Below are 121896 nucleotides of genomic sequence, written 5' to 3' on the forward strand. Positions count from 1 at the left end.
GGGACCTCAGTTCCAGCTGTTGTGAGCATCTGGGAAGTGAAACTGCAGATAGGAGTTCTTGATATCCCTCTGACTTTCAAATACATGAAGTAAATAAAATGGAAGCAGGTTAAGTCTCTGCCTCCATTGTCTGCATCCCAGTTGGGTACCAGTTAAGAGTCCTGGCTACACCACTTGCTATCCAGCTCTCTGCTAATGTGCCTAGGACAGCAGCAAAAGTGCTCAAGTGTTTGTACCCAGCACCCACGTAAGAGACCCCGATGATGCTCCTGGCTTCAGACCAGCCCAGCTGCAGCCATTGCAGTCATTTGGAGAATAAACCGGCAGGTGAAAGACCTCTTTCTCCCTCCCTCCCTCCCTCCCTCCCTTCCTCCCTTAGATCCAAGAGCCTAGCACAGGAAACAGGAAGGAGCATACGGTCTCTCCTTCTCTCTACTCTGTTTGTACAGTGGAACGGAGTCCCTAGAGTACACGGCTGGAGTGGCAGAGGAATCCGCCCCACCTCCTGGCAGGTGCACATACTAGCTGCAGAACACAGTCAAGGACCAGAGACCCATTTCCACCTTTCCTTGGATACAGGGGAAGCAGGCCAAGGATTCCCTCGCCCCTGGGTTCCAAAGCAATCCGGTAATGGAAAGAAATAAGGTGCCTCCCTGGGCAGGTCAGTAACCAAGAAGGCGGCAAGGTCGTCCTGTGCCGTGGGACAGCTGTCTGGTCTGTGGCACCCACAGCACATCCATGGCATTCACTGGCAAAAACTCACTGAAGCCTTCTGTGTCTCCAGCACAGTGGCAGAGCTCAGTGGGGACCTAGGCAGGCCTACCCTTGACTTTTAAGATTTATTTATCTTGACTTTAAAGACAGAGTTACAGAGAGACACCGAGATCTTCCATCCACTGGTGCACTCCCTGAATGGCTACAATTGTCAGAGCTGAGCTGATCCAAAACCAGGAGCCAGGAGCTTCCTCTGGGTCTTCCTTGTTGGGTGCAGAAGCCCAAGGACTTAGGCCATCCTTTCTGCTTTTCCAGGCTATCAGCAGGGAGCAGGACAGGAAGTAGAGCAGCCGGGACTCAAACAGGCACCCATATCGGATGCCGGCACTGCAGTCAGAGAGTTAACCTACTTCGTCAAGATATTGGTCCCTGAGGAAGCTTTTATAGAGTTAGAACTGCACCGTCAAAGCTAGAGGCTAGCTCGGGGTACCCCAGGACCTGATGAGGAGACAACGGAAGAGTCAGCACCCTGTGTTTCAGAAAAACTGAAAGACGGGTACAGCAGGGTTGAGCAAAGAGGAGACCGGCCAGGGGCACAGCCCGGCCACAGTGGGGAGGAAAGCTTGGGGACACTCTAGTATCCAGTTAGGGTGCAGCGTGCAGAAGTAAGCACGGGAGACCTGGACTTACGAACCTGCGAGCAAGCAGCAGGGTGGGAAGGAAGGGTGTCCCCGAAGACTGACCCTGAAGCTACTGTGGAAGCCAGATAGCAAAAATCACTTGGAAGGCAACCATGTGGCCGGCTTAGCTCCAAAACGAGGGGTCCTTTCCCCCCACCCTCCCTTGGCCTGCAGCAGGGATGATGTGCAGGGTTGGAGGAGGTGAGTGGCAGAGTTAAGGAGCCCAGTCAGGAGGATGCTGGGGGGACAGGAGGAATACAGGATGAAACCATTCACCCAGAGGGTGACCGGGTTGGAACAGAGTGACCAGCCTAGGCCCTTGCAGGCTTTGTCATGGGCAAAAACAATGCCAGTCTCCCACCTTGGACGTGAAACGTGTGTTAGTAACCACATTCGTGGCTTCCTGATTGAAACTTTCAAAGCATAAACTCTTCTTGGGGTCTTGGCAGGGCCCCATCCTTGGTGTTCCACGCTGGAGTTCCAGGGCAGCATGTGGCACCCAGGACCTGAATCTTCCACGGGCCTTCTGCAGGCTGCTTCTCTTTCCCAGGGCACGGGGTTACTCCAGATCCCCAGGGTCCCACCCCACCCTGCCGCTACCTCCCAGGACCCAATCTGGAAGGCAAAAGCTTAGCTCATCCATGGGACCCATCCCAAGAGTGAGCGTTGTCCTGGGGCAGGGTGGGCATTCAGAGAGGGTGGTGGAGGCGCCTGAGGAGGGCGCAGATGCACTCAGCACTCAGGGGCATTGATTGGTCTAATTGATTTCAGTCAATGTGCTCAGTGCTCCACTATAGAAGTAGGCACTCGAGGGAGTGGGGAAGGGGAGAGGCTGGTTTACTAAGCCTCTGCCCCAGGCCCCCAGAGGTTTCTCTGCAGCCACACCTACCCTGTTGGGATCGCCCTAGAAGCCCCCTGGGTAGCCCATTAGAGAGACAGACAGAGAGAGAGAGAGAGAGAGAGAGAGAGAAAGCCTGTGGACCCCCCAAGAAGAGAAGGCAAGCTGCTGACCCCAAAAGCCATCAATACCCCCTTAAGCACCAGCAGCATGGGCAGCCAGTTCCCCACTTTTGCTTTATTTACTAACTCCAAGCCCTTACTCCTGGGAGGAAGGCAAGATGAAATTAGCTTCCCTTTTAAGCTTGCAAAGTCTAACTTAAGGTAGCCCTGGGGCCGTGGTTCAGGTCCCCAAGCAAACAGCCAGCAGCCAGGACTCCAGCATGGTCCTCCTTACACCTAAGCCTGGCAGTGCTCCAGTGCTCCGCTGGGTCTAGAAACGAAGGCTGGGTCCAGAAGAGCCAGAGTAGGAGACGGTGGAAGGCAAGGAGGAGGCACTCAAGGCAGTTTCTGTGTGGGCTCAAACAGCCAGTACAGAGAGCAAGTCCCAGTTGCCCCCAGCAAGGGTTCTGGGCCTGCCCCTGCACACAGTTCCCTGGGGCTCTTCTGGGAAAACTCAAAAAAAAAAAAAAAATAGCCTTGCTCATTGCCCCCTCCCTCTGCCCCCAGTTACACACCCTGCTCCAGCTGTGGTTGGCACTGGGCTGGCCACACACACCCCCAGCCTTGTGCTGATGCCAGGGCTGCACTTGGTAGGCCCTGACTCCATGGCACGGCCTCACATACTCCCTCCTACACACAGACACACACACACACTCGCTGCCCAGCATGCCAGCACTGGCCATCTGCAGGTTGGCCAAGGTCAAGGCAGACTCCCAGGAATCTGACTGTCTCGGCCTAGTCTTAGGAGGCCAACTCCTGCCTCTTGCTGTCTCCCCAGGGAACCCTCTTAGCCCCATGGCGCCGCACAAGGGCTGTGTCTTTATTTAGCCAAGCCCAGCAAGTGGGAGAGGCCTCTGTGCCGGGTCTGAGATAGACCGTCACACCCAGGGGCCAGCCCTGGTTCCGATCATGGACACAACATGAAGACCTGGAATACTTGAGTGACTTGGGACTCCAAGACAAAGAGGGACATCCCCTTCCTCAGGAGGGACCCCGAGACCTCTGGATCCCATTGCCTGTCTCTCCCTTTCTCTCTCTTTCTCTCCCTTTCTCTTTCTTTCTTCCTTTCTTTCAGATTTATTCATTTGTGCACCCAGCGCAGTAGCCTATTGGCTAAAGTCCTCGCCTGCCGGGATCCCATATGGGATCTAATCCAAGCGGTCCTACTTCCCATCCAGCTCCCTGCTTGTGACCTGGAAAAGCATTTGGGAATGGCCTAAAGACTTGGGACCCTGCACCCGTGCAGGAGAGCCAGAAGAGGCTCCTGGCTCCTGGCTATTGATTTTTATTTGAAAGATGGAGTTACACAGGGAGAAGGGGAGACAGAGAAGAGAGACCTGTCATCTGCTAGTTTGCTCTCCAATTAGCTACAATGGTGAGAGCTAGGCTGATCCGAAGCCAGGAGCCTGGAACTTCTTCAGGATCCACCACATGGGTGCACTTGAGTCATCTTCAGCTGCTTTCCCAGGTGCATTAGCAGGGAGCTGGATAGGAAGTGGAGCATCCGGGACTCAAGCTGGCATCCAAAGAGGATGCTGGCACCACAGGTGGAAGCTTAGCCTACTACGCCATGGTGCTGTCCCTGGGTGTCCTTTCTTAAATACCCCGTGCCTATTCTGTGTCCCTGGAGGCTGGCACAATAATGACTGCTAGAGAAAGTGTTTGCTGAAAGAATGAATGAGTGAATGATGCCTCTCCCGCCAACAGCACCAAAGCTTAGGGGCTAAAGCTCAAGGTTATCCACCTGATTCCAATGGTGCATCCGTGTTCCCGGCTTTTCTGGGCTCCAAATCACCCTTCCCTGTAAATGCTTCCCCTCCATCCCTCCCCTCCTGTTCTGCTTAAGAAAAATTGATAAATCTGACCGGAGGATTTCTTGCCATTTAAGTTCTTCTAATTCAGACCAGATTGGCTTTGGGCTTGACTTTAAAGTCTAATGCTGTAAAGGCTTAGCACACTAGCGGCAGTCGGAGTGGTAAGCGCTCCAATCAACACAAGATGAATTGTCTGGTCCCTCCGTGTCAGCAGTGCAGTCCCAGGTTCTGCGCCCTCTGGCTGGTCACTCCCACGGCTTTCTGTGTCTGGTGAAGCCCAGAAGCCAGCCTTGGCGGGTAAAGCCACCACAGGCCATTCTGTCACTCCTGGAACCAGGCTGCAGGTTTGAATCTTAGCCACTGCAGCTGCCTGTGACTTGGGAAGGCAGCAGAAGATGGCTCATGTATAGGGAGGAGACCTCCTGCTTTGGCCTGACCCAGCCCCAGTGGCTTTTAGAGCTATTCAGGGAGTGGACCAATGGGGTGTGAGTGTGTGTGTGTGTGTGTGTATCTCCTCTCTGTCATTCTGCATTTCAAACTGATCAATGAAATAAATACATTTTTACAAGGAAGCCGAAGGGATGACGCCATGCCATAGAAGCTGAGCCTCCACCTGTGGCACTGGCATCCCTTTATGGACATTGGTTCGAGTCCTAACTGCTCCACTTCTGACCCAGCTCCCTGCTGGCATGCCTGGAAAAGCAGCGAAGGATGGCCCCTGCGCTCACATGGGCGGTCCGGAAGGAGCGCCCAGGTCCAGCCATCGCTTCCATGTGGAGAGTGAGCTAGTGGTAAAACATCTCTGTCTCTCCTTCTCTATGAAGCTTTCAAATGAAAACATAATAAATCCTCAAAAAGAAGAAGCTGAAACCTTAATTCTACCTTCCTGACATGGTGACCGACTCCTGGTAACAAGTGCCAGGCCAGCAGGAACCTCCACCAAGAAGCCCAACAAGCCCCTTAAGACTGCCCCGCCACAGCCCTAGAAGAGTCCAGCCAGAACACGGCGTCCAGCCAGCCTTGAACCCTCCCACAGTCAGTACCTCCCTGTTCCTGCCCGCCCATCCTTTCCAGAGTCCCCATTGCCAGGGTTCTCCAGTCTCCAAGCTCGCCCATCCACCAGGCTGACCCGTTACCTGCCCGCCAGCCACCTGCTGGAGAGACTGTCTCATGTGCCTACACAAAGTCAACATCGATTTATTTGGAAACTCATCAATACCATCAGTACCTTCCTTTCCAGAACCAGCAAAACTGATAATGATTTTTTTCTTTTTTTGCAGTCAATTTCCATCAATGATTGGATTCTCCAAGAGCATCTTGTTACTCATCTCGGACACAAACACATTTTAAAGAAATGCAGACTGCTGGCTGGCTAATGAGAGACAGCAGTCCCCGGGAGAAGGGGATGAGAGAGAGAGAAGGGGCTCAAGGGACAGTGGAGCCTCACTGAGGCTCTCTGTCCTGTCTTGAACACATGTGGATGTGTTTACTGTGTAGCCACCTGATGGTTTCATGAGCACAGAGCGTGTGCTCTATTGGGGGTTTCCAAAATGTTCATGGAAATACAGGCTGTAGTAGATCATAGATGGATGGATGGATGGATGGATAGATAGATAGATAGATAGATAGATAGATAGATAGATAGATAGATAGATAGATATAGGGAGCAGTGCTCTAGCACAATGGGTAAAGCCACTGCCTGCAACATTGGCATCCCAAATGGGTTTTGGTTTGTGTCCCAGCTGCTCCACTTCCCATCCAGCTCCCTGCTACTGCACCTGGGAAAAGCAAAGGAAGGCAGCCAAAGCACTCGGGCCCCTAAACCCACATGGGAGACCTAGAGGAAGCTCCCACCCCTTGGCTTCAGATTGGCTCAGCCCTAGCCATTGTGACCCCCTGAAGAGTGAACCAGCAAATGCAACATCACTCCCTCTGTCTCTCTTTCTTCCTCCACCTTTCAAAGAAAACTAAATAAATCTTTCTTAAAAAAGAACTGTGCATGGATTTTAAAATTTCTTTGCACAAAAATAAATTCTGTTTCTCCTCAAACTCTGATGCGTGCATCCTCAAGCGCCAGTCTTCGCTGCACAGCCCTCTGCACCCTTCCAAGGCATCTCAGAAGCACTGGGTGAGGACAGTCAGTCACAGGTCTCCATGGAGATGGGTTCCAGAACCCCCAAAATCTCCCCATGCTCAAGCTCAAGGATCAAACCACACCTTACACACTGAATCAGCAGCAGATGGCTTGTAGCACCCAATAAGATGCGCACTGTATCAACAATCGTTACACTGTTTTGTTTAGGGAGCTGTACTGGACTATAGATTAGACTTCATTTTGCTACAGAAATGTTTCCATCCAGCTTGGGCAGGCAAATTGGAGGGCAGTGCACTGGGGTGGTGCACCTGCTGGTAGCTTGGGGAGGCAGATTCCTGGAAAGTTAAAATCACAGGCCTGAGTATCCACTGTTACTGAATCCAATTGCAATTGGTTCTCTCTCTCTCTCTCTCTCTCTCTCTCTCTCTCTCTCTCTCTCTCACACACACACACACACACACACACACACACACACACACAGAGCCAGAATAGCCAAACAGCACAAGCAAAGTCAAACAAAGTGATCTGGCCCCAGAGTCCAGAACCCACGTGCCCTTGTCATCCTGCCCGATGCCTTAACCACCAAACCACACCTGCCACTTGGAGACCTTATTAATAGCCATTTCTCTCCCCCCAGTCCGCGGCTGGACATGGCTTGCCAGGTTAATAATTTGTTCATTAGGCGCCTAATGAATTACTTGTTAATTGCTAACTTGATGAACAGCCAGCAGTCCCCATCTGCCTGGAGAGAGCAGCGGCAAACAAACCACAGAAACAGCGACCGGCCCCTGGAGAGCAGTGGCGGGCTGTGCCTGCAGCCGTGGAGCGTGGGGCTCTGGGGAGAAGCCTGCGCTGTCACTGGCTCCCCAGGGAGTGGTGTGTGTGTGCTATGGTAGTGGTGGACCTACTTCTTGGCCAACTACCCAAATCTGCATCTCCCCTGATCTCACTCAGTCCCTCTGGTCTCCCCACTTTCAAAGTTTGTCATCTCTGAGCTTCCAGCCAATGCCTTAAACCCTTCCCTGCGCCGGTCCTGTCTTCTTCCCTGCCATCTAATGAACTCATTGACTAGAGACACCAAGAGGCAGAATGAGGGCTCCCACCTGCTGTTCCCCAGATGCCTACGGTAGCCAGGGCTAGGCTGAGGCCAAAGCCAGAAACCTGGGACACCATCTGGATCTTCCATGTGGGTGGCAGGGGCCCCAGTACTTGAGCCATCACCTGCTGGTTATCTCCCAGGGTGCACATGAACAGGAAGCTAAGCTGGACCCAGAGCTGGAGCCAGGCGAGAAACCCAGGTACATCTATATGGGGCCTGAGTATCCTAATTGCTAGACCAAGGACGCACTCCTCTGTCATCTCTCCCAGTGTCCAGGTGTGCCTCTCCTAAGGACACCAACTACATGTCCCCCAACCCAATGGCCTCCTCTTAATCCTCATCTGCAGATACCGTCCATTTTTTGGCCAGTGTAGTTTTGAGGAGGCTTCAGTTCATCCCATAACAACTTCCCCGGCTACGACGCCCACCTCAGTGGTGGCCACATGGTCCGTGTTCAGGACATGCGTGTTCTGACGTTGATGGATGATCCACTCTCTCTGGCAAAGAGGGTCTCCTGTGGCCTGAGTTCCCCAATCATGCCCAGAACCCTCAGCCTCCTCCGGCTTGTTTCAAGGCAAACCCTCTCCGTCCTGTCGGCTCCCAGATCCTAATGGCTCTGTCATTTCTGAAATCACTTTCAAGCAGCACTGAATGGCAATGATGATTTCTCACATTTGCATAGCAATTTTTCTTATCAGAGCCCAATCTCGTTCCCTCCTCCCAGCGCTGCTGGGAGGGAGGGACGGGATATGATGAGGTCCAAATGGTGGACGCAGAATTGAAATAAGAAGGAATCGGTCGACTTCCTCCAGATATGCTAAGCACAAAAGATGGCTCCCAGGACCTTGCTGGGCGAGCCGCCTGTAGGATGGCATGCCGGCAGGTTTCTCCCCCGCATCCAGGCCCAGGCACTCAGGAGGCCCTGGAGGAAGAGGAAGTGACCGTGGCACCCAGCCAGAGTCAGGACCAGCACTGGACACCCAAACACCCTTGGATACACTGAGCCCTCGAACCAAGCAGACCAGCTGCTCAGCGTCTGAGCAGCTCACCCCAGACCAGGCCTGCTCCCCACAGAGGCCCACGTTCCATTGAACACGAGTGTGAAAATACATGCAGAATCACTTCCACCACACCCCTGCCAGTGACAACAAGGAAATCGTGTCCACAGCACAATTGCAAAGTCATTGTACAGAGTATGTAATCTTACCTCTTGTGTTCCCAGCTATCTTTAGCAGCTGCTTCAAACGGGCAAGGCTTCCAAGTGGAGAAAGAGGGTGCACACCCATTGGAGCTCAGCAGAGCATTGTGGCCTAGCAAGTTCAGCTACTGCCTGCAGCACCAGCATCCCATCTGGACACAAATTCAAGTCCCACCTACTCCACTTTGCATTCAGTTCCCTGCTAATGCACTTGGAAAGCAACAGAGGATGGCCTGAATCATTAGGACCCTGCACCCAGGTGGGAGATCCAGGAGAAGCTCCTGGCTCCTGGCTTTGGATAAGTACAGCCTCCAACTGTTGCAGCCATTTAAGGAGTGAACCAGTGGATAGAAGACCACACATACACACACCCCATAACTCTGCCTGTCTTTTTTTTTTAATGCCAGCTTAATACTGTGTAGAGATCTGGTTACTGAATGGAGTCCTGATTCCTGGCACACTGCTGTGTGCAGAAAGGCCATGAGGGAGGGGCCAGAGACCCCTTCCTGTGGCGTAAGGAAGACAAGTACAGCTGCCATCTGCCGACAGGTGCTGCAGCTTCATGCAACGTGCTTCTGAATGGTTCACACACCCAGCTCCCCCAAGACCTGACCCTGTTCACATGTTGACACTGTCAACTAGCTGCTAAAGGCCCCTGCATTTGCAAACCCCCATTTGGGGTGTTGTGGTGACTTCCTAGGGGAGCTCAATGGTGTCAGGGACAGGAGAGGGAAGGGAAGCCTGAGAAGAGAATTGCAAATGTCACACATGCCTGCATCCAGCCACAGGGCCCGTGGCACCTTGGCTCCGTAAGCCACTACATGCAGCTTCTCCCCCCTGTTCTGGGCGTAGCTGGATCGCACCGTTGTCTTCCCCAGTCATCCCCAACACAGGACTGACACTGGAGGCAGGATAAATGAGCCACAATCCCTTACCAGCCAGTTCAGCTCATCAAAGACAAGCTATGAGCCCCCACAAACTCCAGGAAAAGCCAAATACAGGGGGCCGGTGTTCAGCAAGGCCATGAAGGCACTGCTTAGGAAGCCAGCGACCTCCTATCAGAATGCTCGGGTTCAAGTCCCACTCCAGTGCTAAGCCCAGCTTCCTGCTAATGTGTACCCTGGTAGACAGCAGGTGGTAGCTCAAGTCTCTGGATCCCCTGCTACCCGCACGGAGGACCCAGACAGCCTCCAGCCTGGCCCAGGCCTGGCTGCTGCAAGCATTTGGGGGAAATGAATGAGCAAATGGAAATTCACTCTCTCTGCCTTACAAAGAAAACAAAAAAATAGGACTGGTGAGCCAACCCTTCCAGTCTACTGCGCCATCTCCTCTCTTCCTGCGTTCTGCTCTTACAAACACAGGCGCCTCAAATACCATCCAGGGCCCCTGGACTTGGGGATGGCAGTGACTTACAGCACACACGCGCCACACGTTGCTGGCTGAGGCCCTGGCTTGCCCGCCGCCAGCTTCCCCCTACCTCTACCTCCCATCTCTCCCATTGCTTTCCAACCCCAGGCAGGAAAGCACACTCCACTCCTTGGTACCAACTCCTGGGCAGGTGGAGGGTACTAAAGAATGGATATTAGTGGTCAGCAGGATTCAGGATGTTGGAGGGAAGTAACTCCGGCTGGGCCTGGGGGGCACAAAAGCCCAACCTTGGCAGGACAGCAGCCACGGCAAGTCGTGGTGATGTTGGACTACTGGCGGCGACGGAGCCATGCTGTGGGGAAGTATGTCAGACCCAGGGTCCTGAATTCCCCATGGCAAAGAGCAGGTGCAGGTTCCTGCAAAGGTGGCTGCCGGGAAGGATACAGGGAGAGCTGCATGGGGCTCACTCCAGGCTCCTAGAACTGAACATGTGTCCTGGAGAGGTCAGCAGAGACTCCAGCAGCTGTGAGTCAACAGAAGGAATATCTCTCTCTCTCTCTAACTCTGACTTACAACTAAATAAATACATCTTTTTATATGTATATTATTTAAAAGCAATAACGGGGCAGGCATCTTGTGTGGGTAAACGGGTTAAGGCAGCTACATCCCACAACGGAGGGCCTGCTTTCGCGTCTTGTTCCACTCCCTTGAAATGCAGACCCTATGAGGTAGCCATGATGGATCAAAGAGTTGCACCCCTGGGATCCAATGTGGGAGACTTGGATTGGACTCCTGGCTCCTGGCTTCCACCTGGTCCAGTTCCTGCTACTGGGGAAACCAGCCCAGAGAGGAACTCCTTCCTATCTCCCCTCTCCTTCCCAAAATAATAATTATCACAATCATGACATTTTAGTCACAGAGGGAAAGTTCTAGAAGCAGCACAGAGGTGCTCTGGGCCCTTGGATGAGTTGACGTTGACTGAGAAGCCTCATGAAAACCGGGGGGGCCCACGTGGAACAGAGCATCTGCTTGGGTCCCTGTGTCACACACCCGGATCTGGTCCATCCCCCATAAAGCCATCCCTCCCGCATCCAGCCCTCAACTCTGGCCATCCCTCATCTGTCCACCATCTCTGTCGCCTGGCCATTTCCAGTCGCTGATTCCTCTGAGTTTGTGGTCACTGTGAATCACCCCCCAAGGCGGGGCAGAGGACTGGGCTGAGCAGTGCGGGCAGAGCTGGTGTGGGAGGGGCGGTGAGCAGGGAGCCCACCCTTGAGTCCATGCACACTAGCCCACGCCCTTGGGTTAGCCTCTGTGCCCCAGCTCAGTTCTCACCTGCGCCCCTCGGGCATGCGTGGGCATCGTCCCATGCGCATAACCAGCCAGCTTCCCCTGCAGCGGCTTTTTCTAGCGCGGCTTTGCTCTCTGCTGCCCCCATCAGGCAGCCCACCGACTCAAAACGTGCAGGCTGCGGAATTTTGCCTTGAAATTCCCCCAAGTCACGCTTCTTCCCCCTATTCTGTGCCTACATAATTCATTTTTATTGCCTAAATATAGGGCTTAATATTGGTCCCTGCTAAACTTCATCTTGTTTGTTTCAGGCATCATTTCGGGCTGTCAGGATGTTTTCAAATCCTCAGCGCTCTCTCTCTCTGGATCTCAATTATCCCTTCTAACTGTCATCTCAAAATTTGATCATCCTGCTCTGTCTGTCTTCATCTGAGTCAGAGATGGAATGGCTGAGATGATCGGAGTTTAGGGCAGGGTGCAGGAGGGCGTCCTGGGATCCCCCTTCCAGTCGGAGAAGGCAGATGGAATATCCCAGCAGTCCTCAGGCTGCCCAAGGGCACGGTCACCCAGACTGGGAGTTCTCACTTCTTCACACAGATGCCATCTGCTCAGGGGTTGGGCAGCCCACGATGCGAGGCCTCCGTAGGCCATGCTCGTGTTCCAGGGGCTTTGAGCCTCCTTCCACTTAACCAAGAAAACTCTGCCTCTTAGATCCTCCCAGGCTCTAAAAGCAAGCAGCGACTCAGAGACTAGCTCTCTGGGCTGGCCCGGTCGCAGAACTGGGCTTCATTTGCTGAGAGCGTGACTGTAAGAAGGAGGACTGCAAAATCTGGCCCCCTACTCCCCACTGCCGCCCCAGGGTGGGGAGAGAGAAGGAGGGGGAGGGGAGGGACTGAACTCAGCACTGGCCCCTACTGCAGAAGGACACAGATTTTGTCCAAGACCCTGGATCACTGTGGCTCCAGGAGCAGCCCAGGTCACACACCAAGTGAGCTGATGGGAGGGTGGGAAGATGGGAGGGGAGAAGGAAGAGGCGCCTGGTGCTGCTCCCGGCTTCCCTGCCCCTTCTGGGCTCTCCTCTTTCCAGCCAGTTGTCACTACACCATGGCACATCCTAGGATCCGTTACAGGTGTAATGGCTCAACTGGCTAATCCTCTGTCTGCGGCACTGACATCCCATATGGGAGCTGGCTCATGTCTCAGCTGCTCCACTTCCCATCCAGGTCCCTGCTAATGGCCTGAGAAAGGAGCAGAGGATGGCCCAAGGCCTTGGACCCTGCACCCACATGGGAGACTAAGAAGCTCCTGGTTTCAAACTGCCCCCAACTCTGACCATTGCAGCCATTTGGGGAGTGAAACAGCGGGCAGAAGATCTTTCTCCCTGTCTCTCCTCTCTATAAATCTGACCTTCCAATAAAAAGTAAATAAATCTGGTTCACTCCCCAAATGGCTGCAACCAGAGCAGAGCCGATCCGAAGCCAGCAGCCAGGGGCCCTTCCGGGTCTCCCACACGGGTGCAGAGTCCCAAGGCTTTGAGCTGCCCTCTACTGCTTTCTTAGGCCACAAGCAGGGACCTGGATGGGAAGTGGAGCAGCCAGGATATGAACCAGCTTCCAGATGGGATCCTGGCACCTGCAAGGTGAGGATTTAGTCATGGAGTCATTGTGCTGGGTGCAATGAATACATCTTAAAAAAAAAAATATATATATATATATATATATATATATATATATATATATATATATATATATATACAGACCTGAGAGAGGAACAGCCCCCAGACCCTCATGTGCACGCGGATGACAAGGGCTGCTGAGCCGGTGACCAGCTACCCTCGGATTTACCAGTCAAAAAGAGGCAAGGGAAGGGGCCATCACCTTTGCTCTCAGTGAACTCATGAGCCCACGCTGGCTCTTAGCAATCAACTTTCCCTCCTAAGAACTCAAAGCACCAATTTCTGTCACCTGTTTGGGAATCTTGCCAAGAATCCACGCGGGAAATGACTGAGTAATCAGAGCCAGGTTCCAGCCCTGACACAGGGGTGGGGACAGTCCCCCGAGAGGAAGTTGGGTCCTCGTAGCACTGCCACCCAGGCTCCACCCAGGCTCCCAGGCTGGGGTTTGTGCATGGATTTCCTGTTCAACCTGGCCCTGCTCCCCCTACCCAGAGCTGACAGTCATCATCCTCATCTTGCCAATGATCGTGACCATGGCTCAGCATCTGTGGCCTGGCAAGGTGCATGGGGAGGTACGCTCAGCGGACTTCTGACCCGCGCGGTAAACTTGCCTCTGTCTGCCAGCCAGGCCTTCCCTGCGTGGGGAGTTGGCTACCAGTTTGTTAACGTCCTTGTCAGCAGACATCACAAAGACACAGTTTTCCAAGGAGGAATTCCGAGGCTGAGCTGCCAAGACTGCTCAGAATTATAGTCACATAAGCAGGGCCCCTCCCTCAACCCCGGGAGCACCAGCTGGCCACAGGACTCCAAAGTCAAGGTCACTCTGTTCTCCTCCCTCTCTTCTCCTCCAAGCGTGGCCTGGGACAGCTCCAGCATCAACCATTCACAAACGGGAAGTCATATGGATCCCTTGGGCACGCAGGGCATCTTTAAACCCCAGTCTCAGGGGGCTGGTGTGGTGGCACCGCGGATTAAACTCCCAGCTGCTCTGCTTCTGATCCAGCTCCTTGTTAGTGGCCTGGGAAAGCACCAGAGGATGGCCCAAGTGCTTGGGCCCCTGCACCCACATGGGAGACCTGGGATGAAGCCGCTGGCTCCTGGCTTTGGATCAGTTCAACGCTGGTTGTTGTGGCTATTTGGGGAGTGGACCAGCAGATAGAAGATCCTCTCTTTCTCTCTCTCTCTCCACCCCCCTCTGCTATCTCTCTATAACTTTGTCAAATAAATAAATCTTAAAAATATGAGAGAGAAAGAACACAAGAGAGGAAAAAAGAAAGAAAAGGAAAATGCTGCAGACAGTTCAGATGCCAGAACTTCAGCAGGTGCCAGAAGAGACTAAAACACAGCCCAGGTCAATCTGTTGATTCCGCACATGGGAAAACCAAGGCTCCAAAGAGAGAGACTTGCGCAAGTGTGGTCAGACAGTCCAGAGCCAGTTTGCTTATGTTTGTAACATATACAGAGAGAAAGAGCCAGAATCAGGACTGGATGATTTGGGGAGCAGCAGATTTGATTTGCAGTTCCTTTTCTCCCAAACCAGGCTGCAGATGGCACACGATTGATCTGTTCTCTACTCAGCCATTGGGGTTTGGGGACCTGGTGCAAGCTGCCCCATCTTCTGCCTCTCGCTGCTGCAGGAGCCAAGATTAGGAAGCCAAGTCTGTCTTCCCACGGTTAGGTGGAGTCATTGCTGCCTGTGGGGTGCGGACGAAGACACTGAGGCCCAGGGCAGCAAGCAAGTCAGGACACCTGTACACTGGACGGGTGGCAGAGCCATCCACACCCTTATACAGCACTTAGAGCAGCAACTGGAGGAGGCAGATGATGTAACATACATGCTAGTTTAGTTTTGTTTTATTTTTCATTCTTCCAATTATGATTTGCAAACCTAGGCTGAGGAGAGGGGAATATGCAATGTTTTTTCAGTTGGCATCCAAAGGAAGAACGACCAATTAGCCCCTTCCCCGAGATTAGATGAGTATCAGAGAGGTCCACCCAGAGCAGACAGGGAACTTGGTGTTCATGCACCCATCAGCGCTCCAGCCCTCAATTATATTTGACATTTAATTAAAACCCCAAGGCAGAGAAGTCAAAAGCCGAGCTGCTAGGGTACTAGAAAAGGAGCAGCTCCTTAGAATGGAGCCATTTATCTCCCGTCACCACGAAGCGTCAACACCTCCCCATTCCCCCAGCCAGGGGTGGACGCCCTGGGAGGACCAAGATAGGGAGGAGGGAGGGGGTCCTCGCTCTCTTGTCCTCCCCCCCACACACACATACCCAGATACTCTCTCTGCCAAGAAAGAATGGGGCCCTTCAGCCATCCAAGGTCGTGCCCCGTCCCTCCGGGGCACCCACTTCTCCCCATCTTCCTCCCCAAAGACGACACCTGGGCCTGTCCCCTCTGCTTGCTGCCCTCTCCCCTCGGCCCTTCCTCTGCCTCCCTCCCACTCCCACGCTCCCTTCCCATCTGCAGGGTTCACCCAGGGAGCTCCACAATGACCTCTAAGATGACCCCTGCCCAGAGGTCACCTGGAGAAGACTGGCAGGTGCCAGTCCTTGGACAGGTGCCGAGGGCAGGGATAGGCAGCAGGGAGGAAGTCAGGAGCATTTCCTGGGGAAGCCAGAACTTGCCAGGAGTATAGACACTTTACAAGCCCTAAAGTAGAGAGAGGAATAATGTCTGTGGCCTAGGGAATGAGTAAGCACACAGGATGAGAACAGGAAACAGAAGAGTCCTTTTGCCAGGCCAGAGGGTGAGGCAGGGCACCCAGCTGCCTGCTCCTGGGTGGAGGTGTGAGTGCAGAGCGTGTGTGCCGGCCACCCTCTCTGAACTGGGTTCTCTTCTCTCTGTAAGGTGGAGAGGGTTGCTTGTCCTCAACCCTGCCCCTCCAGCCCACTTTTCAAGACCGGGCCAGGGGACCGACTGGTGCCACTCTCTTCTTCTGCTGTCATAATTGGCACAGATCCCAAATGCAGCCAGGCGTCGGACCGCCCCTGCAGTGACTCAAGTACACATCCACTTGTCTGTGTGCAAAACAGAGCGTGCCACACCCTCAAACGCCCCGCGTTTTCCTTGGTCAGTTTGGAAGGTAACAGGAGCACAGACCTTTTCGAGCTTAAATTCTGGGGACCAGTGCCATAGCATAATAGGTTAAGCCTCCACTTGCTGTGCCAGCATCCCATAAGGGCTCTGGTTCAAGTCTTAGCTGCTCCACTTCCAATTCAGCTCCCTGGTCATGCACCTGGGAAAACACCAAAGGACAAAACAAGTGTTTGGGCCTCTGTACTCACCGGGGAAACTCAGAGAATCGCAGGCTCCTGGCTTTGGTCTGGCTCAGCCCTAACAGCTGCAGCCATTTGAAGAGTGAACCAACAACTACACAATTCTCTCTGTCTCTCTGCTTTTCCAAAGAATAAATAAAATCTTTTTTATATAAATTTATTCCTTTTTAATTGGCAAAAGGGTATTAATTTACGCTAGGAGACATCATGATATGAAATATGCATACGTTGTAAATCATGCTACTGATCTCTCTGGGGTTTTTTGGATTTCTTTATTTGAAAGACACTGATCTTCCATGTGCCAATTCCCTTCCCAGAAGCCCTCAACAGCAGGGGCAAGGCCAGGCCAGAACAGGTAGCCAGGAACTCAATCCAGCTCTCCCACGTGGCTGTCAGGGACTCAGCTCCTTGAGCCAGCAGCATTCACTGCCTCCTGGAGTCATATCAGCAGGAAGTTGGAGTCAAGAATGGAGCCCAGGCACTGTTTTCTGGCATGCAAGTGTCCCAGGCAGCATCTCAGGGGCCACACCCCAACCCCTCCCCCTGGAGACACCAGCCCTCAGCAGCTTGGTCATCCTAAGTCAGAGAAGTGAATCTGCAATGAGAAACCTTCAGCGCCTAGAGCCCCACATCCCACACTCCCCAGGCCAGGATAGGCACGAGGGTTGAGCAGGGAATGTCAAATGCTTCTAGGGGACAGAGGGCTCTGACCCAGAGGTTAATGAGGAGCCTGGAGAGAAGAGAATTGCGAAGGCTGGGCGGGCAGGAGCAGGGACCACAGGGCTGCCTTGTTAAGGGACAAGTGTCCAGGCACTAGGCCATCAGGAACACAAAGGCATCGGTGCAAAAAATTAAGTGCTACGGTGCCCTCAACGCACAGGCGTCCACACGCTCCCTCCACGGGGCTTAGGGGCTCTGTAAGCGCAACTGCCTGTAGGAGCCAGCTCCAACCCCACCCCATCAGCCTGGAACAAGGGTACTTTGGAGAAAGACCAACAAACACACACTGCATAACAAGTTCTGGCTCTGCCAGACCCGCACCATCATGTGAGCTGGGATGGCTGCAGCCTTTCTCTCGGCCTCAGCATTCTGACCTGAAAGGCAAGGGGGCTTCTGGAAGCTTCCAGTATGAGGCAGGCCTTGAAAGGCGAGGTGGGTGGTTCACGAGGAAGACAGGGCCGGAAACAGAATGAACCCAGCAACCCCAACGACCAGCATGAGCATAAGCTGATTGGTGTGACGGACGGTGTCGGACTCTGTACTAGCAAACTCGCGCAAGAATCAGGCCTGGGATCATCTCAGATGAAGTTTCTTTGGAGATCCCTCCAACTGAACTGCTGATCTTCGAACCCCAACCATGAACAGACTGTCAGTGGGTGGATTCTGAATAGGGTTCATTGAGATTGGCAGCAATGCGGAACTGATGAACTATCAAAACTGTATGAGCAGGACCCTCAGAGCGCGCCTCCCGTTGGGGATCTGGGATGGGTGGGAGGTTGGGTGGGGCTTTTCCCTTTGTTTTTTTCCCTGACCCCAGATACAGGGTAAAATGATATTGATGTGGAAACAATGGTATTACCCACTTTCACCCTGTAGCCCTTGACACTTTGTTCCCTAATCAACTAAGTAAGATTATTAAAATAAATTAATTAATTAAAAAAAAAAAGAAAGGTGAGGTGGGGTCGGGGGGAAGTCGATGAGCATATGTGATGCATGGGCTAGGGGGAGCCAGGACAAAGGGTTAGTTGGACCTGGCCCAGAAGCCCTCACGGTGGCTAGCTTACTCTGGAAGCTCGGATTGGGAAGCACAGTGACCTTGTCCTGGGAGAGGGGAGCCAGCACTGTCTTTGGTCTACACTGCCTGTGCCAGTAACCCCAAACTGGTCAGCTTAGGACACCAGAAATATTCTTGACACGTATGTGTGTGTATATAGAGAGAGAGAGAGCGCGCCAACGGGAGAGGCCGAGCCGCGGGCTCCCACAGGCAGGGGCCAGGCAGCTCCACGGGAAAGTGACGGAATGAGAGGGCTCAGATGCAACTCGCAGCGATCACGGCGCAAGGGACAAACTCCAGTCCTCCACGGTGGGCCAGGAGCCCTAAGGCCAGACAGCCAGGTCTCATCCTGCTCCCAGAGCCCCCCCTCCACCAGCCCCCATCGTGGGCGGCCGGGCAGAAGGGGTACACTCCTGCCATTAGGTGCTGGCTGGCCAGGGGCCCACGGCCGGCTGCTCTGCATCAGCTGGGCGGAGCGGCTGAGTGGATGTGACATAATCGAATGAGGCCTCAGCAGCCCTCACCCTGAAGCGGGGAATTAGCAGGCCCGACCCTCGCCTGGGGAGTCCAGGTTCCTCTCTCTCTTGTCTGCCTGCATTGCTGCACTCCACGCTGCCCGCCCACCCCAGGGTGGGGAGAGGGGGTTGAGGAGAGGAAAGAGGGGCACAAAGCATGATGGGCACGATGATTGGGGACCAGGGGCTTGGCCAGGGTTGTCCTGGAGAGTGGGATGGCAGGGACGGGGTGGTGGAGCAGGGAGGGTGACAGTGATGGGGGCAGAAGCCGGAGGGGCGGGGGTGCACAGGAGGGAGTGTTGGCAAGACAGATGGCAATGAGCTAGCCAGAGGGGGTGGGGTGGGGGAAGGGCTCAGATAGGCAGAGGTGGAAGATGAGAGCCAGATAGGCAGGGAGTTAATGTGACAGCAGCTGGAGATTCAGAGTGGGGCTGGGCAATGGTGGCTGGGAAACAGGAGAGGAAAAAAAGCTAGGGAAAATACAGTAATGGTGGGGTGACTTTTGCTAGGGGGACCCTGGCGGGGAAGGAGATAAGGTTACAAAAGCATTTGGGTAGACATTATGGAAAGCAGGGAGGCCTTGGAGAATTCAAGGAAGACAGGTTCCACCCACACTCACTCATCATGCCCGCTTTAGCTAGTGGCACCTGCTCTGTCCAGGCAGGGAGAAAAAGGCAGCCCCCTTCATCCTCACCTATGTGCCCCTGTCTCCCCAAACCTTAGGGACTATTCCGGTGGGGATCCCCGAGGCACTCACTGCTCCCACCCACCCAACGGGCCCCTTTGGCTCCCCCACTGCCTGCTGCTAGGGTTCGTGGGTCTTCAGGCAGGGATACGCCAACCTAACCGTTGGCTGGGCATCTTGTGACCCAGCCAGGCCCCCTTGCATTGCCCATCCCAGCTTCACCCAACTCCCTGGAGAATTCCAGCGTCCAGGAAGGAGACAAAGTGAAGTGGCTCCTCCACTCTGTCTACAGGACTTGGGAGGGGGAGGAGAGGCCTGGAGCAAGAAGGGAAAGCCAGCATCAAAGAGCCCAGAAGGTGTGGCATCTCTAAAGACCCAACTGGCTACAGGGGACAGCAGGGAGGGAAGGATACCAGGACTCCCATTCAGAATGCCTGGGTTCGAGACCCCATGTCTCTCACCTGATCACCAACATCCCCTGTGGATGCCAGTTCAAATCCCGGCTGTTCCACTTTCAGTCCAGTTCCCTGCTAATGTACCTGGGAAAATAGCAAAAGAGGAGGACCCAAGGGGACCAGTATGGTGGCTCAATAGGCTAATCCTCTATCTGCTAGCATCCTATATGGATGGGTACCGGTTTATGTCCCAGCTGCTCCACTTCCCATCTAGCTCTCTGTTTATGGCCTGGGAAAGCAGTGGGGAATGGCCCAAAGTATTGGAACCCTGAACCCATGTGGGAGACCCAGAGAAAACTCCAGGCTCCTGTCATTATAGTCATTTGGGAAATAAATCAATGGATGGAAGATCTTTCTCTCTGTCTCTGTTTCTCCTTCTCTCTGTAAATCTTTCAAGTAAAAAAATAAATACATAAATACATCTTTAAGAAAAAAAGAGGAGGGGCCAAGAGCCTGGGTTCCTGCACCCACATGGGAGACCCGGAAGAGGCTCAAACCAGCGCCCATATGGGATGCCGGTGCTTGCAGGTGGATGATTAACTTACTGAGCCATCCACAATTTGTTCTAAGTCCCTTCTGGGATTCCATCCAGGTCTCCGTGATTCTGCCCTGCTTGTGCCTCGCGGGCTCAGTCATGGATGTGCACGTGTAAAAAGAAAGAAGAGGAGGAATTCAGGCTCCAGACAACTCACACCCAAGCCCAAATACTGGGAACTGCCCACCCCAACCCCTCACCAGCTCTGCCTCCTACCACGCTCCCAAGCTGGGAGGAGGAAAGGAATAAGGAGAGTCTGGCCCCAGTGCCTGGCCTCCTGGGTCTCTGGTACAGAAGAAGCTCCTTAGCAAAGCTGGAGGTCTCCCCAGGTGAGCTCCTCATGAATATTCATGGACACCTGAGGAGGAGGAGAAGGGGGGAAGGAGAGAGAAGAGGGCAGAGGAGGGGGAGGAGGGGGAGGAGGAAGAGGAGGAAGAGGAGGAAGAGGTTTTGGTTACATCATCAAATTTCCCAAATGCCATCACACTCTGTTCCCCGTTCCCGCACCCCCCTGCCCTTCTGGGATAGGAAGACTCCACTCACCCCTGTTGGTTGGCCAGGCAAGACCCTCCACACCACACATTTGCTCCACGCCAAGAGGTCTGAGCCAGGCAGGAGAGACTTGGCTGGCAACAGCACGTGGATAGGAAAGCGCTGCGGATCCGAGGTGGCCCCTAAGCCTCTCTGGGGAAGAAAGGCCAGAGCTTGGGGGCTTAGAGGGGAAAAGGCAGTGCTGGGGGAAGGGGGAGAGAAGCAAGGGTCCAGCACGTGACTGTCATCCTGCTGATGGCCAGCCACTGCCCTCCTGCCAGGGCTCCTCCACATCGGCCAAATTCAGCAGCCCATCAGTACAAAATATTATACAGCCATCAAAAGGTAAGTGGTATCCATTGTTAACATAGTGATAGCCACGACCACACAGTGCGAGGCTGCTTTGGGCCGTCCTCGACTGCTTTCCCGAAAAGGCCACAAGCAGGGAGCTGGATGGGAAGTGGAGCAGCTGGGACATGAACTGGCGCCCATATGGAATGCCTGCACTTGCAAGAAGAGGATGTGTCTGTCAGTTGAGCCATCATTCTGACTCCTGAATGATTTCTAATCATCGATTTAAACTTTTATTTATTTGAAAGGCAGTTACAGAGAGAGAGAGTTTCCATCTGATGGTTCACCCCACCAAATGGCCATAACAGCCAGGGCTGGGCCAAGCCTAATCCAGAAGCTATTTCTGGGTCTCCCCTATGGGTATCCAGACCCCAAGCACTTAGGCCATCTTCTGATGCTTCCCAGGCACATTAGCAGGGAGCTGAATCAAATATAGGGCAATTGGGACTCCAACGGTCGACCATGGGATGCCAGCATTACAGCCAGTGGCTTAACCCACTGCACCACAATGCCTAGTGTGATTAATTTCATTAGCAGCAAAGGCAAATTTCCTATGACAAAAAGGCGGCCAGGCTGCTGCGTCCCAGCATGACCAGGAGAGCTCAGTGAACCTGCAATGAAGGGTAAACAGGTGTGCCACCCTGCCCCATATCCCACGCCCTCCGACCACCACCCACCCCAGTCATTCCCACAAGCCTAGCTCCTGATAGGGCCTGACCCTTGAGGTCCAGTTCTGTTTATTCCATCAAGGATTTGCACACAGCTCACTCACATTCATAAACTTTTCTAAAAACTGACCACGTCTCAAAGCATCTGTTCAGAAATGGCCTAAGCCTCTACAGGGCCTGGGGAGGCCATGACCAAAGAAGCCACAGGTCAAGACGCCAGAAGGTCCCCCTACCGGGTGCTAGGAGAAACCAGGTAGCCACGTTGGCTGGTTGTCCCAGGAGCTGCCAGCCCTAAAGGCTGTATCATGTCAGGTGTGTTCCAATGGAGGTTCCTCTCCTGAGTCAAGGTTGAGTCGAGGACAACAAGACATGAACCGGGTGGGGAAGAGAGTGGAAGAGCTACCCCCCCCCCCGCTAAGTGCTGGGGAGACACTCAACTCTCAAACATTACAGCAAAGCTTGAAGCTTTGGTGGGTACAACCGCGAGTGCGCTAAAAGCTTTAATGAAGCATCCTGTTGGAGAGGAGACAGGGCAAGTGCTGGAGCACTACCTGGGGTTTCGGGAAGTGCCTCGGGTCGCCGGGGCTTTCTCCTAATTGGGTGTGAAAGGCAGCTGCAGCTAGAGCAGTTCAGGAAGTGGCCACGGGTGGGGAAGCAGCTGTGGCTAGTGGGCACCACCCAGCACCGTAGGCATCACCCAGCAGGCATCCCCTCACCCCCTTCCTAGTTATCTGTACAGACCACGGGCTTCTGAGACCTTGGACCAGCCTTGGCAGGTCATCACAGGTGCTCCCTGGAGGCGGACAGATGGGAGAAGGAACTGATCAGCAAGGGACGAGAGGGAGGCTGCAGGGAGGGGGGGAGGAGGGAAAATGAAGAGAAGGAAGAGAGGCTGGGAGGAAAAGAGGGAGGGGAGGGCAAGAAGAGGAAGAGGAGGAGCAGATGAGGAGGAAGAGGGCGAAGGAGGAGTTGTAGAACCTGCACCCTCCTGGGCTCTCCCCACCCTAGGGGCTGAGTGGGATTCCAAATGGAGACTTCCCAACCACAACCCAGGAAATAAGGACTGTCCTCAGAATAATAATAATAACAACAATAATAATAATAATAACGCCTTGAAGCCTCAGCGACAGAAGTGGGTCACTGAGGGAGAAAAAGTGGTTACAAAAAGAAAAGCTCTCCTCCTGCAATCCTGCAGGAGCTGAGTGTCCCCGGAGGCCAGGCAGCAGTGGCAAGAGTCTCACCGCTGTCCTCCAAGCCCAGCCACAGCAGTGGGGAGGGAGCTCTGGGGAGGGAGTGACGGACAGCTCCAGGGCCCCTGTCCCTGTCTGCCTGCTGCCACCATCACCACCTGTTCTCAAACCGGGACCTTGCCAGCAGCCAGGACCCTGCAGTGGGAGTGTGTGGGCTGCAGAGACCATCCAGTGTGACTTTCTGGGTTGCTTCAAAGCTGCTCTATTTTCCCACCGCACTAAGTAGGACATAGAGAGGGAAGGGCAGAGCTTGGGAATGGAGTCAGGAATCCCAACTTCCTGGGTCAGAGCAGGAAGGGACTGGACTCTTCGGGGGTTCGGCCACGAATGAGACCCTGCAATGGGAGAGAAGCTTGCCCTCAGCCTCCCCAGACATGAAACCACACCATTGACTCCCCCACTGCACATCCCCTCTCTCCCCCACTGCCCACAGTGACTGGGCAGCCCTAGGCTCTGTTTTCAGTAGCATGGTCTCAGAGAAGTTGCTCTGCTCACTGCTCTGGGCCTCAGTCTTTACATCTCTGAAATGGATGCAACAGTATCTCCTGAATGGCAGTTGTGAAAGCTGAATGATACAGACTGAATAGACTCAATGGTGCACACAGGTGTATGTTAGGATTATTAAACACATTCAGAGTCCCTACTATCAGTGAGACCCCCCCAAACTGATCATCTGTTGATAAACAGCGGAGTCAACTGGGGCTGTGCTATTGGCTTGATGTGTGTATATGCCAAATTCCCCGAGGACTGAAATCTTAGCCCCAAGAGCCCAGCACTGTGACGTAGCGAGTTAAGCTTCTGCCTGTGGCACTGGCATCCCGCATGCGTACTTGCTCAAGTCCTTGCTGCTCTACTTCCGATCCAGCTCCCTGCTAGTGGCATGGTAAGGCAGCAGAGGATGGCTCGAGTTTGCACCCCTTTGAGTCCATGTGAGAGACCCAGATGGAGTTTCAGGCTCTGACCTGGACCAGCCCAGCCACTGACACCATTTGGGGAGTGAACCAGCAGATGGAAGAAAAGTCTTTCCACGTCTCTAAATCTGACTTTCCAATAAAAAGAAATAAATGAATCTTGGGGGGGGGGGGAAAGTCGGGGAGGGCGGGGAGGAAGAAGTGAAGTGCTACAAATGTTCCCGAGAACCAAAATGTCTTGAAGCTAATTCCATAGGGGACCTGGTTAAGCCACTGCTTTCAAACCTAGGGTCCCATCCTGGAGGGCCAGTTCCAGTCCCTGCTACCTGCTTCCAACCCAGCACTCTTTGCTAATGTACACGAGAAGGCAGCAGAAGACCACCCAAGTGCTTAGACCCCTGCCACGCCCACGTGGGAGTCCCAGGTGGAGCTCCTGACCCAGCCTTCAGCCCTGCCCAGCCCTGGCTGCTGTGGCCAGCCTAGGGAATGAAGTGAGCCAGCGAATGGAAACACTTTCTCTTCTTTGCTCTGTGTTTCTCTCTCTCTCCTCTCTCTCTTCCTTACTGTCCCTTCCAAATAAATAAACACGAAAACGAATTGCATATCCTGGCATGACAAATTCTTTCTGCAAACCATTCCCAAGGACCCGTCTTCCCTGTAACCCCGTTGCGGAGGGTAGAAGCCTCTGCTCGGCGCCCTGGCCGCATGCTGCTCTTCCAGCCGGCCTCTGCGCTCCAACGGCTGGCTCATGTGCTGCACCTCCTGCTGTGCCTGCCACCAGTTTGGGGAAAGAAGGGACACCAAGCAAAGAGTGTACAGATCAGACCCACAGTAAGCTGTAAGCAATGATGATCAGCAAAGGCCCCTGCTCCCCTAAGGGAGAAAAGACCCCTCCCACACTCACACAGCACAATGGACTGGGGGGCTTAGGCGGACTTCAGAGAAACTGAAGGATGGGGAGGGGTGGGGTACAACTCAGCAAACAGATCAACCACAAAGAGTGAATGTTGTAGGAGCTGGGGGATAGTCGGAGACAAGCCTGGGCCGGTGGGGGGAAGAAGGGGTGCTTCTACAGAGTGCAGGCTGGACCAGAAGAAACTGGGCTCTCTAAACACAGCTTTGCCAGGAACCAACGCTGTGGCATAGTGAATAAAGCTCCTTGTAGCACTGGCAGCCCAGAAGAGCACTGGTTCAAATCCTGGATGTTCCATTTCTAATGCAGCTCCCTGTTAATGGGCCTGGATAAGCAACAGAGGACGTCCCAAGGATTGGGCTCCTGAGCCCATATGGGAGACCAGGATGCAGTCCCAGGTTCCTGCTTCAACTGAGCCCAACCATGTGGGGAGTAAATCGGCAAATGGAAGAGCTCTTTCCCTCTTTCCCTCTCTATAGCTCAGCCTTCAAATATATAAATACTTTAAAGTAATCAACTATTTTTATGTGCTTTTATTCCAATGGAAAGAGGCGATGTTATAGGGTTGAGAGGAGGGGCCAGCATTGTGGCATAGTGAGAAAAGCCACCATCTGCAATGCCAGCATTCCTTATGTTCACTGGTTCATGTCCCGGCTGCTCCACTTCCCATCCAGCTTCCTGCGTATAGCCTGGAAAGCAGTCAAGGATGGCCCAAATATCAGGATCCCTGCACCCATGTGGGAGATCCAGAAGTTCCTGGCACATGGTTTCAGCCTGGCACAGCTCCAGCCATTGTAACTGTTTGGGGAGTAAGCCAGCAGATGGGAGATTTCTCTCTCTCTCTCTCTCTCTCTCTCATCTCTCTCTCATCTCTCTCTTATCTCTCCCAATCTCTCTATAAACCTTTCAGGGCCTAGTGCAGTAGCCTAGTGGCTAAAGTCCTTGCCTTGCACATGCCAAGATCCCATATGGGTGCCAGTTCTAATCCCAGCAGACCCGCTTCCCATCCTGCTCCCTCTGGGAAAGCATTCAAGGATGGCCCAAAGCTTTGGGACCCTGTACCCAAATGGGAGACCCAGAAGAAGCTCCTGGCTCCTGGCTTTAGATCGGCACAGCTCCAGCCATTGCAGCCTCTTGAAAAGTGAATCATCGGACAGAAGATCTTCCGCCTCTGTCTCTCCTCTTCTCTGTATATCTGATTATCCAATAAAGATAAAACAAATCTTTTTTTTAATCTGCCTTTCAAATACAAATAAATAAATCTTTAAAAAGAGTCCATCTCAAAGGTCCCTTAAAGGGAAGAAGACTATCAACAACCCCAAGGCACCCTGGAGGACCCTCAGCTGGTGCACTGCACGGAAAGGAGGGCTCTGTGGGAAGGAAACCCTCTTCTGGGCTGTGGTGTGCAGACGCCAGGAGTGCAGGGAGCGGGGTAAGCAGGACGGGCTCGGAGGGCGAGGTGGTGGCCAAGTCTGTTGCCCATTCAGTGATGCCTTCGGATATTCCCTTTCCTCTCAAGGTATCAGCCAGTGAGCCGGATGTAAGGCTAAAGTCTGGCTCCTTAGGGCACTTTGATTAAACAGGCACAGGACCCACCCCCACACATGCACGGGCACACACAGTGCACCCACACCCATCCGCGTGCACGCGTTCACATGCGCTCACATGCCAGAGTTCACGGTTTGGGGAGGCAAGGTGCCTCTCGCAGAGATGTTGCTATGGAGCAAAATATTCCTGGAACTCCTTTTTTGGGAAATCCAGCTGAGCCCGCGACACACTCTCTGGCTGTTCTCTATGGGGGTCTCTCCTCGCCTTTCATGAGGAGACGTGATTTCTGGAAACAGTCTCTGCGTCATCTGGAGCCCAGTGCACTGACTCAAATTAGGGATTAGAGTTGTGGGGGCTGGCTGATGAGGTTGGGTGCCACTGGAATAGAACGGCTTTTGTCTTGTTCCCGAAGGGACAATTCTGCTTTCATAGGATGTCATGAGGCCTGGTGTGTGAAGTGCTTGGCATGTCTTTGACCCAAGCAGGCATCTCAGAATTGAGAATTATTGGTATTTTTAAAACAAAGACCCTGGAATGAATAGAGTGATACACCACGTCCCCCAGGGGGACAGCTTTGAAGGGACAGACCTTATCTAACTCTGGAAATTTCCTTAAGTGTGTTTGGAAGAAAAGAAAAAAAAAACAGCACTGGCATGTTGGCTCAACGGGCTAATCGTCCATCTGCAGTACTTGCATCCCATATGGGCGTTAGTCCATGTCCTAGATGCTCTACTTCCAGTCCAGCTCTCTGCTTATGGCTTGGGAAAGCAGTGGAGGGTGGCTCAAGTCCTTGGGCTGCTGCCTGGAAGAAGCTCCTGGCTCCTGGCTTCTGATGGGACCAGCCCTGACCATTGCAACCATTTGGGGAGTAAATCAGCAGATTGAAGATCTCTCTCCCTCCCTCTGTCTCTCCTGCTTTCTGTAAATCTGCCTTGCGAATGAAAATAAATAAATCTTTAAAATATATATATACATATATATACATGTATTTATTTATTTGAGAGAGAGAAAGAAATGTTCTTTCATTCACCCAGGTACTTGCGATGGCCAGAATTCTTCCTGCAGAATGAACGTCCTAAAGACGGAACAGCCCAAGCTCAGGTTGGTGCAAGCAGATGTGTTTTGTGGTCCCCTGGTCAAGAGGCACAAGAGGGAACTTCCAGCCCAGGGCTGTGCACAGAGAACCGCTGGTCCCCGTTGCTGACAAAGGGGACTGAGCAAAACCCAGCCCTCACCTGGACATCCCACAACTAGCTGGGCAACTGGAACTCCCTGCTTTCTGGGCCCCAGAGTCAAAGCAATCCATGACTTGGGACTCCATCTGTGTTGTCCACAATTTGGGGCATTTTACCATCCTTTCTTATTTTTTTTAAGATTATTTATATTTGAAAGGCAGAGTTACAGGGAGAAGGAGAGACAGAGAGATCTCCCACCTGCTAGTCTCTTCTCCAAATAGCTGCAATGGCCAGAGCTGGGCCAGATGAAAGCCAGGAACTTCTTCTGGGTCTCTCACATGGGAACTGGGACTCTTGGGGCATCCTCTGCTGCCCTCCCAGACCATCAGCATGGAGCCAGATTGGCAGTACTAGATCTGGTGCCCATAGGGGATGCTGGCACCATAAATGTAGGATTAACCTGTTGAGCACCATGTTGGGCCCAGGCTCAGAATTTTTATGGGCTTTTCGGGGGCTCATTCTATGAATGGTGTCCTTTTGCAAGGAAGACAGGACCTCAGCAATGTCCCTTTTTTCTTTCTTTCTTTCTTTCTTTCTTTTTTTTTTTTTTTACACTGCAGAGGAGAGGATCTGTGAGAGACACAATGAGGTCACCTGCTACAAGTCCAGGGGAGAGGCCTCAGCTGAAACCAGCCCTGAGGGCCACCTGACCCTGTACTCCCAGCCTGCAGAATTGGGACAAAATAAACGCCTGCTACTTTGTATTCATTTATTTATTACTTTGTATTATTATTTATATACTTTGTATATAATTTATTTATTGTTAATTTATTTATTAGATTATAAATAATCTATTTTTTTGTCTGTTTGAAAGACTACAGAGAAAGAAAGATTTTCCACCTGCAGGTTCACTCCCCCAGATGAGCATCAGAACCAGGGCTGGGGCAGGCCAACACCAGGAGCTTCTTCCAAGTCTCCCATGAGGGTGCAGGGCTCCAGTACCTGGAGTATCACCTGCTGCTTTTCCCAGGGAGCTGGAAGGGAAGTGGAGCAGCCAAGACATGATGGGATGCCTTTAGCCACTTCCTTCATGGCACTAGCCTCCTTGTCTGGATTTTGAGTGATCATACCAAAGTGCCTGTAGGTCAAAATTTTCCTAACATAGTTCAGCATTTCCTTCATTTTCTATCTGCCAAAATTGCTGCACCTGGGCATCAAACAAAACAAGCCACTTCTAGGTGTCACCTGGGAATGCCCACAGACGTTGAAGGTGTGCGTGGGGACCCTACGCAAACCTGGCAGGCACAGAGGCATCTGCACTGAAGGCCTTGGGGTCGCCCGTGACCGGGAGTCGCACATGCGTTAGTGTGGCAGCTGTGTTGTCTTGGGCAGGAAGCACGGTTTGGCTGCATCCCGGTCCTTCCCAGGTGCTGAAGCAAGAAAACCAGAGATGCTTCCCGTAGATGAACCGGGAGGGGGTCAGGAGAGCCGGGAGGGGGTCAGGAGAGCAGGTAGTCCACCACCTTGCCAGTGGCCCTGCTGCCCAAAGGGGGTAGAAGGGAGCAGGTGAGTCTGGGGGAGTTCCAGTAGTCCTATCCACCTGCCCAGGGCTGTGTGTTGACCCTGGAGTTTGTAACCACTCCTGGCTGTCCTCCATCAAGCCTGGTGGTCTTCTCTGTTTTCTCTTCTCTCTCCATGCACCTGACCTTGACCCATAAAGGATATTAATAATTAAACCTGGAGTAGGTGCCATCGCATAGTCTATAAAGCCCCTGCCTGTAGTGCCAGCAACCCATATGGGCGCCACTTTGACTCCCAGCTGCTCCATTTCCACCATTTCCAATCCAGCTTCCTGCTTACGGCCTGGAAACGTAGCAGCAGAAGGTGGCCCAAGTGCTTGGGCCCCTGCTCCCATGTGGGAGACCCAGATGAAGCTCCAGGCTCCTGGCTTCAAATTGACTTAGTTGTGGCCATTTGGGAATTTAAACCAGCAGATGGAAGATCTCTTTTTGTCTCACTCTCTTTAACTCTACTTTCAAATAAATAATAAAATAAACCTTTAAAATAATAATTTTGCCTGAACACAAACCCAGAAAAAATAATGGATCCATCACTACGCGCTCTCCGTGTGGTTACTGAAAGGCCTCAGGTGTGTTGGACAGGTGCGCCCCATTCTTGCGCCCTGGAGTGGAGACAGATGGATGGATGAAGGCAGAAGAGGCACGGTTCTCCAGCAGCCATCCACTGAAAACAGGGCTCAGCTCTCCCAGGGCTGGGGGAACAGAAGACCAGGACAGATGCCTTCAACCAGGGTCTGCAGGCTTCCTGAAGACCCCATGTTGAGAAGAAGACACTGTGGGTGATGGGAATGCAGCTACCTCTCTCTGCTGCTGCATAATCCTGCATAGCTTCCTTTCTTCAAAGGCCTACTATGTGCTGCCAGGCACCACACAGGGATGAACTTGACCTCCCAGGAGAAATAACTGTGTTTAACCTATGAAACAAGCCTGTGTGTGGATTGACCAAAACATGGCCCAGGGAGCGAGGGTTTAGCAACTGCCATCTCAGGCGTAGTTAGAAGGCCAATTCCTCTCCCCTGCCGCCACTCCCCCACCCCTCCACCCCATGCCAAGCCAACACAGCAGACCCCCTGGTGTAGAGTCGGCACCTACCTTGCCCAGCTAATTGGGGAGGCTCTCTCGGCCTGATTTATGCGGACACTCGCACGTTCTCCCACTGAACATTATTCTAATCAGACACCTCATTATTGCAAGCCTGCCTCCTCGGGCTGCCTGGACAAGGCTATTACAGGATATTATACAGACCATTTGCATGGCTACCTTCAGGTCATTTCCATCACTTTAAGCTACTTACAGGCCCATTTTCTTCCCCATAATATTTGCCTAATTCGATTACTCCACGGCCTCAGCCGGCTCCAAACAGAATCAGAAATCACCACGGGAAATGCAGTCCACGGCACCCGGCCACGCCCTTGGTCCTCCAGGGCCCACCTGCTCCCAGGTGGCTGTCATCGAAGCCAGGCCCCCAGAGGGAAAGGGGACATCCGAGCCTGGTTAGCAGGGCACTGGAGTGGACAAAGCTGGGAGGTAGCTGATTGGTCACACCAATATCTCATAGCTTGACATGCCATCAAGAGTCGCTTTCTAGTCTTCAAGTTCTTTTTATTTATTCTTTATTTTTAATATATAGTTTAAATATATATTTGAAAGGCAGAGTCATGCTGAAACAGAGATAGAAAGAGCTTCCATCCATTGGCTTACTCTCCCAAATGGCCACAAAGGCCAGAGCTAGACCAGTCTGAAGCAGGGACTTAAGAGCGCAAGGCACCATCTGCCTGCCTCCCAGGAAACTGGGACCAGAGCTGGTGCCAGGACTTGAGCCCACGCATCCTAATGTGGGATGTGGGCATCCCAAGCAGTACCCTCACGTTTAGCTCTCCCTACAGGTTTCAGAAAGCAGGAACCCCACCAACACCTTGACTTTGGCCTCCGGAACCTGAGGCAGCAGCTTCCTGCTGTTTTAAGCTAGACAGCCCCGGAGAGACCACGCTGGGACACTCATAGGGCTTCCGGGAGGAAGTCTCATTTGGGGGCTCTCAGGTTTCCAGTGTCTCCCCCCAACACTGGGTAATTTTCCTTTTTGCATGGAGAAACGCATGAGCAGGCTGAGGGCTTTCAGCAGGCAAGGCTCCTAACTAGATTTGAATAACACTCTTTTGATTTCATTACATTTATTTTTGTGACCACCACCTATTTCTGGCAAGTCATAACTGGGTTTCCTTGTGCAACCAACTGCTTCCTGTTCGGACCTATACATTAGGTTTAAAAACACATTCATTTAAGCGTAAATAGGATGTCACAGTAGAAGGAGTGGCAAGAAAACAGGGGTCGCTAAGAGTTGAGGGGGGCATGGATGTTGAAGGTTGGATGAAAGCTTCCAATCACAGGTGCGTAACAGAATGCCAACGGACCCACATGCAGCAAAGCAGCACTGTCCTCATCAGCCTCTGCCATTTCCTATAGGAGGACAGGCTCCCTGTGCCACCCCAGAAAGCCCACCTGACGAACCAGGCTCCACGCAGCATAGAGTTTTTTCGGAGGAGCAAGCTGATGCCTTCGATGAGTGACCTTGAGCAGTTCACACTCCACAGGAGAACGCAGCCTCATCCTGGGGCCTCCTCCTGCACTGCATCCTGTGTTTCTGGGATGTTAGTGAGTTCACACAGCCCCTACTCGCATTCTAAAAAGAGACCTTTGTCGCCGCCACCCAGCAGCGGCGACACTAAAAACACCGAGTCATACTCTTGGGGGTCCAGGAAAAGCTGGCAACCGGACCCTTCACTACCAAAAGCAGCTGCGTTTAAAACCTTCTCTCCGCTGCGCCTGTATCCATTGGTCTAAGCTTTCCTACCCGCTTTTTCCACCCTTCCTCCCGTTTTCCGCCACCCTTCTTCCCACATTTCTTACCGTACTCTCTGCTTCATTCCCCACAGTCTTTCTCCTCGTCGTCCCCCAGTTTCCTCGTCGCCTCCCAGTCTTTCTTCGTCGTAGTCTGTTGTCCGTCCTCTGTCCGTCTTCGTCTGTCTGTCTTCCCACTAGCTTTGACCCACTACTTTTATATAGTTCTCCACCAATCACTTCTCCCCGTGGGTCCACTTGGCGCTACGTGATAGGCCAGTAATCACCGCGGGGAAACTAGCCTATCCTGTTTACCTGCTGGCGAGACCAGCTCCGCCTCCTGGCCCTGGGCCAGCCGCCATCTTGCAACGGCCCCTCCCAATCCCAGGAGCGGCTTTAACACCCCGCTCCCCACAGACCTTCGGCCTGACACGGTAGCCTAGTGGTTAAAGTCCTCGCCTTACATGTGCCAGGATTCCACATGGGCATCTGTTAGTGTCCCAGCTGCTCCATTTCTCATCCAACACCCTGGGAGTGGCCTGGCAAAGCAGTCAAGGACAGCCCAAAGCCTTGGAACCCTGCACCCACGTGGGAGACCTGGAAGAAGCTCCTGGCTCCTGGCTTTGGATCGGCTCAAATCTAGCTTCTGTAGCCGCTTGGGGAGTGAATCAGTGGCCAGAAGATCTTTGTCTCTCCTTCTTTCTGTGAATCTGACTTTCCAATAAAATAAGATAATTTTAAAAAGAGAGACCTCAGCAGGTGTATGCTTGGCCTAGTCCTGCCTCTGTTTCTCACTTCAACTTCCTGCTAACACAGACACGAAGGGCAGCAAGGATGGCTCAAGTGCTTGGGACCCTGTCACCCAAGTGGAACTGAGCTCCTTGCTTCCGGCTCAGCCTCAGCCCAATCCTGGCCATCGTGGGCATGCTGGGGGTGAACCAGTGGATAGAAGGTTGTTTGGTCTCTCTCTTTCTCTCTCCTTCTCAAATACAAAGTAAATTTAATTGAATAAAATAAGCTTTAGGAAAGAAATGAATACATTCACATTCCTCGAAGTGGAATTCCAGATTCCAGCGAGCACAGGCAAGAGACGGCCTTCAGAGTGGGCAACAGGGCACTTCCAAAATCACATACTTGGCAACCTCTTTGTGCACAGCTGGCCTGCCTTCCCAGCAGCTTGGAGACCCCCCCCCCATCCCAGCTTTGCTTCCTTCCTTTCCCGACCCACATCTGCCCCTGGGTCACTACCTCCCACTCCATCAGGGACTAGACATTCTTAATTTTTTTTTTTTTTTTGAAAACAGAATATAGGTTTTGCTGCATCTATGCATGTACACACACACACACACACACACACACACACACACACGAGTTGGGGGCAGGAAAGGGCCAGGAAGAAAAATCAGCCTTGACAACCTAATAAATGTCAATTTCGGAGGGGGCTGAGCTGGAAGATGGATCCTCCGAACTTTAATTGGAGACAGGATGCTCTCACTTTGCCAGCACAGCCCGCCTCCCCTGCAGATGCCTCCTGCGATAGTGGAGCCTCTGCCTGCCTCTAATGGCCAAGGAGACTCCGTCTGTGGGAAGTCAGAAGGGAGAGGGCTGGGAGGCCATGCAGCAGGATTTGGGCCACCCAAGAGGCAAAGGATCGCTCCATCACCCCCCATGTAGCTAGGGATGTCTACCTCCCAGGGAGAGTGAGGCAGGGCTGGGAAGGTACTGCAGTACTAGCCCAGCACCACCTCGGTGAGCCTTTGCCTCAACACTTGCCCTCTCTGTGCCCAAGTGTGCCTCCGTTTGCAAGATGGGCACCGTCACGGGCACCGCAGCTGCAAGCCTGGTGAGATGGCGACAGGAGCTAGTCCTGGGAGCAACAGACCCCACAGGAGCTGCTCTGGAGTCAGCCTCCGTGAGCAAACTCCAGCAAACAGCCAGCCTTGTGGACGCCTAGAAAACCAGTTATGGCCGGCCTCCAAGCCCAAGCCTGCCAAGGCACACAGACCAACAGGCCTCTCCCAAACCCTGAGGAAATGTGCTTTCGTTTCAAGACCACACTGCAACTTCTCCAGAAGCCCCAGCATCTGCCTCCTGCAGCCCCCGGTCCCGGCCCTGGCCCACATCACGGCTCAGGGAACCAGCATCCGCACAGGGCATGGCGGTTGGCAATGCAATTCCTAATTTATCTTTTGGAATTGCTGACGCACTCTCAGGGTTCAAAGGCTGGCTGTACTTTTTAAGATTTGTTTTACTGATTTGAAATGCAAACTTACAAGAGAGAGAGGGAGAGAGAGAGAGATTCTAGCTGCTGGGTCACTCCCCTAAACAGTTACAAGAGCCAGAGCTAGGTCAGACGCCACATGGCAGTGGTGGAGAAAGGTGACAGGAAGAAGGCTCACGGTCTACCTCGTGGAGTCTGCCTAGGTTTTTCTTTTGTCGGGTTGCCACTGTGGCGCCGCAGATGGGATCTCTACTTGTGACATCAAGGTCCTCCATGGGTGCTCTTGTGTGAGACCTGGCAGTTCCGCTTCCGATCCGGCTCCCTGTTGATCATTTCAGAAGACAGCAGAGGATGGTCCAAGCCCTCGGGCCCCTACACCCACGTGAGACACACAGATGGAGTTCGAGGCTCCTGGCTTTGGCTTACCCAGCTCTGGCTGTCATGACTGTTTAGGAGAGTGAGTCAGGAGATGGAAGACCTTTTCTCTCCATCTCTGCTTCTCTCTGTGAATCTGCCTTTGCAATGGAAATAAATAAATCTTAAAAAGGATGACAGGGAAGGGGTTGGTGGCAGGGAGGTGTGGCTGGTGCAGTGGCATAACAGGCCAATCCTCTGTCTGCTAGTGCTGGCATCCCATACCAGTGCTAGTTCAAATCCCTGCTGCTCCACTTCTTGGCTCCCAAGGCCCTGGAGTCCTGCCCCCACGCCCAGGCATGCTCCAAGTGGGAGAACCACAGCATCCTGGCCTCCACTAGGTTCCGGGTCAGCTGCCCACAGGGGCCAAAGCTTCCCTCTGCCCAGAGCCCTTGACACTGGACCTTACTATTTGGCATAGCCACTGGGGAGCCAGGAAACAGAGGGCTTCTAGTGGGATCTCTTTGCTCTGACTCCTCTGGGGGCGATCCTGGGTCTTGACCCTGTAGTGGCACCTCATGGAAGCTCAATGAGCTAACAGATACCAAGTTGATAACACCCAAGGTAACTGTTGGCCACCGCAGACTCTGGGGTTACGGTGACGCCTGGTTGAGAAGCGAGACTTGGTTTTCACCTCCCCCATGCTCTAAGCCCCCTGAGGTCTACAGGAAGGAAACATAGCGGTAAGCATGTTCCACATGCTTCCACAAGCAGGTGCCTCCTAGAAGGCATGCCCTCTGTACCACGACCTCGTTCCTACAGCGGTGGCTACCACAAGAGGAAACGCCATGCCCACAGCCATGTGAAGCAGGGGCTCTTGTCGGGGGGCAAGGCTGGCTGCCCTGCGGTGTGAGAAGAGACAGCTCTCTAACACCAACTTGTAGGTTCAAGCAGAGGCACCTGCCAAGAGAGGAAAGTGCCCCACCCCCAGGAGGAGAGAGGAGCCTGGCCACGCCCCCAGGAGGAGAGAGGAGCCTGGCCACGCCCCCAGGAGGAGAGAGGAGCCTGGCCACGCCCCCAGGAGGTGGCTCTTGCTGCCACCTGGCACTGGGCCGTCCCACCAACCCCACTGCTGCTGCACGTGCGACAACCACAGACTCTTGAGGCTCCTGCCACAAAGCAAGGAAATGGCCCCTCCTCTTTCCTGTGCCAACCTCAACGAGAGGGATGCTACACACGCAGGTGTGTCTCAAGGGCTGTCTGAGGGAAAGGTGCTGGGTGGTAGGTCCTAGAGACAGGCTCCACCGCGGGCTCATTCACTCACGCCGTCCACAGCCTGTGCAGTTCTCGACAACTGCCCCAAGCAGCTCATCGCCTTACGACCAACTCTTTATTCCTTGGTCATGTCAGGGGTGCCTGCCTTACTCAGTCCCTTACTGTGCTTGGGGGTCTTAGGCTTGCTCCAGAGATCCTGAAGAGGCTGTCTGTCTCCTTCCTTTTAGAATGAATTCTCTTCTGTGTCCCTCACACCCTGGAATTCACCTGCCAATGCTCTAGACTGACTCCTGGCAGCGGCCCCCGCTGCACATTTAAATAAAGCCTGGGTGAGGCCAGCACTGTGGCATAGCAAGTTAAGCCTCCACCTAAGGTGCCAACGTCCTGAGTACTTGTTCAAGTTCCAGCTGCTCTCTTCCTGTCTCTCTTTCTCTCTGTATAACTCTGACTTTTTTATTATTATTACTTATTTTTATTGGAAAGGCAGATATACAGAGAGGAGAGACAGAGAGGAAGATCTTTCGTTCGATGGCTCACTTCCCAAGCGGCCGCATTGGCCGGTGCTGTGCCGATCCGAAGCCAGGAGCCAGGAGCTTCTTTCAGGTCTCCCACATGGGTGCTGCATCCCAAAGTTTTGGGCCATCCTCAACTGCTTTCCCAGGCCACAAGCAGGGAGCTGGATGGGAAGCGGGGCCACCGGGATTAGAACCGGCGCCCATATGGAATCCCAGAGCATTCAAGGTGAGGACTTTAACCGCTATGCTATTGCGTCAGGCCCAACTCTGACCTTTAAATATATAAAAGGGCCCGGGGCAATGGCTCAGTGGCTAAATCTCATTTTTTTCGTGTCCCAGGATCCCATATGGGCACTGGTTTCTGTCCTGACTGCTCCACTGCCCCACTTCCCTGGCTTCAGATCAGCTCAGGACCAGTGGATGGAAGATCTTTCTCTCTGTCTCCCCTTCTCTCTGTGAATCTGCCTCCCCAATGAAAATTAAATATAAATATAAATATAAATATAAATATAAATATAAATATAAATATATAAACAAAAATAAATATAAATATATAAATATAAATATATTAAATATAAATTTATATATATATAAAATAAAGAAATAAAGATGGTATTGCTTTCCTGGCAACTTTCCCCAAAACACATAGTACGGTAGAGCTAGTGGGAACCCAGGAGGTCTTCTCATCCAGGCCTCCCGTATTGCAGGTGGCATATAAAGTCCAGAGAGAAGAGCAGATGTTACCAACTCATCCGCCACCTCCCTTGGACAGGCAGGCAGATAAGAGACAGAGACCACAGACCCTTGCATCCTAAGCAGCCCCAAGAGCCCAGAGCCTGACACCCCTTCATCTCCCAGTGCCACTCCCTGCATCCCATGGGACTGCCCTGCCAAGCCTTCAGTCCATGCGGGCTGCCTGAGGCCATCCTGGCTTACCCTTCAGCTTCTCTGGGCTCTCAGACAGCCAACCAGGTCCCCACTCTATGTCAGCCAGGAGTATTGGAGAAACGGAGCCCAGCACAGGCGAGCCAACCCACCCCCTCACTAACTCGCCAACTGCTCCGTTTCTTACCTTGAGATTTCTCAGTGTTCTGCGCACGGAAAGGCTCCGCCCATCCACCCAGCTCCTCTAGATCCCAAGTTCCCCTGCTCATCACCACCATAGGCCACGGCCCCCTGAGTCCACATCCTCCCAGGCCCCCTCCATCTGCCCCAGCCCTTCCTGTCTTTAGGGTGGAAGCTGGGCCTTACAGCTGCTGCATAGTTGCCTACCCCAGAGAACATGCTCCCTCAGGCCTCAGGGCAACCCCAGGGAGGAGCGGTTCTCCTGGAGTACAGAGGCCGGGGGGCTCACAGCCTTCCTGGCAGCAGCGGGCATCAGGGAAGGAGCCACAGTAGAGCTGCCCTGGATCGGCCTCCCCTCGGGACTTGGAGCAGGGAAGAAATCCTTGCCAAGGAAGGCCAAGCTGGGAGGATTCAGGATTCACCCTTTGTACCTCCCCACCGCCATCCGATAAGTGCATAAAAGCTCCAAAGTGGTCCGCCTCCAGACATGTAGCCTCAGCATTACTGAAGTGGGCCTTTGCCTTAAGTACAGCTGTAAATAAATTCATATCTACCATCAATGCCTCTCTGAGAGGGATTTAAAAATAAACCCAGCCTTGGTGGCCTGGAGTGGAAAATAAGGACTGAGGCTTGGGTGTTATTCAGGGCCTCTCTGTAGTTGAAGACAGCCCACCCCTTGGAAGCCCAGCAGTTTTCTCAGCCCCAAGGTTGCCCTTAGCCTGGAGCCTGGCACCTGCAGGACTGGCTGCCCGCCAACATCTGGTCAGCCTCAAGGCTTTTGCTACTGCTCAGTGAGGACTGCAGCAGGGCCCAAACAGGGGGATGTCTCTGCATCCTACCTTGTAGGGCACCTGTGCCCCTATCCTGCCAGCTGAGCACAGGGGACTTTGCTTAATGTTTCAATCAAGAAATAATTATCTGGGCCCAGCACGGTAGCCTAGCAGTTAAAATCTTTGCCTTACATGCACCAGGATTCCATGTGGGTACCGGTTCCTGTCCCAGCTGCTCCACTTCCCATCCAGCTCCCTGCTTGAGGCCTGGGAAAGCAGCAGAGGAGGGCCCAAAGCCTTGGGACCCTGCACCCAAGTGGGAGACCCAGGTAAAGCTCCTGGCTCCTGGTTCCAGTCTGGCCAAGCCGAAGGTATTGCAGCCTTTTGGGGAGTGAACTAGCTCACGGAAGATCCTTCTCTGTGTCTCTCCTTTCTCTCTCTCTCTGTAACTCTATCTTTAAAATACATAAAATAAATCTTTTTTTAAAAAAAATGATTCTCCTAGCCCATGTTGTATCAGGCATTGCAGGAAGTTTGGGGCATAAAAACAGGAATGCAGGGCCAGCGAGATAGCTCAGCAAGCTAATCCTCCACCTGCAGCACCAGCCTCTCGTACAGGTGCCAGTTCAAGTCCTGGCTACAGCACTTCTGATCCAGTTTCATGGTTGTGGCCTGGGAAAACAGCAGAGCCTGGCCCAGGTTCTTGGACACGTGCACCCGTATGGGAGACATGAAGCCGACTCCTGCCTCCTGGCTTCGGATTGGCTTAGATTTAGCTGTTGTGGCATTTGAGGAGTGGACCAGCAGATTGAAGCGCTCTCTCTCTCTCTCTCTAAGTCTGCCTTTCAAATAGATAGATAAACTTTATAAAACAGGAGTAGGATGAGGAACAATTGGTTTGCAGTAGAGTGGGAGAGGCAGCAAACATCCTTCAGAATGCTGGGCTCTTTTCCCTCTAGTATTATAGAATTGTTAAATGTTTTTGCATCCCTGTGCCCTGCCTTTCCCAGCTTCCTCCTCTGGGGCCTGTTAGTACTCCCCGGAGCTCCTGGTGCTGGCCCTAGAGTAACAGGCATTCATACCCAGCCAGTAGCCCGCTGGATGCCCAGTGGGCCAGCTGCCAGGCTAGGGTGCAGGAGCACTCCCACATGGCTGCTCATTCCTCATCTCAAGCCGCAGTTCTAGCCTACAGAGCAGCATGCCAGCTCTCTCTCTCTCTCCTCTCTCTGGACACTTAGGCCATGCCCTGTTCGAGCCGGGGTGGTGATCCCAGCTCCAACAGCCCCACAAATGCATGAGAGCTGGGCGCCCCCCCACCCACTTCCTCTGCAGGAGCCATCGTCACGGAGAAGGCAGGGAGAGAGGCTGCAGGGTCAGATCCTGGAGGGGAGCGGGCTCCGTCTAATGCTGGACAACAGTGGATATGTCCAGAAGCCAGCTGGGCACCTGGGTGTTAGATGCCCCCTCCCAAAACCCCCCACTCTGCTCCTCCCTGCCCCTGGCCTTCCTTCCTGCCTCCCACCTTGTCCAGCTGCCCTCACTCCACACCCACACCCTGTCGAGTTTATAAATGGCCTTTACAGGAGGTGGGCACCTTGGCTAATTGAATCAGCACCCAGAAGGCTAGAGGCTGGTTAGCATCACAGCTGGAAGGTGGTGTTGGCAGCAGCAGCAACAGCTCCAGGCAGACTGGAGGGAGGAGCCTGCGCAAGCAGAGGCCCGAGAGATCAGCGTATGTTCTGGGGTTCTGAGTGTGGCCCAGTGCTGGACACCTACACCGCAGTGTGTGTGTGCTCCCAGCAGACTGTCGGACCCAACACACACACACACACACACATCTCTCTTTGGCTCTAGAAAGAGAAAGAGGGTGCGGGGCAGTGTTTTCGTACAACAGGTTAACCCACAGCCTGTGCCTAAGATGCGGCATCCCTGCTAACGTGCCTGGGAAAGCATCAGAAGGTAAGGGGTGGGCTGAGTGCTCACATCCCTGCACCCACATGGGACACCTGGCTTCAACCTGGCCCAGCCCCAAGGTGCCTCTATTTAGGGAGTGAGCCAGCAGATGGAAGAGCTCGCTCCCTCCTCTCACTCTTGATTTTATTCGAAAATCTTGAGTTACAAAGGAGAAACAGAAAGAGACAGATTTTTCCATCTGCTCATTCACTCCCTGGTTGGTCACAACAGCCAGTACTGGGTCAAGTCAAAAATCAGGATCCTGGAACTTCTCCCAGGTCTCCTACATGGGTGCAGGGGCCCAAGCACTTGGGACCATCTCTGCTGCCCTCACCGGGGCCTTAGCAGGGAGCTGGACCCGGAGTGCAACGGTCAGCAATAGAGCCATTGGTCGTATGGGATGCTGGTCTTGCAGACTGCTGTTTAAAACTAGCCTCCATAGATATTTAAAAGGAACACATACATGCAGCGGAAAAAAGGCAGAAAAGCAAGAGGCATGGCCGCATATGCCCATGGCAGACTCCTATCCACGTGGGGTGCCCACCCGGACCTCCCCTCCGAGGATTTAGCTAACAGAGCCAGTTTGCACGTGTCCTGGTCCCGGCGAAATTTCCTCTCCCTGTGTCACCCCGGAGCCCAGAGGGGCTCCCACTTCCAGCTGGGACCGGCCCCCGTCGACGTTCGGCTTCCCTTGGGGCCCTCTGCTGCAGCAGGCAGGCAGCTAGCCCAGCCACGCCCTTCCGGAATCCACGCTGCCGACACTGCCCTCCGGAGGCGCCCGGCTGGCTAGGGGCCGGACCGCGGAAAAGAGGCGCTTGCTCACCAACAGTGAGGGGCGGAGAGGGGGAAGGCAGGCCCCCAGCAGCTCCGTGGGAGCTAGCCACAGGGTGGCCCTGGCAAACACGTGGTTAGGGGAGGGGCAGTTTTCAGCTAGAGACCCCACCCCTCTGGGATGCACACCTCAGCAAGTAAATGCCTTTCTCCTAGGGGCCGAGCCACCGCCCGTCCCCCATCCCACCCTAAAGCTAACAGCCGCCACACCCCCGGTGGCTTTTTCCACGGGCTAACACTGCCCCCTGCTGGGCAGAGCTGGATGGTCACATCGGGTGAGGACGCTGGGCAGGTCGTCTGGCCTGACTTGAGACTCCAGACCCGCTTCCGTGGGCTCCGCGGTAGGAATGGGACTGGGACGATGCCAACAGGTGCGGCCCCCAAACTCCTTCAGTGAGGGGCAAAGCCTCGAACTTTAGGGGACAACGTACCCGGGAGACCCATTTATCCCTCGTTTCCCAGCCAGGGCTTTTCCTGTTCCCTCTTCAAACTTCAGGACTTCCCTAGAGGAAAGAGCAGAGGAGCAGGAGGGAGGGGAGGGGAGGGGAAGAAGTTAGTTCAGGGCCTAGAGCAATGGCTCAATGGCTAAATCCTCAGCTTGCAAGTTCCCATATGGGCGCTGCTGGTTCAGGTCCTGGCTGCTGCACTTCCCATCCAGCGCTTATGGCCTGGGAAAGTGGTAGAGGACGACCCAAAGCCTTGGGACCTTGTACCCATGTGGAAGACCCAGAAGAAGTTCCTGGCTCCTGGCTTCAGACAGGCTCAGCTCCGGCCATTGGAGACATTTGGGGAGTGATTCAGCAGATGGAAAATCTTTCTGTCTCTCCTTTTCATAAATCTGATCTGCCTTTCCAATACAAGTAAATAAATGTTTTTAAAATGATAGATCTTTTTCAAAAAGCCAACTGTTAAAAAAAAAAAAAAGAAAAAGAAGTAAAGTTCTGTTTTTAGAACCTGGATTTTTCTAGATAACCTCCTTGACCATCTCCCACGGCCACCATCTGCAGGTGCTGTTTCTATAATGCTTTATCTTGAGAGAGCCAGAGAGCTGTCCCCTTCCGGCCACGTCCTGGATGCCCACGATGACCAGCCAGGAACTTGAGTGGAGTGTTCCCACCGTGGGGAGTGAGGATGGGGAATGGCAGGAACCCAGCCTGCCGTGGGCACATAACCAGGGCCCCCTCTAACATGGATGCTTGTGTCCCAAGCAGGGTCTCAACTCCAGCATAACATGGTCAGAATCATCTTCCCCAGGCAGGGGTGCTCCTGGGCTGACGAAGGGCCTACATCCTAGCAAACCCTTCAGATGTTGGAAATATCTGTTGAAAACGTGATGAATCCACCCAAGCTTCAAACGTTGGGCTCTGCAATGTAGTGTGTGGTCGAGGGGCCAGCTGCTTCCTCGTTGTGTGCGGAGAGCTCGCCCTCATAGCTGCTGTCCACATCAACAGAAGACATAAGGCGCTAAGCCGGGCAAAGATCTAAGCTCAGACTTCAGCTGGGGAAGGGTGTGTGTGTGTGTGTGTGTGTGTGTGTGTGTGTGTGTGTCTGGTGGTGGCACAGTAGTATAGCAAGTTAAGCCTCTACCTGCATCTCATAAGCCAGTCCCAGCCAGTCCCAGCCACTACACTTCCACTCAGGAATGCAGTGCAGGATGCCCTCAGTGCAGGGGCCCCTCCCTGTCCGTTCGTGGGAGACCCGGAAGAAACTCCTGGCTTCTGGCTTCAGATGGTCCCAACTCCAGCTGTTGGCCTACTCATTTGGGGAGTGGACCAGTGGCTGGGCCCAGGTGTTCGAGTTGTCTTGTGTGCTTTTCCAGGCACATAAGCAAGGAGCACTGGGCCTGACCTCCCTGCTTTTCTCCTCTTAGTAGCCCCCAAGTCTCCCTCCCGGGACAGACACCTGTGCCTCCTCCTACCTTCACCCCTTCTGAGCAGTCCACTGTCTGCTCAGAAGAGAGCTGGATGGGAAACGGAGCTGCCGGGACTTGAACTGGGACTCGTGTGGGAAGCCAGCTTAACTGTCCCCCCCACCACAGCCCCTGCAGAGCAAGTGTTGCAGAGAGGAACACAGAGACTGTCCAGTGAGCAGAGGGCAGGAGATGACAGGGCCTCAACTCCTCAGCTCCCACGTGGTACACCTGCCCACAGAGCCAGCATGTGGCAGAGAGCAAGAATGTAGGGAGTTGGGACTGTGGCGTAGCAAGCTGAACCTCTGCCTGCATAGTTCAAGTCCCGGATGCTCCACTTCCTGATCTTGCTCCCTGTGAAGGTGTCTGGGAAGGCAGTGGAGCATGGCCCTAGCCCATGGACCCCTGCACCTATGTAGGAGACCTGGATGGAGTTCCAGGCTCTTCAGATCAGACCAGCTCCAGCTACTGTAGCCATTACAAGGAGTGAGCCAGCGGATGGGAGATCTCTCTGTAATTTTGCTTTCAAGTAAATAAATCTTTCAAAGGAAATGAAGATATTTCATCCCCAACTTTCAGTGGATGGATGCTACTGAGAGGTGCAAGGACTGGGCCTGAGTCAGGAGGTTCTGCCCCCTTGGGTGGATGAATGGATTAAAAGAAAGTAGCTTCCTTAAGCCAATCAGCTCTTGTCCTCCCCCACCCTCCATCTCACCCTGCTGTGCCCCCAGAAAGGCCCTCATCAGATGCAGGGCAGAGGCTCGCTGGTGCTCCCCTAAACCATCACTCCTCCCCAATGCCCCAGTCTGTGGTCTTCACTTACAGCGGGTGAAGGGGCTGGAGTTGTGGTGCAACAGGTTAAGCCATCAGCATCCTGGCTCAGTGTGCCGCTTCCAGTCCCGGCTGCTCCACTTCGCAGCCAGCTCCCAGCCAGTGCACCTGGGAAAGCAGCCGATGGTGGCCCAAGTGCCTGGACCCTGCTACCTCACATAGGAGACCTACCCCAGCCTTGGCTGCTTGGCTGTTCTGAACAATTCTCTCTCTGCCTTTCAAATAAATAAATATATGAATTAAGACAAACACTTTCCCAGTGCACTGTCAGTTTCAAAGGCACAGGTGCATGGGGGCCCAGGACAGGCCCTGGGAGGGGGACCTAGCAGTTGAATGAGAGGATGTCCATGGGAGTGCACCCCGGAGGTCCTGTCCTGGGAGCAACCATCCACTCAGAGACACTCCAGACACATTTTAATGCTACAGAGATCTCGGAAAACCTACAAGGGAAGTTCCTGCAGGGGGTAACCCCTCTGCCCCAAATGAGGCAGGGTGGAGAGTGGAGCCAGGCGGCAGAAGGGGTGTGCCCTTCTCCGCCCCTTCCCTAGCAGCCTCCTCCGGCACCTCCACCTCCATCCGCTAGCTCTGGGCCTGGCCACCGCTTAACCCCCCAAACTTTCGGATCACTTGGGGCCTTTCTTCAGAACCACGTTGTCATACTCGGCTCCCTGGGGCCAGCCAGAGGCAGACAAGTCCCGCTGGCCCTTGGCCCGCCTCTTCCACGCCTCAGGGCCCCGCGGAGCCTCGTCGGGGCGATCGCGGAGGGACAAGGTGGCCACACCCTCGGGCTCATCGTAGATGTGTTCCGGTGCTGGCGACGACACCTGCTCCTCGATGATGCTGTCGTACAGAGGGTCCAGCAGGAGCTGGGGGGGTACCGCCAGCGCGCCCCGGAGGAGGTTGTGGCCCAGCGAGCGTGGCATGGCGTCGAAGGGCACGGCGTACTCCCCTTCGGTGCCCCGAGGCTGCGCAGCAGCTACGGGCGTGCTGGAGGAGGGGCGCGGCAGCGGCAGAGAGTCGTGCGGCTGCGAGTAGGGGCTCTCGGGGCGGGGCCGGACTTCGAGCAGCTGGCCCGGGGGCTCGGCCTGCTTCTGCACGTGGACAGCCTCTTCCAGGACTGCAAAGATCTCATTGCCCTGCCGGGTTTCGAACTCGAAGTTGCCCTCCCCAGAGACACAGCGCCGGCCTGCCTCAAAGGAAAAGGTCACCTGGGGAGGAGGAGGAGGAGGTCGTTGTACTCGGGGCAAGGATAGGGGTGCTGGGCTGACAAGCCTACTTCCTCCAGCTGCAGTCTCCGGCCGGGAACCCTGCAGCCTCCAGCCCAGCGCAAGCAGGAGCGCGCTTCCAGCGCCGGACACCTGCGGCTTCTAGTTCAAGGCCAGACACCTGTGGCCCCCAGCGAGGAGTGTGCAGAGCCTCTTGGCCCGCCGATGCTCCTCACCCCCGCTGGCCCCACCTGCCCTAGCTGCCCCCAACCCCCCGGACTCACCTTGTCCCTCCCAAACCGCCGCAGAAACCTGTAGGGCCAGTCGTACAGCAGCGTGCCTGGCTCGGTGTCACTCCATAGCTCCAGGGTGCTCTCCCGCGCTCGGAGGATATAGGAGCCCCGGAGCCGGCATCTCTCGCTGGCTTCCGTGGGCCTCATGGTCACCGCAAACTCCTTGCAGGGAGCCACTGGACAGTCAAGAGGACAGAACAAGTGGAAAAGAGAAGGCCTGCAAGCTTCTCAACGTGGCTGCCTGGGACCTCCAGGAAAATCACCCCGTTTCCAGGCGCCCCCTGCCTGGATGGGAAATGCTCAGCTGGCCACAGCCAAGGCAGGTACCCTGTAGCTCCACCTCCTGCAGGTATAGCCTTCAGCCACATCCACCGGAGCTGCCCACACCGTTCCGGGTGCTGTCCCCAGAGCCACACACACAGCCTGGTCTTCACACCATCTCTTCCACTAAACCAGCCTGACCCAGCCTCAGCTGCTGATGCTAACAGGTGCCCTGAGTAGGTGGGGCTTCGATGGAAAGTGGACAATGTCTGTGTTCACACACACCCAGTCCAGCCTGAGGACAGAGAGAAGCTGAAAGTGGCACCTCCCGCCTCACCCAGCCAAAAGCTCCTGGCCGCCAGGCACCTGTGCAGCCAAAGTCAGAGAGAGGTTTTTGTTTTTTGGTTTTTTTGGTTTTTTTTTTTTTTTAAATAGGGCTGGTGTGGTGGTATAGCAAGCCAAACCTCCTACTTTGGGCACCAGCATCCCATAGGGATGCAAGTTCATGTCCCAGCTGCTCCACTTCCAATCCAGTTCCCTGCTAATGGCCTGGGAAGGCAGTGAAGGATGGCTCAAGTGCTTGAGCCCTTGCATCTGCGTGGGAGATCTAGAAGAAGCTCCAAGCTCCTGGCTTCAGACCCATGCAATTGTGGCCACTGCGGCCATCTAGGGAGTGAACTAGCAGATGGAAGATCTCTCTTCCTGTCTCTCCTTCTCTCTCTGTAATTCTACCTTTCCAATAAATCTGCAATGTTTTTTGCAGACAATTGCTCAGGTAAAGAGGTCTCAGGGCACCCTCACTTGGACCCGTCAGCCTTGTCCTCTGCCAGCTACCAGCAGAGGGGCCTGGGCAGGACAGGGGTGAACCTGCACTGAGATGGTCTCCCCAACCTTGGGCAGCACAGGAAGTGATGGGGAAAGGCTGATAAGACGACTGGCCCAGGTTGGGGACAACCACAAGGCAGGAAGACTCAGGGCCCCTCACCTCCTCCGAGCCACACCCGGAGTTGGGGGTGGAGGAGGGGTGGGAGAGCTGGAACAGCCCCGGCCCCTCACCTGCAGCCTGGCTGTACAGTTCATTGTCTTCCATGTGGGGCTGGCCACTCTTCCACTCCAGCCCTGACAGCTCCTTCCTCTGTTCCTTCGGGGTGGGAAGAGGTAGGGGACAGAGAAGGGGAGAGGCCACATCTCATCAACCTGGGTAACCCCAAAAGCCCACCTCTGACCCCAGCCTGCCAGCCCTGGCTGTATTCTGGACCGATCTCCACCCCCGCCCCCCCACACACACCACTAAGGAAGCACTCCATCACCCTGACCTTGGCGTCCAAACACCTACCCACAGGAAGTGTCCACTGCCCATCCCCCACCCCTTGTCCCTTCTGCTCCCTGGGGGTCCCACTACTCACAGGAAAGGCCAACAGGCTGATGGCCTGCACCCAGGCGCTGCGCTCGCCTGTGGGGGCTGCCAGGAGGTATACACGCTCCTTGGTCTCCAGGAGGAAGGCGCTGGCGTCCTTGGGGCTGCTTGCCTCGGCGCCGGCCTCAGCCACCCGCAGGCAGTCGCTCAGGCGGATCACTCTCCGGGCAGCCTCTCCCCGCCACGGCGGCGGCTTCTCCAGGCTCTCCTGGAGCTCCAGGCGGGCCTGGGCGCAGCCCGACTCCGCGTACAGCACTGCCCCGAACCGGCGCCATTTCTGAGCTCAGATGCGTGGGAGATGGGGCGCGGGCCGAGGGCCGGGAGGGGGAGCCACCCCGGAGATAGAGAGATTGTGAGCGTAGGGCAAAGACAGTAGGGCTTTTTTTTTTCTGGGTGGTGGGAGGGTGGGAGAGTGGGAGATGGGGAAGGGATGGTTGCGGGGAGGGGAGGGGTGGTTAACAGGGCCGGCTGAAGTGAGAGAATGGGGAATGGGAGTTGGACCAGAAGCAGCCAAGACTAAGAGCTGAAACAGAGAGGCTGCGTAAGGCAGCAGGAGGCACAGCCCTGAACCACAGCGGTGTGCAGCCTGCCAGCAGACGGGAGGCCCACCGGCGGGTGTTGGAAGGGTTGGGAAAGGAGTGCCAGCCTCACCCCCTACCCCTCCACCAGAGGCACGATTCTTATGCTAAACCAGTCCTAAGAGAAGGACTATCTCGAAAAACTTCTCTCCAGCCCCCTGAATTTTTCTGCTTGACAGGTAGGACCAAGAGAGAGAGAGAGAGAGAGAGAGAGAGCGAGAGCGAGCGAGAGCAGGGGACAGGGAATGACCTGGGTGCCGATGGCTGGGCATGGAGACTGCACACTTCCTCATTCAATGAGGTCAAGGAGGGAGGAGGCTGGACACCCCTGGAGCTACAACTCCCTGAGCAGCCCCACCATGCCACCTCGCCACTCCGCCCGACTTCATGCCAACCAGATGCCACCCTCACCAGGGTGGGGAAGGAGCAAGGACCCTCTGGTCCTACACTGGTCCTACACTGTCCCCCACCCCATTCCTTCCATCCCTGTCCAGGCTGGAGCACAAGAGAGCAAGAGCTAAGTCAGCACCCCAACCCTCCCTCCCCCGTCCCGCCTGGGCCCTCAGCCCAGGGCGCATGCTGGGGGGGCTTGGCAATGGGAAGAAGAGTTCTGAGGTGGAACTCCAGCTCTTCTAGCCCCCTCCAGCAAGGGACCTGGAGCCTGAAGCTCCCTCCCTGCCAGCCCCCGGTGCCTGGGCCCCTTGCTCCCACCTTTGCGAACGCCTGCTGCTGCTGCAGGTACAGAGAGCCCTGCTTCACGGCCACCGCCTCCATGCTCTGACCATCTCGGGGCTCTCGGCCGGCGTCAGCTCCCTCCTGCCACTCCGCCCTCCCCCTCCTCCTCTCTCAGCTTGTGTGTTCCCCCTTCTCTCAAGTTCATTTCCTCTCTGCCTAGGGTTTTCTGCACTATTCTGGTCCGCTGGCTGGCTGACGACAGGCCGATAGGCCCTGTGGTTTCTTGCTTTCTGTGTGCGTGTTCTTTTTTTTTTTTTTTTTTCTTTTTTGATGAGTTGCACACTCAAGCTTCTTGAATCTCCAATGAGAAGAAGAAATAAACATCCAAAAAGGCTACCTTCCAGCTCCTCCGAGAGCAGCCACGCAGGGACAGAGTGCAGCATGGGGAGTCATCAGTACAATCAGGGACAAAGACGACCCAGAACCTCAGCACCCAGGCGCGACCCAAGGAAGCAGGCCCCCAAGCCGCTAGACGCCTCCTGAGCTGGAAGCTGAAAGAACCCTTAGAGAGCAAATCGTAACCTACACGAGGGCTTGAAGAGATCTGAGGCACTTGTTCAAGGTCATCCAGCTGGCAGCCAGGTCTCTGAACTTGGTAACGGCTGGACAACACTCAGCACATAGATACGAATCAGCCTGTGTGGACACACCAACCAGACAATCTCTCTCTCTCTCTCTCTCTCTCTCTCTCTCTCTCACACACACACACACACACACACACACGCACATGCACACGCCACCTTTCCACTCCATAGGAACATGCCCACCTGCCAACACACAGTCAACATTCCCTCCGGAGAATGGAGCAGCTCCTCCACTACATCGTACCTGTTGGGTGCCACCGTCCTCCCAGCCTTTGTGAGCAGTGGAAAGCCACCGGTTCCATCAGGAAGTGATTTTCCTAAGGATCTATTTGAGAGGTAGAATTACAGAAAGAGAGAGACAGAGAAACCAAGGGGGAGAGAGGCAGGTTTTCCCTTCAGCGCATCACTCCTCAAGTGGCTTCCTCGACCACGACTGGGCCAGGCTGAAGCCAGGAGCCTGGAACTCCATCAGGGTCTCCACGGGTACAGAGGACCAAGCCCTTGGGCCATCTTCCTCTGCTTTTCCAGGCACACTAGCAGGAGCAGCCAGGATTTGGACTGGTATCCATACAGGATGCACGCATCACAGGCAGCCGCTTAATGCCCAGTACACAACAGCAGTACTGGGAAGTGACGTACAATAACAACAGCCTAAATATATACATTTGAAATCATGTTTATTTTATTTAGGAGGCAAAGAGACAGAGAGGTGGAGAGTAAACTCTCTCATCTGCTAATACAACAGCCAGGGCTGAGCCATGTGGAAGCCAGGAGGTTGAGAACTCACCCCAGGTCTCCCCTATGTAGGAGGCAGGGTCCCAAGCAACAGCTTGAACCATCATCACTGCCTCCCAAGGCGGAATCACAGACAGTGCTGGGGCTTGAACTCAGGGAGTCTGAGGTGCGCTACGGTGTCCCAAGCAGTGTTAACTGCTGAACCAAACTCTTGCCCCATATATATTTTTAAATCCTTTATAGATTGTTTTTATTTGATTGTTGATGTTGTTTACATAGTTGGCAAGAATGAAGGCCCATGAGGACCACTGAATAGGGTTGGAAGTGTCAAGGTACGGGGGGGAGAAGGGGAAGGTGGGTGGGACAAATGTGGTCAATTTTCCTGTTCTCTATTTTCTTGTTTGGGGCTGGGGCAGAGGGATGGAAGAGACAAGGGAGAAGAAGGGAATTATTCCCAGCTGCCAAATGGGGATGTTCACTTGATACGAAGAATGTTCTGAGGGTATTGCTTGACTCGTTTTGGTCATTCTGAGACGCTCTTGGTTTCGCTGCTCCAAGGTTGATAAAATCCTTCCAAGGTCCATCGGCTGACAGAGTTCACCCTAGCGCATCCACTTTTCCAGACACTTGCTGTCAAAGCTTGGCCAGGAGAGTGGTTCAATCTGTTCTGCTCTCCACCTTCTGACTGGCATTCAATGTCCTCTTCAGGCCCAAATGAGCCGCCCATCATGTCCTCCTTACAGATCTGGACATGCCATCCACTGCATGGGCATCAGCAATCAAACAGGCCCATTCCCAATACATACATTCCAAGGTTGAACTATAAATCCTACGATTCTCCCTGTAGCTGGAATTTTGAGTCCAGTGTTCCAGTTGGGGAGTCCCCTAAGAAACCTCACCTGAGGTGACCACCAGACCTGACCCCTGCATGTGGCAGCCAATACAGTATCTGTGACCCGCATTAGCCTACACACACACTAATGATTATAGTTGGTCAGTTCTATCCCCAGCCCCACACCCCAACAGGTGATATGGCCCAGCCCAGCTTAGCCTACCATAGACTTAGCCCTTACACACCAGCAGGAAATGCAGCCTAATTAGGGTAACCCCAATAACTTCCACCAGGCCCACCCCAGCCCCTGCACATGCCAATATGTACAGCAGACTACTCTGTACTATTGACTCTCACATACACCAATGGGTGTTGCAGCTTCGTTCAGCCCATCATACAAAACAAACCAGTTCACACATGTGTTGACAGGTGCTACCACCTTGTCCAACATGGCCAGCTCCCAGCCCTGGCTCTCATGCACACCAGCAGGAACTGCAGCCCAGCAGAGGAGTGGCCACAGTTTCCCTACAAGGCCCAGTCCCCATCCTAGACCTTGCACCTCCCAGGGAGTACTGCAGCTCAGTCCCACGTGACTTCCTAACAGATGCTGTGGCAAAGCCCAGTCAGTCAACATTTACCCTGGCTCTTGCATATACCTAGCCAAGTCTTCCCCCAAACCCAGTTCATATGCAGGTTGACAATTGTTGCAGCCCTGCCCAGCTGGGTCTGCTCCAAGTCCCAGCTCTCACGCTCACCAGTGGGACCAGTGGCCTAGCAGGGGAGCCCCCACAGCCTCTGTTTTGATTCTCACTGGTGGGTGAGGCAGGACTGCACGGTAGCACCCAACTCACATGTGGATCAGCGGGTGCCAAGATCTAGCTCAACCCATTCCATACCCACTCTGGTCTCACGAGTGCCAGTGGGTGCTGGAGCATAGCCTCGTTTGGCACATGCTAGATCTAACCACACACATGCAGAGAGATATGGTAGCCATATACAGCCTGGTCTGCCCCCATTACCAACTTTTACACTCTCCAGTGGGAACCACAGCCCACCTGTGGCATCCCTCAAGTTCCTGTACCAGGCTTGCTCCCAGCCACAGATCTTACACATGCCAGTGTAGTTGCTGTGACTCAGCCTGGCATGGGCTAACCCCCATAATGTCCCTTGCCATTGGATGCTACAGTCTGGCTGGGTGTGGCCTGCCCTCAGCCCCAACTCTTGCTGGGGGGTGCTGCAGCCTAGGCCTGACTAGCCTGTCCCCATCTCTGGCTCTCATGCAAACCAATAAGCGTGATAGTCTGGTGTGGTCCACACCCTGTCCTGGCTCCTGCTCATGCCACTGGTTTGGCCTGGTCTTGCCTGGTCCACACCCTCAGAGCCAACCTACACACACGCCCACAAGTGAAGCAGCACTACCCAGCCTGACCAACACCCGGCCACACACATGCTCACTAGTGGGAGCTATGACCCACCAGGGGATTTCCCCAAGTCTCCCCACCAGGCCTACTCCCAGATCCAGATCTCCCTTGTGCCAGCGGGTGTCAGGCCCTAAACTGGCAGTCTGCCCCACAGTGTCAGCCTTTGTGTGTGCTGGTGAATACTGCAGCCCAGCCTACCCTACACCCAAGTCTTAGCACCTGCTGGTGCTGAGCCTGATCACAACCTCAGTTCCCATAACTTCCAAAGTCATGCCTAGCTCAGCCTGCCACCAGCCCCAGCCCTCAAGCAAACCAGCTGGAATGGCAGTTCCACAGGGATGAGCCCAGAATTCCCCCAGAGGATCTGCCCCCAGACCTGGTTCTCTGACATGCCAGTTTGTGTCAAGGTCCAGCCTAACATAGTTCACCCCCTGTCCTGATACTCACTGGTGGGTACTGTGGTCAGGCCCTGCCAGACAGACCCCCCAGCCCTAGCTTTCGTGTGTGCCAGTGAGCGGTGGTTGATACCAATAAGCCAGCTCAGGTCGCCCATGTGGGCACGTGTACTGATCTGGCCCCAAAAGGTCCCCCAGTTTCATTCCAAACCCCCCAGTCTCAGCCCCCACTTTTACCTGCAAGTGCAGTAGCCCTGCAGAAGTCATGCCTCACCTGTCGCATTCTCCCACACATCCCCAGGCCTCTTTCTCTGAGCACTCTTCAGTGCCAGCCCCTCAACCCCCCTGCCATGCCAGTGAGTATGCAGGTCCCCAAGCCTGGTCTTCCAGCAGTGTAGTGTGCTGGCCTGTGGCCCTACCTCCTTACCCAAAGGCCCACATACAATCGCGCACGGGTCCCCAGGCCCTTTCTGTCAGTGTGCTGGTATCTGCCTTCCCACCCCCTTATATCTTTTTTTTCATTCTTCGTAAAGTCCTATGTCCATCATTGTGGGCATGGACAATGGCAGAGAGTTCAGCATCCTATTGTCAAGACATAGTTAACAGTTTCATTGGGAGTCCATCTTTGATCTCGAAGTAAAGATGCCTACTGCATTGCATCCTCACAGCTGGATAGGAACATCTCCATTACACAGTTACTATACATTCCCTTAAATGAAAAGCCACAATAGAAAATCAACAACAGGAAGAAAAACAAAAATTTACAATACCATGAAGTTAAATAACATGGTACTGAATGACTTATGTGTTGCTGAAGAAATGAAAAAGAAAATCAAGAACCTTCTTGAAGAAAATGTTGCTACTGTATGACCTATGAGTCAGTGAAGAATTTAATATAAGAAAAAAAAAACTGTTTTGAAGAAACGAAAGTAAAAACAAAAACATCGAAATCCATGAGACATAATTTCCGCTGATCTTTGTTGGTGAGATGTGTCTCACATAGGCAACAAATACATGGGTTTTGCTTTTTGCTCCAGTCCACTAATCTATGACATTTGATTGAAGAGTTTAAGTCAGTTACATTCAGAATTAATATGAATAAGTGGTAATTTGCTCCTGTCATTTTAGCAATGGGTTGTTCATTGTTTGATTTACTTGACTGCTGTCATTTTTTAAAGATTTTTTTTTTAATTGGAGAGGAAGATTTACAGAGAGAAAGAGAGATAGAAAGCTCTTCCATCCGCTGATACACTCCTTGGAGCTGAGCTGATCCGAAACCAGGAGTCTGGAGCTTCTTCTGGGTACCCACAGCCTGCAGGGTCTGAAGGTTTTGGGCCGTCCTCTACTGCTTTCCAAGAACACAAACAGGGAGCTGGAAAGGAAGCAGGGCAGCCAGGACACACACTGGTGCCCAAATGGGATCCTGGCATATCCAAGGTGAGGACTTCAGCCAGTAGGCCACCATGCCTGGCCCATCCGTTGTCATTTTACTGGGCTGTTCTTTACACTTGTCTTATGTTTTGGTAGGTATTATTCCTTTTCTCTGTCAAGAGAACATCTTTAAGTATCATTTGTAGGGAAGGTCTGGAAGAGTCATATTCTTTGAGCTGTCCTTTACTGTGGAAGAATTTTATTTAATTTTCAAAGGCAAGGGAAAGCTTTGTTGGGTAAGTTATTCTGGGCTGACAATTTTTTCCCTTTAAAATCTGGAATATGTTACTCCATTTTCTTCTGGCATGTACAGTTTCCTCTCAGAGGTCAGCTGTAAGTCTGATTGGAGCTGTAAGTCCTCTAAATGTTAATTGATTTTTCACATGCATATTTCAGGATCTTTTTCTTATGTTCTACTGAAGAGAGCTTGATAACCATGTGTCATGGTGATGATCACTTTTGGTCAATCCTATTGGGAGTTATGTGTCCCGCCTGTATATTGTTTTCCAGTTTGTTCTCCATATTAGGGAAGTTTTCATTTAATATTTCATTGAATACATCCTTAAACCCAGCTTCTCTTTCTGGGCCTTCTGAAACTCTCACGACTCTTATATTTGGCCTTTTGATAGTATCTCTTAGTTCTTGAATACTTTCTTTGATTTGAGTCAGCTCTATCTCCAGCTTTTTGATTGCTTCCCTATTGTGACAAGAAATATCTTCCAATTCTGAGATTCATTTCTCTGCTACATTCATTCTGTTGTTGAGGTGTTCCACTGGGTTTCCAATTTGTTTCATTGTGTCCTTCACTTCTAACAACTGTGCTTGATTTTATTTCACTGTCACTGTTTTCTGTAGTCTTCAGTAACACTCATTGTGCCTCTGTCTCTTCCTGTGTTCTTGGTCATTGCACTTCTGGTTAGCAGATTCTTCTCCTTAGGGCAGGTTTCTAAGCTGTGTCACCCACAGGTCTACAGTTTAATTTTATGGATTGCATTGGATACCCAGTTCTTTGTAGTCACTTGTGCTACTCCTGTTGTAGGGTTTTTGAACCCCGAATACTGCAGCAACCTCAAATTCTTGTCTCGCAGGAAAGAAGAATTTTCATGCGGACACAGTTTAGTTTTAAAGTAAGATTTATTAGAAATAGTTGAGAAAGTAGACTCCCATCCTAGTGATGGGAGGGGGCCTCGAGATCCTCTGCCATAGTGGCAGGGGGAAAGGCAAGAGAGAAAAACCCATATTAATGGTGGAGAAAGCATCTTTTAAAGGTTCCCCTCAAAGATGTTTCTCCATAAACAAAGGAAATTCCTGGTTTCCATGGTACCTGGCCTTGGGACAAAAGGCCAGAAAGGTGTCACTGGCCAACTTCCTTGGTCCCTTTCTAATGATAAAGAGGCCAGTCTGAAGTCCACCCCCTTGGCAATGGCTGGAGACAGAATTGGGTGGAGGCTTCAGGTGGGGAATAGATATGTTAATGTCACCCTTGTCTCCTGGGGGAAACACTCCTGATAAGATATGCATTTGTCTTGGGAGAGACGTGTTCTGGTGAATCCAAGACATGGTGGGGAAAATACCCCTTTATATTTGGGAAGAAAAATGACTTGGGGACCCAGAAAACCCTAACTGCCTACCACCCAGTCTAACTCCTCACACTCCCTCAAGAGAGTTTCAGACCTGGGCTCTTGTGTTAGGCCTTCGCCATGGTCTCTGTAGCCCCAGTTTTTGGCTCACCATTCTCCACCTCCTGTGATCCTGTGCTGCGGCTACACTGCTGTCTGCTTTTCTTTCTTTCTTTCTTTCTTTCTTTCTTTCTTTCTTTTTATTTATTTATATTGGGAAGTCAGATGTACAGAAAAGGAGAGACAGAGAGGAAGATCTTCTGTCTGCTGATTCACTCTCCAAGTGCCCACCCACAATGACTGGAGCTGAGCCAATCCAAAGTCAGGGTCCCAGGGCCTGGAGCTGTCCTTGACTGTTTTCCCAGGCCATAAGCAGGGAGCTGGATGGGAAGTGGGGCCACCGGGACACAAACCAGCACCTATACAAAATCGCAGAGTGTACAAGGCAAGGACTTTAGCTGCTAGGCTACCGCACTGGGCCCTGCACTACTGTCTTAAGAAAACAAAAAGGGAGGCAGGGGTTCTGTTCCACTTCTGATCCAGCTCCCTGCCTGTGGCCTGAGAAAGCAGTTGAGGATGACCCAAAACCTTGGGACCCTGCACCCGTGTGGGAGACCTGGAAGAAACTCCTGGCTGAGCTAAATCCTTCATAGTTAAAGCTTTCAGGCCCAGGTCCACACTTTGACTGTCAACACAATCACTCAAAGAAGGCAGGATAGGAACGAACACAACTGTCAGCAGCAGGGCTCGGTTAGGCCAAAGCCAGGAGTCGTGAGCTTTGTCAGGGTCTCCCATGTAAGTGCAGAGGCCCAAGGACTTGGGCCATCCTCCACTGCTTTCCCAGGGACATTAACAGGGAGCTGGATAGGAGATGGAGCAGCCAGGACATGAAGTTTGTACCGCAGGGAGCAACTTCGGGCCCGGCTCATGGTTTTGCTGGGCTTCCAAGTAGAATTGTTGTGCCCAGATTCTGAGATCCCCAGAAATCACTGGGAGTCTGAAGTCGATCCAAGTGCACAAGGATGGTTTATTCAAGCTCAGCACAACCGAGCCTGGGTTCTTGGTTGAAAGCAGGCAGCTGGCCGACCGACTGGCCAGCCGGCTGACTGGAACCAACACCCCTTACTGGGAGTGTGGCCCCGAACAGAACATTCATAGGGTTTTTATAGGGACAGTCCACAATAGCTTGAAAAGGGGAAATTCACAATAGTTTGCAAGGTGAGGGCAAATAGCACACATTCCCTACCTATCTCAGCTGGACAGCCCACGCCTCCAGCAACTAAGGGAAGCACCCATTTAATTACTTGCAGCCACCTGTGAGATAACCAGACTTAGGTGGGCCCTGATTCGTAAGAATTGGAACCCATCAGTGCTGAAGGTGACATAGCCCGCTAAAGGTCACATAGGCCTTTTGGCCTGCAAGCTCACGCGGTTTCTTCGCAGCAATGAGCCATGAACAAATGGCTGGGATTTTGATACTGAGGTTCTTCAGAATCCATACTGCATGTGAGAAGACATACTGCTTTAGGAAATCCCAGCTCCTCTGAGAAATCTCACTCAAAACCAGATGCTAAGAAACAACCTGTGGGCCCAGCATAGTAGCCTGGGTATAAATCCTCGCCTTGCACATGCCAGGATCCCATATGGGCACTGGTTTGTGTCCCGGCTGCCCCACTTCCCATCCAGCTCCCTGCCTGTGGCCTGGGAAAGCAGTAGAAGATGGCCCAAAGCCTTGGGACCCTGCACCTGTGTGGGAGACTGGGAAGAAGCTCCAGGCTCCTAGCTTCAGATTGGCTGAGTTTGATCACCATGGTCACTTAGGGAGTGAACCAGCCAGTGGAAGATCTTTGTCTCTCCTCTTTGTAATTCTGACTTTCCAATTAAAACTAACAATTAAAAAGAAAAGCAGCAACTTGCAAGGAGAAAGGTTGTGGGAAACAGACGCAGACCAGCAGACACTCTGGGAGTTAACCTTATCCCGGGGTGGGGCTCGTTTCCGCCACCACAGGGCCTCAGCTGCCCCAGAAAAGGCAAAAAGCTGTGCACACACGTCCTCCTGTGGGTGCAGCCTGGAAAGACGAATGGGGGAGCTCCGGGGGGACAGCGCTCTGCCGCCTGTGTTGAACAGGCTGACCCCCTAACCCAAGAGAGGAATCAAGGTCATGGTCCTGGAACAGGCACTCCTTAGGGGTTGGTTTAGCAGCATGGAACTGGGCGACACCCATTCTGTCTCAAGAGTCTTTAAGGAGACTCAACACCATCTGGAAGCAGCTTTACTGTATGGGAAGGCGAGAGGGTTCATCATGCCACACAGGGGCTGGGGGGATGAGGGTGGGGAGGCTGTGAGAGCAGTTTCTTTTATTGGAAAGACAGTTTTTGTAGAGAGACAGTGAAAGAGATCTTCCATCCCCTGGCTCACTCATCAAATGGCCCCAACAGCCCAGAGCTGAACTGATCTCAAGCCAGGAGCCAGGAGCTTCTTTCTGGGTCTCCCATGTGGGTGCAGGGGCCCAAGGCTTTGAGCTATCCTCTGCTGCTTTCCCAGGCCATAAGCAGAGAGCTAGATCAGAAGTAGAGCAGCCAGGACACGAACCAGCACCAAATAGGATGCTGGCGCTGCAGATGGAGGGTTAGCGTCAACACCAACATGCCCTTGAACTCCACACACATCTTGCTGCAAATGTCAAAAATCAAGGCAGCAGGTCTGGGGCGCTGACTGCCAGGAGGGGGTGCTGCGTGCACCGGACCAGGCCTAGAGCAGCAACGTGACAGGATCCCCTGCCACCCTCAGGGTCCTGAGTGGACACATTCCATCGGGAACCACAGGGGGGCACCCGCGTTTCCCAGATGACAAGGAACCCTTCCAACCCTGAGCCTGAGCCCCAGGTAAGGCAAGACGTCCTGTGCCCTCCTAGCTTGACTGCTGGAGGTCGGCCTGTGCTCCTCCAAGCCCCTCTGACTCTTCCTGGGGGCCCTCAAGTGGTACACTCATGCCCAGCACCCTCACCTCGTGCAGCCCCCCTGCAGACACTGCTCCCTGCTCCGAGACACCGCAGAGCAGTGCAGGGCACTGCAGGCCCTTGGTGTTTCTAAGCATCTACCACGGGAAGGCAGAGTGTTGGAAAGGCCCCAGTCAGGGCTTCACGTGTCTCTTGGCTTCCCTTTCCTTTGACTAAACGCAACACCCCCCACGTGTGCCTGAATTATTGAGCCGCTGGGAACCACTTTTTTCTTCTTAAAAATTCGTTTGTTTGGAGCCAGAAGCAATAGCCTAGTGGCTAAACCCTCACCTTGAACATGCCGAAATCCCATATGGGCGCCATTCATATCCTGGGCCCCTCCACTTCCCATCCAGCTCCATGTCTGTGGTTTGGGAAAGCAGAAGACGACAGCCCAAGGCCGTGGGACCCTGGATCCACATGGGAGACCCAGAACAAGCTCCTGGCTCCTGGCTTCAGATCAGCTCAGGTCTGGCCATTGCAGCTACTTGGGGGAATGAACCAGTGGACAGAACATCTTTCTCTCTGCATCTCCTTCTCTCTGTAAATTTGACTTTCCAATAAGAAAAATAAATCTTTAAAAAATTGTATTTGGGGGCTGGTGCAATGGTTCAACCAGCTAGTCTTCCACCTCCAGGCACTGACATCACATATGAGCACTGATTCTCATTCTGACTGCTCCACTTCCCATCCAGCTCCCTGCCTGTGGCCTGGGAAAGCAGTAGAGGATGGCCCAAAGCCTTGGGACCCTGTACTTACTTGGGAGACCAGGAGAAACTCCTGGCTCAGCTATAGCCATGGCAGCCTTTGGGGAGGTGGACCAGCAGATAGAAGATCTCTCTCTCTCTTTTATAAAGATGTAAATACATTTTGACTGGAAAGGCAGACTTAGAGAGAGAGGAAGAGACAGACAGAAAGATCTTCCATCCACTGATTGACTTCTCAAATGGTCACAAAAAGTTGAGCCAATTTGAGGCCAGGAACAAGAAGCCATTACCCGCTGTTTTCCCAGGGCACTATCAGGGAGCTGGATTGGAGTGGAGCAGCTCCAGCATGAACTGTTGCCCATATGGGTGCCGGCACTTCAGGAGGAGGAATAGCTTGCTACACCACTGTGCTGGCCTGATGGAAGCTTTTTTTTTTACAGTGGTTTTTCTTGCAGCAAGAATGAAGACTGATTGAGATCAGAAGAAACCACAGCACCAAGAAATTTATAACTTTTTTATTTTAAGATTTATTTATTTGAAAGGCAGATCTGCAGCGAAAGAGAAGGCGAGACACAACAAGCTCTCATCTGGTGGCACATTCCCAAGTGTTTGCAATGGCCAGTGCTGGGTCAGTCGAAAACCAGGGACCAGAGGGGCCTCCCCTGGGTCCCCCGAAATGGGTGCAACTTTCCATGACTTACAGAGATTGGCCACAGATTCTTTATGCCAAGGGCTTATGAGCAGAGAACTGCTTTGGACTCCCAGGGGATCAGGCGACCACTAACAGGTGCACGGGGTGAGAGGCGGAAGCAACTCCCCTAGGAACAGTTGTGACACTCAACAGGAAAAAATGTAGGCTAGGGGATGAGCTGACCTGGGCCTGAAAGAAACCAAAGACCAGGCCAAGAAATAACGAGAGCCTCCGGCACCACCTTTCTCACTGGCTCCCTGGTTGGGAGAAGGAGGCCAGAGGCAGCATCCTGGGCCTACTCTCTTTCTGCACTGTCTGAACTACTTCTCCCAGTAGTAAGAAAGAGGAGTTCTGAAGCCTTGGGGACAGAGAGGGGCTACAACCCAGCAACGACATTATTTAACGTCCACATGACACTTCAAGGGTTGTTCACTTTCACATCCCACCCATACTTCCAACAAGCCCCTCCCTGACAGAGACAGACATGAAGAAGCAAACCCATTCCACGTTTAGGTTCTGAGCACCCACTCTGTTCAGGCACGAGGGACACGGGGCCAGCAAGACAAACAGAAGCCTGGTGGTCACTGTCAGGCAAGCCTGGCGGTAAGAATAAACACCAAAGTACCTTCAGATAGACAGCGAATCAGGTCAAGAAGGGGAGCTACTTACGAGAGGGTGATGAGAAAGCCTTTCTGCAGGCTAGCAGTCAGCAGGAGGAGGAAACCAGCTCACTGGAGGAAAAGCATTCCTTTGTTGTTGTTGCTCCTGTTAAGGTTTATTTTGGGGGGCTGGTGCCATGGTGTACATCGTTAAAGTTAGAGCTCTTCCACCCACTGATTCACTTCCCAAATGGCTGCAAGTGGTGGAGCTGAGCCGACCTAAAGCCAGGAGCCAGGAGCTTCTTCCGGGTCTCTCCCATGAGTACAGGGGTCTAAGGCTTTGGGCTGTCCTTGACTGCTTTCCCAGGCCAAAGGCAGGGGGCAGCTGGGATTCAAATCAGTGTCCATACGCCGTGCCACCGCCATAGGTGGACGCTCAGACTATGGTACCGGGCCCTGGCTATGTATCCAACTGGGCTATCAGGTAGATTGGATGTAGAAGTTGGGCAGCTGATGGGCCCTGTGTAATCACTCCCGGGTGTCTGCTTGGAGCCAGTGGGTCAACGACAGGTCCGCCTACCCAGAAGTGAAGGACCCAGGAAGAAACAAGTGTGTGGGATACAGGGCAGGGCTGATGAGCCTAGAACACCAGGAAGTTGTTGCTTCCACTCAGTCAGGCATGTGGCGGGAATGTAAAGACCCGGTGAGGGTAGGCACTAAAAATAAACCATGGCAGGGCCGGGCAAGTTCTCGGAACTCCTCACTCCTACACTCTTTCTCTTTGCACCTCAGCGGAGCTAAAGGATGGGGCGCTGAGGGCTGCTGGAAGACAGAAACCAAAGAGCCTACAGCACCTCTGCCGCCTCCAATGCCCTAGAACAATCCATCTGACCGCAGCCGCCAGGACACCTGGGTAATGTAGTTGGCAGGTGCATTTTACCTCGTCCAACCAGGAAAACACACTAGGCAGAGACAGAGGCGGCAACTCGCTCGAGCTCCAGCCCTGGCGGTATCCCACAAGATATGAGGGCAAATTCTGCTTTGCATGTCCCTCCTGGCCTTACCCCCTACCCCAGACACACACAGGCCTCCCCCAGCTTCAAGGAGCAGGTGGGAGGCGAAGGGGGCTCGGGAGATGACAGAAACCAGGGGTTGGAATGCAGTGGGAAACAGCAGCCCGTGTGTGGCTAACACTGACAGTTCCCGATGGGGCCCACTCCTGACCCCCCACCTCCCGCCATGTCCTGTGGTGGAAGGGTCTTCCCGTGGGCGCGACGCCCAGAAAAGGGACGAACTGAGAGAGAGGCAGGGATGGAGAGGATCCCGCGCCCTGGCTCCGGGAGCCCGCCTCCTCCTCCTCCTCACGCACAGCCGCGGGCCGCCCGCAGCGCCAGCTCCCAGGGCCGGGCCCACAGAGCGCGGCCCCTTTAAAGCACCATGTAAACAAAGCTTTGTTTCCCCCCACTCCCTCCTCCTCCTCCTCGGCGTCTCCTCCGCGCCCGCCGCTTCCTCCCACCCGGCGTCTCGGGGCCGCTGACGTCGCCCGCGCGCGCTGCGCATTCTCCAAGGCCGGCGTGCGTCGCCGCGGCGGGCTCGCGCAGCCGAGCGCCGGCTACGCCGCGAGCGTAGCGCGACGGGCCCCCAGCGCGCAGGCGCAGCGGCGACGCCGACGCCGACGACGGCGGCAACAGCGGCCACAGCGGCCACAGCGGCGGCGGCGGCGGCGGCCCCGGCCGAGGAGCGCGCTGGGGGGGAGGGGGGGCCGCAGAGGAGCATGAATGGAGCAAAATGGCGGATCATGTGCAGGTGAGGGGAGCGGCGGGGGGCGGCCACGGGGGAAGGTGGGCAGTGCGGCGACCCGGGGTGCTGGCGGTGCTGGTGCTGGTGGGGTGGCGCACGCGGCCCTCAGGCTCGGGCCGGCTCCGGGCTCGCGAGGCCGCGGCTTCCCTCCCGGACGCCCGGCCCGGAGCTCCGGGGGCCTTTCCCGCCTCTCCCGGGCTCAGGGGTTTCGGGGATTGGAGGGGGGTGGTCTCTCGCACGCCCTCGCACCCAGCCACCCGGCCCCCCACGCCTGCGCGCACGGTGCGGGCCGGAGGAGGAGGAGGAGCAGGAGGAGGGCAGGGGCCGCGGCGTGCACAGCCCACGTCCTCCTGCTTGCTGGGATCCCGGCGCCTCGGCCAGTCCTCTGCGTCCCGCCTGCTCGGACTCGGGAAGAGGGAAGTCCCCGCGCACGCACACACACACACACACACACACACACCCGCCGGCGGTCCTCCGGGAGTAACAAAAAAGAGAGAGAGAGAAGCTGGCGCGGCCCACCTCGCTCTCCTGGCTCCTTCCCGCCACCGCCTTCTGGCTCGCCCCGAACACGCGCACCGGTGCCTGTCCCCCTCGTCCTCCCGGGGCCTTGCACTCCCGCCGTCCAACACAAGACCGAGCTGCCTTGAGGCCTCCAAAATGCCAGCGCAGGCCTCGGCCCGTCTCCCTCGCGTCTTCTTGTTCCGAATGCCCCACACCCGGGCCACGCGCCCGACCCCTCTCCCGTGAGCCCCGGGGTGAAGGGGGTGTGTCAGGCTCCCCTGCGCCGGGGCAGAGGGGTCGAAAAGGCGTGCAGGCAGTCAGTGCTGGCCCTGCAGGGAAGGGACAGCCCATGCTGACCAGCGGCAGAGGCGTGGAAGGGTGCAGGGGGTCATTTCTTACAGACTAGAAAAAGTTTCCTCTCCCCGCCTCCCCTGCCTGTGCCCTGGACCTGGTAGGTCTGTGGTACGCTTCTGCTGGTTTTCTGGGTAACCCAGCACGCGGGTTCCGTGTTTTGGTTGGGAAGTGGAGATGAGAGAGCCGCAAGCGTCTGCTCGGATTTGGATTCAGTCCAGCGGCTCTGCAGGCTGCTGCTTCAGGGGAGCGCATCGGAGTGAGGCTCAGAGGTGGTTAAGGTCTTTGCAGTGCCAAGCAACAGGTTAAGCGGGGCAGTATTCTATCAAGAAACTTCACCCCACGAGATGGTGTGCCTTTCAAGGCCAGCGTCATGGCCTCTTTCAGAACTAGCAGCAAAACTTGATACAAAGCTGGCACAATCAAGAATAGTCATTTCTGCAAGAAATTTCTCTAAGGCTTGGGCTTTTGCTTAAAAAAAAAAAAAAACTTTAAAGAGTAAGCAGGCTAAGCATCAAATGAAGAAATGTGTAGGGTCTGGCTGTGGGGACCAGTGCCCTGGCTCTTATCTCCTTAGCGTGGGCCAAGCGCCAGCCCTGAGCATTCCAGAAGCAGGGATGAGTAGCTGGTAGGCCTTCTGACTGATGCTGTGCGGTGTGGAGGAAGTCGGTGCTTTTTATGAAAATCCAGCTGTATGTCTGCTGTCAGGTGTTAACCTCTTCGTGGTTCACAGTTTTGAAGCAAAGCTGTTGTCTTCTCTATTAGGAAGTCAAAATATGTCAGAGCAAAATCTCTTCATTGCATTTTTTGTTTCTCAGTGGAGAATGTATTTTCAGTAAGGAGATTTTTTTCACTCACTCACCCAAAGTGAATCTACCAAGGTGAGAAGTTACTAACTTGTTAACATCAGAGGGGAGCATGTTGGTCAGTGTTTTAGGCTTACTCTGTTTACTTTTTAAAAATGATTATTTGAAAGAGTTAAGGAGAGAAAGGCAGGAGATGGGGGAGTGGGGGCGTCTGTCTGCCATCCGCTGGTTCAGGCCCTAGGCGGCCACATTGGTCAGCACTGGGCAAGCTTCCTCCAGGTCTCCCACGCGGGTGGCAGGGGCCCAGGCACTGAGGCCGTCTCCCACTGCTTGCCTGGAGCATTTAGCAGGGTGCTGGGTGGGCAGTAGAATAGACAGGATACCAATGAAGCAGAAAGCAGCCTTCCCCACCACAGCTGGCCACAGTGCCAGGCCCCTTTATTTGCTTTGAAGAGCAGTACTGTGTCGCTCAAAACAAGTGTTTAGTGGCCCTTACTTACAGCAACAGGATACTCTTGTGAGTGAATTTTTTTTCTCTCTGAGAGAACAGGGCAGATTGCTTTTCTTTGTGAGACTGCTGAGTTAGTGTGGAACATTCTGCAGCTTGAGGGTGGCAGACACCGTGGCCAAAGACCTACTGAAGGTGGTGTGCGTGGTCCAGGCGGAAGGGTCCGGAAGAGGCCAGTCCACGAGGCCCGAGTGCTTTGGTTCTAGCGCTGGAAAGGCGACGTTTCTTTCCTTCTGAAAGATTTGTCCACTTATTTTTATTGGAAAGGCAGATCAGATTTATGGAGAAAAGGAGAAACAGAAAAATCTTCTGTCCACGGGTTCATTCTCCACATGGCCACAACAGCTGGAGCTGAGGCAGTTTCAAGCCAGGAGCCAGAAGCTTCTTCCAGGTCTCCCACACGGGTGCAGGGTCCCAAGGCTTTGGGCCGTCCTCAGCTGCTTTCTCAGGCCACAAGCAGGGAGCTGGAGGGGAGGTGGAGCAGCCGGGACAGGAACTGGCACCTATATGGGAACCTGGCGCTTGCAAGGTGAGGATTTAGCCATTGAGCCATGGCACTGAGCCAGGGAAGTGAGGTTTCTGGAAGAGTCTGGTATGTCCCGCAGGACAGTGGTAGATCAGAGGCTGCATGTGTAAAGCTGCAGAGTCGAGTCGTTATGTATCTGGTGCTTCTCTCAGTTTTGGGTGCCAAGCAAGTTCTCAGATTCTCAGGCTCAAGCCCTGCGCGTCATCTTCTGGAAGATGTCAACTGCCATGAAACCTTACTGATGGAAGAAGTGTGGTATTGGGTTTGTCCCTGAGCCCTGTCTCTGGAAGGGACTCCTTGCCGTGATGGGTTTTCTTGCTCTTGGTCTCAGATAAGCTTATCTAACACTACCATAGAGGCAGTGCTTACAGCTGAGGATGGGCAATCAGTTGCCCATCCTTCCATTAAGAAGAATACATACGTAAAGTGGAGTGAAGATAACACGGATTCAGTGTTCTTCCTGCTCCGGGCGGATGTGGAGGTGCAGCAGTGATAATGGGAAAGGGCATTTGCTTAAGTAGTGTGGAGAAGGGAAGAGTGTAATTAGTTAGGTGTTAACTATCTTCTTTGGCATTCTTCTAATGTTGAGTATAAAATCACTGTAAGTGAACAGTTTTGGAGGTTCGTGTGCATTGGGCCTTACATGGAATCTTAAGCCATTAGTGTCTGTTCTCCACATTACTACGGTAATTCAAAGCAATTTCAAAATAGTCATGGTTTGAAGTTTCAGGTCCAGTCATTAAATATTGACTGCCAGTGGTAACCGGAGGGAGGAGGGAGTTTCGAAGAATCATTACAACTAGCAGGTTAAAATGTAACAGTGAACCAAAAGCCAGGGCCTTGCAGAATTCAGTTATTTTTTCCTTGCACCTGCAAAGAAATGATTGGCACTGTGGGGAGCCCATTCTGAGACAGGAGTCCTGTGTAACTTCTGAAATGTCTAGGTGGAAAAAGCAGTAATTTCTGCAGCATTTTCCAGTGAAGTAATACAGTTCCAGAATTTACTTGATGTATGTATGTGAGGCCCTCCCCAGAAGATTCGGTGAAAGGACACAGGACGATGGCCAAAGGTCGCATCCAGAGGCTGTCTTGGGGCGGCTTTCAGAAGTAACAAATCTGAATGTGTTAGCTGATTTCCAGTCATGCCACAGTTGTGTCAGGTAATGTTGGAGTAGCTGCATCCCTCACCCTCCTGGGTAGAGCTTCTGTGTGCATTTATAGGAATGATACTGTCTTTTTAGAAAGAGTCTGTTGAGGCAGGCTTGTGGCTTACTGGTGAAGATAGTCCCTGGGTCTGCCCTCCAGCGTGCTGCTAACGTGGCCCAGTGCCAGTAATGTGGTTTTCTGCTGTGCACCGGGGAGACCTGCGTGGAGTTTCTAGCTCCTGGCTTTGCAGGCATTTGGGGAGTGAAGGGCCCGATGGTGACATTGTAGTCTGTCTCTCTCTCTCCATCTCTGTCTTGCAAATAAATGACGGATGTAGTCACGTTTACTTCGTAACTGAGTGTGTTTTCTCCAGTGGGAAAGATCTTAAGAACAATGAAGGAATACAAATATATACAAATGGCATCATTTGAACACAAACTACATGACTGACGGGTACTGTCTAGTTTAGAGGAGTACAGTGGAGGCGTGCAGAAGCCGTGTCTGCTTTAGAGAGAGAGGAGCTGCCATCTGATCTGGAAATTGATGCGCATCACCAGCAGCTGTATATTCTTTCTTAGTTGGGATTTGAAAGCAATATTGTGCCACAGTCCTTTGAGGAGGGGAGAGTTGCCAATTTAAACCAATAAGCTAATGGCTCTCTGTAGGTACAACTGCCGAGGGCTGCTTTGCTCGCTTCATTATGTCTGAGGAAGAGGATCCATGGAAACTGCATCTTTGCTGTTTTGGGTTTTTTTGTTTGTTTGTTTTTTCTTAAACATCATCATCTTTTCTCAGGGTCAGGGATCTGGGCGGGGCTCATGCAGGTGGTTCTGGTCTCTGCAGTTCAGCTGTGTGTGAAGGCCTGCCTGCGTGGGGTGAGGTTGGGGGGGGGTCTGGGCGTGCTCCCCAGCAACTCAGGGAGGCTGTTGGGGTGAGGCCTCAGCTGCGCTCTCTGTGGGGAGTCTGGGGGTGCTCCTTGGCAGCCTCGGTTCCTCAGGGAGTCCGGTGGATTGGGGCTGGCCGTGCCCCGCCTGTAGGCTGTGTGCTCCTGTCTGGGCCTCTCCTAGTGTATCGTTTGTGTTTTTGATTTCAGTACTAATGTCTTTTCTGTTTCAGTAAGATCTTTTAAACTTCTGATTGAAGTATTACCTGCCTGTAGGTAAGGACAGTCCACGGTCAGCCTCATGAATTCTTACCAGGTAAACACACCTTTGTAACCAGTGTCCAAGACAGGCACATGTCGGTGTGCCAGAAGTCTTCCTGCTCCGCCACCAGGAACGACCCACACTTGATGCTTGCTTCTGCAGTTGCCCACAGCAACTACTGCCCTGTCATCCGAGTTTCAAATATGCATTCTGAGTTCAGGCTGGGTCATTTGAGAGTGACCGCAGTGCCAGGGGCAGAAGCATTAGTTATTAAGCTTAGGGGTTTCTGTTTTTGTTTTATAATTTAGGAATGTGATGGATGCTGTAAACTGCCCAGTACTATGTGTGGGGAGTGGACTGGCAGGTGGCAGCACGGTCTGGTCTGTCTGTCTCTGTACGTTAACTTCGTAGCTGAAGAAGGCCGTGAGAAAAGTGAGGGAATCCGTGTGTACAAGTGACATCGCTTGAACAATGATGCAGACAGGCACAGAGAGCCTCACTGTGCCGGGTCAGGAGCTGAGATGCGCCTAGTGCAGCAAGCATCCGGAAGAGTCCTGCTGTGTGTCTTAGGGAGGAGCTTCCGTCTGATCCAGAAGTTGATGTGCCTCATAGCGCCAGCTGTATTTTCTGTCTTCTTATGCTGCTACAACTGCACAATATTTCGCCTTACAACTTAAGATTATTCATGAGTTTTAGAATTAAAGGTTGTTCCTTTTGATGAAAATGTTTATATTTTGCTTGGGGGAAGCTGGTTTTATACGTGTGTCTCTTGACATCATTTGAAGGGTCAGTGTTACAATACATGTCCCTGAGCAGTTCCACGCAAAATCAGTTATTTTCTGTCTTTTTGTCTCTTTATTTGAAAGGGAGAGAGATGGAGAGGGAGCGAGCCTCCTGCCTGCTGGGTGGCAGAGCCTCCACCTGCTACCTCTCGGGGTGTGTCCTGGCACAAGTGGGAAGTCAGGTGTGGAGTCAGGCTCTCATCGGGGGACTTCACATCTCGAGTGTCATCTTGACCTGCACATCAAACACTTGTCCGGCAAAGTGAACATTTAAATACGGAATTATATTCTTGAGAGTGTCTGATGGTGGTTATTAGGCAGCTGCTAATGAGCGGCTGTTGCTGTGCAGACACGTGGCAGGGAAGGCCGGAGCCTGGTCTCCTGCTCCCCACTGCCTTACGGTGGAGCTGGGGTTTGCCTTTTTCTCCACTGCCATCCGCCTAAGGAACACAGTTTACTTGTCACGCACTGACAGGGAGTTCTCAGTGCGATGAGATGAGTACGCGGGGGGCGCCAAATCTTGGGAGAGAGGAATTGCACAGCTATGGCCTTGTGTGTTCGTGGTACTTGCCCCTTACACGTCTCCCGTGTACTGCAGGTGCACCCCTGTGCCATCAGATGGGGGAACCGGAGTGTCACCGCAGCGCTCCTTGGGCTTTCAGCTGCTCGCCGCTTGGTACGATGTCACTTCATTCCCATGACAACTCCATGAGATAGACATTGGAGAAGTTATAGTCATAGGAGTGCCAGGAAGCAGAAATGCGTTTCAGGCCTCCGCTGTGGGTGACAGGGACCCTGCAGGAGCCATCCCCACTGCCTGTCAGGACTACAGCAGCAGGAAACAGTGGGAGCAGAGCTGGGATCTAAACCCAGACCGCAGAGAGGCATGGCTCTTAGGCACAGGGCCAAACACCCATTCCCAGAATTTTTCTTGAAATAAATTGAAAGGACCGAGGGTCCTTGGGAGATTTGGATGATGATGTGGGGGAGGTTCTTTTTAAACTTCCTGGAGTTAGGACCTTTTGGGGAGTTGGGAAAGGGAGAATGACAGCAGATGACTGGAAGCTTCTAGTGTGTCTTTGGTGAGGTCTTCTTAGTCCATCATGGGACTTCTGGGTATAAGAGGGGCTCACCAAGTAGGTTGTGGTTTTTTGTTTTTGTTGTTGTTGAAGATTTATTTTCATTGGAAAGTCACATATACAGACAGGAGGAGAAGCAGAGAGGAAGATCATATGTCTGTTGATTCATTTCCCAAGCGACCGCAATGGCCTGAGCTGAGCCAATCCAAATCCAGGAGCCAGGAACTTCTTCCGGGTCTGCCACGTGGGTGCAGGGTCCCAAGGCTTTGGCCATCCTCGACTGCTCTCCCAGGACCTGGGCAGGGAGCTGGATGGGAAGCAGGGCTGCCAGGATTAGAACTGGCGCCCATATGGGATCCCAGCGCGTGCAAGGTGAGGACTTTAGCTGCTAGGCTACCAAGCCGGGCCTACCCAGGTTTTTAATCAGAGTCCAGTATGGCAGAAACCAGGTCAGAATTGGCAGTTGCTCGGTAAACTTTATCCTGGTCTCCCCCTGCGCTGTCCCTGATGGTAAGCACCAGGCACTTGTCGCTGTTTGCATGTTTCCCAAGGTGCTTGTACCTAGTGGCTGCTGCGCTGCCCAGTGCCAGTGTGCAATATTTCCAATAGCACATGCATTTCCGCTGCAGAGTGCTACCCTAGAGTTAGAACTTCCCAGTGAACCAAAGGGATTAGAAGCACACATGGAACATAGGTTAAAAGTTATATCCTGCGTGTCAGTAGAAACCAGCTAGGTCTGCATCCTCCCTGTTGGGTATATGTACCCTTTGTAATATTGCTTCCTGTTCAGAATATTAACCCATAGTATGTTCTGTTCTTGTGAGAGGAAATTATTAACTCAAAAGAAAACAGGAGTATTGCACATACTGCTTTAAGGGTTTTAAAAAAAACACACATTTGAGTAGATCCTTTTCCAAAACAATTTGCAAAGATAAACCTTCTGAAGTTCCCCATATGTGTACAGATTTTGAAAGGTTTATACATTTTTTTGTCTGAAAGGCAGAGTTACAGAGAGAAGGAGGAACCGAAGGGGAGACTGATCTTCCATCCGCTGGTTCACTCCCCAGATGGCCGCACCGGCTGGAGCTGAGCTGACCCGAAGCCAGCACTCTCCCGGGTCTCCCACGGGTGCAGCCGTCCTCTGCTGTTTGGCGGGCTCAGGACAGGGATCTGGTGCTGCGGGCAGAGGACTAGCCTGTTGTGCCACCGTGCCAGCCCTTTATGTTTGTGGTAGGCTCACAGCTGAGAATAGTGGACCTTCACCAACAATGCAGGCTCCCTTCAGCTTGTGCTGTCAGAGTATCGCTGAATCTAAAGTTTTTCTTAGTGATAATTTTGAAAATAAGCCAGAAATCCCATTCCCTTCTTTGGCAGAAATACTGTGTAAGTATTATGAATTATTTTGTTAGCGCAGAGGTGATGTTCAGTGCACACTAACTTTGTGGTGAGTCCTTACTTGTGTCAGTGTCCTACAAGTGGTTTGCTGAACTAGCACATCAGTCGCGCTGAGAAAGTGACATTCTCGTATGTAACTATAAGGAAATGTAGCAAACAAAGGAGTTTTTTGGAGGTTTTCAGAAAGATATTTTCAGTTGGCTTCTCTCATTTCTGATTCAAATGTATTTTGTCATTTCTTAAACCAGCCCGAGTTTCACAGGGACCGTGAGCATCTCGCCGGTTTGCTGCTCAGCGGAATTATGTCTAGCATGGTACTTACGGGGTTGGCTTTGTGGCGCAGCAAGTTAAGCTGCCTACTATGGCCCGGGCACCCATATGAGCATGGGTTTGCTGATCCATTGCCAGCCCAGTTCCTTCTGCAGCTTGGAAAGCAGCGAAGATGATCCTTGTCACCTGTGTGAAAGACCTGGGTGGAGAGGAGGAACTACAGAGAACCATCTTGCATCCGCCGGTTCACTGCCAAATGGCTGTAGTGGTCGTAGCTAAGCCAACTTGAAGCCAGGAGCCAGGAGCTTCCTCCAGTCTCCCATGTGTGCTCAGGGTCCTAAGGCTCTGGGCTGTCCTCCACTGCTTCCCCAGGCCACACGCAGAGAGCTGGAAGGGAAGTGGAGCAGCTGGGACATGAACTGGCGCCTGTAAGGGATCCCAGCAGATGCAAGGCAAGGACTTTAGCTACTAGGCTTTTGCATTGAGCCTCCTGGGTGGTTTTTTGTTTTGTTTTTTAAGATTTGTTTATTTTTATTTGAAAGACTTGCAGAGAGAAAGAGAGAGAGACAGAACTTGTATTCGCTGATTTGCTCCCCAAATGACTGCTATGCCAGAGCTGAGTCAATCTGAAACCAGGAGTCAGGAGCTCCTTCTGGGCCTCCCACACAGATGCAGGGTCACAAAGTTTTGAGCCATCCTCTGCTGTTTCTCAGGCCACAGGCAGGGAGTTGGATGGGAAATGAAGCAACTGGGACACGAATCGGCACCCAGATGGGTTACCAGCGCTTGTAGGTGACGGATTAGGCAGTTGAGCCATTGTGCCAGCCCAGGGGATGTTTTTTGATCATTTACTCTGTGTATCAGATTGTTAGACAGTGGGCATATAACCGTGAATAAGGCTCAGTGTCTGTGGAGTCGTTGATAGTTGAAATGTGTGCCAGTGAGGATATAGAGCAGGAACAGTGAGATGACACAGGGCCGGTCCGTCCTCAGAGTCAAGAAAGGCTGCTGGCGATGATGGATGAGTAAGCCTGAGCCAGGAAGACCTGCTGGTGCTCTGAGCAAGGAGAGCATGACAAAGCCATGTGTGTTCCTAGAACACTTTGGGAAAAGGCTTCTGTAAAGGAAATGAAGAAGGGCAAGGGGAAAAATGAGACTACAAGGGTAAGAAGGAGCCAGCACATGAGCCTGTTGTAGGTAGTGGCATGGTTTAGAATAGATTGGGAGGCCCAGCACAGTAGCCTAGTGGATAAAGTCCTCAACCTGCATGACTGCGCCAGTTCTAATCCTGGCGGCTCCGCTTCCCATTCAGTTCCCTGCTTGTGGCCTGGGGGGAAGTCGAGGACGGCCCAAAACCTTGAGACCCTGCACCCACATGGGGGACCCAGAGAAGGCTCCAGGCTCCTGGCTTAGGATCAGCTCAGCTCCAGCCTTTGTGGCCACCTAGAGAGTGAATCATCAGATGAAAGATCTTCCTCTCTGTGTATCTGACTTTCCAATAAAAATAATCAATAAATAGATATTAAAAGAAAATAGTGGTAGTAGTAACAGGCCTCTATGGTGCCACTGTGAGCACCTGTTTGAGTCTCCAGGGACTCCACTCCGAATCCAGCGCCCTGCTGATGCTCCTGGGAAAGCGGAGGAAGATGGCCCGGGTGCTTTGGTCCTTGTAGCCACGTGGTAGACCTGGATGGAGTACCAGCCTCTTTGAGCCTGGCCCAGCCATCTGAAGGATGAACCAATAGCTAGAAAATCTGACTTTAACTCTGCATCTTAAATAAATAAACAAGTAAATGTTTAAAGCAAAGTTGAGACTTTAACTGAAATAATAGTTGCAAAAGTGGAGACCAGGAGATTGATATCACTGAGACTGGGCCCGGGCAGGACGTGACAGGTGGCTGAACGCGTCAAGGGAGGGGCAGGTTTCCAGACCCACACAGCTAGGTGAAGAGTTCGTGGGCCAGATGTGAAGGAAGAGCAGGGTCCGTGTGAGGTGTTTACACACAGTTGGGATGTCCGGCAGGGCATCTCAGTTGTTCATCCGTGGCCAGGTCGGGCTACCGCCCATATTTATGGTGCACACTCATCTAGTTGCTTTCAGCTGTTGTAAAATGTTAACTGTCTGCAGTAAGTACCCCTTCCTGTGGACTTAACAGCAAGGCTTGAGTGCAACCCAGTGTCGCGTTCCTGCGGTTCGCTGTGATAACCTGAGCTGCTGTTGGCGTGTTTGACTCATTGGCGTGCCTTACTGCAGAGCCGGGGGGGGTGGGGCTGGTTCTCGGGGCTGTGACTCGCCGGACGGTGTTGGCTGCGCTGACCGCTGGTCCGCGAGTGCTGGTCCTGCTGCATTGGTCCTCCTGAGAAACCACGTTTGTTTTCCTTCTTGCTCCGTGAGCTGCCATTTCAGGGGCATCCAGAAAGGACACCTTTAGAAAGAAGGTTGTTGCGAGTCTCCCCATTCTCCGTGTGCTAGCTTGGTGAAGTCCTGGGAAACCTTCTTCACAGATCATATAGTAGTACAAACTTGAAGAGCAGATTGGCATTTTATAAAATTATTGAGAGATTACTCAGTCCCAGAGGAGAAAGGCAGCAGCGTGCGGCGCGTCTGTGCCGAGCCTCTTACGAGACACAGCCTTACTGCTCTTGGTTACTTTTCTTGTCCGAGGCTGAAGTGGGAACTTTGAATTCTCCGCTTCTCCAACTCAGAGTTCAGGGTTCTGAGGTCAGTGTTTGTGATGGCTCTCCTCCTTGCCCTGTCATGTTCTGATCTGAGTTCCGTGTGAGTGCTCTAGAGGAGGGTGCGCAGACGTCAGAGCTGAGCAGCTTTCTTCTGAGTTTTCATGCCAGTAAATACTTGCTGTCCTCTCCCTTTCTGCCTGCGTCTCTTATTCTTCACTTCTCCAAACTTTATCACTTGAAGCCCAGGGGTCCTGATGCTGCATCCGGGAATCCCGACTGAGTCCCCACGTGGCAGGCTCCCTCACCTGCTGTCTCCCCTGGTGCACATCAGCAGGAAGCAGAGTCGGGACTCGCGTGGGGATGAGCAGCCCAGATGTTAACAGCTGGCTCAGTTGCTGACCCCCTGCTTCCTTTCTGTTGGGAAGACAAAGGGAAATGCTAGGCCTCCCAGAGCTGGCAGCTAGTCTCAGAAACGGTGAGCTGTTTTTGCCTGCGGTATACCTGTATTTAAAAATCACAGAAAATGAGCACATTCAAGGAAAATCAGGTGTGCTTTTTTTTTTTTTTAAGATTTACTTATTTTTATCAGAAAGGCATAAGTTCTTCATAGGCTGGTTCACTTTCCAAGTGGCTGCAGTGGCCAGAGCTGAGCTGATCCAAAGCCTGGAGCTTTTTCCGGGTCTCCTATGTGGGTGCAGAGTCCCAAGGCTTTGGGCCGTTCTCTGTTGCTTCCCCAGGCCACGAGCAGGGAGTTGGATGGGAAGTGGTACCGCCGGGACACGAACTGGTACCCATATGGGATCCTGGTGCTTGGAAGGCAGGGATTTAGCCAGTGTGTGCCAGGCCCTATTCTCCGTTAGATTGTGCTTCTAGATTGTGCTTCTGTCCATATAGCAAGAAAATACTAGCTGGCAGGTGGAATACCGTGGTAGTGCACGTCTTCCTCGGAGGTCTGAAACAGTTGAAATATTTCTTCTCCTTTTGCCGGGTTTGATAGCATCATTGTCACTGCTGTTGAGTAGGTGACGGACTGTGGTTTGAAATCTTCTACCTTAGACTTCGTGCTCGTGTAAATCGTTATTTCCCAAGTTATATATACAAGTTGTTTAATATTCAAATATTATTCTGACCCTTGCTTTTAAACAGAAACAGCAAGCAGTAGCTTGCCTCGTGTTTATTTTTTTTCCATGTGGGAGTATTAAGAAAGCATTTCTAGACCAGTTAGCACTTCTCCACCGACTCCACTGTTTGCTTTACCCACAGCTAAATATTTAAAAGTTTCATTTATGGATGCAATAATTTATTACATGTCCAGGATACCCGAAATAATATTGTTATTAGCTTAATGTGGGAGGATTGGTGTGATAATTTTGAAGCTAGATAAGAAGAGCTTCTACTGGGCCCGGCGGCGTGGCCTAGTGGCTAAAGTCCTCCCCTTGAATGCCCCCGGATCCAATATGGGCGCCGGTTCTGATCCCGGCAGCTCCACTTCCCATCCAGCTCCCTGCTTGTGGCCTGGGAGGGCAGTCGAGGACGGCCCAAAGCTTTGGGACACTGCACCCGCGTGGGAGACCCGGAGGAGGTTCCTGGTTCCTGGCATCGGATCAGCGCGCATCGGCCCGTTGCGGCTCACTTGGGGAGTGAATCATTGGACGGAAGATCTTCCTCTCTGTCTCTCCTCCTCTGTATATCTGACTTTGTAATAAAAATAAAATCTTTGAAAAAAAAAAAGAGCTTCTACTGTATGCGCTGTTGGTGCAGGCTAACTAGTTGGTGCTGGTGTTTTTGGTTTTTTTCAGAAGCAGTTTAAGAATTTGTCCTTTTCCAGCCATTAAAATTCTGATTTTTGCAGTTAGTGCAATCAAAGACAAAGCACAAGTAAATGTAGTTGAGGAGGATTTAGACAAAAATAAGTTTGGCCAAGAAAGTCGTTTTCTTTAATTGCGTATTTTGCTTCTGTGGAAGATAAAGCAGAGAACCAAATAGACGTGGCCCTTGCTTTCAGAGCGTTTGGGCAGCAGCAGCTTGCAGGAGCTAGGAAGTAGAGGGACCCAGTGAAATCTGTGGGAGAAGTGATTTCTCGTTTTGACTTTAGTTAGGGGTGTTAGGGAAAGGTAGCAGGGAGAAGCGAACCAGACGGACAGAAGTGGATTGTGTCAAGGGCCAGGATGGCAGGCGGTCATTCCGGCTGCTGCCCAGTGAGCCCAGGGAGGAAGGAGGCTAAGGAGATGAGCGGGTACAGTCACGCGGACTGGCAGAGCTGAGCGAGGGAGGCCTTCGTCCTTCGTCAGAACACCTGCCTGCTGTCGCGGGGTACCTGCGTGGGATTCTGGCCTCTGGCTCCCGCTTCCCGCTGGTGCAGACCGCGGCAGGCAGAGGTGATGCCTCACGTGGCCTCGTTCCTGCCACCCCGCGTGGAAGGACGTGGACCCGAGTCCTCACGCGTGCAGGTTCAGGAGTCGGGACCAGGGGTGTGCTGGGAGCAGGTGGGGTGTTCTCTTCTGGAATCTCTGCCTCTTAAATAAATACATTTTTAAGGCTAATTTCATGAATGCAGTGGAAAAACCAAGAAATTTAATTTTGTAGGATATCTTAGTTCTGATTTTCAGCTGCAGCTGCAGCTGCAGGGTATTGTCTGAGCAAAAGGGTGAGAGTGTACCACAAAGCAGGTCATGGCTGTCTGTAAATACTGAAGAAAAAGAGTAGAGGGAGACATATCTTCTGAACAAAGTGCTCTTGTGCTCCAAGATAACTTTGCCTCTCAGAACTGTTTTTTTTTTTTTTTTTTTTTTTTTTTTTATTTTTTGATAATCTTACTTAGTTGATTAGGGAACAAAGTGTCAAGGGCTACAGGGTGAAAGTGGGTAATACCATTGTTTCCACATCAATATCATTTTACCCTGTATCTGGGGTCAGGGAAAAAAACAAAGGGAAAAGCCCCACCCAACCTCCCACCCATCCCAGATCCCCAACGGGAGGCGCGCTCTGAGGGTCCTGCTCATACAGTTTTGATAGTTCATCAGTTCCGCATTGCTGCCAATCTCAATGAACCCTATTCAGAATCCACCCACTGACAGTCTGTTCATGGTTGGGGTTCGAAGATCAGCAGTTCAGTTGGAGGGATCTCCAAAGAAACTTCATCTGAGATGATCCCAGGCCTGACTCTTGCGCGAGTTTGCTAGTACAGAGTCCGACACCGTCCGTCACACCAATCAGCTTATGCTCATGCTGGTGGTTGGGATTGCTGGGTCAGTTCTGTTTCCAGCCCTGTCTTCCTCATGAACCAACGGGTATTACAGTCCAGTTCGGTCCCGCCCACTTCACATTCGGTCCTCAGGCAAACCAGTGGGAGCTGCAGCCTGGTTGGGGTGACTCCCCAAAACCTCCACCAGCAGAACCGTCTTTTTTATGTGTATGTTGTGTTTTGGTCTGCTTGTGTCTGCATGGGGCAGTGTGTATCGCCATATTATTAACTGACCCTTGAACAGCACCAGGTTAGGGCTGCCAGCCCCTCACGGTAGAAAGCCTGGGTGGGCCAGCTTCTCCAGCAGAGCTTGGCTGCTAGGCTAACTGGTGAGCACAGCAGCCGCTTGACACCTAGGAGTGTGTTGTGTTGCATGTGTTACATCCGGGGAAAAATTTAGGAGGATCATGAGATGCCTTCTTGCTGCAAGTGTGCAGTTTCCTGGAGAGAACGTACTGCAGGAGAAGCGGCTCCCGCAGCTCCCAGGGGGACGAGTGTCGCCAGCGGCTCCTGCAGCGCCGGGCTCCCTGCGGCCTCGGACGGAGCCTACTGCGAGTGGCTCAGTACTGTGGCTCACCTCTGCCTGACGCAGTGTGGTCTGAGTGGGGGCTACCTTTTGGCAAATTTTAATTTTGAAAACCAGATTTGTGTATATTTTATAGTATTGATAAAATAGATTATATCCTTATATGTTTTGTGGATTCATAACATGCCCACTCTTTTTAAAAATGTTTCAATATTTCTAAGCTATGCAGTTCATCTGTGAGGTTTTTTAAACTCATGGATCTCTCCCAAGAAATCTGGATACAGACGGACCTGCCAGTCCAAACTCAGACTGCAGTTGCTCAAGGCAGAGCTGTACACAGAGACCAGTTTGAGTTCTGACTGCCTGGAATATTCATTTTAATACTCATTATAAACAGACACTTTATGGTCTTAGATTAGATCATACTATTCCAAATATATTGCTGTTTATGTAAAAAATAAGGACTTAAATTTTATGCTTTTAGAAAACATTACTTGTTTTAAACACTAAGTGACAGGGATGGGGAGAAGGTGGAAGAGAGCTCAATCTTTTTTTTTTTTTTTTTTTTTTAGATTTTATTTATTTCTATTGGAAAGTCAGAGAGGAAGATCTTCAGTCCGATGAGTCACTCTCCAAGTGACTACAACGACCAGAGCTGTGCTGGTCTGACGCCAGGAGCCCGGAGCCTGTTCTGGGTCTCCCATGTGGGTGCAGGATCCCAGAGCTTTGGGCTGTCCTCGACTGCTTTCCAGGGTTGTAAGCAGGGAGCTGGATGGGAAGTGGAGTGTGTGGCATTCAAACAGGTGCCCATTTGTGATCCTGACAGATGCAAAGAGAGAATTTAGCCACCAGGCTTCACACCGCACCCTAGACCTTATTACTAAAGCATTGGAGAAGGTGTGGGTATTGTTTATGAGCGTTTCATAACCGCTTTGTCTCAGTTTCTTAATATGTAAGGGGCAGCTGGTGTTGCTGACTCCTAGACTTGGCTTAAGTTAATTTTGTTTTAAAAAAAAAATACTAACAGATGTAAAACCAGGTGTAAATTCTATAGAGTTCTTTCCCTGTGCAACTATGAACTGATTTATACATTCAAAATAACCACAGGAGCCAGTGTAATGGCTTCCTTGGTTAATCCTCTCCCTGTAAATGCTGGGATCCCATATGGGTGCTGGCTCGTGTCCTGGCTGCTCCACTTCCCGTCCAGCTGCCTGCTTGTGGCCTGGGAAAGCAGTGGAGGTCGGCCAAAGGCCTTGGGACCCTGCACCCACGTGGGAGAGCCAGAGGAGACACCTGCTTAGGCGTGGCTCAGCTCTAGCCATTGCGACCACTTGGGGAGTAAAGCAGTGGATAGAAAATCTTTCTGTCTTTCCTTCTTTCTGTAAATATGCCTTTCCAATAAAAATGAATAATCTTTAAAAATAAATAGATAAATGAAGCAACCACAAAATCGAGGGTATTCAGTTTGGATAAGATCGGTGCAGTATGCCTCATGATAGCTACAATGCTGAGTGCTCTAGCAAATGTCCTTCCTTTCTTTGCTGTTGAGGTAAAATTCACTCTTTGAGGGGTACAGTTCAGCACATTCAGTGTTGTGTGACCATCAGCAATAATTCCAGAATTTCTTTTATTTCCCCCATAAAGAAGCCACATATCCATTAAATCATGGGAGGCTGTGTTTGAATTCACTCGCCAGGACCACTGTGTGACCTGTGGTCACCTTGTCCTCCACCATTTTTTCTGTACCTGGAGCCCTGAAGAAACTGGCCTGCGTTTGGGAGAATGGCACCTGTTACTAAGCTTGCCCCTGCTCTGTGCACAGTAGCCTCGCAGTGACAGGAACCTGGGCACAACATGACCATGGGCAGTAGATGGCTGCCAGGTGGGCTGCCAGGTGATCCAGAATATTCCTGTACTGTTCTTAGCAATTAAAAAGAAAATACATCATTTAGGAATTCTCATCCAGAGCTTGTGGAGCACTAAGACTGTCACAGGAGCTCAGGCTGCAAGACAGTGAAAAGTAGTTGTGCGCTTTTTTTTTTTTTTAAGATTTATTTATTTTTATTGATAAGACAGGTTTGCAGAGAGAAGGTCAGACAGACAGATCTTCCATGCAGTGGTTCACTTCACAGGTGGCCGCTGTGGCCCGGGGCTAGCCGATCCAAAGTCAGAAGTCAGGAGCTTCTTCCGGGTCTCCCATGTGGGTGCAGGGTCCCTAGGCCTTGGGCAATCCTCCACTGCTTTCCCAGGGCACAAGCAGGGAGCTGGATGGGAAGTGGAACAGCTGGGGCACAAACTGGTACCCATATGGGATCCTGATGTATGCAAGGTGAGGACTTTAGCCATTGAGCTATCGTGCCAGGCCCTGGTGTACACTTAATGAGGAACATGGGCATATTGCGTTTATTATTATGCTTCTAAATGTTTTGGATAATTGCACTGCTGTCTAGAAATCTTTTTGGGAAAGTTTTATTGCTATCTTATCTTCATGGAAACAAGATCTTATTTGCGTAATTTTTTTCTCTGGGAATATGAAAAATGCTCCCTTTTGATGCCTCCAAATTGATAATAAGCTTGGATAATTTATTTTTAACTCCTGATCTTAGATTGTTTTTATATACTCTCTGTAGCCTGAAAAGTTGGCAGGTGTAGCTTTGCCTGTACGGTGACATTTTTGCATTTTTAATGCTAGAATAGCATAGAGAGACTTCAATGACTGAGTCTTTTTTCTTTTTAATGCCAAAGTTGCTTGTACTTGATTGTTCTGCAGTGATTGTAATCTGAAAATTTTTCAGATCCTTTTTCAACGCCCATCCTGCCCCGAAAGATTATAGAATGGCTGGTGGGGTACCGAGAGATGAGCAGAAAGAGACCAAGCCATGACCGGCTGTGAGCTGGCCAAGGCCGTGTCGTTTTGTTCTGAAAGCTGGCATTGTGACTTCTGTCTGGCTTAGCTTTGGCAGTAGCGGGAATCTGGGAAGTGGACAATGGGAATTTTTCCTGGGTATACCTGTGTCTATACCTTTCACATAAAAAACAGTTCTCTTAAGAAAAATTGCTTTTGGGCCCGGCGGCGTGGCCTAGCGGCTAAAAGTCCTCTCCTTGAAAGCCCCGGGATCCCATATGGGCGCCGGTTCTAATCCCGGCAGCTCCACTTCCCATCTAGCTCTCTGCTTGTGGCCTGGGATAGCAGTCAAGGACGGCCCAATGCTTTGGGACCCTGCACCCGCGTGGGAGACCCAGAGGAGGTTCCTGGTTCCCGGCTTCGGATCTGCGCGCACCGGCCCGTTGCGGCTCACTTGGGGAGTGAAACATCGGATGGAAGATCTTCCTCTCTGTCTCTCCTCCTCTGTGTATATCTGGCTGTAATAAAAATGAATAAATCTTTAAAAATAAATAAATAAATAAACCTTTAAAAAAAGATTGATGTGGAGCCCATTGTGTTTAGATGCAGATTAAGTCTGTAAGTCTGACATCCCATGTAGGATTCTGGACCTTGCGCGAGGGTCTTATATTGATTATGGACGTGGGTGTGTATATCGAGGATGGTTACTTGTGAGTCACCTGCTCCGGGTGGGCATCCCTGAACGTGCTGGACACAGCAGCTCGTTACACTCAGAGTGGGTGGGGATAGCTCGGACTCGGCCAGGGCCATGTGCGGAGGAGTGGGAACGTGCCCCGTGGCACTCGCAGTGCTCACCTGCATCTCTGCAAAACCATTTCGCCCGAACATCTGAGCGATGCTGGAAACAGGTGGGGTGAGGGTGTGTGTGTGTGTGTGCGCCAGAATTCTGGTGCTGCTGTGTCCTCCTTGTCCTTGTAGCGTTCTGGGGGCTCTGGTTGTGTTTGTGTGTTTTATTCCCTTTCTTGTTGTGGTTGGATTTGGGGGCAGGAGAGAAAAGAGATTGGTGGTCTGTGTGCCACCTGAGCTTGGGGTTCCGCTGGAAGCCTGTCGGAGTTGGCGCTCCTCCGTCCCAGCCGGTGTGTACATTACTGCAAATGGCAGCTTAAGTCAACATTGGAACAGTTGTGCAAGAATTTAAGGAAACTGGACATTAACTTAGAGATAACATATCTAGATTAATAAATACCTCTGAACAAACGCCTTTCAGTGGAGGTAGTACGAGGTTCTTTTTCTAGAGGAGTATGTGGAATCGGCTGACTCACAGCATCGCTCGTGGATGTGTTCTGTGATGCTGGCTGGGAATGCTGAGTTAGCAGTACTGAGGAGGAGACATGCAGGGTTAGGTGCCTGCCGGCCTGTGGTCACAGCAGTGTCACCAGCCAGTGTGTGCCCGCTCGGTTCATTTATGTTGCTGTTTAAAGACACTCCATTTAATAGCCGAGGTGGAGCCCTTGCCGGAGCTCAGGGCCAGCTTGAGGAACAAACTTTGCGTGACGTGGTTTTTTCCCCACAGGGCATTTGCCAGGCTTGTTGCGTTTAGGAGCCCTGGCTAGCCCTTCCGCACTCATCTTTGGGCATCGTAGAACAGAACTGCAACACAGAGGGACCGTAGGGCTGTGGCGGCGCTGGTTCACAGTGGCAGGGTCACAGCGCTGCCCTCGGCCGCCCGTGGGTGAACAGCATGCATCGGTCGGGTCTGCTCCCCAGTCCCGCCTCAGCAAGCAGCTGCCCAATGTGTGTGCTTCTGCTGTAGCAACGTGAGCTCCAGCAGCCTCTCACGGCCATGGCATGCACTCGGATCTCACTTATGTCCCCTTTAAAAATCAGGGATATTGGACCTAGCACAATAGCCTAGTGGCTAAAGTCCTCGCCTTGCATGCCCTGGGATCCCATGCCTGGAATGATCTGAGTGACTGACACATTTTCCCCACAACTCTCTGACCTTATCTGCTACCTAAAATCTTCACCATTACCCTGTGCTGTACTTCCGCCCCGAGAGGGCTCGTGTCCCGCTGTGCCCCATCCCTGACAGTGTGTGGACAGAGGTGCTGTGCGGCAGTGACAAAGATGCCAGGGTCACTCTTCAAAGGGATCTGTCCTCAGGATGGTTTTATTTCTTTATTTTAAAGATTTATTTTTGAAAAGTTATGGAGATCAGGAGGAGAGACAGAGCTTCCACCTGCTGGTTCATTTTCCAAAGAACTGCCCTGACCAGAGCCGGAGCAGCCTGAAGCCAGGAGCTAGGCGCTTCCGCGTCTCCTGTGTGGGTGCAGGGATCCGCACCAGCTTGCTGCCGCTTCCCCAGGTGTACTAACAGGGAGCTGGACTGGAAGTGGAACAGCCAGGGTAGAACTGGCGCACCATGGGCAGGGGACTAGCTTGCTTTGCCACACACCAGCCCCAATCATTTTACTTTCAATGTTTTCTTGCTTTTCATCATAACGTATTTATAGGAAGAATGGTGTACTGCAGTCAGTCATGGAATTGCAGATCCTGGAAGCATGTTTTAAAACTCATGTTCTAAGCCCCACTCCCTCCCCCGCCCGCCCCAGGAGGACTCTGGAGTGCCCTGCCAGGCAGCACCTCCCTCTCTGCCACTTCTCTGCTGTGTTTCCTGTGGCCCTTGCTACTCTTTTAAAGCAGGTTTGGCAGTGATATGGAACTCAAGAGAGGTCTGAGGGGCTCTGCTGCTGGAACTCGCTGAGCCCAGCTGCGGAAGGCAAAGCTTACAGAGGGGTGGGTGTGAGGGCCAGCTTGCTCGCTGGGGACACCTCCCTGTGTACACCTGCTGTGTTCCGATCGTCTGACTTCTCACAAAGTGCTGGCAGCTGTCCGTCAGCCTGGCCCCTCTGCAGCATCTGGTGACATGCTAAGCGGCTGCTGTGGGTGCCAGGAGGTGACTAGCCGCAGTCTGTTTTTTACTTCTGATTTGTTTACATGTATTTTGGCCAAATACTACCTCAAGTGCAAAGCTTGTAGGTGTTTATTGCAGGTTAGTTAGTATTGATTAGTATTTCCAAGTGAGGTGTGGAATTCTGCAGTCTCATTCCTGTGCTGGCAGGCCTGCCTCTTATCTGAGGCATGCAGGGCTCCGGGTTGCATTATCACTTTTGCAAATATGTGTTTATCTAGTTTTACAGCAGGAGCAGGAGACGTCACATGGCATCTGCGAGCAAAGAGGGTTCCTCACCCTTGTTAGGACCTTGGAAATAGTGTTCCCAAGTATGTCCCCAAATCCTGTCGGAGTTACGTCCTGAGAAAGTGAGACAAGTCCATTCTGAAGGCCTACGTTGTGTAAAACTGGAGCGTTCTAGAAAGAAGGTGCAGTTACAGGTAATGGGCAACCTTCTGTTCCGTTGCTTTAAGAAAGAGATCATGGAGAACATGAAGCACCTGCAGGGGCAGAGCCGCGGCGTCTGTCTACACGTGTGTGCATGTGAGTCCAGGAGCTGCAAGCCAGCAGGCCTGGGTAACGGACACAGGACACACGGAAGTCAAGCCGGCCGTGCCGCCAGTAACGCTGCTTGGCCACATTTGGTTTAGCTGATGTGCTTTTAAAGAGAAGTAAGACTCTTCGCTCCCACTGTCTTTTTTTTTTTTTTTTCATGTATATATATATGATTATTTTATTCTTATTGGAAAGTCAGATTATACAGAGAGGAGGAGAGCCAGGAGCCAGGATCTTCCATTCAATGATTCACTTCCCAAGTGGCCACAATGGCCAGAGCTATGCTGATCTAAAGCCAGGAACCAGGAACTTCTTCCAGGTCTCCCACGCGGGTGCAGGGTCCCAAGGCTTTGGGCTGTCCTCAGCTGCATTCCCAGGCCACAGAAGGGAGCTGGATGGGAAGCCAGGCTGCCAGGATTAGAACCACACCTATATGGGATCCTGGCACTTGCAAGGAGAGGACTTTAACCACTAGGCTATCATGCCAGGCCCTACATTTTCCTTCTATAATACACCTGAGGCAGTTGCTTGAGGGGCCAGTGCTGTGGCACAGCTGATTCAGCTGCTGTCATTGCATATGGACACCAGTGAGAATCCTGGGAACTCACACAGCTCCCTACTAACACTGGAAAGCAGTAGAGGATGGCCCAAGGCCTCAGGCCCCTGCACCCAAGTGAGAGACCCAGAAGAAAAAGTTCTTGAGACCTGGTCCAGCCCCAGCCGTTGTGGCCATTTGGAGAGTGAACCAGCAGATGAAAGGTACCCCTCTGTCTCTCTGTAACTCTGGCTTTCAAATAAATAAATCTTTAAAAAAAAAAAAATGATGCCACTTGACACCAAAATCCAATGTCAGAGTGTCTGGGCTGAAGACTTGGCTCCATTCCAAGTTCCAGCTCCCTGCTGATTTGCACTCTGAGAGGCAGCCAAGAATGGCTCCAGTGGGTGACTGACTGCCCTGGGAGAAAGGCCCGCGCTGCCCTCCGGGCACCTGACCCCTGCTGGACCCAGCAGCCCCAAGCGCTGGGGAGGGAACCACAGGCTGGGTCACTCAATCTCACTTCAGATTTTAGAACAAACAAAAAGAAAAATGTTTCCCTGTATAGTTGGGATGTTTTCTCCTGCCTATAGAGTGACGTAACTACAAAAAGAGAGCAGTTACAGAAATATGAGAACAGCATGCATACTGAAAGTGTCTCATAGTCTCACATCCCAGAGGTAATCGTTTGATTCATTCATCCAGACTGTTTTTATAAATTAGAGCACAAATGATAATACACTCTAATATTGTTTTGTTGCTTTGAATTTTTAAGTTTCTCTTAAATTATCTGTGATAGCTAGATGGTCGTTGACAATAAAAGTACCTTTTCTAATAGATTTTTAAATGTAGTTTATGTTGGTTTTATTAACCTTGCCTTCCCTTAAAGTGAGTGCTTTCTGACTGAGATCTTTTATTTACTTAGCCTGTTTTCTAGAATGCAGAGGTCCAGCCCCCACGGGTCCTGGTCTCATTGTGTCAGGGATCCCTGTTCACCATGGTTAGAGCAGCACTGTTCACGGTCGCCACGACCGAGCATGAGCCTAGGAGTCCTTCAGCAGCTGGTGGATAAAGAAAAGGTGATACGGACACAGTGGGATGCTGGTCAGCTGCACACGGGAGTGAGGACCTGTCATTGGAGCAATGGTTGGATGGAGGCCGTCGTGTGGGGTGAAATGAAGCAGACACAGAAAGATACCACATCATGCTCTTCCCTCATGTGGGAGCTGACATTATTAAAAAACAAACCAAAAAACAGGCCCGTGTATCAATTTTTCTGCAAATAACAGCCTTTGTCAACCTTTTTCAAATATTTGCTACATTGATAGGAAGCATATACTAATACTACTGAAGTATTAATGATTTTTTAATTTAGTGGCTACTCAGATAATCGTGACATAATTTGTCTTTGCTGCTTCCCCACCCACCCACCCAGCCCCCCAAAAAGGGAATTTTTAAATAATCCCACCGTCAGGTTTGCTTTGGAAGCCAAAGGAACCACAGAGCATAAATGTCAACCTCATTCCTTATTCCTTCGTGGCAGTCTGAGCAGCTCCAATGGCACGGCTGTTAACCTGTGTGTTCTGGAGGTTTCTGCTAATTGCTAGGGAAAACAAAATTGTTTTCCATTTGTTGTTCTAGAAACATAGAACTGTAGTTCTTCAAACTGTTGAGTAAATGGTCAAATTACTTTGTTTTTCTTTTTTTAAAGTCTTGTTTTGCGAGTAGAGAACTCATTACCAGACTTTACCCTGCAGTCTGTTTTGTCTGCTGAATTAAAACGAAGCAAACACAGCCACAGAAGCCTGCCTAACCCAAGCTGGCAGTAAGGAGCTCCCCGTGACAGATGCTGAGCCGCCGTCACGTGGACAGCTTGGCTGTGATCAACACAGCCCGAGTTGCACATAGGGGGAGCTGCTACTGTACACCGCGGATGAGCAGCCAGCGCCCAGCGTCCCGAGGCCCTAATCAGCAGGCCCTTCGGGGAGTGTCAGAAATCTCAACGCCAGTGTTGAGCGTGCCCCAGCACCTCGTGCCAGACTTACCCCTAACTGCCGTTTTACTGCCTCCTTCTGCATTCCCTCTCTCCAAAATTAACATTTTCCTCTTCTTGTAAGTGCATTGTTTTATAGGAGGAAATAAAACTCAGACCTCAGTGTTGAAACAAGACCTCATGAAGGAGCTTGAGCCGCTCAAGGATGTGGGGATTTATCATTAAACTGATCACATTGGCAGTAGTCGTGAGCCAGCACTGGCAAGCGTGGAAATGACCTTCAGCAGCGTTTGGTGGGGTGTGCGCAGTCAGCCTTGCCTGGAAGGGCTCGTGTCCCTGCACCGTGTGTAACACCCAGTGCTGCTGCTCTGCCTGGGAGCCGATTGGCATGGCAGTGTGTTCTGCGCTTTTAAATCGGGGGTGTCACAGAGGCCCCTGGAGTGGGACAAGTTAGAGCTAAGCCTTTTTTGACAGTCCTGGGACCCCTGAAGTCAGACTAGCAAGTTACCCGTAAGCCTGGTTCTGCGGAGTCCCGGGACCCCTGGGGGACCCCTGTGCTTGGTTTTGAGTGCACGGGTTGTTTGTGGGCCCTGGGAACTCTGAGGTGAGTCTGATGAGCCAGACTCGCAGTGTTTGTCTTTCCTGTTTGCTTTAGGTTAATGTTGGAAAGCTATTAATCAGGTGGAGTAAAATAGGAATTCTGCCCTCAGGGCTTACCTGTGCAGTGGGGAAACTGATTTATAAAGTGTTGGTGACAAGCCTGTGCAGACTACCAACCAATACAGGATATTTCGGGCAGTTTACAGACGGCATGGGTTTTTTGTTTGTTTTTTTTAACCATTAACTTTTTTCACTCTTGTGCGCATGGTCATTGCTGATATTAGGACTGTTCAAGCTAGACCCAGTCTTCCTCACCTGATAAAAATGGGCTCAGACATGGTCTAATGACCGAGCCATTGGAAGCCTTTCCTCTTTGCTCTGTGAACAGTGGCAGTGACGCGTGTTGTCTTCCCTGGGCACCTTGTAGCAAGCACCTGCTTAGGGGGAGCTGGATGTGAATCCCTGGGGTTTGGACGGAAGTGTACACACCCACCCCACCCTCCCTGCCCTGGAGCTGCTTCAAGATTTGGAGAGCAGGGCTTGTTTGGGGCGTGTCCCTGGTCTTATCTCCGGGTGAGCAGATGCTAGGGTTGCATTTATTTGGACCCGTTTTAAATTTGCAACCGAAGCCAGAGGTTAAAGTACAGTGGGAGAAGAGTGTGTGCTGAACTTGAGGCATGAGGCACCCGGCGTGGAAGGTGCGTAACCGTCCGAGGCTGGCCATCTCTGGAGGCGTCCACTTCCCAGGGAGCTAAGAGCAGCTACTCCAGGGACTGGCATTTACAGCCGTAGGGAGCTGAGGGAGGGTGCTTACATCATGTATGTATGCGTTTAGTGTTGACTAATGACAGAACAAGTCAGTTTTGACTGTTTATTTAGAAGCCTTTTTTGATAAAGTTTAGCTGGTGGATGGGTATTCGTACAGGGAGAAACATCATTTGTCACTGGTCAAGAGAACGTGAATGGATGTGGTAATACTGCCTTTGGAGTGAAATGGTTCCTGTTAGGTCAGAGTTACCGACACTGCTCGGCTCTGTCCATAGCCGGGTGTTTCTCTGTGCCCAGCGGTTGTGTGTACAGCTGACTGGTCTGTCCATGGCCAGGTGTTTCTCTGTGCCCAGTGGTTGTGTGTACAGCTAACTGGTCTGTCCATGGCCAGGTGTTTCTCTGTGCCCAGTGGTTGTGTGTACAGCTGACTGGTCTGTCCATGGCCAGGTGTTTCTCTGTGCCCAGTGGTTGTGTGTACAGCTAACTGGTCTGTCCATGGCCAGGTGTTTCTCTGTGCCCAGTGGTTGTGTATACAGCTGACTTCTTTCTCCATTGATCTCTTGCAGAGCCTGGCCCAACTAGAAAATCTGTGCAAGCAGCTGTATGAAACAACAGACACAGCCACTCGACTGCAGGCGGAGAAAGCCTTGGTGGAGTTCACCAACAGCCCCGATTGCCTGAGCAAGTGCCAGCTACTCCTTGAAAGAGGAAGTGTACGTAAGGTTTGAAACATTCTGAGGGAAGGACGGGGGCTTAGCAACATAGACTCTAACTCGATCAGGGTGGCCTCAGCTTTCTGCTTCAAGGGGTCTGTGCCTTCCTAACTTGGCATTGACATAGCACCATACGTGCCGGGTTGGTGAGAAGAGCCAGGTAGCCCACCAGAAAGATTGTCTGTGGTCATTTGTTCCTGTCCTTGTCACGACAAACATGTGCTACTCACTTTCTGTTTCTTTGCTAAGATTTGTTCATTGGTTCACACGTTCACTCCCTGACATGGCCTGAATGGCTAACACTGTGCCAGGCTGCAGCCAAGAAATCCATCCTGCTCTTCCACGTGGGCCGTCCTCTGCCGCTTTCCCAGGCATGTTAGTAGGGATCTGGGTTGGTAGTGGAGCAGCCAGGACTGGAACCTGTGTTCTGGTATGGGATGCCCTTTGTCATGGGCAGAGCTTATCCCACAGTTGGCAGTGCTGACCCCTTACTTCTGTCTTTATGCCTGTGACAGGGCTGGGTGTACGTGACCCTTCCTGTCCAGAGGCCTTGGCACCTACAAGAACCTCTCTGGGCTTTCCTCCCCAGTGAAAACGCCAGGAAGTTATAGATTTAAAAATGAAATTCAAACCTCTTTCAGCTTGAAAATGGCATGGCAGTGATCAGGATAAAAGCCTGAGCGAGGCGTGATTTGGCTGAACGGGGTGGGTGCCGGGAAAGGGCACTCGAAGGACTTGCGGAAGCAGTTGACTTGTCAGGCAGCTGCGGACGTGGGGCTATGTTCACTTCTGCGCAGGTGCGGAATTCTTACATGGTTCCTTTCTGTATGCTGTGAGCAAATGGAATGCTTTGATCCTTCAAAAGGTTAAAATTCATGTGTTTAAACACATACAATTACGAGTGAGAACGTGATGATGCTTGGGATGTGATGTCTGTTTCTTCCAAGTGTGTTTTGAAAGTTTTAATACCATCGTCCACTGTCCCCAAACTAGAGCTGCTGAAGAGCGAGTTCGGGCAGTAACTACAGCATGAGGGAGTTCAGTCTAACCGTTTCTTTTCCTTCTCATGTCATCCTGTTGTCAGGTTTGAGATCTATGACAAGGATTTTAAGGGGAAGAGATTTTTCTGCTAGTCTTGTGTTTTTTCCGAAAAGGTGCCCTCTAGTGTCTGTTCGAGAGAAGCAGGTGTCCCTGTTGGATCCAGTGCCATCTGGCTGTTCACTCGGGCCTCCTCATCCGTGGTGAAGCCAGCTGACCCCCATGCCGTCGGGGACTCCTTTTTCCGCAGAGTGGCAGACCCTCTAAAATCCGAAAATGGAACGGAGCAGGACAGGTGACCTTCCTGCAAAGGATCTGCCTGCCAAACCTGGACGGTACAATCTGAAGGTTTTTTTCTCCTTCTTGCAGTCGTCCTACTCCCAGTTACTGGCAGCTACATGCCTTACGAAGCTCATATCACGCACAAACAACCCCCTCCCATTGGAACAGCGAATAGATATTCGTAAGTAGAGAAATTTTCAGTCTCTGAAAGAGTTAAGCTTGTTGAGCGGTGTGCTGGTTGTGTCGTGTGTGTTTGCTTGGCATTGTGCTGTAGTTGCTAAGTGTCCTTGATGACCAGTGCGGGTTCCTGCCTAGGCCCAGTAAAATAGCCTCACGTTGGGGGTCCCATTTCTTCTTGCATTAAGCATTAGCAGGACTTAGGGTGAATGACCCCAGCTTGCCGTCTCGCAGCCACATCCTGCTGTAGGATTGTCTACTCTACGGATTGTTTTTGTTTTCTAGGGAACTATGTGCTCAACTACCTTGCCACCCGGCCAAAGCTGGCTACTTTTGTGACACAAGCACTAATCCAGTTATATGCCAGGATCACAAAACTGGGCTGGTTCGATTGTCAGAAGGATGACTACGTCTTCAGAAATGCAATCACAGACGTCACCAGGTTTTTGCAGGTACAGTGTGAGTATAGCATGTAAGAGGGAATGTCTACATGCATTCGGCTGTAGGCTTACCTGGGTTTTGTTTGGTTTTAATTCATTGCAAGGTAGCAATAACTCATCTCTAATAGATGGACATTAAGCTGTTCTAGGATGTACATTTTGCATGTTTGTAGACTGAATTTCTGGCCTGGCCCTGAAATTGGTCAAAGGATGGTATCTGCCTTTCAAATGTATTTCCAATTCACCCTCAAAAAAGACCTAATTCTGCCAACAGGTTGCTAAATTTTTTGTTTGTCCAACTTAAAACTAAAAAGTATCTCATTTTTTCATTTATGAGAGAGAGTAGGCAGATTTTCATTTTATTTTACTACTTATATATTTTTCCGTGACCTGCCTATTTATGCCTTTTAAAATATTTTAATTTTATATGTGTACATACACACACACGCACACACACACACACACACACCCGCCGTGTCCCCAGCTGTGAATTAGCAGGAAGACAGAATCGGGAGCCGGGCAAGGACTCCCACCCAGGCCAATAGGAAGTGCGGGCTCCCCAAGTAGCGTCTTAATGTCTGTGCCAAACACCCTCCCCTGCCAAGGATGTAGAAACTTTCTTGAAAAGGTAGACTCAACACACCTTGGTTGATCACAGCAGTGAAGGCCAAGCCAGGTCTAAGCTAGGAGCCCGGAACTCCAGCCAGGTTTCCCACCAAGGCCCAGTGCTTGGGCCATTCTCCACTACAGGGTTGGAAAGTGGAGCAGGCAGGATACGAACCAGGACTTACTTGGGACACTGTCGTAGAAGGCGGCAGCTTAGCGCACTGTTCCCCATTCGAGCCCTGTGACCTGTTTCTGATTCTTTGCCCCTTTCTTACTGTTGTGCGTGGTCTCTTTGTAAGTTGAGCTACTCGTTCATCATTTACCTTAACTCTGTGCTTTGCAGTTTATCATTTTATGATATGCAGGCTGTGATACTTAAGGGAATTTTTGAAATATGGAAGTTTAAATTGTTCAGTGAAGGCAGATTGAGCAGCCTTCCTTTATGGCAGTTAACTTTTATGTTCTGTGAAGCACCATAACTCCTCGCTGCCTCATCTAGGCAGTTTTATGGATGACATAGGGGTCTGTCACTCAAAAGTATGAGTACGTTTCAGACGCTGAAGTCAAGTGCTCATGCCAGTTCTTCCTGCCTTCCATTTTCCTACCCAGGATAGCGTTGAATACTGCATCATTGGCGTCACAATTTTATCTCAGCTAACCAATGAAATTAATCAAGTAAGTGCTACAGCCTTCCTCACTGAAGTAAGTGCCGCATTTTCGCCCAGTCTTGGTGTCTTGCTGTGTGTGGCAGTGGTGTGCTTTGGCGGTAAGTGCTGATGCCCTGTGCAGCGCACGGCTCCCGGGATCTCCTCTGTACCTGCAGGCCGCCTCTCAGTCCTGGTCTGTTCTCTCCTCAGAGGGTTTTGCCCTCCCATCTCCTCTGTGCCTTGGTTAGTCAAGGTGGAAGCCATCGTGAGATACCACCTGCCTAACAGCAGAGAAGGAATCCAAAGGAACAAACCAGAGGAGCGAGTGTCAGTCGTGGCCCTCTGCTCCTGTGTGCCTTCCGGTTGGCGCAGCTGCACAGCCGCTGGCATCGTTGGAGGTTACCTGGTTAGAATGCAGGAAGCATTCTGCCAGAAATACCAGTTAATGTTTGGAGTAATTGTTGGCTGTCACAGAGTACTACAGAGGAAACACCGCTGGCTTCCCCCGCTCCCCCTTCTCTAGCCAGTATTTTTTCAATCATTTACTTTTGTAATTATTGAACAGGCCAACATTAATGTTAGTTGCAACATCCAACCTTAACTTGTCAGCACGTTAATGCCCAAGAGTCACTGTAGCTGTTGCTCCTAGTCATGCAGACGTTTTATTAACGTGGAGATACCTTAGGTGTTCCTGCTTCCCGCCTGCTCAGCCCTGCAGTCTGTGATCCGAGTCCCATGCTGTCCTGCGGGCACTGTACCAAAGCAGTGACAGCTGACACTCAGCGCAGCACGTTTGTGAGCTGGATTCGTTCTCACAGCACCCACCCCCGTGATGCAGGCACTGTGCTAGGGAAACCGAGGCATTGAAAGGTTCCATAGTTTGCCCCTGAGGTTTCCCAGTTGGGAAGCAGGGATGTCTGGATTCGGACCCAGCTAGTCCTCCTCCAGAGCCCGCACTGAGGACAGCTGGTGTTCAGTGGCATTCTTGTTGCCTTTGTCGTGGGCGGGAGAGCATGCATCAGCTGAACTCAGCATGTTTGGGCTCAATATTAGCTTGACCCCAGCGAACACATCCATCATGTTAGTATAAAAAACTTGAAGATTGTGTTTGTCTTTCTTAAGAAGATGATGCAGCTTTGTCTTATATGTGTAACATGTTCAGTTTGATTATTCAAGGACATATAGGATATTATATATGACTGGAAAACCTTACTTGTTAATATATACTTTATTGTTAGAATAGTAAGTGATATGTGTTAGCAATGACACTGAATCTGGAATCGGGAAGGTTTTGGTTTTCAGCAATTCAAATGAGAAAACATGTTGCTATTACCATTCTTGTGTGAACTTAAAAATAATATCAGAGAGGACTCAATGATTCATCAGAAATATAGCTGTATTACCTGGAAACGTGGCTAAGGCGTTTATCCCCCTTTTGGATAAACTGGCCTATAAATAGAAGAGATGGAAGCTTCCGGCAGGTAGCTAGACTGTGAATACCCTTGGGAGCCCTGAAATTCTTTCTGCCACTTGCTGAACGCTTTCTCTACAGCACAAGGCATAACAAAGAAGTAAAGGATTTGGTCCCTAACCACAATGACAGTTTAGTTGGAACAGTAAGGGCCGAGTGAGAGAGAGCCCAGCAGCTGTTTGGACTAAGTTGTCGCTTTCGACTGTGTGTTGAATTGGGTCGGAGAAGGAAGACAGTTGATGTACAGGCAGGGTCCTTTCTCGTCAGACCATGGCTGTTAGTTACTGAGCAACTGGAGAAATTCTGTGGTAACTTCAACCCTGAGTGGTTTGTTTACCACAGTTGAAAACTTTGCTGCTGTCGGAGTCCAACCTCCGTGTGATGTATAGTACTAGTTACTGGTTACTAATAGTGTCTGCTGCTCATTGAGGTTTGACTGCTGCTGGAGAGAAGTGATACGCTGGTTACCAGGAGCAGCTCAGCACCTCTGCATCGTCTCACTAGCCTTGGCTTAGCAATAACTGAAATCTTTTTTTTTTTTTAAGATTTATTTATTTTTATTACAAAGTCAGATATACAGAGAGGAAGATCTTGTCCGATAGTTCACTCACCAAGCAGCTGCAATGGCTGGAGCTGAGCCAATCAGAACCCAGGAGCCAGAGCTCTTCCGGGTCTCCCACGCGGGTGCAGGGTCCCAAGGCTTTGGGCCGTCCACGACTGCTTTCCCAGGCCACAGGCAGGGAGCTGGATGGGAAGTGGGGCTGCCGGGATTAGAACCGGCGCCCATATGGGATCTTGGCGCGTGCAAGGCGAGGACTTTAGCCACTACGCTATTGCGCTGGGCCCAATAACTGAAGTCTTAAAAATGGGTTTTGTGGTTGTGTCGTTCTGTTGGAAATCTTTTGTTTATCTGAAGTCTACAGGAAAAGAAGTTTTTTCTTAGCAATTAATTCCAAACTGTGCATTGGCTTTTTGTTTTCTTCCCAGGCAGATACCACCCATCCTCTGACCAAGCACAGAAAAATAGCCTCCTCTTTCCGGGACTCGTCGTTATTTGATATCTTCACACTTTCCTGCAACTTACTAAAACAGGTGAGCTCATGCTGCCCAGTTTGCTCTGCACATAGTTCCTAACCGACCCACTGAGACTCTGGCTTCTTCTCTCACGTGACGCAGAGTTGGGAAGGCAGTTACAGAGTGCCCACTGGAGTTAGAGAAATGGCGGGTGATTTTGCTGTCAGAAGCAGTCAGTGGGCCCTTACCCCGGGCTCTGTTCTTAAAGGAATCCAGTCTGCCACAAAGTTTGAATTTTTATTGTTTGATGCAATCTGCCTACGTGGGGTGACAGCGTTGTTGGCCTTCTGGCGTCTGGCTTGTTGGCTCTGAGAGCAGGTTCAAACGCACTGTTAGAGGCAGAGCCGAGCTCTAGATCCCGCCCCCTGCTGGGTTCACAGTGGCAAATAAAGCAGCAACATCTGTCAAGGAAGGGAGCGTGCATATTCAGCATCCATTTAGACTGAGCGGAGGTGTAGACAGTAACACAGAAGGAAATCACCTGTTCGGGAGCAGCGCGTTGGTGCGTTTGTTGAGGGTGCCCTGCGTTTGTAGCTGGGTTGGGCTCCGTGCTCCCAGTGGAGCACTGCCTGGCATTAGCATCTGACTGCTGGTCATTTTGCGCTTTAGGTTTTCTCCATTGTCCCTTCAAATACTGTTTGTGTATTTTCACTCATTTTTTAGCTCAGAACTCCTAGACATTCCTCAGGTTAGGCAAGCCATCTGGCAAAAGCTGTTATAGCCCCTAGGGGGAAAGCTTGGAGAAAACTAAAGATACTCTCAAAGAGCGGTCATGAGCAGGCTGGCGTGTGAGCTCTGAGGCCCAGCTGCTGTGGTGTTGATGGTACTGGTGACCGACCACTCCCCACATTTCCCTAATTCCCTGTGACCCCTGTGTCTACACCATGGAACAAATATGTAAAAGGGAAACTTTCTTTACATGTCGGCTTCATGATTCTGGTAGGAGCGGGGCGGTTTCATAGTAGCAATAGGTGAGAGAAAGCAGCAGGTTCGCGGGGCACTTGATTTTTCTAGCTTAACCACCTTGTCTCAAGTCCAGGAATAAGCTGATCGAAGAAGGGTGATTGTTTGGGACTTACTACGTGGTAACTTTTACAGGCTTCGGGGAAGAATCTAAACTTGAATGATGAAAGTCAACATGGCTTACTCATGCAGCTGCTTAAGCTTACGCATAACTGCCTGAACTTTGACTTCATCGGCACATCCACGGACGAGTCCTCAGACGACCTGTGCACGGTGCAAATCCCCACCAGCTGGAGATCAGGTGACAGCATGCGCATGCTCCGTGAGGAAGCTCGGAATTCACTGTTGCTGGAATGCTGGAGGGGCGGGGGACCAGAGGCTGGGAGGAGGTCCTACAGACACCTGCTGGGGAGAAGCTCTAGGCACAGAGTGACACTAGGTGTGGGTTTTACCTTTCACTGTCATTGCCCAGGTAAACAAAATTGCACAGCAAAACATGGGCTTTTTATGTAAAAACATAAAATTCTTGGTTTGAAAAGAACTATTTGGATTGTCTGAAGTTCCCCGAGAGTTACAAGGAATGTTTCTTTATTTTTACTTTTTTTTTTTAATTTATGGTACAATTCCATAGAACCTAGGATTTCCCCGCCCCACCCCTAACTGATTTGCCCCATATTATTACAGTAGTATAGTCCTTCATAAGCATTCATACGTCCATCAGTCTGTTATTTAAGTGTGCCCTGACATTACTGTTACAGAGTCAGACAGTTCAGCATCCCATTGTCCAGATGTGTCCAGCAGTTTCATTGGGAGTCCGTCTTTGATTTGGAAGTAGGGATGCATACTTTATCTTCATATCTGAATATGGTAGTCTCTGTTACACCGTCACTATACGTTCCTTTAAATAAGAAACCATGAAACAAAGTCAACAACAGGTATGAAGTTAAAAAAAAAAAAGCACCATGGAGCTGAAAAATGTGCAACTGAATAACCAGCGCATGAGTGAAGAAGATACAAAAGCCTGTTGGGTAAAACGATGCCACCGTGCCATCCGTGAGCCAGCCATAGGAATGTTTCTTAAAGGAGCCAAGACCGATACACGCTTTTTAAAAGGAAAAGGAAGACAAAAGCGCCTGTTGGTTTATCAGTTTCTAAAGAAATAAAAATTCTGCAAGGCGAACCATCAGAAGGGTCCGCTGATTCATTTGCTGTGGGAGGTGTGAGCAGCGGTTTGCCGACAGGCTCAATAATGTGACAACTTTGGTCTTTTGTAGCGTTCTTGGATGCTTCAACTCTGCAGCTGTTTTTTGACCTGTATCATTCCATCCCTCCTTCGTTTTCACCTCTGGTGAGTCAGGCCCACAGTTTCCAGGGGGAGGGTCATTTGTAGAGAGAAGCAGTGTTGAATGAGCTTCTGTTCATTTGCTGTATGAAGCCATAGAAATAAGCAGAGATAATGCAGTCAGTTCTAGCCTTTGGGGGTTAAACTTGCAGCCTCGGGGTGCTGGCAGTAAAACACAGTGGTTTCTGAATGAGTGCTGTCTGCACACAGCTGCTGAGGACAGTGAATTGATTTGCTATCATCTTGGTCCTTTTTCTTTTTTCCTCTTTGAGATTGATTGTTTGGTTGGTTTGTTTGTTTGAAAGTCATACTTAACAGAGAGAGATCTTCCATCTGCTGGTTCACTCCCCAGGAGGCAGCAGTAGCTGAGCTGGGCGGGTCAGAGCCAGGAGTCTGCTCCAGGTCTCCCACATGGATGGCAGGATCCCCAGCACTTGGGCCATCTGCTGTTTTCCCGGGCACATTAGCAGGGAGCTGGATTGGCAGTGGAGCAGCCGGGACTTGAATCAACACCCATATAGGATGCCAGTGCTGCAGGCAGCAACTTAACTCACTGTGCCACGGGACTGGCTTCCTCGTCTTGTGTCTTAATGCTTCACCTCAGCTGCCCACAGACTGGAACTTCACCTGAGACGCCTGGTGGAATCAGCAAGATTCGTTTCCACTCAGAAATCTTTTGAAAATGCTTCAGGCATCGATTACATGGTGGTAATGGAAGGTTATTTGCATCGTTGCCCTAGTAACATTTAAAATACTGAAATCCATGCAGATTCTGAAATAGTTTTGGTCCAGTATTTCACATATCTCAAGTGCTGCAGAAAACACAGGGAGGTCCTACAGAGACCTTGGCTGTTGTTGACAGAGGTCAGCCTCCTGGGAAGCAAAGCAGGATTGGGAAGGGCAGAAGAAAGATCAGATGGGGCAAGCAGAGGAAGGAGAAGGGGGTGGGTGTTCAGTGCAAAAGCTGACTTTCTCGGGCTTTTCTGGCGTGGTTATTTCATCATGGCACCGTGTGCAAAACCTTGATTAAAACCAGAAGATAAAAATAAATCTAAAGCTTTACCTTAAATTATAACCTGCATGGATGTTTTCAGGTTTTCAATATATAGCTTAACAAGAATCAGGAAGCGACATTTGCCCTGGTGGGTAAGCTGCCATCATCTCGTGCCAGGGTGCCTAGGTTGAGTTCTGGCTTTGTCCGATTCCAGCTTCCTGCTGATGCACATTCTGGAAGCCGGCAGCTGATAGGCCAGGTGGTTGGGTCCCTGCCGCTTGCTCGAGGTCTGGATTGAGTTCCCACGCTGAGGCTGCCTGCTCCAGCGCTGGCTGCTGCAGGCCGTCGGGGAGTGAGCCAGTGGTGAGGGGGAATCTTGCTCTGACATGAGCAAGCTGAGGGGGAGCACAGCGGGACTCAGAAGCCACCGGGCTACCCAAGAAGAGCACCTGTGAGCAAACTTCCAAACTCTGAATTTCGCTAGTTGCTTTTATCAGCTTGGATCTCGTGCTGGTTTTTCTTTAATAAGACCATTTCAGAATATCATTAGGGGCAGGCAGGGTTGGCTGGTAAGAATAGAAGCAGCACCTTGTTAATCTGCTGTTTGCGCCCTTGTCTCAGGTATTATCCTGCTTAGTGCAGATTGCCTCGGTGAGAAGGTCCCTGTTTAACAACGCAGAGAGGGCCAAGTTTCTCTCTCACCTGGTTGATGGTGTTAAACGAATACTGGAAAACCCACAGGTAAGACTTTTTTGAGAATTTATGCATGTGTAGAATCGGTGTGTGCATAGTTGTGAATCGGAAGTATGTGCACTCAGAGGAGAAGTTCAGTGCTGTTTAGACGGTTCGGTGGGCCTGAGCTGCAGGCATACCCTGAGAGTGTCTGCCCAGAAGGTAAGTGCCAGAGCTGTTGGAAGGGTTCGCTGTGTGGCAGGAAACTCGGGGTGGAGCTAGGCTCTTTTTACCAAGGAACTGAGGAGAACTGAAGGAGAATTCTCTTTTGTTTTCATTAAAATTTTTAATGTTTATTCTTCAACCCAAGCCCCATAGGTTTGTGTTTAAGAGGGAAGGCACATGTTTGTTTTCCAGATTTTTATTCCATAACTTGGTTGCCATTTAATGTTAGAAGAGTCACACAAAGTAGCTCACGTATGTATACTTAGTTCAGTCCCACCTTTTTTTAAAATCTCTCTGTTTAGAAGAGAGCGCATCCACCTGCTGGCTGGCCCTGAAGCCTGCGCTCGCCAGGGCTGGGCCGGGCCAGAGCCTGCAAGCCGGTGCAGGTCTGCAGCAGAGGTGGCAGAGAGGACCTGAGCGCTCGCCATCCTCTCCTGCCTCTTGGATTACACACTGGCAGGAAGCTGGATCGTTGGCTCAAGCCAAGGAGTACAGGTGTCGCAGGTGGCCCCTGACCACTGCCTTGAATGTCCATCCTTGCTGCTGCGTTTATGAAACGCGTTTACACATTCAGTGCATTCTGTAGAGCGGTGACCCTGTGCCAGGGCTGCACTACTAGCCGAAGGTAGATGCAAGGAAGCAGAGGCTTGGTGATATGTGAGCAGATCAATAACACTAACCCCAAGTACATAACAAAATGCATAAAGGTACTGCTGTCTCCTGAATCCACAATGGTATTGATGACCTAGTGTAAATACAAGGAAACTTGTAGCGTTGGCACTGCAGTTTAGTTGTGCTTCGTAGCAGCTTGGCAGATGGGCGCTGCACCTTTGACCCGTTTTCTTCTGTTGACAAGGAGCAGGCAGGCCAGTCCTGTCTTAGGTGTTGCCCGTTTCTGCCCTCAGTCAGCTTTACGAACAGCCTGAAGGACTGTGGCCGTGCTCTGCTAGCAGTCTGTTGGTCCAGCTGGGAGCCCACTCCCAGGGAGACTGCTAGCGAGCAGACAGGATGAGAAGGGAGCTGTCAGCCCTGTATAGCCCTGTCATTCTGAATCACTTTCTGCAAAGAAGTTCCGAAACCGAGTCCTCCCCGGCTGGTGTCATCCCACGTGTGTGTCCTCTTGGTAATGTATTGACTCGCATGTTATGTTTTATCTCCTTATGTTCTGTTTCCAGAGTTTGTCAGACCCAAACAATTACCATGAGTTTTGCAGACTACTGGCCCGTTTGAAGAGTAACTACCAACTGGGAGAGTTGGTAAAGGTGGAAAACTACCCCGAAGTCATCCGGTTGATCGCCAACTTCACAGTGACCAGCCTGCAGGTGGGTGTGCGGCTGCTCACGTCGGCCTTCTCCGGCAGAAGCCCTGCCGCCACTCCGCGGCTGGCTGAATGTGCCCGTGTAACATAACCCTAGACAGTGGTAACTGCTGTAGTCTTTGCATCTGTATTTAGGAAGCGCCAAGGGGTGCAGTGAGAAAAAACATGGGGTTTAAAAGTAACATTTTAGATTTAGGCAGTGTTTCCTCACAGGCCCCCTGAAGAAAGCAGAGACAGAATAGGGAGTGAGAGAAGAGTTCAGAAAAAGCAGAGCAGTGGGCCTTCCCACGGGGAGCTGGGGGACAAAGTGCAGCTGCCTTGGTCTGACTTCCACAGCTGCTGCCTTAGTCCTCCCTGGAGCCTGGGCACGTACAATTCTAGCAAGTTCTCCAGAGCCATGTAACATCTGCCTTTCCTTACAGTGAGGTTTTACTTCACAGTGTAGAACGGCACTCCTTGTTGCATTTTTATATCCAAAACACTAATAATAGTGTTATGCTATGCTAACTAATATGCAAAGTACAAAATGTAATCTACAAGTGGGAGAGTGAGATTCTGGGATTGGGTGATTGTGTACAGCCTTTGTTTATACAACTGAGAACAGGCTTTTTGTTCTGCTTTGATTTTTTTAGTTCTAATTGTTTTCTACTAGTCAGTTGTTGATTGATGACTTTACCTGTTGCCGTGTTGAACCTGTGATTAGAGAGGAAATTCAAAGTATGCTAGTGTAAAAACTAGAGGAAAAAAATAGAAATAAGGAAGGCAGAGTGTAGTTGGGGAATGCGGCGGGAGTGAGGGCAGAATCGGGAAGCTCCTGGTCTGTGTTGTGTTGCTCCTGGCTTCACATCACCTCCTGGCCGTGGCAGCCTTTTGGGGAGTGAACCAGCAGAGAGAAGATCTCTCTCTCTCTCTTTTTTAAAGATGTATTTATTTTTACTGGAAAGGCAGATTTACAGAAGAAGGAGAAACAGGACCTTCCTCCAGGTCTCCTGTGCAGGTGCAAGGTCCCAAGCTTTGGCCCGTCCTCGACTGCTTTCCCAGGCCACAAGCAGGGAGCTGGATGGGAAGCAGGGCAGCCAGGACATGGACCGGCAGCCATAAGCGATGCTGGCACCTGCGGGCCAGTTGAGCCATCACACTGTCCTCAAGAAATAAATTTTAAAACAAGAAGCAGTCCAAGGAAAGTAGCACAGAGAGAGATATTCTCAGTACTTTGCTACTTCAGAGTTGCTTAAAAGTAAGTTTTGAAATCATCGTGACTCAACAGTGTTTAGAATTTGGATCCAACACATAGACGGAAGAGCATGCAAGGACTGTGCTTCGCCAAGGCCGGGCCGTGGATCTGTCCGCATCTTCAGCAGAGGAAGGAGCCCAGTGCCGTGCAGAGCAGTGACAGGAGCACGCTGGGGAATGTCCTTACCTACACTGTGACTGTGTCGTGAAACATAACAAATACTACTTCAGTGACAAGTGTCAGCATTTCTTAGCTGTTTGCAATAGCCCCAGCCGTGGAGATCTTGAGCGTCCCACAGCGAAGACAACGTGGGGGGCTGATCTCAATCCTCTAAGAGTAGCCAGTAAAATGTTGTGATTTATTTTTTCTTTCCTGAAAAACATTAACAATTGATAAGTAAAAATTAACATAAAAGATAAATAAATGAGTTAAACTACTTGCCATGATGTGGAACACAGTCCATCAAGGCTTATCTTTTTGTTTTATTTATTTTTTTAATATTTATTTCAAAAGGCAGCATTACAGAGAGGGGGAGAGACAGAAAATCTTGCATCTACTGACTCATTTCCCAGGTGGCTCAGCTGCTCTGACTGGGCCAGGCCAAGCCTGGAACTCTTTCCTGGCCTCTGGTGAAGCAGCCAAGATGAAAGCCGGCAGCCCCAGGGATGCCAGCACCGCAGGCAGCGGCTTTATCTCCACACCAGAGCATCCTGCCCTTCGTCCTGTGCCTTAGGACTCAGGTGGACAGAATTGAAAAGTGTGCTGTCTGCTTTTATTTATTTGTTTGTTTGTTTGGCTTTCTTTAGCACTGGGAATTTGCCCCGAACAGTGTACACTATCTCCTGAGCCTGTGGCAGCGACTGGCGGCCTCTGTGCCATATGTCAAGGCCACAGAGCCCCACATGCTGGAAACCTACACGCCTGAGGTCACCAAAGCCTACATCACGTCCCGCTTGGAGTCCGTGCACATCATACTGAGGTAAGACCCTCCAGTGGTAGTCGGCTTCGCCTGGCGTCAGGCTTACAGCAGATCACACGCCTGTCAGCCAGGGAAGCCTGGCCCTGAGTCCTGCTGGCTCATTCTATTGGCCAAGAGTGGCACTTGAGAGGAGCAAGCTGGAAAGAATGCTTTCTGTAACATCCGGGCCGGGCCTCCCGTTGTTGCTTCCATGGTAGTGTCTGAAGCCCAAGCGTCCCTGTGTGATTGTCCTCACCACTGATTTCCTCAGGCACAGTGCGGGAGTTCTAGGTGCTCAGTGTGAACTTGTACAAGAACTTAAGGGGATGAGTAAGAGTAGGTAATCTTGTTACTAGCTCTAATTCTAGTACTTCCTAGAAGTGGGTCGCAAGGCCACAGGGTGCTGATTGTGTTACAGTAATGCTTCTTTCTCCCTTGCCTGTGAAGCGGACCGGAAACCTATAGCTGAAGCAACGTCAGGTCTTTGAACAGTGACCTCGCAGAGTGAAATTATCTTTGCTGTGTCAGGTGCATTCTGTCACCTGTTAAATCTGACTGTGATTCGGGTGCCCTCAGGACCAGCTTGTGCCGTCAGCTCATGGCTTCTGTCCGGGGGCATCCAGGGCGTGTTAGTGAGGTGCCCTGGGGTGTGGCTCTGGGTTCTGCAAGCAAGCAGGTTTTTCAGTTCCCTCGTTTGTGAAATACAAATCACAGAGCTACGATGAAGTTCTTGCAATGTCCAAATGAACATGAGTCCTACACGGTAGAGCACACGGTAATTGCAGCAGTGAGCTGCTGGGTGCTGTGGGTTCTGCTGGTGGCACTCTGTGGCAGTAGAGAGAATTCGTCACAGGTCATGTGACAATGTGGAAGGCCCTACGGCAGGACCCAGTGTGTATCCACAGTGTCTCATCTGTAATTCCAGAATCGAAGATGTGAAAACAGTTTTCTCACTAATACGGCACAAAAATTCACTCAGTGGCAAAGCTTAACATGAGCTGATAGTAGATCCTGTATAGACCTTGTTAAAATTGAGTTGGTATTGAAGCATCGTTGCATTTAACTTGGTGTGTTGCAACCCTACTGAGGGTATTGTGTTAGGTGATGGACGGGTCCTACTGCCTTCTCAGACCTGAGACTGCGTTCTAGAACACTTCTGTGCCAGTGGCCTTACACTGACTGTGTGATGCTAGTCATGGTAGTCAAGCACAAGTGGAGGCCGAGCTTCTAGAGCTCAGAGGTGGACGGCACAGGGTGGCGAGGTCTCAGGCGGACAGTTCACGTTGGCCTCCAGGAAGCCAAACAGCTACACAGAGCCTGCTGCCAGGGCAAGGTCATTTTCAGTTTTTGAATATTCTCCCTACCTGGAAAGTCTTGGAGTACGTGAGCTTCTCTCAGCAGGAATAGGGCTATATTGTGAAGAAAGAGGGAAGACAGTAGACCTATTGTACAAGAGCGGCCTGTCTTCTTCCCTGGACAGAGATGGCCTAGAGGACCCTCTGGAGGATACAGGTCTGGTGCAGCAGCAGCTGGACCAGCTGTCCACCATCGGACGCTGCGAGTACGAGAAGACATGCGCACTGCTGGTGCAGCTGTTCGACCAGTCGGCCCAGTCCTACCAGGAGCTGCTGCAGAGCGCTAGTGCCAGCCCCATGGACATTGCTGTACAGGAGGGTGAGTGTGGACACGCGTGAGCGTAGACACAAGAGGATATTGACAAGTGAGGAAAAGCCACGGGACACTGGGAACAGTAGCTGAAACCAAGTCTGCAGTGGGTGCTGTAACACTGTGGAAGTACTGCCCCCAGAAATAACCCTGTCTGCTGGAGGGACATTGAATAGCAGCTGAACATGGCGCCCCTGGCACCACCCCACCTGAGCAGAGACTCAGTGGATCAAGGGAGGGCACAGGGAGCTGTGTCTTCACAAGCCTTCCCCTGAAGGTGGCGCTCATGGTCACACTCCTGCTGCAGGAAGGCTGACGTGGCTGGTGTACATCATCGGAGCAGTGATTGGCGGCCGGGTGTCTTTTGCCAGTACCGATGAGCAAGATGCGATGGACGGCGAGCTTGTCTGTCGGTAAGTATTCTCTACAAGCCTGCTGTCTGCCAGTCCCAGGCTGACTCCCCACGCACAGAGGTCAGGCCTAGGAAGCTGGTGGCTCATCAGAACGAGGGACTGTCACGGACCCAGCCTGAGGCGATTGCTAAGTGCAGCGAGAACCTTAGGAACAACATTTCAGTGAACCTGCAAGGAGTTGCTAGGTACAGAACTAAAACACCAGAAGCAGTAGCTCAGCTGGGGAAATGCAGCTGTTTTGGCCAGGAGGGGAAACTCGTTCTGATGTTGACACACGGGGAGCTCACAGAGCTTGAGCAAAGTTTCACTGCTAGCCCCTACACCTGCCCACCTCCCAGATCTCAGGGCATTTTCTGTGTGCTTCTCATTTCACTGATAACGTGGAAGTGAGCATTAACACTGACTGGAAACTGTATTTTCTAAATTGAAGGGAAGGAAAATGTAGCATAGTTAGTGATTTCTAAAAATTTACCTGATTAAAAAGACTTTTTTTTTATGCACACAGAGTTGTCCCATAAAGGGATTGTTTTGAGGTTTATTTATTTGAATGGCTGAGAGTGAAGGAGTTTTCTATCCTCTGGTTCTCTCCCCAAATGACCACAGCAGCCCAAGAATCGGCCAGGCTGGAGCATGGAGCGTAAGATTTCATCAGAACATTGCCTGTGGTGACGAGTGTTTAGACCATCTGCTGCTCTCCCAGGTGTCAGAGCAGGAAGGGCCCAGACCAGCACTCTAATGGGGTCGCCAGTCCGGCAGGGTCAGCTGCACCCACCTGGGACACCTGGCTGGAGGTCCCGGCTGCTGGTCAGCCCACCAACCCAAAGCAGTTCAAACTTGCTCCCTCTCTCTGTCCCTCTCTGCTTCTCAAAGAGCTGATTCTTAATGTCAGTTTATTCACTCTAATAACAAGTACACAATGTTTTATTTAAAAAAAGCTTTTCTAAACAGAGGCGTGGCAGTAGTTTGTATATGTGCAAGCCTCTTTAGCATGTGGCATGGGAGGCGTCAGCTGGCTTCTCAGATCTGCTTCTCCGTCCAGTCTGGCCTGCCATCACACGTCTTGTAGCCTCTGGGAGACCACTGTGCTCTCCGAGAGATGCCAAGTGAGGAGGGCAGCCAGTGCTTCCGTGTCAAGGCTGTGTGCCCTTGCGCAGCGCGGCCCACCTCGAGGGCCTCGCTTGCAGCTGCTCGTCCTGGAGAGCACATCTTCACACAGTCCTTGGACATCCGCGGTCTCCAGGGCCCTGAGCCATCTTCCGAAAGTCCACGACTGTCTCTTTCTACCTGTTTTGTTCACCAAATGCCCATTTGCCCTCAGGTGCCTTGACCCTAGACAAGTCCCTGTGGCATTGTACTATTGCTGTTTTGGGGAGAACCGAGCAAAGATTAGTAAGAAGAAAATCTAATCCCTTTCCAGTTCTGCAGCCTGATATGATAGTGTGTGTGTATCTCATAATGGAAATGGAGCTTAGGCGATATCCTGCAGACTGGCTTGCAGCTGGAGTGCAGTGACTGAGCCTGATTCGTTCAGGATCTGTCATAGCTTGCTACCTCTACTCACACTGTCAGATGTCAGTGACTCGCTTCATAGCATCCTTACAGTCAGCAGTCACTCACTCACATTCCAAGGAAGAGGGGTCCAGGGAAGTGGGGTGCAATCCCAGATCCCATAACTGCTCTTTGTCCTTGCCCAGCGCCACCGGCCCCTGAACACCTCTTTCGTGTCTGTGAGAAAACAGGCTGAGAACCGCTCGTCTGGTCGCTTCTCCCTCACGTAGATAGATGAACTGGGACACGGCAGATTGTTCTCCCCAGGTCTCATTTGCATTGTTTGTAAGCTGGTTGTGAGTTCTTCCCCCAACTGCTGTCCTGGGCAGCTATGTGCCCTTCCCGTCCCTCCTGGCCAGAGCTGCGGGCCTCAGATGATGCCCCAGCGGAGCGGGCTGAGTGGAGGCTGCTCTGGGAGCTCGGATTGTCCAGAGTGCCCGGGATCTCCTGCTGTTGAGAGAATCATTGCTCCTCTTCCCCTAGGGTGCTCCAGCTGATGAACCTAACAGATTCTCGCTTGGCCCAGGCGGGTAACGAGAAGCTAGAATTGGCCATGCTGAGCTTTTTTGAACAGTTTCGTAAGATCTACATTGGGGACCAGGTGCAGAAATCCTCCAAGGTAACAGAGTCACAGTCGGTTCCATTTAGTTCTCCCTGCTTGTTTGTGGAATTCTGATGGAGGGAAATGATTGACAACAGTGCAGTACGGCCTCCGGATTTTAAGCGTTGGAATGGTCCAAATGTTTCCTCTGAGTCTGTAGGGTTCTGGGACTCATTGAAGAATTGGGTCCATTTCTCTAGTTCTCCATATGCTTAACAAATGGCCAGTCATAACATCTGTTGTTCTCCCCTAAATTGGCAACTCTCAGTTTCTCTACATGAATTACTGCTCAGAACCGCGGAAGCTGTTGGCAGAGTTTCTGTCATTTCAGAATTGCAGGAGACCAATGAGATAGCTCAGCATCTCTCCAGTATATAATGATGCTGGGACTCGAAGTTGTCCCTCAATGGTCTGTCCCCCATTGTCCCCCACATCCTAACCCCTGAGTGTGGACCAGAACAGTACTGGAGCGTGCCTTCTGATCTGCCTTCTTGGTTCTCTCGCCCCTTCACACGCCCCCAGCTGTACCGCCGGCTTTCGGAAGTGCTGGGCTTGAACGACGAGACGATGGTGCTCAGCGTCTTCATCGGGAAGATGTAAGTGTTGCGGCCGTCAGCAGGCGTCCCTCGCGGTCCTGGTGCAGCTGTACCGTGGGATCTTGGCGTTGTGCCGCCAGCGCCTTGACACTCCAGCATTGATTGTTTGCGTCAGAAAACTGTGCATTTGAGTGTGTGACAAGCTGTGCTTAGAGACATGGCCCGGCCCCAGCGCATTCCAGGCTTGTGCAGGCAAGGCTTCAGTTCTGTCCTTGTGGAGAGCTCCTCTCTAGCCTCTGGAATCAAGGTGGAACCCCTGGCTCAGCGTCAGACAGCCCTCCCTTTGAGCGATTGGCACTCGGCCTGTCACCTGACAGCCACACTGCCGGGGGTGCCAGTGCGGGCATTCACTCCTGCAGGAGGAGGCCTGTCCCTCTGGGGAGGCGTCACACCCCACCACGAGTCTCTGTGGTCGTTTGAACTACATCTTCAAGGGTGGCACTCCTGCTTGGCCTGCCCCCCCCCCATTTTTTTAACATTATGCCCTTCATTGATATTCTCCACTTCGGAAGCTCAGTTCATCCAAGCACACAGTAGGACTCATTGCCCAGGGCTGTGTGCAGCATGACGTTTTGCTTGCTCTCAACTGTCCCAGCCCTATCCTGCTCGTCCGTGAGCAGGTCCGTATTTTCAGAGGAAGAGCGAAGGGGGCCTAAAGGCCTCCGCCAGCCTCGCACCCAGAAGCAAGGGCTACTGGAGTTCTGCAGCTGACAGTGGCTGGTGCAGGTGCAGAATTGCATACGTCTGCATGTTATCACTGCCGCAGAATCTCTTACCCTTGCTGCAGAGATCAGCCCTGGAGTGCCCCCAGAATCCCAAGGGCCTGGGTATGGGCCAGTGTAGCTTTGGAACCAAGTAGTGAAGATTATCTGAAGCATAATTTTTCTAGTCCATCAAATGTAAGTATGGAGATTTTATACCCATTTTGTTTATCTTTTTTTTCTCTATATATTTTTGTGGTCGTGATGTCTGTGAATTGGTGATGCAGATTATGTGGTGACTTAATGGATGATTTTCTGCTCAATCCTTGAGGAAGCCAGGCAAATCAAAAGTGTCTCTTGGTCTCTTTTCTCTGTGTCCTCCAGCATCACCAACTTGAAGTACTGGGGCCGTTGCGAACCAATCACCTCGAAGACGCTGCAGCTTCTGAATGACCTCTCCATTGGATATCCTTTCCTAAGCCAGCTGCTGTGCAAGCCACCAGTGTGTGGGCCATAGCCGCCCATGGACTCACTGCGAGTCAGCTGTGTGGACTCGGGCGGCTTCCATGTCCCTAGCTATCAAGGGCACTACCCCAGAAGACAGCGTGCAAATAACAAGGCTGAAAATGAGCCTGCACACAGCCTGTCATTTCCTACAGAGTTATCCCTGGCTGAGGGATGGCACAGATCTGTACCACACTCGTGTGGTCACAGTTTTCATTATCTTTAGCAATTCCACAAGTCCCTCTTGAGTTTTCCTGACAGCTGATTCCTGGAAACTTCCTCTGTAACAGAAGTAGTAGCTGCCCTCCAGTGTGGCCTGGGTTGGGTCTGCTGGAAACGCGCACGCCTAGGAAAGCTTTGCAGGAGAGAAGATGTGCCTGGCTTCTGCCCAGCACTTCTCCCACTGAGCTGCAGGTGGGAAGTTAGCTATTGCACACACCGATGCTGAGGACAGCTGCTCTGGGACATGTGTGGATCCTGTTCCCCTCCCAGATAGGAGTGTGGGATAGGTGTTCTGTGCCTGACGAGTTCAGTACTGCTCTGGAGAGAACGCATTTTGGCTTGTGCGTTTTACTGTTGGAAAGTGATTTAGAGAAGCAAGATAAGCAGTCCTTGGTCCTAGGAAGTTGCCACCTGCTGGGAGCTTCTTGGTGAGTGTGAGCCCTGCGTTCCTTGACTTCCTGCTTGGCCTCCACGTACAGCAGCGTCAGGAAGCTGGTGAAGCTTAGTGCAGTGCAGTTCATGCTGAACAATCACACGGTGAGTGCTAGAGTGGGAGGCCCCCCTGGCACGGCCCGCAGCGTCCACAGCACAGCCAGGGCACACTTAGGCCAGGAGCGCTGCTCCCTGGGACCCGGAGGGACTGTCACGCCCACCGCTCACACCTCAGAGAACTTAGGAGGTCACAGGGAGGATGTAAAAGCAGAAAGTGCCCTCCAGTGCTCCGGGAGCAGCCGTGCAGCCAGTGGCCTGGAAGGGCTGCCTTGTGTGCCCCCCGCACAGTGGCCTGCCTGGAAGGGCTGCCTTGCGTGCCCCCCGCACAGTGGCCTGCCTGGAAGGGCTGCCTTGCATGCCCCCCGCACAGTGGCCTGCCTGGAAGGGCTGCCTTGCATGCCCCCCGCACAGTGGCCTGCCTGGAAGGGCTGCCTTGCATGCCCCCCGCACAGTGCTTCTACCTCCATAACTAGTCTGTTTCTGTGTTTTCTTTTTCCAATAGAGCGAGCACTTTTCATTCTTGGGTATTAACAATCAATCCAACCTGACAGACATGCGGTGTCGGACTACCTTCTACACAGCGCTCGGGCGTCTCCTCATGGTGGACTTAGGTACTGCAGCACAAACCCTAGAGTCTCAGGAAGTAATCTGGCACTGTTCCTAAATTGTCACTTGAAGCCAGAAAGCTAGATAAGCAGTCTCTTCTGCCGTTTCGACAGTGACTGTTGTCCCTAAGCACACGTCATGCTCTGCTGGTCCCTGTAACTGGAGGAGAGCAGCAGTGTCCTGTGACCGTCCATCTGATTTGGCACTGGCTTTTCCCTAAGGTGTTGAAGACTGAGCTTCCTAAGTGAACTCTTGGCAGGATAGCTCCTCCATCTTCCCACCCTGAGGTGCAAACACACTTTTGTTTTTTAAAATATTTACAAGTATTTGAAAAATAGATTTAGAGAGTTTGGGAGACAGAAAAGATCTCCCATCTGCTGGTTTACTGCTCAGATGGTCAAAACAGCCAGAGCTGAACCGATCCGAAACCATTAGCTTCTTCTGGGCCTCCCACAGGGTCCCAAGGCTTTGGGCCATCCTCGACTGCTTTCCTATGTCACAAGCAGGGAGCTGGATGGGAAGAGGGCCATCAGGATCAGAAATGGAGCCCATATGGGATGCTTGAAGGTGCAAGATTAGCCTGTCGAGCTCTGGCACCAGCCCCACAAGGCAGACAACAAAGCTTGTTTATCATCCAGTCTGCAGCACAGATGGGCCGGGCAGGCTCTGTGGCATTAGCAGCTTTGGGAGCAGTGTATGCACAGCTGATCACTGGGGTTCAGTTGTTAGAATTGTGAGCTATTTCTAGTTAATGTACTAAGGTGATGAAATGATAAAGCCTCAGATTAGGGAAGGTTATGGGGGAAATGTTCACTCGACTGAAGCCCCACCAGCACCTGTTTGGACCTTGGGTTTCATGTGGTTCTCGCCTCGAGCACGAATGAATGACCCAGGGCTTTGTGCACACGTGTTTGTATGTGTTCACCTCATTCCCCACTTACCGCTAAGAACCTACTGGGCTAAGAGGGCCTCCTCCCCCGCGGGGCCGCCACCTCCACCCCATCTCCCATGGGCCCCGGCCTGTGAGCGGTTGCCGTGGGGCCAGCCCTGGCTGTTCCCTTGCAGGAGAGGATGAAGATCAGTACGAGCAGTTCATGCTTCCCCTCACAGCCGCATTCGAGGCTGTGGCCCAGATGTTCAGCACCAACACTTTCAACGAACAGGAAGCCAAGGTGAGTCTCTGCCCTGCGAGTTGCTGCATTTCTGCAGGGGGCAACCCTGGGAGGGCCTGCTTGGCCAGCGGGCAGACAACACTGCTTACCCAGGGGCTGTCTCCCGGGTCAGCTGTTCACTCCAAGTCCGGCATTGCAGGACATGCATAAATGCTTGCTTATAGTAGAGGCCTCCATTCTTGTGATCTGCTTTCCTAAGTTTTCGAATGTATCCGCATTAAGTGGTTTAGTTTCCATACTAGTCTTCTCGTCTCTACAGTGTCTTGGTTATGTCCCCTCCCCGTTTTCCATTAAGGTTTATTACAGTTTCCATTTCTTGAGCCTTTTTAGGAACTAAATAATGTTTCATTGGCCAGATAACCCCATCCCGTCTTGTTTTTCCTGCATTTTCTCTGTGTTTTCTGTTTCGTTCATTTCTACTCTTGTAGCACGCACTTTTCCTCTCTCAGGCTGTTCGTGCTTCTAACTCCTTAGCTTGCCTGTATCCTTCTTCCCCAATACAATCATGTGAACTTCTTTGTGAATGTTAGTTTTTAATGAGGTAAAAATCACAAAATCTTCCACTGTAGTCATTTTTTATCTGTATAGTTTAATAGTGTTCAGTAATTCTGTATTATGAAAAGTCACAAGTTTTAATGTAGTATTTCGTCATTATTCCCTTCTTCCTACCTTCTAATTTCCAGTAAGAATGTTTTTTGACACCTGAGGCAGATGTCCTTCCTTGACCGCAGTCTTCCTCCTCTTCCTCCCTCCTGTGCACCCGTCCTCCCGATCCACCTCTCTGGAGCCGCACGAGGTCAGGGGCTCACTGGGAAGCAGACCAGGCGTGCCCTGGCTCTGGCCTTCGCCTTTCTCCTCACAGTGCCTCCTGGGCTTCTGCTCTCTGTGGGTCAGCAGGGCTGTGGGAGCAGCACCGCTTTGTGCAGCTCTTCTCTTCCCGTAGCCCTGCACCATCTAAGAACATCTCCCTGAAGAGCAGGCCACACCCTTGATGGTCATGCCTGCGGCTGGGCTGCAGGAGCTGTGCCATGCAGGTCTGCGTTCACACAGCAGCCGCAGCACCTGCCGCTGCCTTTCTCAGAACATGTCCTTGTTGAACAGCACAGGACGGTGCTTGGCTTTAAGGGGTTTGAGGCAGGCACCATTCAAAGCTGAGTGGGCGTGAAGCCCACTGGGCACAGAAGCCCAGGTATCCATCAGTAGCAAGGCTATGCTTGACAGCCGTCCCTGAGTGCCAGCCGCTTTCTGTTCACATTCTCCTGTACAAGCCAAGCAAAATGATCCAAAAGAACCCAAAGTTGGTTGTCGCTGTGAGCACAGCTCTGTGTCCCGTGTAGTTGGGAACACTGCTGCATGGCGTCAGCTTAGCAGAGCTGCTTATTTCTGTGGTGCCCTGTTCAGCAGAAGTACAGCAATGGTCACACACACAGTGAGCTGGGCTCCTGCCGCCACCACCTTCCCGACACACTGCTCACGGTCTGGCGCTCAGAGCCACCCCATCAGTGTCACTGTGCTTCCCTCCCGCCTGCCACGTGGCCATGGCCACACTGTTGGCAACGTTAGGCCTCGTCCTCTTGCTGTAGGGTAGAATACTTCACGGCTTCAGGGTTCTCAGACACCCCAACTAAAGGGACATGAGCCTCGTGGGCTGCGTGGGCAAGGTTTGAGTTCCTGAGATTTAAGACATTAGACGGGCAGCTGTCCTGCCTCTTCACTGGACCTTCCCACTTTAAGGTATGGATAGCAGGAGAGACAGGGAGATGTTCCCGCCACTGGTTTACTCCCCACATGGCTGCAGCAGCCGGAGCTCATGCGCTCAGGAGCTCCTTCAGGTGTGCCATGTGGATGCAGAGGTTCGATTTTGGGCCGTTTTCCACTGTTTTCCCAAACCATAAGCAGGGAGCTGGATCAGGAAGTAGAGCAGCCAGAACTTGAACCTGTACCGTATGGGAGATGGTGGAGAACTAGTCTGCTAAGCCACCGTGCTGGCCCCCCTCCCACGTTTGAAGTAGGCATTATTGCTTTAATCTCTTACCTACCGTATCAGCCTCTGTGTTTGCTGCCGTTGCCCAGTAACCATCTTGTTTTCTCAGAATAAGAAGCTTCCAGAGTAATTTTCATGCGAGAAGATTCCATTCTAGCACAGGGAAGTTCGCTCCAGGATGTCATTGACCTGTGTGGGAGGGAGACCTGGGCTGTGGATGTGTGACATCCCGTCGGATGGTTGTAGGTTTGACTGTCTCCACTGTTGCCCCGCTTCTCTCTTTCAGCGTACTCTGGTTGGCCTGGTGAGAGACCTCAGGGGCATAGCTTTCGCCTTCAACGCCAAGACCAGCTTCATGATGCTGTTTGAATGGATGTATCCTAACTCAAACTAGGACCGTAGTCCCCAGGCCTTAGCTGGTATGTGACTGGCTGATGGAGGCGCTGGCAGGGCCAGGGGATTCTAGGGCAAGGTGTGCTGCGAGGCTCAGGGGCCGACAGCTCCCCCGGAGGTCTACGCACGGCCTCCTGCAGTGGTCTGCTGCCTATCTTGAGGTGCACACATGTGAGCCAGTTGCCCGGTCTCTCCTCTGGCCCCACGTAGAAATGCGAGAGGGAGGAACATCCAGCCTGTTCCAGAATCGGCATGTACACAGACCTCACAGCCTTCAGCAGCTCCTGTCCACTGAGAACCCATCTAGTCGGGAGGGAGATGAAATAGCTGCTCCCTAACACACTGTAGACGTAGTGTGAACACCTTGTATTCTCTAAAAGAAAGGCGCTGTGGGAGCTGGGCTGTGTTAGCAGCTGCCTGTTTCAGTTAGCATCTTCTAGTTAGACGCCGGGTCCGCTGCCACAGGAAGGAGAGGAGTGCACGTGGATGGTTTGTACTTGGGCGGTGCTGAGGATGCTCTTTCTGGAGGCAGGAACTCTTCCTTAGCTTGCTGTGTGCAGATACCCATCCTACATGCCGATCCTGCAGCGGGCGATCGAGCTGTGGTACCATGACCCAGCCTGCACCACGCCTGTGCTCAAGCTCATGGCAGAACTCGTTCATAACAGGTAAACACAGCGGCCTGCTCATGGGAGAGTCGGCCTTCCCTCGTGCCTGATGCATTGTCAGAGGAGAGGATACACCTGCTGTCAATACAGAGGGCCCTGAGAGGTTTTTTTTTTGTGTGTGTGTGTGTGTGAGAGAGAGAGAGAGAGAGAGAGAGAGAGAGAGAGAGAGAGAGAGAGAGAGAGAGAGAGAGAGAGAGAGGACATACTTATTTGAAAGACAGAGTTGTTAGAGATGAATCTTCCATCCACTGATTCACTCCCCAGATGGCTACCACGGCTGGAGCTGAGCCAATCTAAAGCAGGAGCCAGGAAGTTCTGGGTCCCCCCCATGAGTACAGGAGCCCAAGGATTTGAGCCATCCTCCACTGTCCCCCCAGAAGCAGAGCAGCTAGGATTAGCGCCTGAGCCTCTATGGGTTGCTGGTGCCACTCTTAAAGTTTTCACTGTGTTTTTTTTTTTTTTTTTAAGATTTATTTATTTTTATTGAAAAGTCAGATAACAGAGAAGAAGGAGAGACAGTGAGAAAGATCTTCCGTCCGATGATTCACTCCCCAAGTGAGCGCAAGCACCAATGCTATGCCGATTCGAAGCCAGGATCCAGGAACTTCTTCTGGGTCTCCCGCACAGGTGCAGGGTCCCAAGGCTTTGGGCTGTCCTCAACTGCTTTCCCAGGCCACAAGCAGGGAGCGGGATGGGAAGTGGAGCTGCCGGGATTAGAACCGGCGCCCACATGGGATCCCGGGGCATTCAAGGCGAGGACTTTAGCTGCTAGGCCACGCTGCCGGGCCCTCTCTCCCTCTTTTTAAAAGGTGAATTTACAGTGCGAAGGAAAGCCAGAGGAAGATCCTACATGCACTGGTTCATCCCCCCAAAATAGCCACAGTGACGGACCTGAGCCATTGTAAAGCCAGGAGCTTCTCTGGGTCCCTGGAAAGCGCCCCGACCTTTCCTTCTGTGCCCTGCTCAGGTCCCAGAGGCTGCAGTTTGACGTCTCTTCTCCCAACGGCATCCTACTCTTCCGGGAAACCAGCAAGATGATCACAATGTATGGTAAGTGCTTAGGGGACCGTGTCTCCTGCAAGGGACTTGCATCTCACTTGCCACACAGTGGGCCATGTGTGGCCTCAGGAAGCCCCGGCAGTGGCCAGGGCAGCATTGCCATAGTGTGTTGTGTTCCTCAGGAGTACCAGCTGTCCTCCATCCCCACCCTGGCCTGCTGGCGTTGGTGTGCCCTTTGGCATGAGAAGATTATGTTGGTCTGAAAACCATCGGTTACGATGGAGCTCAGTCTCAGGTTCCCGTGTTTCCTCAGGCAATCGTGTCCTGACCCTGGGAGAGGTGCCAAAGGACCAGGTCTATGCCCTGAAGCTCAAGGGTGTCTCCATCTGCTTCTCCATGCTCAAGGCCGCCCTCAGTGGCAGCTATGTCAACTTCGGAGTCTTCCGTCTCTATGGTGACGACGCCCTCGACAACGCTCTGCAGACCTTCATCAAGCTGCTGCTCTCCATTCCCCACAGCGACCTCCTGGTACGTCCTGCTGCGTGCGCGCCCTCTGCTCTCCCAGGCTCGTCAGTTACCTGGTTTTCTGAGAAATGACTAGCTAGCTTGTGTGTGCTGCAGTCAAGTGCAAGGGACCAAGCGATTTGGTTTCACATCTTGATGCTGAAGTGCGCAGCGCCTAAAGTGGTCTTTCCCCTCTTCCTGCTCTCAGGATTACCCCAAGCTCAGCCAGTCTTACTACTCACTACTGGAAGTCCTCACCCAGGACCATATGAACTTCATCGCCAGCCTGGAACCTCATGTCATCATGTATATTCTCTCTTCCATTTCTGAAGGACTCACTGCCCTTGGTAAGCACTCGGCCGGCCTGCTGGTTGGCTTAGGTTTTGCCTCTTAGCTGAGTGGAGCGCCTGACGGGAAGCGCGCCATGCCATGCACTGGTGACAACTGTTTAGCCCAGCCTCTGTCCTTGCAGAGTTGGCCTGTGGAGTGACAGGGACACACAGTAAGGGTGCTAGCCCAGGGTACTGCAGCGGCCTCGGGTGAGGCCTTCTGGTTGTGAGGAGGTGGCAGGAAGAGGCAGTAACAAAGTCCCTGGACAAGCTGGACCCGTGCCTCGCAGGTTAGCGGGAGACGGCTGCTGGCAGCTGGGGCCGTGTGCACCTGTGCTGTAAGCAGGAAAGGGCCATCCGGGGTAGGGGCGGCGACACATGGGGGCGCAGCTGCAGCTCACAGAGGGTCTCGGGGGAGGTCCCTGGGAGGGCCTCAGCCCCCCCCCCCCCCCCCCCCCGCCGCCAGGGTCCATCCTCGTTCTTCCACTTCCTGCCACCCGGTGTTTTCTTGGCCACCTTCCAGCCATCTCAATAGGTGTGTTCAGAGAATGAGCAGCATTTTTCTGTGGGGCTGAGCAAACCAGAAAGTTGAGTCACTTGTGGTGTGGCCATTGACGTAGAATGACTTGGTGACCTGTAGTGGGTGAGCCACCACTACCGGCTCCCTGATTTGCACTCACCACCAATGGCGGGACAGCCATGTCCGCTGCAGCCAGTCCCGGCAGGACCCCAGGTTTTTTGAAGATGCAGGGGCCTCCGCATAGACTGTCAGCCCCGCAGGAACCCAGTCGCTGACTCCTTGAAGGCCACGGCCCTGTCCAAAGGCTGAGCAAGCCTGCGGTTCCCCTAGAGGTGCTACCCAACTGACAGGCCATTTGGCGTTTGCGGGCTGAGTAAGTGGGAATCCCTGGCGTTGCCCCAGATAACTGAGAGCACAGACTTGCTTGGACTTCCCCGGGGCCCAGCGCGCAGCATCAGAGCCTTCCGGCAAGTCCCACAACCTTCCCTGACTGGTTTCCTCACATATAGTAAAATGCAGTGCCTTCCTCCCAGGCTTCTCAGGAGTGTAGATTACACTCAGGCCACTTGTGGCACGAAAGCAGTGCTTGTGGCATGTCAGCCTGGGTTCCATGTAAGGCAGATGCACATCCACCATGTACTAAGCCACAGCTTCAGCACGGGGCTCGCATTGAGGCGCCCCGACAGACTGCCACTTGGGTGCAGATATACCATCTCAGAGCACCTGGTCCACTCCCAGCCCAGCTCCCTGCTAACGGCTCTGAGAAAGTAGATAATTCCCCACATACCCACGAGGCAAACCAGGATAGAGTGAGCTCCTGGCTTTTGCCTGACCCTGGCCTAAGCATTGCAGCCATCTGGGCTGTGAACAAGCAGATGCAGGATATATGTCTTTGTCCTTTTGCTTTTCAAATAAATATCTTTTGAAAAGTGATGTCAGATTGTTTACTTAATCCCTATGATGTTACCGCACACCCATCTTGAGACTTGGAAATTAACGGAAGCACCCTGAGCCCTGGGTCCTCTCCCGGGTCCACGAGCAGCTCGGTAGCTGTGCCCCGCCCATCCCCTCTCTCCCGTAGACACCATGGTGTGCACAGGCTGCTGCTCGTGCCTGGACCACATCGTGACATACCTCTTCAAGCAGCTGTCACGCAGCACCAAGAAGAGGACGACCCCACTGAGCCAGGAGAGCGATCGCTTTCTGCATATCATGCAGCAGCATCCCGAGATGATCCAGCAGGTGAGGGGCAGCAGGCGGGCACTGAGATGATCCAGCAGGTGAGGGGCGGCAGGCGGGCACTGAGATGATCCAGCAGGTGAGGGGCAGCGGGCGGGCACTGAGATGATCCAGCAGGTGAGGGGCGGCAGGCGGGCACTGAGATGATCCAGCAGGTGAGGGGCGGCAGGCGGGCACTGAGATGATCCAGCAGGTGAGGGGCGGCAGGCGGGCACCGGGGTCCTGCCTGGGAGTGGCAGCGTCTCACTGCACTCGGGCTGCTCAGCTGAACTGCAGTGTTCACCACAGGGAATGTTGAATGCAGACCAGCTGAAATAAACACCAGGTGTTAGTTAACATAGGCCTTGGGCCGACCTCATGAGCACTGTCCTTCCCCCATGACACACCCTTGCTCCCCCTTCGCTGCACACGGAGCACAGGCTCACAGCCAGCCAAGCAGCCTGCTGCTACAAGCTTACGCTCCCGTTGGCAGAGCAGTCTGGCCTGCTCTCTTTGCTGAACCCAGATTCATTCCCCACATGTCAGTGTGAATTGGAACAGTCCATTTGTAAAGTAAATGATTGAAGGATGGGAATGGGAATATCTTGAGAGAAAGAAGGCTCACCTTGAGATCAAAGAGTAGAACAAATTCCGAAAGCACTTGTGTGGCTTACCCTACAGAGAGGCCCGGCCACCACAAGGTCACCGCCTCAGTCTCTGTTCCTTCTGTAGATGCTGTCCACGGTGCTGAACATCATCATCTTTGAAGACTGTAGGAACCAGTGGTCTATGTCCCGGCCTCTGCTTGGCTTGATACTACTAAATGAAAAGGTAAACGAGGCAGTGAAGACTAGGAACCAGTGGTCTATGTGCCGGCCTCTACTTGCCTTCTGGAACACCCTGAAGAGCAGGTGTTTGGTGCAATAGTTAAAGGACCCCACTTGCAACCCCTCAACTGCTTTGGTGTTTGGTTTCCAGGTCTGCTCCCTGTTCCAGCCTCCTGCTAATAGGGGGCCTTGGGGAGCCAGCAGGTGATGGCTCAAGTCCCTGAGGCCTTAGCGCTGCCACGGGAGGCCTAGCTTGAGTGGCAGGCTCCTGGCTGCTGCCTGCTCCGGGCTTTTAACTTTTGGAGGCATTTGGGGAAATGAACCAGGAGAGGGACAATCTCGCTGGCTCGCTCATTTCTCTTAGATATTTCTTTGTCTTTCAAATAGATAAAAATGAGCAACTGCCTGGAACAAATACCTGGGGCGGTTGAGCAGGGGAAGTGAGCCATTGACTAAGCGTGTGCTGCCAGTGTTTTGAACACTGCACAGGCAGGTTTGGGGGTCCGTGGGGACGCAGGGGCCTCTTCCTCTGAGCGATGAGTCGGGGAGCTGTGTGCCCGTCTCAGCCATCAGCAAGGCATCTTGGTCAGGTGACCCTTGTGAAGGGCTTACATAAAATAGTCCTCATTTTGCGGTTTTTTGGTTTTTGTTTTTTGTGGTTTTTTTGGTTTTTTGTTTTGTTTAAGATTTACTTATTTACTTACTGGAAAGGCAGATCTACAGAGAGGAGAGACATGGAGAAAGATCTTCCATCCAATGTTTCACTCCCCAAGTGGCCACAACAGTCAGAGCTGAGCTGGTCCAAAGCCAGGAACCTGGAGCTTCTTCCGAGTCTCCCACGTGGGTGCAGAGCCCCAAGGCTTTGGGCCGGCCTCGACTGCTTTCCCAGGCAGGGAAAAGCTGGGAGATGGATGAGAAGGAGAGCTGCCAGGATTAGAACTGGCGCCCATATGGGATCCCAGTGCATGCAAGGCGAGGACTTTAGCCACCAGGCTATTGTGCCAGGCCCAATATCCCTGCTTTTTAAAGGGGACAACAACATAACCCTGCCAGTGCTGACCTGAACTGTTCTAAAGGACCCAAATTAGTTAGCGCTGGCCTCCTCCTTGCAGAATATCCCTCAGCCCATAAACGACAGTGAGCTAGCTCATCTTGCTGCCCCATGCGCTCTTACCATCTGTCTCACTCCTCGCCCCACAGTATTTTTCTGACCTGAGAAACAGTATCGTGAACAGCCAGCCACCAGAGAAGCAGCAGGCTATGCATTTGTGCTTCGAAAACCTGATGGAAGGCATCGAGCGCAATCTGCTCACGAAAAACAGAGACCGGTGAGTGCACGGGGCCTGTGAGAGACCCGGGGCAGCCTTGCTTTGCGGGGCCTTCAGCGCCACTGTGGGCGCCCGTATCCAGGGCCGTGGGCAGCGCTGCCCAGGGCAGGAGCCATAAATACAGCTTTACAGCTGCTAGTAGCCACACTATGAAACAGCAGAAAGCAGCAGGCACAATTGTACCAACGATCTATGTAGCCGGATGTATCTAAAATATGTCAATGTATATTGCTTCAAAAGTGAGCAGAGTAACATCCTTTGTTTCACTGGACTGTCTTTAAAGTCCCTTGTGTTGGATGCTTAGCCCCAGAGCACCCAGATGCTGGGTCTCACCGGAGAGGCCTGATCTGTATTTAGATTTCTCGCATTTACACTTCACACGGTAGACTCCACGGCCCGCCTCTTCCTGGGCTTTTAGTGCACTCCTTCATCTGACTGGCTTGTTCCCACTGGCCACAGGGCAGGTGCTGGGCAGCCCACTGGGAGCCCACTGGCCTCCTGCCCTCAGCCTCTGCAACTCCTTCCTCCTGCCTCAGGGAGACCACTGCTAGGGAGAGAGTGGGCAGACGTGAGCTGCCTTTTCCTTGGCACCCATCGGCCCAGGCAATTGGCCTTAGCAGCACAACCGCCAGTTCCAGGCTCTGCTTCCTGGAGCCACTTCGCTGCTAAGGAAGGCCTTGCCCCTGCACTCTCCTCCTCAACCCGCCCCCATCCTGTCTGCAGGTTCACCCAGAACCTGTCCACGTTCCGTCGAGAAGTCAACGACTCGATGAAGAATTCCACGTACGGCGTGAACAGCAACGACATGATGAGCTGACATCTCCTCGGACTGACCCGTACGGAGCAGCGTCCCCTTGGTCTGGCCCAGAGAGAACAGTTGGAGGGAGAGGGCCTGGCTGTCCCTGGTCCCTTCCTCCCAGGCCGTGAGGGAGACGGCAGAGGTCACCTAGCTAATTCTCTGGGGAACAGTGTGCGTGCACTCCCTGGGGGCAGGGCGCTGCTGGTTCCTGGGGCCTGGGTGGGAGGGTGTGGGGAGGAGACTGAGACACAGCCGCCCGCACCTGCAGCCCCTCCTCCGGGGCCGCCCGAGGGGGGCAAACCCCCAGTGTCCTGCCACAACCTGCCTTGTATAAACATGTACATTTTTTCATAACATTTTGAACAAGGTTTATATTGACTCAAGTTTAAAAACAAAAAAGTGTGACTGAAAACTTTTTACAGAGTCTAGTGCACCAGTGCGGATGTGAGGGGCTGTGTGTGCGCGTGAGGTGTGTTTCCTGGTGGCCTGGAGCTTTACTGGACAGGGCGTGTGAACGTACAGAGATATATTTAGTGACACAGTGTAGAGAGGCAGAAACAAAAGTAAAAATTCCAAATGTATATTTTTTCTTATTGCCCTTTCCTCACCCTCCCCCCAGCAGTCACATCCTGTTACTGTATTAACCCTTGTTATTAGGAACTCTAAGCCATTGCCAGAGCCCCACCCCGTCCCGTGGCTGGCACCCCTGACGGTGCCACATAACGTCAGCAGCAGTGTTTGGTGCCCTTACCACCCTGCTCCCCACAGCGCTCCTCCTCCTCCTCCGACATATGCCTCTCTCTTGTGGGAGTTGGATTTCACAAGGTGTGGTGGAGGCTCTGGCAGACCGCAGAGACCCGGGCAGATTCGCACGGCTGCCAACTGTCGGATGAGGCCGCCGGAGCTCCACTGCGTGTGGCCTGCGCTTTTCCCCAGCCCTTGAGGCGGTGTGTGTGGACGTATGCGTGTGGATATTTATATACGCACCTGCACGCGTGGATGTGTGACCTGGAGGAAGTCCCTGCAGTGGAGGGGTTCTCAATAACAAGGCCTGCCCAGCATGAAGTAGTTAACACTCTCCCACCCCCTTTCAGGTATACGTTTTTATAAAACGAAAACCATAAGAAATGTTTGGAATATTTAAAGAAAAAGTTAACTTAGGTAAAGTGACGGAGAGAGCTGTTTGCTTTGTACTTTTTCCACAACTGTTGCTGCTGGTTGTACACATCCTAGCTCAGCTCTTGCCCATGGGACACTCATCAGTCGGGTTTGGTTTTTCTTTCTCTCCCCTCCCCTCCCCTTCCCCCTCCCCCGGCGACTGTGGTGAATCCTTTCTGGCGTGATCAGGTTGCGGATAGACTTGTAAGGGTGTTTGCTGCATACAGTGTAAGCATTGTGACCGCCAATAAACTTCAATGGTTTCTACTGACCCCGCCTCAGCCGTCACGTCTGGTGGGGGCGGGGGCAGGGCGGGGCGGGCTCGCCACACGGAGAGGTTGGGAACATGCACCCTCCAAGCCGGGAACAGGCCCCGGGACCCGCCCACTGCACCGACTCCCTCCGCAGTAAAACCATGGTTTAGTGGGGTCCCGGTGAGGAAGGCCACTGTCCCTCACTTCACCCTCGCTCATCGCGTGGCTACCAGCACGGAAGGAGAAACTGAACAAAGCCTACGTTGTGGGTGCTTTGGGTTTTTTCTTTTGATTTGTTTTTGGAAAGGATCTTCCATCAGCTGGTTCACTCTCTATATGGGTACAGTGGCTGGGGCTAGGCCAGGCAGAAGCCACAAGTCTGAAACTTCCAGCTGCAAGACTTTCCTAGGTTTATTACCAGGGAGGGGGATCAGAGGTGGAGCAACTAGGCTCCCCCCTGGTGCCTGTATGGGATGCTGCCACTTGTGCCATGATGCCACCCCCAAAATAATTTTGTTCCTATGCTGTAGGCTGGGCTTTATTCATTAGACTGATGGTTTCAAGCACAAATGTCATCCCCTGGTGTATTTTGCAGAGATCCCAGGATAGTTAGGGGCTGCTGATCCCTGTAACAGTCTGTATGTGTAGAACCCAGGTAGAAGAGATGTTGCCAGCAACAGCGAGCAGTGGTAGGAGAGAGGAGCTCATACCGTGTACTACAGATGCACGGGTGCTCCGTGGACACAGCGGCACGCGGTGGCCTTGGTGCAACAGACGCTCCTTGGACACAGCGGCACTCTGGCCTGGTGTGCAACAGACGCTCCGTGGACAGAGTGGCACTCGGTGGGTGGCCTTGTGTGCATACATTGTGCCTGCCACCTGCTAGTTGAGCCCTTTGGAAACTGCTGTCACCTCCCTAGCCTTAAGCTGTCCCCAAAGCTGAATGCTACGTTCTGATGATTAGAAAGCAGATAGGACTGGCCTGAAAAGCAGTAGAGGACAGTTCAAAGCTTTGGGACCCTGCACCCACGTGGGAGACCTGGAGGAGACTCCTGGCTCCTGGCT

The 121896-nt window shown here is 52.2% G+C and overlaps 2 protein-coding genes across 3 annotated transcripts; one reads left to right on the top strand and one right to left on the bottom strand.

The window, feature by feature from the left end:
- Positions 1-44227: 44227 nt before the first annotated feature.
- DOK2 (docking protein 2) lies at positions 44228-48259 on the bottom strand. Its single transcript, XM_004591384.2, has 5 exons — positions 48133-48259; positions 46833-47120; positions 46483-46567; positions 45157-45341; positions 44228-44875 (listed from the first exon to the last, which is right to left on the bottom strand). Exons 1-5 carry the CDS (start codon positions 48193-48195, stop codon positions 44291-44293), a joined length of 1206 nt encoding a protein of 401 aa, XP_004591441.2. The 5' UTR covers positions 48196-48259; the 3' UTR covers positions 44228-44290.
- A 13558-nt stretch (positions 48260-61817) lies between these two features.
- Positions 61818-119802, top strand: XPO7 (exportin 7). Of its 2 annotated transcripts, none has more exons than XM_004591383.2 (28): positions 61818-61975; positions 87743-87889; positions 89297-89390; positions 89672-89838; positions 91042-91107; positions 93538-93642; positions 94723-94888; positions 95862-95935; positions 97545-97664; positions 98996-99142; positions 101179-101351; positions 102811-103004; positions 103303-103408; positions 105440-105575; positions 106080-106153; positions 107239-107319; positions 108054-108117; positions 108575-108683; positions 109744-109850; positions 112121-112209; positions 112788-112895; positions 113863-113945; positions 114208-114422; positions 114607-114745; positions 116329-116489; positions 117198-117296; positions 118493-118620; positions 119344-119802. In XM_004591383.2, the coding sequence occupies exons 1-28, from the start codon at positions 61958-61960 to the stop codon at positions 119435-119437; spliced, it is 3264 nt and encodes a 1087-aa protein (XP_004591440.1). In that variant the 5' UTR covers positions 61818-61957; the 3' UTR covers positions 119438-119802. The 2 variants fall into 2 exon arrangements, with proteins under 2 accessions (XP_004591440.1, XP_058513413.1); XM_058657430.1 differs by lacking the exon at positions 61818-61975 and adding an exon at positions 87007-87106.
- Positions 119803-121896: the final 2094 nt, after the last annotated feature.

This window comes from Ochotona princeps, chromosome 32, assembly GCF_030435755.1.
Source record: "Ochotona princeps isolate mOchPri1 chromosome 32, mOchPri1.hap1, whole genome shotgun sequence".
Lineage (NCBI taxonomy): Eukaryota > Metazoa > Chordata > Mammalia > Lagomorpha > Ochotonidae > Ochotona > Ochotona princeps.

Bases quoted from the DNA above. Each gene is read 5' to 3' on its own strand.
- XPO7 (XM_058657430.1), top strand. From the start codon at position 87,086: ATGAGGCACCCGGCGTGGAAG. The intron at 89,839-91,041 runs GTACAGTGTGAG...TTTCCTACCCAG, and splicing joins ACGTCACCAGGTTTTTGCAG to GATAGCGTTGAATACTGCAT. The intron at 114,746-116,328 runs GTAAGCACTCGG...TCTCTCCCGTAG, and splicing joins TGAAGGACTCACTGCCCTTG to ACACCATGGTGTGCACAGGC.
- DOK2 (XM_004591384.2), bottom strand. From the start codon at position 48,195: ATGGAGGCGGTGGCCGTGAAGCAGGGCTCTCTGTACCTGCAGCAGCAG. The intron at 47,121-48,132 runs GTGGGAGCAAGG...ATCTGAGCTCAG, and splicing joins AGCAGCAGGCGTTCGCAAAG to AAATGGCGCCGGTTCGGGGC. The intron at 45,342-46,482 runs GTGAGGGGCCGG...TTGACTGTCCAG, and splicing joins ACTGTACAGCCAGGCTGCAG to TGGCTCCCTGCAAGGAGTTT.